This window comes from Acinonyx jubatus, chromosome B4 (genome assembly GCF_027475565.1).
Source record: "Acinonyx jubatus isolate Ajub_Pintada_27869175 chromosome B4, VMU_Ajub_asm_v1.0, whole genome shotgun sequence".
Lineage (NCBI taxonomy): Eukaryota > Metazoa > Chordata > Mammalia > Carnivora > Felidae > Acinonyx > Acinonyx jubatus.
In genome coordinates this window covers 62088768-62215748 of record NC_069387.1, presented here as the reverse complement: position 1 = coordinate 62215748, position 126981 = coordinate 62088768, and the positions used below count along the sequence as shown (strand labels likewise).

The 126981-nt window shown below is 37.4% G+C and overlaps 2 protein-coding genes across 3 annotated transcripts; both read left to right on the top strand.

Annotated features, from left to right (window-relative positions):
* Nucleotides 1-10069: 10069 nt before the first annotated feature.
* On the top strand, nucleotides 10070-94230 carry IPO8 (importin 8). Of its 2 annotated transcripts, none has more exons than XM_027035835.2 (25): nucleotides 10070-10424; nucleotides 16713-16794; nucleotides 23197-23353; nucleotides 26395-26553; nucleotides 27551-27707; nucleotides 31149-31238; nucleotides 32814-32908; nucleotides 33757-33841; nucleotides 36137-36271; nucleotides 38092-38191; nucleotides 41195-41271; nucleotides 41560-41676; nucleotides 42117-42206; nucleotides 43643-43808; nucleotides 44986-45146; nucleotides 45982-46107; nucleotides 49553-49619; nucleotides 53317-53442; nucleotides 54118-54215; nucleotides 57198-57293; nucleotides 74737-74957; nucleotides 79028-79233; nucleotides 81825-82028; nucleotides 82538-82654; nucleotides 92277-94230. In XM_027035835.2, the coding sequence occupies exons 1-25, from the start codon at nucleotides 10341-10343 to the stop codon at nucleotides 92372-92374; spliced, it is 3114 nt and encodes a 1037-aa protein (XP_026891636.1). In that variant the 5' UTR covers nucleotides 10070-10340; the 3' UTR covers nucleotides 92375-94230. The 2 variants fall into 2 exon arrangements, with proteins under 2 accessions (XP_026891636.1, XP_053082081.1); XM_053226106.1 differs by lacking the exon at nucleotides 10070-10424 and adding an exon at nucleotides 10432-13225.
* Nucleotides 76180-79021, top strand: LOC106977406 (BOP1 ribosomal biogenesis factor). The gene is given in 10 exon segments (XM_027036367.2): nucleotides 76180-76301; nucleotides 76447-76846; nucleotides 76849-76924; nucleotides 76927-76989; nucleotides 76992-77171; nucleotides 77174-77320; nucleotides 77323-77639; nucleotides 77641-78052; nucleotides 78055-78227; nucleotides 78230-79021. Coding segments are annotated over 10 exon segments (1944 nt in total). The 3' UTR covers nucleotides 78284-79021.
* Nucleotides 94231-126981: the final 32751 nt, after the last annotated feature.

Genomic DNA, 126981 nt, shown 5'->3' with positions numbered 1-126981 from the left:
TCAGTCGGTTAGGCTGCTGACTTCAGCCCAGGTTATGATCTTGCAGTCTGTGGGTTCGAGCCCTGCGTTGGGCTCTGTGCTGGCAGCTCAGAGCCTGGAGCCTGCTTCCAATTCTGTGTCTCCCTCTCTCTCTGCCCCTCCCCTGCTTGCTGTCTGTCTCTTTCTCAAATAATAAACATTAAAAAAAATTAAAAAAAAATAAAAGTAAGCATTTTGTATTCTGGAATATAGGAAGGGTTGGAGAAGGGCATTGTTAACCTGCAACCAAGGCAAGTTACTAGCTAAGGCAGAAATTTCTTGTTTTGATCTTGTTTTGAAAGTTTTCTGTTAAACACCTCTCACTCTGAGGTGGTAAGTAATCTCAAGGAGATGGTATAAGAGCATTAAATTATTATAGTCAATACATTAAAAATAATTTTTTATGTTTGTTTATTTTTGAGAGCGAGAGAGACAGAGCACAAGCGGGGGAGGGGCAGAGAGAGAGGGAGACACAGAATCCGAAGCAGGCCCCAGGTTCTGAGCTGTCAGCACAGAGCCCGATGTGGGGCTCAAACTAACGGACCTCAAGATCATGACCTGAGCTGAAGTCGGCCACTTAACCGACTGAGCCACCCAGGCGCCCCTCTTATAGTCAATATATTTTATTTATTTGAGAGAGGGAGACAGTGTGAGTAAGGAAGGAGCAGAGAGAGAGGGAGAGAGAGAGAATCCCACCTCGGCTCCACACTATCAGTATGGGGCTTGAAATCATGAACCGTGAGATCATGACCTAAGCTGAAATCAAGAGTCAGACACTTAACTGACTGAGCCACCCAGGGGCCCCTGTAATCAATATTTTTTATCTGGGCGTGGGTTCATCAATTAAACCCTTAGGCCACTTTTAACTCTCCATGTTAGTATAATGTTCTCAAGATGGAGAATGTAATGTCATTAACTATTTAACAGAATTTTTTAAACTCATGGTAGGTATTTTGTGGGTTAGGGATGTTAGTATTCCAGTTAAATAAATTAGTGGCTCTTATATACAGAATACAAACCAAGAAATATATGGAAAAACAAATATTATTAAATGACTAAGGGGAAAACGATGTGTTTTGTTTTTGTTTTTTTTTGAAAACTTGATGTTTAAGAAGAGTTGTGGATCAAGTTCAACAAGGCCTTTCTCAGCTTTTTTTAGCCATTTTGTTTTCTACTACATCAGGATCTTAAGCTTAGTCTTTTCTCCTGCACACAATCAGGACCATTTTTGTTAATTTATTTAAAATATTGTGAGTAACTCCTTTTTTATATTTTTGAAAGTGACAAAGAGATTCATTAGGGTATCCCCTTATGATGATAGTCATGTTTTAGAGAGTATTCTAAATGGAATACTATTTTCCCCAAGTGTAAAGACAATGGATTAGAAATGGACAATTCTTAGACTTCTGAGAATGAATGGAAAAGATCTTTCATTCTGAAATAATATAACTTTCGGAAGATACCGTTCTTCTGGAAGGTTTTAGTAAAACTGACTTTTACTAAAGCCTATTTGTGGACCTCATGTAAAGAACTTATATTTTACTGGGAAACTCTTATAGATACAACTGAAGAGGAAAAGCATTCCATATAGTTACCATGTAGTCCCTGAATATATATAGATTTTTAGCTCTCTTACTGTGGGAGAGAGAGTTTTTTTTTTTTTTTAATGTTTATTTATTGAGAGAGTGTGAACAGGGGAGGAACAGAGAGAGAGGGAGACACAGAATCCAAAGCAGGTTCCAGGCTCTGAGCTGTCAGCACAGAGCCCAACGCAGGGCTCGAACTCACAAACTGAGATCATGACCTGAGCCAGTTAGACACCCAACTGACTGAGCCACCCAGGGACTTTGAGAAAGTTTTTCTATGTACTGAATTCTCCCTGGAGTTTTCTTCTTTGACTTTAAATTTTTTAGTCTTTTGTGAATGAACTGTCCCCCAAGAATTGTGAGCTACTGTTATCTTCTCTATAATGGTTTAATGAATAAGTTCAGGTATTTAAAGCAGGAAATGTTTTTTTGGCAGATTTGCATATTCGCTTCCTGTACCAATTATTTGTCAACCACCTGATTGTTTTAACTTTCTCAACTCCATAATCGCTATATTTTTACACTGCTTTGATATCACATACTGTGTTTTCATATTTTAATCTTTCCTGATTGCAAATTTTAATTCCTTAGCTCTAATGGCTAATGTTCTATTGTGATTCTCGTGATAGGAAGAATGATAGTTTATGTATTTTATGAAGTGAAATAATTGTTGGCATATAGACATCAAAGTTTTTCCATGGGATTTCCACTCTGCTTCCCTGCCATACACTTCATTTTGATGAAAACCTTAGATTTGTCTCCCTAGGTCCTCTACTTGATAATTTATCTCAGGGTTATTCTTAATCACCACTTTAATGATTAGCCAATAGCTTTGTCCCCATTTTTCAGCTTTTGGGCAACTGTTGACAACTGATAGGTATATCACAGTTGTGATCAGTGCAAGATGCTGAATGTCAGATTATAAACTGTTAACCCATTATCGATACCAGGAGGCCTTAGGCTCACTCATTCTAGATTTTCCAAACATTATTTCTTTATTCATTTTATTTCAGTGGCTTCTTTTTTTGAAATAAATGATTAATCTTTCAAGTATGTGGGTTATGTAATTTGTACCTGGCTCTGGGGCTACAAAGATGAATGACATTCTGATGTTCAGACACATCAGGTGTATCAATTTCATCCATTTCATTTGCTGAGAGCAAATCACTCTTTTGCATGATGCCGTGCTCATCACAAGTGTAGCTGCCATCTGCCACCATACGATGTTGTTAAAATACCATTGATTATTCCCTACGCTGTGCCTTTCATCTCATGACTTACTTATTTTGTAACTGGAAGCCGGTATCTCCCACTCTCTTTCACTCGTTTCTTTGATCCTCCCACTCCCTCCCCTCAGGCAACCACCAGTTCTCTGTATTTATGGGTCTGTTTCTGTTTTCATTTTGTTTTTTAGATTTCCACATATAATTGCAATCATATGGTATTTGTCTTTCTCTGACTTATGCCACTTAGCATAGTGCCTTCTAGGTTCATCCATGTTGTTGCAAATGGCAAGATTTCATCCTTTTTATGGCTGAGTAATATTCCATGGTATATATACACATCACTTATATGTCTATTACTCTATCAGTGGGTACTTAGATTGCTTCTGCATCTTGGCTATTATAAATATTGTCAAAGGAGAATCTCGAATTATTTCTTTGATTCTGTTACACTTTTTTTTTTTCCTGTTTTACATCTGGAACTCTTAACTATAGAAGCTAGACCTCCTTGGGGCACCTGGGTGGCTCAGTCAGTTGAGTGTCTGACTTCGGCTCAGATCATGATCTCGTGGTCTGTGAGTTTGAGCCACGCATTGGGCTCTGTGCTGACAGCTCAGAACCTGGAGCTTGCTTTGGATTCTGTGTCTCTCTCTCTCTCTCTCTCTCTGCCCCTCCCCCGCTCATGCTCACTTGCTCGCTCTCTCTCTCTCTCTCTCTCTCTCTCTCTGTCAAAAATATATAAACATTAAAAAAAAAAAAAAGCTAGACCTCCTTGGACCAGTTCTTTAATCTTCTTATCTTTTGTCTCTCAAGTTTCACTTTCTGGGAAATTTCCTTGATTTTATCTTCCTATCTGTTCACAGAGTTTTAAATTTCTGCTACATTTAAAATTTATAAGTACACTTCTTTTATCTGGATGTTCCTTACATGTATGTATTCTGTTCTTGTTTCACGATTGCATTATTTTCTAACTCTAAGGATAAAGTTTTCTTCCCTGTGTAGTTTATTCCCTACGCTTTTTCTGTTGGTTCTAGTTTCTTACCTGTGTTGTTATATTTGCTTAGAACCTTGTGATAATTGGTTGACTGTTCATATTTAAGAGTGGGGCACCAAAAATTTAATTGGAAGCTTTGAATACAGTGGTGGGACTAGTTGACTTTGGGCTTCATGGTAGTGTGATTTGGAGCGGAGGATGGGGGCACTAATGTGGGAGAATGAAGAGCTTTCTAAATGGGACACAAAACCCAGAAGCCATAAAAGATGAACAAATTTTACACATAGAATTTATTCTCCAAAACTTCTGTTTGGTGGAAATAATGTCAAAAGACAAATGACCACCTGCAATCAGAGGAAATCAAGAAAAAGATGGCCCCCCAAAAAGGGCAACATGTGTGGAGAGGCAGTTTGTACAAACATACACAGAGAAATAAGCATACATAAAGTTTTGAAGGGCATATTTTGGCAAGCATTTGGGGAAATGGACACTCACACTATAGATGGGAATAAAATTGGTATTTTGGGAGAGTAACTTGGCAATAGCTTTCAAGATAAGAAAGCATATACTTTTTGACCCAGAAATTCCACTGTTGGAATCTTACAGATAGTTTTGGAATTATGCCATGGTACATGTCTATAGATATTCTGTGTAGTATGAACGATTAAAGCAAAATCTGGAGAAACAACCTAGATGCCCGCCAGTAGGGAAGTTATGGAGTGCAATATTGTTCCTGTAAACATTTCCAAAAGAATGTATGTATGATTACTTGGATCAGTTTTTCTGGTAGTATGTACAAGAAATTTAATAATGTTGCCTCTAAGGAAAGGGGGTTGTAAGAGGGAAGAAGACTTTTACTTTTCATTCTGAACCTTGCTGTAGAGTTTGAAATATACATATCACTTGTTAAAAATTTTTTTTAAAGTTTGAGAGAGTGTGAGTGGGAGAGGGGCAGAGAGAGACTAAGAAAGAGAATCCTAAGCAGGCTCTGCACTCTTAGCATGCAGAACCTGAAGTGGGGACTTGAACCCATGAGCCATGAAGTCATGACCTGAGCAGAAATTAAGAGTTGGATGCTTAACCAACTGAGCCACCCAGAAGCCCCTGTTAAAAAGTGGTAGGTTTCATGGTTCTTATACCACCTTGTCTTGGATAGAAGTTGAGGGTTTGTTTTTATATCATTAAGCCCGGGGCAGCACATGGAAGAGTTTTACTGTAAAAACCTAACTACCTTCACTTTCCACTAATATTTGCATTTACCTCATGTATGATATTATTGGATCTTCACAGTGGCCCTGGTGAGGTAGATACTGCTTTGGGATAAGAAGATTGAGTCTTTTGGAGATTGACTTTCTAAGGCCACTAGCCGAAGTGCTGGGGCCAGACTTTGCTCTCTCAAGTCCAAATTCATTTTCTTTTTTCTTTTTTCAAAATGTTTATTTATTTTTGACTGTGAGAGAGAGAGAGAGAGAGAGGCAGAGTGCAAGCGGAAGAGGGGCAGAGAGAGAGGGAGACACAGAATCCAAAGCAGGCTCCAGGCTCTGAACTGTCAGCACAGAGTGCGATGTGGGGCTCGAACTCACGGACCGTGAGATCATGACCTGAGCTGAAGTTGGACACCTAGCTGGCTGAGCTACCCAGGCGCCCCAGCCTAGAATTTCTACAGTATTTTTTCCTTGTCTTCAGTTCTCAGGTGCTATTGCTTTTACCATATTTTACCCATCATTTTGAACTCACACGTTTTGGGTGCACTACTCAGTTTTGCTATAATTAATTAAACACTTTGTGAACCGGATAAACTGGACTCAGTTGAGACTGTCCTAAGTTGTAACTCCAGTAGGTTCTGAAGCTGAGACAGGATGACTCCTTTTCCAGTGTGAAATGTGGAAAGCCTGAGGAAATAAAGAAATGACATTTTGAGAAAAATGCCTGATTTGAAACTAAATATTTCTTCTTTAGTTCTAGTTAATACTACTATCTTTAGCCTTTATCCCTCCCCATACCACTACTGTTTCAGTCTCTTGGAGAAGGAAGTTTCTGGCTTCTTTGAGAAATTTCCTAATCCCTTATTGCTTTAGCTTATTTATCACCGATTTCTTATTTTTATTTTTAAAATTTATTTTTTATGTGTATTTATTTTGAGAGAGAAAGAGAAAGCAAGCGAGCAGGAGGAAGGGCAGAGAGAGAGAGAGAGAGAGAATCCTAAGCATGCTCTCCTTGCTGTCAGTGCAAAGCCTGACAATGTGGGGCTTGATCTCACAAACTGTGAGATCATGACCTGAGCCGAAATCAAGAGTCAGATGCTTAACCGACTGAGCCAGGCTCCCCTGATTTTTTATTTTTAAAACTGAGAGGTCTGTCACATTCTTTTAGAAAAGTCCATTTAGGACCTTTGGTTACATGTGACTTTTAAAGGAGACTGTCATTGACTTTTATTACCCAAATACTAAGGGTCTTATATTTAGAAAATGTGTGTATATACTCTTGCATATATTTCAGATGCTATGATGTAGAACCATGCCATTGTAGATACTTTTGGGGTAGAGGTATTCACTTACAGATTATCATGGTTTAAAAGATGTATTATTAAACTTACAGATCAGGATTTTTGTGTGTTGAGTTTTTACTCCCATTTTCTCTTTACGGTATGGACTAGATTCAAGTCTACTAACATAGACCAGCAGATGGGGAGGACAGCTGTGTGATATTCCATTTTGAGGACTAAATATATTAAATCTCAAAGGCTACAGTGGCAGTGCTTGGAGTAAAAACTACTTCCTGTAATTTGAGTTGTAATCATGCCAGTGATTCTCTATGCTGTATTTCTTGGGTCATGTCCATGTTTCTGTGCCAAGTAACCTATATAGACAGATGATTCCTAGTTCTCTAACAGCATCCCTGCATTCCTTCCTCTAATCCCTGCCATAGTTTCCTACCTCCTCACCCAGCTCTTTAGGGAGAGCTAGATGTGAATTTCCAGTTGTCACTGGAAACCTCTAGCTGTAGAACTCATAAGCGCTTCTAGTTCAACATGTTGAAAGGCAAACTGATCTTCTCTCCAAAACTGAATACTCCTGTTTTCCCTGGTTAATGACTTCCATAGGTCATCAAAGCTTGAAACTTCAGAATCACTCTTGCCTTCCCACTGTTACTTTATATGTTGTGTAAGTCACAAATTCCTGTTGATTCAACCTGTGAAATGTCTCATATCTGTCTTACTTTCTTAATTTCTATTGTAGATATCCCGTTTCAGAACCCTTACCTCTCTCACATGCATTTACTTATTCGTTCAACCATTTATCGATTACTTTTTATGTACCATGCATAGTGTGAGACTAGGTCTCACTATGTCTCTTTCAACAAAGGTTGAACAAGGTCTCTCCTCTCTTTTAAATAGAATACAAAGATAGTTAATACTGAGCATGTACCATAGGCAACGTGCCTATTTCATTTAGTCTTCACAACAGCTCTTGGAAGCAGATGAGGAAACAGAGGTACAAAGAGGAGAGGCATATGCAAACCATGATGGTCCAAGACAATATAGCTGGCTCAAATTCTACCATAAATAATGTGAGTGTATCAAGAAATAAAGACATCCTCTCATGTAAAGTAATAAAAAAAGGGACTCATAAACAATGAGCCATATAGAATTTAAATATGAGTTATAGTTTAGGGAAAGCTATTTTAAAATACTTGTGAAGAAATCTGAGAGCAGAATCATAGATACTTATGTTGTTTTTTTCCTGTTGCCTTAGACACTGCTAATTTGACAACATTGTTTTTTAGTAATTTATCTTCACTGAGTCTTTCCAATGTCTGCAGAGGTTTAATGGGAGCATCAATTCTCTTTAATTATGTATTTTGTCAAATTTTTTATTTGAGATAATTGTAGATTCTCATGCAGTTATAAGAAATAATACAGATGGAGCCTGTGTACCCTTTAATTTCCTCCATGGTAACATCTTGCAAAACGATGATACAATATTACAACCAGGATATTGAGATTGGTACAGCGGAGATAAGAACATATCCATCACCAGAAGGATCCCTCATGTTGCCCTTTTATAATAATGCCCACTTCCCTTTTGTCCCCAGCCCCATTTAAGCCCTCACAACCACTGATCTGTTCTTTCTGTAATTTGTTATTTTAAGAATGTTATATTTAAAAAGTTATATAAATGGAATCAGATAGTATGTAACCTTTTGGAATTGGCTTTTTTCACTTCTCCAAAGGTCCATCCTGGTTGTTAAATGTATCATTCCTTTTTATTGCTCAGTAGTATTTCATGGTATAGGTGTGCCAGTTTGTTTGACCACTGTTTTCTGAGAGGTGCTATCCTTTTAAACCCCACCAACAACATATGAGTGATCCAGTTTCTCTGCATCCTTGCCAGCATTTTTTAAAAGTCTTTTCTCTCTTCTTATGCTATTGAAATGACTGCATCAAGTCTCCCCCTACTCCAAACCATCTTCAGTGCTACCAGAGTTCAGTTTTAGACATGTGCCTTAAAGGATTTGGGTATATCTGGGTAGAAACATGGTAGGTATTTGCAATATCTAGTTTAAGAAAAGAGATTTTGGTTAGGAGCAGTTTTGTGGATATAAGCATATAAGTGGATGAAATGACAAAAGCAGAATAGGTTGAAGACAAAGAGGGCTGAAGACAGAGTCCTGAGAAGCACCAGTGTTTAACAGTTGGGTGATCAAGTCAGTAATCAAAACATTACAAATATATTCTTTAAGAGAAAATAAGGAAACATATAAAAAAGAAGAAGAAGGGCACGTAATATAGTGCCAGATACCAAAGAAAGAGACGTTTAGGAAAAGAACTGAAAATGTCTCTTGCATTTGGTATCTAAAGGATCAGTGTTGATTTTTGCTTGGCAGTTTCAGTGGGGGAAATGAGGTCAGAAGCCTGGGGATGGCTGATTGAAGCATGAGTGGAAAGTAAGGAAATAGAGACAAGAAGTGAAGACCATTCTTTGGAATGAAAAATGAAAAAGAATGAATAATAATTAGAGAGCATTACTGGAGAAAGATTGTCTTTTAACCTGGGGAGATATTTTTAGGCTGAGGTTGAATCCGTGGAGAGAAAGGGGTTGAAAATATAAGAAAAAGTTTTACAAAATTGTCAAGTGCAGGCATGTACTAATACTAAACGTTTATTTTAATGAAAAATCTATAGAAAAGAGAGAAACTTATGGAGCAAGTTCCCAGAAGAGATGGGAAAGGATTGGATTTGTATTGGAGGTAAGGATGTGAAGAGGGGTAAGCAGAGATTAATTTATGTTTGAGTGAGTTGAGCCTGATGGCTTTGCTCATCTTTGCAGGGCTCTATGAGACAAGGTAGGGAATTTGAGAAGAGTCTTGAGGGTTGGAACAGTTGAAAGGCACTAGGTTTCCTAAGACCCTGGAGTGGTAAGGAGTTTATATTTTATCTTGAAATTGATGGAAATCATCAAGGAAGGGACATGACAGTATTAATCTTTAAGAAATGCTCTGATGGCAGTGTGGAGAATGGATTAAAGAAGGGCAAAAACTGGAAGCAGTTAGAGACATATCGCCACCCACTATGCCATTGAATTTATCAGGTCAAGTATGGCCACAGTGGGTGGAAATTGTATAACCCTTCTTGCCTTTTACTACTTTTCTGAGAAGGTAGGACATTTTTCAGAAACCCTCAGGCACATAGTTTCTCAGATCTCTTTATTTCCAATTACTTCAAATGTTTGTACATCTGTCTCTTCTATCAGATTGTAATTTCCTTCATAATAACCTGCATCTCATTCATCTTGTTGTAATGTGGTACCTAAATATCTCAGTACTCTGGTTCAAAAACATATGTTTAACAAATGTTCAGTGAGTGAATGAATGAATGAATGAATGATGGTTTCTACAAACCAAGGGAACCCTGTCCTCGTGTGGGCTAGATGATCTTAAGGTCCCAACAAGTCTGCCCTGGAACAGGTTCAGTTGTGATGCCCAGTTTTCGTACTAAGAAAAAGTGCCATTCCATCTGTATATGCTTAATTACGAAGCAGCTGTAAAGAGACACCGAGCCCGCTGGTTTCCTCATCTGGGAAGCGGCAGACTGTTTTCCGTAAGGCAGCATGGCGGCCGCCTGCCGGAGACAGTAAGTGCCGTTTCCCTCCCGGAGAGAAGCCACTACTGTTTTTTCGTACAACAGCATGGAGGCCGCCTGTGGGAGCGGCCATAGAATCACGCCCTGGGGAAGAGGCCGCCGTAAAGGAAGCGCCGCTTCCTCTTCTCCCTTCTCCCGCCTCCCACCGGCTGTCGTAAAAGGGTGAATGGAGAGCGAGTTGTGGGGGGTAGAAAGGGAGGACAGGGGGCGCGGAGTCAGAGTGGCGCAGCAAGTGGCTGCAGGTGGCGACGGTGGCGGGGGGTGGGGAGTGAGGTAGTCCAGGGGTCGCGGAGGAGGAGGCTGAGTGGGTCAAAAGAAAAACTAAAGCTGCAGTCTGGCCTACTGGTCCGGGGGCCGCGGAGCCCCCACCCGGGGAGATGGACCTCAACCGAATCATCCAGGCGCTGAAGGGCACCATCGACCCGAAGCTGCGAATTGCAGCTGAGAATGAGCTCAACCAGGTGAGGAGCGGGCCTGCGGCGCCCCCCTGGCACCCCCCGCGGTCTCGCCCGGCTTTCCCTCCTCGGCGCCCCTGATCTCCACCCCAACGGGGGCTTCGGACCCTGGCGCTGGTCTCGGCCCGGCTCGCCCCCCGCCCCGGGGTCCAGTTTAGCGGCACTCCCTGGATCTTTTCTGAACAACTCGCGCACCTGTTGGCCACCTTTGCATCTTTTCGTGTCATTTTCCTTCCACGGTGCAGTTTGTTTAGCCCGTTTGGTCCGGAGAAAGAGGCTTTGGCAAGCTTTGCTAGTGTTTGCAGGGTGTGATTTCCTTAAGTTCGCTGATTTAGGGACACGGGTGGGAAAATTCACTTAAAATTCAAATCTGAGTTCGGCTTTACTCCAGACCAGCCCTTTTTAGGTGTTGCGGTGGGAAACCCTGCCCAGCGCCTGCTTCTGTGGGCTTGGTAGGACTGTTTTTGACACTGATTGGCAGAGTTTTGTTGGACTGCTGGGAAACGCTGCCGGGAGAGGGCTGGGGGAACAACAGGCAATTTTCATGGTGGTACTACTTTACAAAAGACACGTCGAGTAATTTGTGTTTGGAGGGATGTCTTATAAACGCTAAAATGTGTAAGACTTTCTTTTATCTTCTCTGTTCTTACTAGCCCTGATCTTGTTCCAGCGTTACCACTGACATTTAGAAATTGTAATGATCCCAAAATCTACCTTATGTTTTCCCTCCTCACCTGTAAATAATGATAGACCTCTCACGAATTAAGAGTGACAGCTGGTTGATTTTGGGGGTACTCTTTAAAATGTAAAGGAATAAACATCACCTGGGAACTTGTTGGAAATGGAAGTTATGGGGCTTCACATTTAGAGAATCAGAAACTCTGGGGTGGGGCCTAATTATGTTTTAATTAGCTGGCTAGGTGATTCTGTGCTTCCTGAAGTTTGAGAGCAACTTAAGTAAAAGTTTCTGTAGGAGTTCTCTCAAGTTTGCCCTGGTTGGAATTGACTTCAAAGTGCAGCTGTGTGTTTTGAATCTTTGAAATCCAGTGGGAAATCTGAGTGGTGCTTGGAGTAAGTGTGAATTCAGGATTCTGAAGAGATAAAAGGGAGAGTGAAAACACTGGTTGAGTTAAACTGAAGCCTAAAAGAATGTGTTAGTACCTCAAAAAGAAAAGGACTCTTGCTCACTAGTGGAAAGTTAAAGTCAGTACCTGTCCCAGGCTTTGCAGAGTAGAGGTACTATATGTTGATTGGCCAGAAGACTAGCAATCCAGGGGTTGGTTAGAAGGAACAAAGCAAGAGCTGAACTTGCAGTCTACTAGTATGAACAGGGGAGTTGGCCTGTTTGTGACCCCCTTCTCTTCACAATGAGGCCAGATGTTATTTTGATAGTGTCAGTAGGGATCGTATCATTGATGTCATGTTATACCTTCCTGCCTCTGTTAGCCTATCCTTGCTTTGTTTCTGATTCATCAGTATTTAAGTGCAGACTGTATAGAAGGAGAAGGTTGGTGGGAAAGCCTGCAGAACTAGGAGAGACACTTGCGGCCCAGTTCTGCATTTTTCTTCATGGTATTTCAATCCAAAACCATTTCGTCCTGACTCTGCCCTGCCCCATATCCACCCATTTCATCACAGACCATAATTTCCTCTGCAACTTCTAAAACTAGCTTATTGCTGTGCCACTCGTTTAGTATTTATATTTTGTGTAATGCTTTGGATTGTAATATGCTCTGAGTTGTGTTTTGTTTTGAATTGTCTGTAAGTAGAAGACAAGTATAATGTTGCATAACCTTATAGTAAAATATGGTTATAATGTTGGGTTTTGTATGCTTATTCTTTATCGCCACTGTAACATCTTGCTTTGTTGGATAAATGGGTGGGTCATCTACCATAAGTGATTCGGGTCCAGTTCATTTATTTTAGTCTAGGTCCCCCCTCAGCAAATAGGCTGAGGAAATGGGAGCAGTGTATTGATGATTTGTCAATTGTTAGGTAGAAGAGTAGGCAGTTTCAAAACAACAGCCTGTGTTCTGAAGGGTAAATTCTTGTTTGAAGCTATATTTTTCTGTAGCCAACATATATCTGTTACCAGTGACTGGTTTCTTGATTGCCGTGTATGATGTTGTATATATGGGAAAATGGATTTTCATTTTCTCTCATGATATTAAGAATGCATCCTGAATATATTCCTCCTTGTCTCTAGACCCAGAAGTCCCTTTAGCAGCAGCAAAGGAAAGTAGAAATGGGTAGATATCTTGCTTCAGTAACTCATATAGAAAAGTATCTTTTTCTAAAAAAGCATTCTCCACATGGCCTTAATAGGGAAATAAAGATAATTACTTTCATTGCCAAGCTTTGGAATCCCCGCTTTTCCGTGCATCTATCTATATCATTTCTGTTGCCCTTTAAGAGAGATTGCTTATATGAATAACATATTTATTGAGTTATAATGCAGGCACTAATACAAGGCTCTGCTTTCACGGAGGTTGCATTCTAGTGGGGTTTACAGACAAGTAAATAATATAATTTCAGGTCATTAGTGCTATAGATAATAAAGTCCTGGAGAGGCAGTGTTGGGGTGTACAAATAGGGTGGTCATTCTCCTGAGTAGAGACCTAGATGTTGTGAAGGAGTGAAGCAACTGAAGGACTGGGAAGGCAACAGAGGGAAGAGCAAGTCCAGTAAAGGACTTCAACTTGGATGTTGGAGGACTAGAAAAGTTAATGTAGTGGGAACAGTGAGACAGAGAATGGGAAACATCAGATCGTTGCTTTAAATGAGTTCTCATCAGATGCAGAATTTAGGTAAGTAAGCAAACTCTTATTTATCTATCTATCTATCTATCTATCTATCTGTTTACATATCTATTTATTTAATTATTTAAATGCTTATTTATTTTTGAGAGAGAGAGCATGAACAGGGGAGGGACGGAGGTGGGAGGGAGATAGAGGACCTGAAGCAGGCTCTGTGCTGACAGCAGAGAGCCGGATGCAGGGCTTGAACTCATGAACCATGAGATCATGACCTGACCTGAGATCAGGCTTAACTGACTGCACTACCCAGGTGCCCCAGTAAGCAAACTTTTGTTTTCAGAAAGCTTCACAGATACAAAGTAAATATCAAGAAATTTTTTTTTCTTAGAAACTTGAAGCCCAAGGTGGAAAAAGAAATGGGAGAAATATTTGTGAAGAAAGTAGTATGAGACTCTATCTGAATTTACCCTTGAATGTTTTAGCTGGCCAGATTAACGTAGGCTGAATCAGGGCTGAAGGGAGAAGAGAAAAAGTTGTACAAGTTCATTGAAATGGCAAGCATTTGCAAAAAGAGGAGTTCCAAAATGTGTATAAAGGCAATAGTGTTGAGATAAAAGCAATCTCCACAATAAGTCTTCTTAAATAGATACCATTAATCAAGTGTAAAGATTTCGTACTTTATATATTAAGTATCTAACTGTATGGATTAGAACTATAGATGTTTGTTTTTTTGTTTTCTTTTTATTCATTTTGAGAGAGAGAGAGACAGAGAGATGAGCGTACAAGTAGGGTAGGGGCAGAGAGAGAGAGTGAGAGAATCTCAAGCAGGCGCCACATCGTCTGTGCAGAGCCCAGTGTGGAGCTCGCTCTCTTGAACTGTGAGATCATGACCTGAGCTGAAATTAAGAGTTGGCCACTTACACAACCAAGCCACCCAGGCATGTAAAACTGTAGAGTTTTTTTTTTTTTTTAATTTTTTATGTTTATTTTTGAAAGAGAGAGAGTGTGAGTGGGGGAGGGGTAGAGAGAGAGGGAGACGCAGAATCTGAAACAGGCTCTAGGCTGAGCTGTTAGCAACAGAGCATGATGCCAGGCTCAAACCCACAAACTGTGAGATCATGACCTGAGCTGAAGTCAGACACTTAACCGACTGAGCCACCCAGCTGTCTCAAGTAGAGTTTTAATCTTGATTCACTAAAGGATCTTTCATTATCATAAACATGAGTTGTTTAATAAGAATGTAAACATAGGTTAGATTGGGTTAAATCTGTATTAATTTTGACTCCTGTAAACTGCTGTTAAAAGAAATCTATTTTCTTAAAAACTACTTTAAAATGGTGGTTTCAATGGTAAATGAAAGAGAATTTACTTTTTTTTTAAAATTTTTTTTCAACGTTTTTTATTTATTTTTTGGGACAGAGAGAGACAGAGCATGAACGGGGAAGGGGCAGAGAGAGAGGGAGACACAGAATCGGAAACAGGCTCCAGGCTCTGAGCTGTCAGCACAGAGCCCGATGTGGGGCTCGAACTCACAAGCCATGAGATCGTGACCTGGCTGAAGTCGGACGCTTAACCGACTGCGCCACCCAGGCTCCCCGAGAATTTACTTTATATACAACAGATTGAAGATTCTGAGATTTATACAGGATAAAAAGGAGAACAATTATAAGATAATTCAAAATTTTATAGAAAGATTTGGAAAGCATAATGTTCTTGGATGGAAAGGATTGATATTTTAAAGATGCGGGTTTTCTCCAGATTTTTTAGTCAAATCCTTATCTTAATAAATGCTATTATGAATAAATGAATAAGAAAGGTGATAAATTAATAAGTTGAGTGGCATACATAAACCTAACAGTATATTGAAAGGGATGCCACCATAGATCCAGGCTCCTGGGAGAAGGTAAACTGAACAGATTCTCTGCATCATTGTCAGCTTTAGCCTCACTGAGAATTTGAGTCCTTTCTGGGAATGTCTGTGGGCAAGGCCAATTGTAAGCTCTGGGAGTGTGGCACGGTGGTAACATGGTCCAGGTAGTAGACATCTGGAGGGAATATGGTCAGAAGGAATGGGCTGCTCTGTGCTTTTTAACTTTTTTTAAAAAATTTTTTTAATGCTTATTTATTTTTGAGAGAGAGAGCAAGCAGGGGAGGGGCAGGGAGAGAGGGAGACACAGAATCTGAAGCAGTCTCCAGGCTCTGAGCTGTCAGCACAGAGCCCTATGTGGGGCTCACATTCATGAACTGTGAGGTCGTGACCTGAGATGAAGTTGGACGCTTAACCAACTGAGCTACCCAGGTGCCCCTGTATTTTTTAACTTCTAAAGTCACCATGGCCAAACTCAGGAGTAGTTCAAAGTAGAACATGTGTGTGGGAAGTGACCTAGGCAGCAGGACCTAGGCAGCAGGCATTCAGTATAGGCTCACTTGGGCATCAAGTCTATTTTATTTTTTTTATTAAAAAACTTTTTTTTAATGTTTATTTGTTTTTGAGAGAGACAGAGTGTGAGCAGGAGAGGGGCAGAGAGAGAGAGAGGGAGAGGGAGAGGGAGAGGGAGGGAGAGGATGAGAATCCAAGCAGGCTCCTGTGCTGTGCTGACAGCTCAGAGCCTGATGTGGAGCTTGAACTCATGAACCATGAGATCATGACCTGAGCCCAAGTCAGATGCTTAACCAATTGAGCCACCCAGGTGCCCCTGGGTGTCAAGTTTAAAAGATGCTCCACCAGCAGAGGGCAGATGGCGATGATACCTCTCAACACTGTCTTGTGAGGCACATTATTCCAATCTGGACTGGTTCCTCTCCATAACTTCCATAATCTCCATAACCTTCTCCTCTCCATAATTAACATTATCTTGTCTGTTTTCCTGCGTTGGATCTCCTGTTTTCTGTAGCCCATGTTTTCCACATTTCTGTTTGTCAAAAATAATACAAGCAAAATTGAAGCACAAATAAGCTGGGAAGAAACACTTGGAATGTATAGGTGCAATAAAAGGTTAAGATTTTAAATTCACAAATAGCTCTTAGGATTTTTAAAGAATAAAACAAATATTTTATTTAAAAAAGGATAAAGGGAATACTCAATTTGTAGAAGAAAACAAATAGCCAACCTTTTTGTTGATAAAATTTCAACCTAGCAGAAATGATATGAGAGTAAGGTGTTAAAGTTTTGAAAGAATGATAATGCTAATCCTTGTATTGGATAGATGGGGGTATTCTACTTTAGGGAGTGTAAATTGCTACATAGTTTCTAGAGAGCATTTTGACAATGTATGTTAAAAATGTAAATTGCTACATAGTTTCTAGAGAGCATTTTTGACAATGTATGTTAAAAAACTGTAAAAATGTTCTTACTCCTTTATTCATCAATTTGTTACAATTTTGATTTGAAGTATTTTGGTAATCTTAATTTTGCCTTGGAGAATTTCTCTCACTTTAAAAGTTTTCCTTTTATTTGCATAGTAATGTATTCAGTTACAGTGTTAACAGTTACTTGTTTGTATTGCCCTATTTTATAAATATTTCTTTGTAATTTCAGTCCTACAAGATTATCAATTTTGCCCCCAGTTTACTTCGGATTATAGTCTCTGACCATGTGGAATTCCCAGTACGCCAGGCAGGTGAGTAGGTTTTTTATCTTTTATAAAATTATTTATAGGTAAAAGTACAACTAGAGTTTTATTTTAATTCTGAGTATCTGTGATTTCTTTAAAAAATGGAAGTACACACAAAGCATTTCTTTTTTTTTATTTAAAAAATTTTTTTTAAATTTTCTTTATTTTTGAGAGGCAGAGAGAGACAGAGTATGTGTGGGGGAGGGGCAGAGAGAGAGAGGGAGGCATAGAATCGGAAGCAAGCTCCAGGCTCTGGGCTGTCAGCACAGAGCCAGATGTGGGGCCCAAACTCACAAACCTCGAGAACATGACCTGAGCCAAAGTCTGACGCTCAACCAACTGAGCCACCCAGGTGCCCCACACATAAAGCATTTCTAATGGCTTAGAAACTCACTTCCTTTTCCCCTGGAAACTTAGAGGTAGATACTGAGCTCTTACATCTCCCCTGCCTCTTCTTCTTCTTTCCTTTTTACCTGTGGATTCCTTGGTAACTTTGCCATTTTTTCCCTTGGCTTTCACAATTTTAATAGGTTAATCTCCATAATTTTTTTTTTTTTTTTTTTTTTTTTTTTTTTTTTTTTATTCCTGGTGGCCCACTCTTTGGTCCCACAGTTTAAGACTATGAATTTATGTATGTGGGTTTGAGCTTCATTCATAAGTCAGATCATGGAGATAATATGTGCACAGATGATCCTAAACACATGTTTGGGGAGCAGGACTTTTGTTTTAAACATGAAACTTAATTTGAAGTCTCTGGGACCTTATGGTAGTTCCATGATGCTGTGTATTCCTCTTTTTGCCTTTTTAATGAGCTGGTCATTAAAGCCCAGAAAGTAAAAACTGGTGAAAGCCTTGGAGTGTCATGAGTCCTGAAAAGATAGTAATTTCAAGATAAAAGGAGTAAAATGACAAATGCTAAAAATCTGAAAAGACTTTTTTTTATTATGTTATTGTTATATGCTCATTGTAAATAATTTGGGCAATACAGAAAAATACAAAGAGGAAAGTAAAAAAAAAATGCCCAGTATTTTCATTGCTCAGAAATGGCCATTGTTAATATTAGGTGAACATTGATTTTTGCATATGTTCAGGTAGAAGTACAGATTAACAGTTTTATAGAGATGAGTTTATACTCCATATGCTGATGAAAGTATTTAATTTTTCTTGAACATAACAAAGAAAAAGGTAAGGAATCATTAGCTTTGGGAAAATACTTAACAGCAATATGTATTATTTCCTGTAGAGGGGAGCCTGGGTGGCTCAGTTCATTAAGTGTTTGTCTTCAGCTCACGTCATGATCCGTTTGTGGGTTTGAGCCCCACATCGGGCTCTGTGCTGACAGCTCAGAGCCTGGAGCCTGCTTCAGATTCTGTGTCTCCCTCTCTCTCTGCCCCTCCCTTGCTTGTGCTCTGTCTCTCTCTCTCTCAAAAAATAAATAAACATTAAAAAAAGAAAACAAAGGAAAACCTATAGAGAAACATACGCATTACAATTATTTGTTACTTTAATAAGGTTTATAAGACTTCTGTGTAGATTTTTTGAAACCATAACTCTCAGTTGTTTAATCTTTGTTTCATAAAATAGGGCTGTTCTGAAATAAAATTTTGCTAAATGGAACCTATTTTAATAACCTAAATAAGTATTTATTGGGCCATTGTGAAGTTCCTGTGAAGTTTTGTAGAAATAGTATTTTTAAAGCTCTTAAAGCATTTTGTTAATTTAATATGTCTTCTTTACATGATGTATAAACATTACAAAAACTCATTGGATTGCCCTTAATTCCACCCCCATTGATACCTATGATCAACTAACTGTTGGTTTTTAAAAAAAAATTTTTTTTTAATGTTTATTTATTTTTGAGAGAGACAGAGTGTGAGTAAGGGAGGGGCAGAGAGAGAGGGAGACACAGAATTGGAAGCAGGCTGCAGGCTCTGAGCTGTCAGCACAGAGCCCGACGCGGGACTGGAACCCAGGAACTGTAAGATTATGACCTGAACTGAAGTTGGATGCTTAACTGACTGAGCCACCCAGGCACCCCACTACTATAGTTAATTTAAACAATTTGATATATATATATATTTATGTTTATTCATATTTGAGAGAGAGTGTGAACGGGGGAGTACTTCAGTTTAAATCTTTTTTTTTTTTTTTTAATGTTTATTTTATTTTTTGAGAGAGAGACAGACAGAACATGAGGAGAGGAGGGGCAGAGGGAGAGGGAGACACAGAATCTGAAGCAGGCTCCAGGCCCTGGGCTGACAGCAGCAAGCCCAATGCTGTGCTCGAACTCACGAACCGTGAGATCATGACCTGAGCTGAAATCAAGAGTCAGATGTTCAACTGACTGAGCCACCCAGGCTCCTCAACATGTAGAATTTTGAATCTTCTCACCAAGTTGCTTTTGCTTACTTTTTGTATCAGTACTGCATTAAATGCTAGATTCCTCATATCCTCTATGCAACTTTGAATCTTAATAACTTAGGTAATTAAGTTTTGATATAAAATGTAAATGGCATTTGTAGGCAATTTTTCTTCATAATTTATGTAGATTTCAAATCTGTTAGTCACAGGACAGAGTTTATCTTGGTGGTTCATTTTTTAATTAGGTAATTTTCTATCCTAGAGCATCCATTTTATCATAGAATCTGAAATACACAGTGTAAAATTCTACATTATAACTGTCCTAAATTTGAATGCTACTTATAAATTTTCTGTCCTATTTAATCTATGATTAAAATACAAGGATGCTCTAAGAACCTTATGGTGACACCCAGACAAGTAACTTGTGTTATCATGACATTTAAAAAAGAATGATGTGATCTTTGCTTTGAAAAAAAAAAATAAGCCTGCAGAAAACTGTAAAAAATTATGCTAGTGTTAACTGGAAAGACATAGTTCTGCAGAATATTCAGTTCTTGATTTTTTGGTTTGTGGGCAATACTAAAATATTCTTACTACCATCAATCAAGCTCATTAGTGAATGTCCCTTATATTACCTTACTGTGAAGAAATAGGAAAAAAAAAATGTAACATTTCGATATTGGTAAGCAAAATAAAATAAATTTGGATGTTCTCATTTCCTTTTGAGGTATTGAGAGGCATAATAGCATTATTAATATTATCATGTAATATGCAGAGAAAGGAACCCATTTTAAATTTAGTACAGTTATGATTAAGAATCTCTCAAGTGACTTTGCTTCCAGTTTTTTACTCCTTGCCTGTGAGGAGACCCTCTAATATATGTAAACTTAGGTTAAGAAATGTCTTTTCTTTAGTACATTTTGGAGTTACTGTCAGCAGAAAAGTAGTTTGGATTTAAAATTTGTGACCCTTCATCTTGGGGTTGTGAATTCAAGCCCCATGTTTGATGTGAAAATTAAAATAAATAGATTAATCTTTATTAATAATCTTTATTAATAAGATTAAAAATAAAATCTTTAAAAAAAAGATTAAAAAAAAAAAGTGGTAGTTGAGGAGTGGGTGTTACATTAGACCCAAAGAAGCATTGTTAGTGTCTGGTGCGGGGACTGTCATTTAAAGAATAGCATGGTTTCTGTTTTCTGTCAGTTGCTTGCTTTTTGTTCTCCTGGCTTTTTGTATGTATTTCTAAAAGATGGATAGGGAGAGGATATAAAAATTCAGCTTATAGCTAAGCGATTCACAGGTGATTCTTTAAGTTTAACCTTAATGTTCTAAAATACAGAACCTAGAAAAAACCAGGAATATGCCTCCAATCAGTCCAAAAGCATTACAAGAAACTCTTCCATTAAAATTCATGGGTCTTGTTTGTATGAAGTTCCTTGGTTCTTAGAATCTATTTGATTTTGTTTTGGATATAATTTACACACTTTATTTGATTTCCTAGCCATTAACAGATTCAACTGAGGGGGGGCGGCTACTAAATTACAATGAAAATAGAAAAGCTTAGAAACGTCAACTCAAAAAGCACAGCATTTTGCTTCCATGAGTTCATAGTGGCATCCTTTCCCCTTTGACATTCTGGGACTGACTGACCTGTGTAGTTGTGGGTCTGGGTCCAGAGCGTAGGGCGTAAGTGGTGATTCATTATGCTTGAGAAGGGAACTGTGTGTATGCTTTAGAAAGTTAATTTCAAACTTAAGATGCTTGGAATGGTAAGGAGATTTTGCAGAAAAATAAAGTTTAATAATTTCTTTATGACTGGATTAAGATGATATTTGTTTTGTTTTGATTTTGTTTCTTAGGTCTGGCAGATGGTTAGATAACTTTAAATAATTAAAGGGAGGTTTTTAGGTTATTGATAGTTTGAATTATCTTTGGTACTTTTCCTTCATCATTCTTAGCAATCCATGATTATCCATAAGAGAAATTAATATTCTCTTTTTAAATTATTACATTAAGTTCAATTTTGTTTTAACTAATTGAAGATTTATGTTACGATTTTTAAAAATTTTTATTTGAGGGAGAGAGAGGGTGTGGGGAAGGGCAGAGAGAGAGAGAGAGAGAGAGAGAAGCTTAAGCAGGCTCCATGCTCAGTGTGGTGCCCTGAGAAGGGGCTCAATCACATGAGCCTGGGATCATGACCTGAGCCGAAATCGAGAGTTGGATAGTCAACCCACTGAGCCACCCAGGCGCCCCAAGATTTATTTTAACATACATAAATTGGTGTGCCTTTTATGTAGGCCATCTTGTATGGAGCCCTATAATAAAAATATTTTTTTGTGTGTAAAATTAATAGCACTAAAGACTAAATTATAGGTAAGTCCACTATTTTACTATGTCTGTATCTTTGCTGTCTGAAAGGTGCTATTTTCAAGGCTAGTTCTGTAGAGATTAAAATTTGGTCTTGTGTATAATATAGCTGATTTTTGGGGTGCCTGGGTGGCTAAGTGTCCGACTCTTGATTTTGGCTCAGGTCATGGTCTCATGGTTCATGGGTTTGAGCCCCATGTAGGGCTCTGTGCTGACAGTGCAGAGCCTGCTGGGGATTTTGTCTCTGTCTGTCTGCGCCCCTCCCCCTGCTTGCATTCTCTCTTTCTCTCTCTCTCTAAAATAAATAAATAAATGTTTAAAAATATATAGCTGATTTTCTTTTTGCAAAGATTAGTCTAATAAAATCATTCTGAACTACTGACAGGTTGGACCATATTCTTAGATCACTTATTCAGTTTTTCAACAGCCTATAAATTTTTATGGCTAATAATATAATAAATGACTGGGATAAAAGATGGTGCTTAGTCCAGAGCTTGTGTAACCTAATTAAAAACAAGTTAAGACAAAAACTCAAGGCATACCCCCCCTTTCTGTCTCTCTTTCTCAAATTTTGTTTTTACCCCCCCCCCCCCCCAAAAAAATGGAAATCCTAAGTGGAATTGTCTTTTTCAGACCTTTGTTGAATCAAAACTAATGAAAGAAGAGCTTATAGTATGTCAAGTTCATGGCTTCATTAAATTTCAATTGTATTATAGGCAGTGTAGAACATGTTGGTTTATTCTTTGTGTTATAATGCTTCTGTGAACCAATTTAGTTTTATGTTAAAACTGGGATGAAGGGAGGGTATGGTGGGGCAAAAAGGGAGAGGAGAAATTGAAGGGAAGAAAGTTACACGTCTTTGTAGTTTGCATTTCTTTATTATATATTATGTATATATAAGCATATGATATTATAAGTGAGTATTTACATTCAGTATTCAGCTGGGGTAATTAGAGAGCTTCACTTTCCCTATCAAAACCCTGTTGTAGTATGTCAGCTTGTTTCTTTCAGAAGCGTTTTGCTAACTATTGAAGATGGCTGGAAAGAATAGGAACAAAATGATTAATTAGGTATTTTGATAGAAATAAACAGCTGAGAAATTTCCTGAGGTTTTACAAAAATATTTGAAGGCTGATGTCCTTTTCCCTATTATTGTATTTATAAGTGGTAATTATTTTAGAAGGGTTAGACAAAAATTAGCAATATTTCAAATATGGTAGTATGTGCAGGATAGTAGTAGCCAGTGAAAGAAAATAAACAGGAGAAGCAGTCTACCTGAAGGACAGTAGAATTTCACCTGTTGTAAACTCAGCATTAGGCATTATGAACTGTATGATTTTTATGATATTAAAGTACATTAACATAGTTTCATTTAGACTACCTGGTATTTAGTCTACGGATGCATACTTGATTCCTCGATCATTTTTCTGTCATATAAACTCAGAAGCTTGATTTAATGAAATGTTTTCTGCTTAAATTTGCTTTACGAGTTAAAGAGAAACTTACATTTCTTACACATTTTCCCTTCCCCAGTTTGCTATTTATAATTGTAAGATTTTCCATTTTTGCTGAGTATCATGTTTAGCAGTGAAGGGCTTAGCCTTGCATGCTCTGTAAAGCTGAATTAAAGCCATCTTTTCAATACTGCTACATTAGCATTGTTTTCCTCTATCTTAGCTGCCATTTACTTGAAGAACATGGTGACACAGTACTGGCCTGACCGAGAACCTCCACCAGGGGAAGCGGTATTTCCATTCAACATTCATGAAAATGATCGCCAGCAAATACGTGATAACATTGTGGAAGGAATAATTCGGTCTCCAGATTTAGTGAGGTACATTATACTATATATGATTAGTAGCAGGCACAAAATACTTGGATGGGAGAGGTTGGATTTAATCATCCGCTTCAAGTTCGTATTTCTAAAGAGGTAAAGTAATGAAGGTGGGCACTCAAAAAATATTGTTTTACTTATTTGTCTTTGCATTTGTAATTATTTGCCTCAGAATATTTTGCAAAAGATTTAGTTGCCATAATTAGCCACAAAGAGTTAAGGCAAAAATCATACTTACCTAAGATTATATAAATCCTTGCTATTTAAATAATCTGTGTTCTTAGTTATGGTTTCTTTACGTTTTACTATCTGTTTCTGCCACTTCCCCCACCCTGATACAGGGAAATTGACTTCTGGGAATTTTAACCTACCACTTTTCTTTATACTTTACCTATCTTTTTACTCATTTTTTATGAACTAAGTATCTTTTCCTTTGGAGAAGACAGGATAGAGTAGGTATAAGCTAGAAGATTGGCTCTGGTTTTTATTTTTTATTGTTTTTAAATTTATTTTATTTAAAAAAATTTTTTATTTGAGAGAGAACATGAGCAAGGGTGGGGCGGGGAGAGAGGAAGAATCCCAAGCAGGCTCCATGCTGTCAGTGCAGAGCCCGACGTGGGGCTCAAACTCATGAACCATGAGATCATGACCTGAGTTGAAATCAAGAGTCAGATGCTCAACCCACTGAGCCACCCAGGAGCCCCTGGTTTTTAAAATTCAGGTTAGAGGGGCAACTGGGTAGCTTAGTGGGTTGAGCGTCCAGCTCTTGATTTCTCAGTTCAGGTCATGACCTCGCAATTTGTGGGATTGAGCCCTGCATTGGGCTCCAGGTTGATGGCATGGAGCCTGCTTGGGATTCTCTCTCTCCCTCTCTCTCTGCCCCTCTGTGGTGTGTGCACTCTCTCTCTCAAAAGAATAAATAAACAAACAAACATAAAAAAAATAAAATTCAGATTGGATGCTATAGAGCAGCACTGTCCAAGAGACCTTTTTGTGATGATGGAAATCTATAGCCATGGCATGACTGTTGAGTACTTGAAATGTGGCTACTGTAACTGAGGAATTGAATTTTTCATCTAATTTTGGTTAAAGTGTTAACATAGAGCTAGTGGCTTCCCCTATTGCACAGCAGAGCTCTTGGGTCATAAAAATTTTGCAATTTTAAAAAAGGAAAAATAGATTTTTTTTCAATGTGAGCTTGTAATTAAGTTTCTGTTGAAAAGGGAGGAGGGAAATAGGTGAACCTGAGGTAGGGGAATGAAACTGTTTAATGTTAAGAGATGAGATATAGTTTTATCCCCAAGTGTCTCATGTACATTATGTCATAAGCAGTAGTAGGTGAAAAACGTGGGAGGAGAACAAAAGGAAGGAGAGTAAACATTGAACTCCTCTTTGTGTAGTTATTTTGTTAAGAGGAGAAAGTAGGCATATTGATTAAAGACAATCACCATTATTCTCAGTGGGGTGCCCAAACGCCAGTCTGGCAGTGGTTCCCCTATGCTACTGTCATGTGTTTGTGTCTTGTCAGATCTTTACATTTCCTCTCTGAATTGTGTGACCTTTCCACACAGTAATGGAAGAAAGGATGGCTGCTCACTGCCATTCTTGGTGTGGTTGGAATAAGAAAGGGTTGATGGGGGAGGGTCACCTGAAGGTGAAATTTAGAAAAATGAAAAGTTTCAGTTTTATTTCACACAAATATGACCTATTTATTGTTTAGGAACAACTGGTGGTGGTGCAAGAGGAGACTTTTATCTTTGTTATGAGGCAGTTGCTTTATGTCCTTAAGGCTTAATTGTAATCACTTTTGAAGAACTGTTTTCAAAGTTTAAGAGTATTGCAAAGGAAATTTTTCAAATGGATTTTGTAACATAAAGTAAAGGTATTATTTTGTGGGTTTCATTTCAGAGAATCCTAGTTATTGGCTATTCAACTGAACACACAGTTTTTTTTCCTAACCATTTGCAAATGACCACATAAGGACATATTGTTTGTTTGTAGAAGAAAAATGTTTTCCTTATTTTTTTTTCAATCTCAATACAGTAGGGATCCCATTGGAGAAATAATTACCGACTTAAATGTTATGAGGTCACATCTTTTATCACTTAACTTTGTGGTGTTATTAAAGAGAATTCTCTCGGGGCACGTGGGTGACTCAGTGGGTTGAGCGTCCACCTTCGGCTCAGGTCATGATCTCATGGTTCGTGGGTTCAAACCCTGCATCAAGCTCTGTGTTGACAGAGCCTGGATATTGCTTCAGATTCTGTGTCTCTCTCTCTCTGCCTCTCCTTCACTCACACTCTGTGTCTCTCTCTCTTAAAAATAAATAAAACATTAAAAAAAAATTAAAGAAAATTCTGTTTCATGACTTTCTTACTGCCTTTTTCTTCATTTCTTTGCAAATAACTCTTAGCTTTCATCTTCAAGAATTGCCTGCTAATAGTTTCTTATTCTTAAAGTAAAGAAATTATTATCTCAGGAAGCTTTGATAGGAGCAGCATACTGTGTTGGCTATTAACTGATAATGGATGCTTCAAGGTTTTGGCTCACAGAGATGCTTCCCATGGTTATGACGGCCTCTGTTTTACCTACTTTGACTATTTTTAGACTTTTTCCAGTTGAAATTATACAATACTTTATTTGTTTTGTTTTGTTTTCCCCTTAGGATATAATAACCAAAAGCTGGAAAATTTTGCAGAGCTGAGGTGGATTTGTTGTCTGTTTTTTTTTTTTTTTGGCAAAAATTTAAATGAATTTTTATTTTTAATTTCTTGTTTTTCCCCAAAGCTGTATTTAGGATAATCCTGTTTGAAAGTTTTCATTCATTTTAGGAAATTACCTATTTTGTTTGTTTTCGTAAGTAAAGATACTGAGGAGGTTTTCCTTTATAGGACTGTTGTTTTTTTCCCCCTACCCCAGATATGTAACTATATAATATAGGTAAATAGGAGTTAGAGTGTTGTTATGAAAATTATTAGAGGTGTTTGAAACCTGATATTTATAACTACTTAGATTTTGGACTTTTTTCCCTCACCTTATAGAGTCCAGTTAACAATGTGTCTCCGTGCCATCATTAAATATGATTTCCCTGGTCACTGGCCGGCGGTAGTCGACAAGATAGACTATTACTTGCAATCACAGAGCAGTGGAAGCTGGCTTGGCAGTTTATTATGTCTGTATCAACTGGTGAAGACATATGAGTAAGTTGATTTCTGTTGGCTGAAGATACCAGTCTTGTGTTACTTAGAAAGGATTAAATTGCATAGAGAGATCTGCTCTATGGGTGTTCTGCAGAATCAGGTTAGTTTGGGAAATGTTAGGTTAAGCACAAACATGTTTATTTACTACAGTTATTCAAAAAACCTTTAATCTGCTATTGTACATTGCTAATCTCTAAGGCAGTGATAAGATATGCAGTGTTTCTTGAATTTGTCAGTTTCAGAGGCCCACTTATTAACAGCTTTCCTTGGAAACTCTCATATAGAGGTACTTTAACATTTGTGTTCAGGTGAGTGCATTGTTAAGTAAACCAAACATTTAACTTTTTGGATGCAAGATGTTGAAGTTTCTTTGCTAGTAACCTTCTTTTCGATAAAAGTTGCTTGGGAGATAGGAGACTAGTGTCACATTTAATAGCATTGCTTTCTGGTTTCTAAGAGGATTGCTTCCTTCTTAGGTATGCAGAGTCCTATAGTTAAAAACTAGTTAGTTCAGACTCTGTAGAGTCTTTAGAAGATATTTTAAATTGTGAGCAATTGAAATGATCTAAGAACACCTAAGTTTGCAAGCTATTTTAGCTTCTCAGTTTAACGTATTATAAGAAGAAATGTTTTTTCCCCACATTATAATAGGATTGTCCATTTAAAAAGGCATATCAACTTGTATTTTATAGGAAGAGTTGTGGTATGAAGAAAATTTAGTAGAAAAATTCATTTAGGAAATTTGCTAAATAGTCTAGAATGCTTTTAAATCAATTTAAATCTTTCTAGAAAGATTTTAGTTTCGCTGCCTAAAACAGGGATGTGGTCTTTCAAAGTTTCTTCCAAGTTTATTCTAACAGTCCAAACAAAATGTTAGCCAGTGTTTGGAATGTTTTGTTAGCTTTATCTAGTTTAAAAAATATTTTTTGTTCATTATTTATAGCTCTTTTGTAGGGGGGGAAATGATTTTTTTGTCTTTTTGTCTTTGCTCATGTAGATATAAGAAAGCAGAGGAAAGAGAGCCTCTTATAGCAGCAATGCAAATATTTCTGCCTCGTATTCAGCAACAAATCATGCAGCTCCTTCCTGATTCCTCACATTATTCTGTTTTACTACAGAAACAGATTCTGAAAATCTTTTATGCACTTGTTCAGGTAAGTTTCTACTGCAGAAGAAAAATATAGGGTCTTGTAAATATGACATATGGAAAGTGCTTAATAAGTGTCAGTTATTAAAAATTATTGTATATTCTCACATGTATTTATTTATTTTTTAAAAATGTTTTATTTATTGAGGTTGGGATGAGGGGAACAGAGAGAGGAGAGAGAGAATCCCAAGCAAGCTCTGCACCGTCAGCATGGAGCCTGACGCAGGGCTTGATCTCACAAAACTGGGATCATGACCTGATCCGAAATCAAGAGTTGGACCCTTAACTGACTGAGTCACCCTGGTGCCCCTCACATGTATTTCTTAAAAAAGCAAAAAACAAAAACAACCTCATGAGAGAATAGGCTCACAGAAATTAACTTAGTCATCCAAGGTTATCTTAGTGTCAGAGCTCAGAGTCACTGACTATACCTTTCACTCCAGTGTCTGAAGTGCTGGGTAAGGAAGAACCAGGGTAATTAACTGCCCCTAAATTACTTGCTTAATCTGTCAGCATTCTGCCTACTGATAAATTAGGATTATGGGAGAAGAGGAAGGAAAAGAAGAGGGTCCCTCTTTTACTGGGAAATCATACTGGTGATAGTTTCTTTGCAATTTGACCCAATTTAAAGCTAACAAAAAAGATTTGGTATCTCATTTTTCTTCACTTAAACTACTTCCTTTTTCTTATCTGAAAGCTATAAAGAATATTAATATGAGAGTCTAAAACATAATTAGAAGGGGACAGAGATGGAATGTTTTAAATATAAAAATATTTTAAATTTAATCCTTGAAAGATTTAGATAAATTATTTAGATCTGGGTGGAGGAAGAATAATTTTCAGGCTCTAAAGTGTTTGAAGATGAATGAGTCATATCTCTGTTAGCATGCCTTTTTTTTTTTTTAAAGTTTATTTATTTTGAGAGAGTGAGCGTGGGGTGGAAAAGGGGCATAGAGAGAGAGAGAATCCTAAGCAGGCTCCACACTCAGCGTGGAGCCCGACACAGGGCTTGATCTCATGACTGAGATCATGACCTGAGCCAAAATCAAGAATCATATGCTTGACCAACTGAGCCACCTAGACTCCTCTAACATGACTTTTTAGTTAGTCATGGCAAGAGGGTAGTGTTGTTGAGCTAGAGAGCCAAGATAGTTGGTTTTGTTCTTGGCTCCATATGCCACTTAATTAAGTACTTTTGTAGTATTTCAGAATATTTCACTTTAATAACAATTTATATTTTTAGATGAATATTTTAAACTTAAAAAAATTTTTTAATGTTTTTATTTATTTTTGAGAGAGAGACAGAGTGAGTGAGTGAGGGAGGGGCAGAGAGAGAGAGGGAGACATAGAATCTGAAGCAAGCTCCAGGCTCTGAACTGTCAGCACAGAGCCCAACATGGGGCTTGAACTCACGAGCTATGAGATCATGACCTGAGTCGCTTAACTGACTGAGCCACCCAGGCACTCCAGCATCTCTTAAACTTTTAATAGAGAATGATCTGATGTAGGGTTTTTTTCTTTTTCTTTTTTTTTTTCCAGCTTAGCCTTTTGTGGGGAGATGGAAGGGAGGAGGAAGTGTATCTGAAAAGAGAGAAGAAACTAGGATACTTGGAAACTATATTCTGCCCCCCCACCCCTGCCCTTTTTTAAAACTAATAGAGAAGGAAGATATATGGTACCTTTGGCTATTTATTAAAACACTGTTCAGAAATTTTCCTTGAGAGAAGCACTCTACTCTGAGGGAAATATTTTTTATTCCGTGAGATGTTCTGCTGTTAGATAGAGGAACATCCCATTTATACAGAGGCTGGACTTCCCTTTCCCATCTAAAGAAGCATAGTAGGAATCAGGAAGTAAGAGGCTGATGAAATGATTTTCCTAAAGCCTCCACCTCTGTTTGATTTGCTAAAGAGGCCAAAGTCTAGAATGTTTTCTCTCAACATTTGCTGCTACAAACCTAAAAAAACCAATGCAAACCTCAACATTTTTAATCACTTTGGTAATCTATTTTATGCTACTACAGTAATATGCTCCCTCTGGGAATCCTGGAAGCAAAAATTCAGGCAGCTTTAAGAGGTACCATACAAGGATAATGTATGGAGAAAGTTAATGTCTGATAATTTGGGAAGAGGCAGAAAAATGTATTTTAAGGAGTATGATACAATTAAGTTGACTTTGTCTAAGTAGCATTTATTAAACGTTGTGTACAGGGCATGTGGATATTCCATACATGCTTCAGAATTCAGTTTGTCCAGAAGTGAACTCCTCGTCACTCTCCCACTAATGCTGAATCCGCTCCTCCTCTGCTCCCTATCTCAGGCCCAAACCATTCCCCGTTGCACTTAAGCTGGGAACTTCCTAACATGGCTTATAAAACCCTTCTGGCTCCACCTTATCTTTTACCATTCTTACCTTTGTACTTTACACTCTAGCCATACCGAAATTCTTTCAGCTTCATGAGAACGTCATGCCTTCAGCCTCTGAAATGCTGTACAAAAATACAGGAACACTCTTGTCCTTTATGCCCTGGGCAGTTTGTGCTCTTTCTCCCGGTCTCAGCTTGTGTATCACTTCTAGAAAGATGTCCCTGATCCCACCAGCCTGGATGAGGCGATCCTTCCATGTGTGCCTTTAACAATGTTGTACTGTTTTTTATCTGGATTATATATCATACCATATTGTAATTCCTTGTTTATATGTGTGTTTTCCCTAACTAGAGTGTAAGCATTGTGAGGACAGAGACTGCCTCTTACCTGTCACTGTGATCTTGACGTGTAGAGGTTTTGAAAATGCATGGATGCAGAGGCACTGTGCCTTGCCTCCTGTAACTCACAGTGTGGTTATGTTATAGAGTAGCTATGGTGTTATGCTGCAGCGTAAAGTAATTGAACAAAGTGTGTCATGAGGTAAAGATTTTCATTTAAGTGGTTAAAATGAGTTCTCACCACAAATAAGGTAATTGTGTGAGGTGATGGAGGTGTTAACCTTATTTTGGTAATCAAAAAAAATATATATATGTGCATCAGATAATCACATTGTGTATCTTAAGCTTACACAATGGTATATGTCAATTATATCTCAATAAAGCTGGGGAAAAAAGTGGTTAAAAGGAAAAGCTTGATACACAAAGGGGCAAATGGTAAAAATCACTTATCTAGAATCTCATGCTGAATAAATGAGACCTTACTGTAATAAAGTTCTTTTTTTTTCATTTAAAAAGGTTGCAGAGAAACAATTCATGGCATGTATACTTCTAGATTTTCAAAATTTTAGTTTATGTATATATGCTTATATCTAAGTTAAATTTACATTGAACCATATGAAATTACCATTTTCATGGTCAAATGTTAACCATTGGATGTATTTCAGCCTTCCAATATAGGTGAAATTGTGGCTTTTTTCGGAGGGGAAGAATTATTGTTTGATGACATCGTTCTTTTGCTTTCAGTATGCATTGCCTCTTCAACTGGTGACTAACCAGACCATGACAGCGTGGATGGAGATCTTTCGAACTATTATTGACAGGACAGTTCCTCCTGTAAGGAAGGGCTTCTGTTCTTCAGAAAAAGTGGGAAAACTTGGGTTTGGGATATTTGTGGTGGGCCAATTGATTATCTTAGCCTGCTATTTGTAAAAACAATTACTATTCTCATAAAAATAGTAGTACTTATTTTTATAAAGTTCAGATAAGCAAAATTAATAAAATATATTTAATCCTACTAAAGACGATAAGAACCATTTTTTTTTTTAATTTTTAAAACTAAGTTTATTTTGAAGGAGAGAAACCATTTTTAAAACTTGGTATTTATTTTTCTGGCCTTTTTTTCCCTCTGGATCTATATATGGCCACATTTTATTTATAAAAATGGCATAGGTAGGTACTGTTTTGAAATTCATTTTTCATTTAAAATCTCTTGTAAATATTTTTTATTATGAATGTTTTTATATTGTCATTTTTGTTGAATGCTTCATTTGCTGGACATTTAGGTGGCTTCAGGGTGTTGGTGTTTTAACTATAAGGATGTATGTAGTTAAATTTTTATGTATATACACTATTATTTTCTTTGGATAAACTCCTAGAAGTGTTTAAGACTTTGACAGATCTTACAAAATGCTCTCTAGAAACATTGTCCTGGATTATACTTTATTAAGTAGGGACTGAGAATGTCTGTCATGTTAAATTCTAAGGTTGCCAGTTTGGTAGATGAAAGACGGTGTCTCTTTTTTTTTAAATTTTTTAAAAACATTTATTTATTTATTTATTTATTTATTTATTTATTTATTTATTTATTTTATTTATTTTAACGTTTATTTATTTTTGAGACAGAGAGAGACAGAGCATGAATGGGGGAGGGTCAGAGAGAGGGAGACACAGAATCCGAAACAGGCTCCAGGCTCTGAGCTGTCAGCACAGAGCCCGACGCGGGGCTCAAACCCAGGAACTGTTGAGATCATGACCTGAGTCGAAGTCAGCTGCTTAACCAATTGAGCCACCCAGGCGCGCCCCCCCCCCCCTTGTTTTTCTTTATTTTAGTTCTTTTTTTTTTTTTTAACATTGACAGTGTATCATTTTTATCTGTAATAACAGTGATGCTGTATTTCACTAGTCAACCTAATAACTAGTCAAAATAACTAAATTAAATTACACATTTTTAAACGTAAGCTTGTCTTCAAATATGCAGTATTCTTTATTTTATCCATATCTTGCGACAGACTATATTGAGGTTTAATTTATATACAAAATATACAAAATTTAGGTAACAGATCAGTGAATTTTGACAAACATTTACCTGCATCACTATTTCCCAGATCAAGATATCAAACCTTTCTGTCATCCCAGAGTTTCCTCAAGGGACATGGTGTTGTGTATTTTGTTTTACATTTATTTGGGCCTTTTGAAGGTAGGAGATAAATGTGAACAATAGCATTAGTTACTTGAAATTTGCTTTGCTTATTTAATTCCTACCTAGCAATCGTAAGTAAGAATTTGCATTTGTATGGCAACCTTAACTCACTATAATATTAATTTATAATAAGATTTATTTTGCTTTTGTTATTTACATAAACCCCTTTACCATGCAGGAATTTAATCTGGGTGTTTTTGTCCCCTTAGGAGACTCTGCAGATTGATGAGGATGATAGACCAGAACTAGTCTGGTGGAAGTGTAAGAAATGGGCACTACATATTGTAGCTCGTCTCTTTGAACGGTAATTCTGTTTACTAGATTTGTGATCTTATGGTCAGTACCTCAGTACTGAATATAATAAAGCTCGATAGGTCCCTTGATGCTTCACAGTATATCACTGTTAGCCTTGTTTTTTATTTTTGAGAGAGCGAGAGAGCGAGCGAGCGAGTAGGGGGAGGGGCAAAGAGAGGGCAGGATACAGAATCTGAAGCAGGCTCCAGGCTCCAAGCTGTCAGCACAGAGCCCGACTCAGGGCTGAAACTCAAGAACCATGAGATCATGACCTGAGCCAAAGTCAGATGCTTAACCAACTGAGTCACCCAGGTGCCCCTCACTGTTAGTCTTTAAAGCCACAGTGGGCAAAAAGAAGTCACCCTTTGTTTTAAGGTAGGCCTAACTGTGATTATTGGCTTTGAGATTATAATGATGTGGACAGTCTTCTCTGGTCTTTCTGTTCTTCTATAAAAAAAGAATGGGCATGACATTTTTTTAGTTCATTGGAAATACCTAGGAATTGTACAAGAAGGTGCATGGCTACTTAGTTCCATAAGAAAGTTAGTGAAATTTAATTATTGATGCATTTTTTGAAAAAGAAAAAAGAGTCATATATAATATTTTTATTTGTAATATTTGCCCTTTAGGAACTCTTGGTTAAGTAGGTGGAAGCTTCTGTCTGAAATTTTAAGTATGGCCCAGAATCTAAGTACAAGCTTATTATGATTTCATCTTGGGGCTTGTGGAAAAGGGGCAAGTGTTAGTTTTCTGCCCATATAGCATAGATCTTTCAACAAGGGATGGTATTTAAGCTAGTGAGCATGCTCTTGTTTTAAAAATTTACAGCATTTAATCATTTTCTCTTTGTGTTTTAAGATATGGAAGCCCAGGAAATGTCACAAAAGAATACTTTGAATTTTCTGAATTCTTTTTGAAAACCTATGCAGTGGGAATTCAGCAGGTAATAAACATATGCTTTTTAAATAGAAGGACAGTTACTCCTGAAAATAGTTGTCATTTCTGTTCATTTAAAAGTAGATTATGAACATATTAATACATTATATATTTATAGGGGATAAAATGGCAGATCTGGGAATCTAATATAGTGCAATCAGTTTTAGAACCAAACGTCCTAGGGCAGCTTCCATAAGAAGTGTCCTTCCAAACTCCTAGATGCTAGATTCAAAGCTTTTAAGTTTATTGATACTGATGTCACAGTGACCAGTGCTTAGATTGGGTTCTTCTGTTAACTCTTGGACCTCTTATGGGTTTCTTATTCTCTGTTCATTTGATCTCCCCTTTGTTCTAAACTTTTATATCAGAAGATTTATGTAATGAATTGATTGATTTCAAGAGAGATTGAGCTCAGAAATTAAGATCTTTGGTTGAGAACTTAACACATTTTTGTGGAAGTTGAGGAACCATTCTCTACAGTGCAAATTAGGAGTTCTTGAGAAATAATCCAAGTTGATATTAATATTTAAAACGTACAGAGGACATTTGGGCATGAAGATTGGTTGATCTGTATTGCCATTTGAATCACATTTTTGTTTATATTTCAACAAATAAAATTTAATAACTATTCAAGCACTGGCTGTTTCAGGACTACAGTGAGGAAGCAAAGATTAATCAGACATAGTAAAAGGCTTTAATGATATAGAGGGTGTTTCTAGATTTTTATAAATCTATGCATATTAGTCTTCTTTATTGTCAGTGATATCAAGCTAACTGCCTCAAACCTGTCATCATAGATGGAGTACTTCCTTTTATAGATGATCGTTTTGTCTACTATCATTTTATAGATTATCATTTCTAAAAAGTACCTTGCAACAATTCAGGAAAGCTATGGCTGTAATTTTCTCACAAATTATTTTGTTGGCCCACAAGACAGTCTGTAGGGAATATTAGTGAATAACGAATAAAATTATCTGTTCAGCCGTTCAGTATGGAAACTAGGATAATCAGGAAGCCAGGCAGTTCTGTCTTCTGTTATTTCCACTGCAGTTAAACTCATTAACCATCTTGAAGTTGATACCTTCTTGAAGTGTGTTTGGCCGAGTTTTTCCAGTGTCATGTAAATGTGTGTATGTTTTGTATGTACATACACATTCAGATTTGATGGCGTTGCATCCATGTCATAAACTATTTGTACGTTGGTTATTTAAGATATATATTCCTAGTATTTAAAAATTATTTTCTTATTTAAAAACTGTTGTCTCCTTTGCTGTTGTTTCTTTGGGTGAGCCAAACTGTCTAGGAAGACCCATGTTCCATAGCATCCCCTTTTGGCCTGCATTGCAGAAAGGGCATCTAGGCGACGGTGGGACTTCTTACAATGCTTATAAACCTAATTTTACATAACTTGAGCTGAATTTATGTTCTGAGTTCATCAATTCTGTACATGTTTTGAAAGAACTCTCTTTATTTATTTAGCAGTTTAGGTTTAAGCTTGCTATCCTGAAGTGCTCTGGGATCAGGAATTGGAAGATTTGGATTTTGTTGTAGTGCTACCTCTGATGGGCAGGTCCTTGGGATAGTCATAAGCCACTTTGGGCATGGTTCCTTCCTTAGAAACAATTTAAAAAAAAAAACAAAAACTTTTCAGTTTTGTGTTATATTTACAAAGACTTTCTGTGGTGTGGGATTATAAAATAAAATTCTTCGGTATTTTCTTCTAGGCATTCTATGTTTTCGTTTTTGTTGTTGAAATAGTTCCCCATCTGGAATTAATTTTGGGATGGAGTTTAGTTAGGGAGCCAATTTATTTTTTTTTTCGTCGGGCTAATCAGTTGTCCTGATACTGTTTTCTGGATAACTTATTATTTTCTCTTCCAATTTGAAATGCAGCTTTATCAAATAATTAAAATCTGTTAATGGTATCTCTTGCTGTATACATGTTTTCAGTGTTCATTTTGTGAAGTCTGTTATTATTTCTCTTAACCGGAGTCTTAACTTATTTGAAGAGCTTAGTTACATGGAATAGAACATAGACTTGTGACTTGTTCTGCGTTGTTCCACAGGTTAGAAGTAGGACAAAAGGCTGGAAATCCCAGTGAGACGTCCTTTAGTTCAGTATAACTTGGATCCATCTAATTAAAACTGCCCACAAGTTTTCTCACAAAATATTAGTTTCTCTAAAAATCAGTTTATTTTTATTTTTGTGGATTCTGGGTTTTATGTCATGCCTAAAATGCCCCTCCCTTTAACCTTAAAATTATTTATGTTCTCCTATACTTTCTTTCCCATTTACCTGTAGGTACTACTAAAAATTTTAGACCAATATAGACAGAAAGAGTATGTAGCCCCCCGTGTTCTTCAGCAAGCATTCAACTATCTCAATCAAGGGATTGTTCATTCTGTCACCTGGAAGCAGATGAAGCCACACATACAGGTCAGTGTCAGGGAATAGCTCTCCAAAATTATTCTCTGGTTAAGTTAGGTTTTCTAGACACTAATGCTGTATGTCATATTTAATATATTTTTATTTCTATTAATTTCAAATGTGTGCAGTCTTATATTTGATAGGAGGGGCTTGGAAATTTAAGTATGTGAGAAGAGCGAAGCTTTCAAGTTTAATAGAGTTTAAGACCTGGATTCATTTGGTCTTTCTTGGAGTCTCATGTGGCCTCAGTTTCTCCTCTGTTCAGTTGGCTAGTGTTTTTCTATCCTTCTTATCTTCTTTTTTTTAATGTTTTTATTTATTTTTGAAAGAGAGACAGCAAGAGTGGAGGAGGGGCAGAGAGAGAGAGAGGGAGACATAGAATCTGAAGCAGGCTCCAGGCTCTGAGCTGTCAGCACAGAGCCCAACGCGGGGCTCGACCTCACGAACCATGAGATCATGACCTGAGCCAAAGTCAGACGCTCAACTGACTGAGCCACCCAGGCGCCCCTCTATCCCTCTCATCTAAAGGTCACTAGGATCAGATGTGGTATTGTATGCAGTAGCATTTTTAAAAGAGTCACCAGGTCTGTACTAAGGTAGTATTATTTTGCAGTAGATGAAGCCTGAAGCATGATCATTTTCCTTTGTAGATAGAAGCTAATGAGGTTTTTATTTTTCTTTTTGGCTTAAGTTCTGTAGCAGAAGTTATAGTTTTCTGGTTTTATATCAATTGTTTACTTAAAGATAGAATTCAGCCTCATTATTTAAAGAACAAATGAGAATCAAAAATTATGAGCCATTAATGAATAAATTCTTATATGTATGTAGATAATTTTAGGTAATTCAGGGATGTTAGGAACTGAATTTTTTTTTTTCTCTCAAACTGTGAACTCTTAAATTCTGTAATCTCTGTGATAGTTCCTAAAAAGGAAAACACATTTCTTTACTTTGCCTTTGGTGTCCAGGATGGAATTTGCTTAGTATTACCTTATTACTGGTTTTATAAATATAATATCTTTTGTTTTCTGTAGACCTCTTAATAATATTTGTCTAATCCTGTTGATCAAATAGTGATAATTTCTTTGCAGTTAATAATGGTACTGATTTCATTTTATATACTATGTTCTTATAAAGTAAGAGTGGATTTTTTTTCTTGATGCCTTTGGCCTTACTTTTACATAGCCATTGTATAGGAATAAGAAAAGTCCAGTCTCTTGGTTGAATTTTTTTCTCCCAGAATTTAATTTGGAATAAGTGAGAATAGATGATCCTATTTCTACATATATAATTGTTAAATGGGCTTAGTAGAGCATTAGCAGCAGATATGATTTTTTTTCTGACTGAAACCTGCATTTCTAGAGTAGGAAATTCGGTTTTTGAAAGTGGAAGAGGAAAAGAAATTTTAATATTGCTGGCACGTTGACATTTAGGACCAAAATGGAAATGTAAGAATGTTCACAATAAGAAATACAATAATAAATATAATCTTGGCTTGATAATTATCTCTCTTCCTTAAAGAATTAAGGTGTGTTTAATATTGATCTGTTAGTAAAACTTTATTATCCCTGCTTTTGCTTCCAAGAATAGCATTTCCATTCATCTCTTTATATTTTAATCAGTTGTTTAAAAATAATCTTAAGTTTAATTCTGTCTGCCCCACACCCCCAGGCTCTTGCTTTCCTGCTTTCCCCTCAGCCAACACAGGCTGAACACAAAGATTAACAGTTTGGAAAACGAACATCAGAAAGGCTATCAGTAAATACATTATTAATATTCCCCAAATTTGAATAGCCTATAGCCATTTGTTGTTTTGTTTTTTCTCTTCTTAGAATATCTCTGAAGATGTGATTTTTTCTGTGATGTGTTATAAAGATGAGGATGAAGAACTGTGGCAAGAAGATCCATATGAATATATAAGAATGAAATTTGGTAATCGAGATGATTTTATTCCTCATTAGTCTCTTGATATGTAGAGTAATATAACTTAATTTATATTTTTAAGCAGATTTTATTGCTGTATTAAATTCCCAAAGTTCTGCTTTACATGATAAACTCTGAAGAGTTTGATGTTCTCTTGAGCCAGTGGACTTGAGGCCTTTGCGTGTAGAAGATGGAAAGCTGTTTTGTTCACCCCTCTTAGGGGTGCTGAAGCAGTCATGGAGCCAGCTACAACACTTTCTGTTTTGATGCTGATCTGGAGGGACCATCCCTATCTCTACCTTTGGGAATACCCATTTGTAGATTGGGTTGTTCTTAGTCTGGATCGTTTGGATTTCTGCATATTTTAGGAGCATTCCAATTTAGTATGCTTCTTTATCTTAGTGGCTAAGTATTCCAGAAGAGAGTGAGATTACCACTGTGTGGTCCCATTCTCTGGAGGTTCTTTTTTGCTTGGATCTTTCTGGAAGTTATTGAGTTGTGTAGGTTGCCTGAGTTCATTCCCTTTTACCCTGGTTTAAATGAGTTGCTTCATGGAATACTGTCACTTAACATAGCAAAATGTTGTTTGAATACCTGTTTCTCCTGCAGCTTAGAGCCATTTGAGGGCAGGGACTTTATCTTGTTTATTTGCTTTATGTTGCATTCTCCATCCCTCCCACACCTCTCCATTCCTCTACTAGTATTTGGCTCTAGTCTACCTTCAGTAAATGTTGAAATAAATAATTGATAAAATTAGCCCTGCCCAAGTCATGATGAAGATAGTGACAACACGGTGCTTTTCCCTTGTTCGGCCAGGTGTCTCTCGCTACTTGAGTTCAGTCTGCTGGTATAGATGCTAAATTATTGGGTTATATTGTTTTTACAGTGCTTTGTACTTAGTATTGTTTGGTCTATTGAGTGAGGGAGTGCCTCTTGTCTTGGAGACAAAGTATGGGAAAAGCAAATGAATGAGAAACAGTATTTCCCATCTGCTTTATCCCTCCATTCTACCATTTCCTTTTGAAAGTCATTTCACATATGCATGATTTATTTCTCCTTCCTAACGCTTTTGTTTTCTGGAACAGAGTGATTAGCCTATCTTTCTTCTGTCTTCTTCAAGATATTCTTTTAGTGTTTAGTTTTTCTTTAATACCTGTGTGTTTTTCTAATGTGCAGAGTATTTGTTTAGTGTTCAGGAAGCTATCATTATTTCACTTTTCATGTTGAATGAGATAGTATCCCAGTTTTTAGAAATATAATACTTAAGAGCTGTGAGTGTTGATTGATAGAATTTACATTTTATTGATTAAAATAATATGGACAATTCAAGACTAACTGAAGTATTTTTTGAAAAATAATCTTTTGTGTACTAGAACATAGTGCCTACTATTTTTTTACTTTTGGATATATTGGATGCATATATTTTGGATACATATATTTTACTTTTGGATAGCTATAGGAAAGAATAATTACAGAATCATGTAATTTTCTTTTTACATTTTTGTCATTTATAGTTATTTACATGAACAAATTATTCTTATCTAAATGCATTGACTGATACTAATAATGTTTTTAGATTTGGTAAAAAATTATGAGAGCTCACAGGTTCTTGATGTTACGACAGTATGGGTGTGACGCTGGCTTGGTCACTTATTTCTAAATTTTATTAAAAATTTTTTTAATGTTTATTTATTTTTGAGAGAAGGAGACAGAGGATGAGCAGGGGAGGGGCAGAGAGAGAGGGAGACACAGAATCTGAAGCAGGCTCCAGGCTCTGAGCTGTCAGCACAGAGCCGGATGCCGGGCTGGAACTCATGAGCTGTGAGATTATGACCTGAGCCAAAGTCAGACGCTCAACCGACTGAGCCACCCAGGTGCCCCACTTGGCCACTTATTGTGTGACTGTGGGCAAGTTACTTACCCTCTCTGAGATGCAGTGTTTTCAGCTATAAAATCAGCAATGCTAATAGTGTTGGGAAGATTAAGCAGGATAATAGTTTATTAACTTATTTAACTGCTTAGAGTAGAATATTAGATGGTTGTAAAATCTTAGCATAGTGCCTGCCAAAGAAGTAAGTGCCTGGTACAGTAGGTAATCTCATTAGTATAGTGCCTGGCACTCAATAAGTGATAGTTATTAGTATTATTACATTTGTATTTTATATTTTGGCAAAGACTTAGATTTTTTTTTTTATATATTGAAATATGGGCATATAAGATACTTTTCAAGTTTTCAGATTTTTATCTATAACTACCTATTCTGAAATTTGTGAAATTTTTCTTGACATTAAACAGTGTGTTTTAAATAGGTGTGTATTCAATAAATGCCCATTGAATACCTGCTAAATCTACCTGTTGACAGAGCTGAGCTCTGGCCTAGCAGTCCATCAAGGCTTTTACACTTGTGGTTCCTTGGCTTGGAGAGCTTTCTCTTTAGTATTCCATGTAGAGTTTTCTCCCTCATTCATTCAATTTCTGCTTAAGTGTTGCCCTAACAGAATTAAAGATGGTTTCCCTGACACCCCATTTCCCTCACTCTCCATACTCCATCACTCTCTTTCTCCTTATCCTGTTGTAAATTTGTTCTGAGCCTGACTTATTATGTGTGTATATGTGTATAATTGGTTTCTTTTTTTTCCACCATGTGAGCTCTGTGAGGGCCCTGTTTGTTTGATCTTTGTGTCCCCAGAGCCTAGAACAGTGCTGGCACATAGTAAGCACTAAATAAATTATTGTTGTTTTTTGATAGAAAGCACTTTTCCTGTGAAACAGATATGCCAGCCATGTATTATCCTCTTTAATATGCTTATTTAAAAGGACAGCCTACAGAGTTTGATAAATAATTGTTGTGCATGGGAGCACTGATACACCTTTAACTTTTTTTATGCTATAAACCAGTGTCATATGTGGACTGTTTTATTTTTTTGTTTTGGAATAGTGGTCAGTCAGGTTTAAAATCTATAATAAGTAATTGTATTTTTACTAATGTGGTTTAACCTTTTAAAATCTTAGATATTTTTGAAGATTATGCTTCTCCCACCACAGCAGCCCAGACTCTCTTATATACTGCTGCAAAGAAAAGAAAAGAGGTATGCAGTAATTCTTTTTAAATCCAAGATGGAGAGGTGCACTGTGTGGATTTGACACTCTTGTTATACCCCTAGTATTTGACAAATTATATTATTCATTATAACCTATCACTTTAGGAATATTTTTCTGTCCTAGTAAGGGAAAAGGGTTGTTTTCTTAATTATAATTGCTTGATAAAACACAGTAAAATGGCTTTAGTTTTGAAAATTTGTACATCCTATTTAATACTATAGCAGTTGGGCAGTGAAAGCTCACGTAGACTAAAACAGATTCTTCTGTTTCTGTAGGTGTTACCAAAAATGATGGCATTCTGTTATCAAATCCTGACAGACCCGAACTTTGACCCTAGGAAGAAAGATGGAGCCCTGCATGTGATTGGTTCCCTTGCTGATATTTTATTGAAGGTTCAACTACTCAAAATATAATTTACTTGAGCATAGGCAAATGAGAGGATATGACAGTTATGAATAATTTAAAACTTGTGACTGCTTCTGCATAATTGATTTGACTGTAAACATCCTTTTCTCTGTCACCTGTTTCTTTGATTAAAACAAAAATTTTACTTTGTCAGTTTTTCAGCATGAAACTGTTGCTAAATTAAAAAAGGATGCAATATGACTTCAGTGTTATTGCTGCAAAAGTCAAAAGTCAATCAGTATCAAATTATTTTGTAAGGTACTATTTCTTGTTTTAAAACATACAATATGTAGGTCAAATAATTTTATAAAATTACACATAGAAGTATACACTAAGCATAAGTCATAATAAACACTTTATTTGGTTGTGATTTTTATATATGAAAAAGGCATTGATAAGTTAAAACTTCATATCTATCTCCTAACAGAAGAGTTTATTCAAGGACCAAATGGAGTTGTTGCTACAGAATCATGTATTTCCACTATTATTGTCTAACCTGGGATATCTTCGAGCTAGAGTAAGTTTTCCATATTTCCATTGTGTTTCTTAAAATGTTCATTTGTGGGGCACCTGGCTGGCTTAGTTAGAGGAGCATATGATTCTTGATCTTGGGGTTGTGAGATCAAGCTTCACGATGGGTATAGGGATTATTAAGAAAAATAAACTTTTCTTTTTTTTTTAAGAAAAATAAACTTTAAAAAATGGTCATTTGTAAGATATTTTTTGAACTAAATGTTTTTGGATAAATTGACCTTTTACCATGTATTGGAACAAAATGAAGTCAGACTGTCCCTTATGGTCACATAAGCTGAATAAAGAACAAACTAATAAATAAAGGATTTATGGATTTTAATTCCAGCTGCTTTAAATTTTCACTCTAGCCCCACTTGCTGCATTCATAAAACATGGAGTGAGAGGGATAATGTTATAGCAATAGTAACAATGTAAATTTGTAAACTGATTAATTTTCAGTGTCCAAAACAGCCTGAAATTCTAGTTTGGCTAAAACCTTAATTAGTACAGATAGTATATTAGGTCGATATGCCTTAGAAAAATGGGGAAGATAATAATTCACATAAACTTATTTGTGTTCTAAGTGTATATGACTTCTAGAATCAATATCTTTTATGGAGAAATAAAAATAGAACTTTAATTTGAGAGCCTAGTGTTTATCTTTATAATTACATCAACACAAAAAATGTCTTGCTATAAAGAACATACGTTAACAATGTCTTACACACTAAAGCCTTTTTATAAACAGATGGCAACATTCACTGGAGAAGTATTTGGGCACATGTAGATTAGAGGTATGGAGGGCATACAAGTGTTTTTATAGGTAGGCTGTAACCTTTGACAGTCTGTGTGAATTGTAATTCTCTTGCTAAAAGTCTTTTAGCAGTAAAACAAATTACCGTTAATTGTGTTTTATGTACATGGAGAATTAAAGTAATAATATGATTCTGTGGTCTAATAGTTTAAAGTTTGGTAATCTATATAAGATTTAAAATTCTTCATACCTTATATGAGCAAAAAAGTTTTCTAAGTCCTTACATGAGTAAGGGAAAATAATATTTCATTTGTTTGCTGGGAAGGCCAGCAAATGAAAGTTAAACGTTGGTTTGTAGTAGCTCTTACGTATAAATAACACATTAGTTATGACTCATAATATTTATTAAGCATAAACAGGATTTCTTTTTTCAGAGACGCTTCAGTTAGGCCCATTTTCTTTTCCCTGTGAAAAATTGCGTATAGATAATTTAGAAGTAACAACTGCCTTTTTAAATAAAAAGAGTGGGAAGTCCAGAAGTTAAAAACTATGGGTAATATGCTACCCTCCAAAAACAAACAGTACTTGGTAGAGTTAATGATATTTTACTAAGAAGTTCTTATGTGCATGACTTTATTATAGAATGCCACAATCCTAACAGTTTCCTACTTAATTTCTTCTTATAGTCCTGTTGGGTACTTCATGCGTTTAGTTCTTTGAAGTTTCATAATGAGCTCAATCTGAGAAATGCAGTCGAACTGGCAAAGAAGAGCCTGATTGAAGATAAGGAGATGCCTGTCAAAGTTGAAGCTGCCCTTGCTCTTCAGTCATTAATTTCTAACCAGACACAAGGTAAAGCCAAAAATATCTTTTAAAGGGTTTATGTTATTTTATTTTTTGAAATCCTTTCTTCTTATCCTTAAGGATGATTTCTCTGAGTCTTCAGGTGCAAGGTTTAGATTTCTGAGCTTTTGTTCCCTCAGAATTTTATAGCAGTTTATCCTTGCCCTTTTCAGGAGTTCCTGTTGACTGGTCTCCAGAAAAATTTTGGATTAGGAAATAAGTTGATAGTTATTGGCCCCTGGGGTAGGCTGGGAATCAGGAGACCTGGTGTCTAATTTTGATGGTGCTACTAGGTTGCTGTGTAAGCCTGTGTAGAGGCATACCATCTGTCAAGGGTTAGCTTTCCATATATTTAAATTCAGGGGATTGAACTAAATGGCCTCAAGAGACCTTTCAGCTCTAGGACTCTGATTCTACTAGTTCTGAAAGTAGCAAGTGGAATTTCTGGTGAGTGATAACACAGATAACTCGTTTGTTTGTTCAGAAGAATATTCTGTTCAAAGTTCAAGTAAACCTTGGGAAGTAAATTCAGTTTTATGAAGTACATGAATCTAATTTACTTCTGTTCAACAGTGTTTCAGTGGGAAGACTGAATATTGTACAAGGACGTGTGGGAGGAGGTATTTGGCATAGTTTTTATGTACATGATTTTTTATACTTATATCTTGATATATACATGTTCTGTAAGTCATCCTGATGATAGAACATTTGTATAATTAGAATTTCTCAATGAAGGGTCTTGGCATTTTGGGCAGGACAGTTCTTTCCTCTGTAGGATTGATTACCTCTAATTAAGGGGAAGTGGATGTGTTAGTGAAGATTATTTTGGTATAGCTTTTAAAAAATTTTTTTTATTTTGAGAGAAACAGAGAATGTGCTGTGGGGAGGGACAGAGAGAGAGGGAGACAAAGAATCCCAAGCAGGCTCTGTGCTTCAGTGCAGAGCCTGATGCGGGACTTGAACTCACAAACTGTGAGATCATGACCTGAGCCGAAACCAAGAGTCAGACGCTTAACTGACTGAACCACCCAGGTGCCCTGGTACAGCTTTGTATCTTATACCATAAAGCAAGTATCTGTCAAAAGCCTATTACCCTGTGTCACTTAACCTTGTGACCAAGTTAATTCCTATCGCCAATTTTGAATACCTAATTTTTTTACTCATTTTGTTTGTTTTATTGCATTAGCTAAGGAATATATGAAGCCACACGTAAGGCCTATCATGCAGGAGCTGTTGCACATTGTTAGAGAGACAGAAAATGATGATGTTACTAATGTTATCCAGAAGATGATATGTGAATATAGTCAAGAAGTAGCTTCAATTGCTGTTGATATGACCCAACATTTGGTAAGAATGGGCAAAGTTTTATGTTAGTTTGAAAGTAAATTCAGCCTTGAATAATAAAAATAAAAGCCTTGACTAATCTAAGTAAATTGAATTCCAAAATTTGGAGTTCAGTTTTATATGTAATTGAAATGTTAATATAAAAATGTTTGCTCTAGTAATTCTGACAGTTGTTAATTTCTATATTTAATTAGACTTAAATCTAATAACATTGGGATCATTTCATCTGTAATATTCTGAGATTTTACAATGATGTACTTCGTGAGCTTTTTAAATTTTCATTTTGTGGGTTTTGAATCTGGAAACTCATTTCCTTCAGTTTTGGGCAATTTTTGCATTACTTATTTGATTAATTTCTCCCTACCATTTTTTTTTTTTTCTATTCTATAGTTCTGATAAGGAATATTGGATCAGGACCGAGTCTTTAATTTTCTTACCTTTTTTTCTCTTGTCTTCCATGTCTATCTGTCTTTTTTGTTTCATTTTCTAGGTGATTTCTTAATTTTGTCTTCTACCTTCTATCAAATTTTTCACTTGACTATTGCTAGATTTCAGTTTTCTTAGACTTTGGGTTTATTTGTTTAATGACAACCAGAAGTTAAATAATAGCTAATTGTTATAACTAATGTATATTCCACTCTAGTGACTAGATAAGGAAAAATTGGCTGTACTTAAAACATGATAGTCTATCATTGATTTACTTGGTAAAGTGTGTAACTTATGTTTGAGCAATGCTGACGTCTAGATGAGTGCTACTGCCCTTTTATTAACTTACAACAACAACGAGGGGTAGGTATAACATTACTAATTGTTGAATATGTTTACGTTATGTTCATAGGCTGAGATATTTGGCAAAGTCCTTCAAAGTGATGAATATGAAGAAATCGAAGACAAAACAGTAATGGCGATGGGAATTTTACATACTATTGATACTATCTTGACAGTTGTAGAAGATCATAAAGAGGTGGAATTTGTGTTTTATTATGTCATTATAGTACCATTAACTGAAATTTATATGATCAATGGGCATGACTTTAAAGTTGCTATTTAGGGGCATCTGGGTGGCTCAGTTGATTAAGTGTCTGACTCTTGGTTTTGGCTCAGGTCATGATCCATGGTTCATGAGTTCGAGCCCCATGTCAGCTGTGCTGACAGCTGCAGAGCCTGCTTGGGATTCTTTGTCTCCCTCTCTCTCTTTGTGCCTTCTCTGCTCTCTCTCTCTCTCTCAAAATAAATAAATGTTAAAATTGCTATTATATATGTTGTTAGATTTTAAAAACTACCTTCAAATTTTCAAAGGCCATATTAAAATGATTGAGGGGGGAAATATTACATGTTGTTGTAAGGTATATAGGACATCTCTGTATTATTAAACTGAGTTTAGTTCATCACATCTGTGTTCCAGGCTAGATTTTGGGGGAATATCAAATTGAATAAGACATGAACTCTGCCTTTTGGAACCCACAGTCTAGTCTTCTTGTAGAGAGTGATAGCCATTCAATCACAGTGGCAGATATTAAGTAGTGGAACAAAATTCAAATGTAACAAATATCATGAGAATGGAAGGGAAGAAGAACTTAAAACATCATCTTTCTTAAACTGAATTCCAGAACAATATTGGGAGAAGAATTTGTGCAGATAGTTATTAGGTGCTTTCCCCTCTGTTCACTGATAGGATTTTACTAGTGTCACCATGAGATCACTAGAGCTGGTAATGGTAGTGTCCTTTTGCAGAAGTGGAAAACAAGTTTATGTAGTATCAGGAGTCTTGCTCATGGCCATAGAGTTTTGGGTTTGCAGTCAGATTATTCTGATAATATATCCATTTATCTCCACCTGAAACCTGCCACCCTCCTCCCCAAGTATTACATTGCCTCTCAGATTTGAGTTGGTTCCTTCTGTGAGCTTAGGCTGACTTGCTCAGCAATGGCGGCAGCTCCTGTTTCATACAGTGGGACTTAGGAAGCAGGTGGTGGTTCTTTAAATAGCATTGTTAAACCCCATGGCTGTTGATTTATCCTGTGTTTATCACACACCAGTGGAAAATTACTGGATTCTTAAAAACAGTTCGATATTCTTCTCCTGGGCAGGCCTCCTTCACCTAAAAAGGCTTAATGTGAATTTTTATTCCCATATTCATTATTTTATTTTTGTATTCTTGTTAAAACTGTATGGCCATTCAGGAACAGTGAGATGTTCCAAATTACAACGAGCATACTTAAGGATAATTCTTTTGCCTTATATGCAGAACTTGTATTTTTAAATTTGGAGACCTTAGAAATCTCCTAATCCAGTTTTCTAAAATATGTGTGTGTCGAAGATGGGCAGTAGTAAAATGAGCAGCAGGATTAGTTTGAAAACAAAACAGTACTTTACCTTTTTGTTTTAATATTTTTACTCTTGATATTAATTTTGCATTTCAGATAAAGTTAAAGGAGCATTTGAACTTACTGTGATTATCAAAGGAGGCATGGTTTAAAATTGAGAAGCACTAATCCAATCCAGCTTCCTTACCTATGAAAAAAACGTGAAGCCTTCAGTGAGTGGCTTTACGAAGGTCATAGATAATTAGAGGCAAAACAAGGAGTAGAATCTTGGTCTCCTGACTGCTTGTCTTGGGATTTTGAACTTTGGCTTATTAAAAGCAAACTTTGAGAAAAGTCTTTCCTTAAAAGGAAAAATCACATGTGTATGAATACATGCACACTGAGTATATGCAGAACAAAATTAGAAATCTAAACCAGATGTTTACGTATATGCAGTTTTCTTTAATGATTTAAATATATTGACAAATTTTCAAACTGGAGATTTTGGATCATTTGAACTTTAACAGAGTACTTTAAAGCTGAATATTCAAAGAATATGCTCAAAAGTTGAAATAGGATACTTAGATGGACAATGTAACCCATGATGGAGTTTAATTTTTGCTTATTTAAAAAATATTTAGTACAACCTGTGTTGAAAAATTCAAAAGACATGAAAAGGTATTCAGTGAAATTTCACCTTCTCACTCATCAGCTCCCCAGATGTCATTCTCCTCTGTGGAGGAGGTAGTTCCTCTCCTAGGTTTTTGTACCCTTCCAGAGATATTTTCTCTTATAATGTCTAAGTAAAAAAAAATGAGCGTGTATTTTTTTCTTTTATGAAAATGATAGTATACAGTTTTTATCTGCCATTTTTGAATTATGTCTTGGTGATCCTTCCATAATTATTAGACACTAAAGTTAGTATTTTTAGTAGTTGCATAATCTTTCTTTATGTGTCAGTTTATTCAACCAGTCCCTCATTAATGAATATCCTTTAACTGTCCCTTCCTAAACGGACCTTTGGTTATTACTAATCACAAACATTGCTGCAGTGAATGGCCTGTTACATGTCATTTGCACAGGTAATAATATGTCTGGAGGACAGATTCCTTGAAGTGGACTTGCTGGGTCAAAGGATCTTGAGAGATAATTGCTAACTTGGCCACATTACACTCCTCAAATCAATGTATAGCAGTGCCTCTCTTCCCAGCTAATACTTTTTGATCATTGCCAGTTTGATAGGTGAAAAATGGTAATCTTGGGCTTAGAATTTGTACCCTTCTCATGTATGAGAGTTAATATCTTGTTATAAGCTTAAAGTCTGTTTGTATTTCTTTTTCATGACCTTTGCCTTTTTTTCCTCTTGACTTGATTTCACGGGAGCCAATTTGATATTTGTCTGTGATACCATTTGAAAATAATTCCCTCAATTTTTCATTCATCTTTGATTTTTCCCTACACTATGTAGATATTTTAAATTTTTGAAATCAAATGGCTCAATATATTTGTTTCTGATTTTTGGGCTTTGAGCCATTTTCCATCTTCAGGATTATACACAACTTCTTTTCATTTCTTCTCGTATTTCTGTGGCCCAAGTTTTCACGTTGAAATCTTTCATTCACTAGGAACTTCCTTTCTTGTAAAATATGAGGTTAGGAACTAATTTAATTTATAATTTTATTATGGATTTAACTCTCACTTCCATCATTCGTCTACTTTTCAGAATTTCTTGGTTATTTTTTTCACTTGAAATTTAGAATTGTCAACTTATCCCTCCAAAAAAGTTTTGTTGATGTTTTTACTGGGTTAGTATTTATAGAGTAAGAGTTATCATGGTGGATTTTATTTTATCTTTTATTTTATTTTTATTTATTTTAATGTTTACTTATTTTTGAGAGAGCACAAGTTGGGGAGGGACAAAGACAGGGGGCAGAGGATCCTAAGCGGGCTGTGTGCCGACAGCAGCGAGCTTGATGTGGGTCTCGAGCTCAAAAACTGTGAGATCATGACCTGACTGGACGTCAGATGGTCAACCAGCTGAGCCACCCAGGCACCCCAGTTATCACGATGGATTTTAAACTAAATGTTTAAATTTGTCTTTAGGTTACTCAGCAGTTAGAGAACATCTGTCTGCGGATCATTGATCTCGTTTTACAGAAACATGTAATTGGTAAGTTCAAAGGTAGAGTAAAAAAGTTAATTGATATTTTTTAACTTGGTAAACTTAAAGTGCATTTTTAGCCCTTCAGATTCAACAGTATGGACAATTTTGAGGGAGAGAAGCTTTCATTTTCTTCTGTTTTTTGGATATACTTTCGAGTATTATATATCTGTATTTTCATTTAGAGAAAAATTTAATACATCCAATTAAGAATTCCTAGTCTTGGAATTGAAAAATGTGAAATGATAGATCTATGTCTTTTCAGAAGTATGAAATAATTATTGTTCCGTTATCTATTATAGAGCCCAACTTCTGAATAGAACCAGTAACTAATAGAATCAGGATGTTACAATAGATGGGAATGTGTAGAAGAGGCTGTTTTTCCAGTATCCAAGCACTTTGCAGGTGGCAGCCCCCAGTCCTGTGCCCTGGAGAGTGTTGCAGCCTATATAGTGTGCAGACAGAAAGCTGAAAGAAAAGCGTGTTACTGCTTAAGAGCAGTTGTCTCTAAAATTTTTCTCACACCATTGATAGAAAATTGAGCATGCATTTCTGATATATGTGAATGATATTTGAATACAAGTTATAGGCAATATATATGTTACGAAACCACATTTACATATATAAAAACAGAAATGTAGAAGGATGGGATTAAATGTCTATATAAAGTGTTCTAATACACATTATATACATAGATACACACATATTTTATACTATATATATATTATATACATATTTCTATATATTATTTCCCATTTCAGTACACTGCCTAGGGTACATACCCCTTACTTTTGAAATCAATGCTATAAAGCTGTAGTTCTCAAACTTTGGTATGCATAAGAATCACCAAGGAGCTAGTTCAAATGAAGATTTCTGGACCATAACCCTAGAGATTCTGATAAGCAAAAAAAGAACATATTCATTTATGTCTTTATTCATGGAAGAGATTGTAACCAAAAATTCTCCATTTAAAGTAAAGCGATCTGGAGGAGTGACACTGTGAAGTAAGATAAAGAGAAATAGTTTATACTAACTTTTTCATCTGTCTATACCAGCTATTTGATTTGAGCAATTGAAATGTCAGGATGTTAAGGAAAGGGGCCTATTTTTGGGTGTAGTGAACAGATGAGAAAGCCATGGCTCCAGTTGCCTGTCTAGTATCTCATTCCTAGCTTTAAGGTGACAGGTGGTCTTTTCTTGTGTTTTTAGTTGTGATGTAATGTTAATGACCCTTTTTGAACCAATATTTGGCCATGCAGGATCTCAGATTAAAAAAAAAAAAAAATAGGGGGCGCCTGGGTGGCTTGGTCGGTTAAGCGTCCGACTTCGGCTCAGGTCATGATCTCACGGTCCGTGAGTTCGAGCCCCGTGTCGGGCTCTGTGCTGACTGCTCAGAGCCTGGAGCCTGTTTCAGATTCTGTGTCTCCCTCTCTCTCTGCCCCTCCCCTGTTCACGCTCTCTCTCTGTCTCAAAAATAAATAAAAACGTTAAAAAAAATAAAAAAAAAAATAGTTCTGTAAGATGTCATGGGCCGAATCTGTTTTTCTGGGACCCCCACCACAGCAGCCTGACTTTGTTTGTGTCCGTGGTCCAGTCTCTTTCCATTGTCCTACTTTCCTTTTCTCCATTGCCTGTTTTCATTGCTAATTTACTTATAAGATTTCATTTATTATTAGAACCTAGGTTTAGCTATTACTGCTTTATCTGCTTTATCTTATGCAGGAAGTGAAAGTTAGTATAATCATCCCACCCTAAGAGTCTTCTTGATTGAGAATGATTGAAATAACTTTTGGCGAATTCAAGCATAAATGGAATGTAGTGGAAGGATGTTTGGTAGCTCACTGAATCCGTGGGAAGGCTGGAATTGGCTGGAGCCAGCATGATTGTGCCATAGAAGTGGTCTGCTGAGAAAGTCAGTGCTGTCTTTGTCCACACTGGGTCCTAGATAGCTGCCCACCACAGTTCAGCCTCCAGCACAGCTGCAAAAAGTAATCTGCAACAGCTTTGTGCCTTCTGGTTTCTCTGTCAAGTTTCAGAGTCCTGGTCTTCAGCATCTGAGTATCGGGTTGTGCACACGTGCTGAGTGCGTGCAAGGAAATATTGGGCTCCTTTTCTGTCTTGAGCCTTTATAAAGTTAGGAAGAGGCGTTTGCTCTCCTTTTCTCCAAGGTGTGGGGTAATGATGAACAGAACTTTCAGATGTTTCATATTCAGATAATGCTGTTTTTCAAGTGATTGTCTTATGTAACAAGTTCTTTCCCAATATCTGTAATTTACATTTTATTTTGTTCTTGGTAAGGCAACTATCTGTCTTATCAGCTTTTGAATATATTGTTTGTTTGTTTTTAATATTTATTTTTTGAGAGAGAGAGAACGAGAATGAGTGGGGGAGGGGCAGAGAAAGATAGAGGATCTGAAGCAGGTGAGGAGAGCCCAAGGCAGGGCTTGAACTCACAAACCTTGAAATCATGACCTGAGCTGAAGTTGGACTCTTAACTGAGCCACCCAGGCTCCCCATATATATTGTTTTAAATAATGCTACAGGGTCACCTGGCTGGCTCAGTTGGTTGAATGTCCGACTTCTGCTTAGATTATGATCTCAGTGTTAGGTTCATGGTTTTGGGCCCCACGTTGGATTCGCTGCTGTCAGCATGGAGCCTGCTTTGGATCCTCTGTCCCCATCTCTCTCTCTCTCTCAAAAATAAACATTAAAAAAATTATATTACAGAAAAAACCTCCAAGCTTCCAGAGTGAATATTAGTTCCTTTTAAATAGGAGGGACGCCTGTGTGGCTCAGTGGGTTGAGCATCCTACTTTGGCTCAGGTCATAATCTCACAGCTCCTGAATTCAAGCCCCACGTCAGGCTCTGTGCTGACAGCTCAGAGCCTGGAGCCTGCTTTGGATCTGTGTCTCCCTCTCTCTCTGTCATGCTGTGCCTCTCTTTCTCAAAAATAAATAAACATTGAAAATTAAATAAGAGGGAAAAAATCTTTGAACTTAAAAGACTTTTGCTCAGTGATGAACATGGTGGGAATTATTTGAAAAATTTTCTATTGAGATTTGTATTTTCTGATTGTATGTTTAGATATAATGCACTTTTGACTGAGAGCAATAAGAAATATATATGCAAATACATATATATGCAAATATATTTGCAATATATATGCAAATACAATATTCTCTTTGAACTCTTCTACTTTATAGTGGGTATCACTGACTTGAGATAAATTTTAAAATACTGCACAAGTATTACATGATTTGTAAATTGACAAAATACGGTCCAGAACATAGTTTGTAAAAATATGTGAGACCAGAAGATATTGTAGCCTAGCTTAATTAAGCTTTCCAAAGAACATTAATTATTTGTAAGTTAACAGTACTGTGCACAAGAGATACACAATTCCTTCTTGTACCCATTTCTAATATAGCTTCAGAAGTATAACTATATTTTAGTACACAGTATCAAGAAAATATGTATTTCCAGTATTCTAGGGAAATTTAGTAAAAACAAATCTTTGCCCTGTCCTGTTGGGTAGGGGGCAGATGGAAGGTGGCAAATATGGGAATGCTGAGAAAGGGGTATTCAAGTATGTTAGGTGCCGAGGAAAGTATGCAGGTAGATAGTCTCAATCCTCCCGTCTGTGGTCTTTGTGTTTTAATTTTTGCTGTTTTCTAGCATTCTAACTAGAGATTTTCTTCCTTCTAGAATTCTATGAAGAAATTCTTTCACTGGCCTACAGTTTAACCTGCCATGGCATTTCCCCTCAAATGTGGCAGCTGCTAGGTATATTATATGAGGTGTTTCAGCAGGATTGTTTTGAATACTTTACAGGTATGCCTTTGGCCATGTAACATTTTTGCTTTTCTGTGTCTGGACATTATTTCCTTTGACACATGACATAAAGACACATACGATTCCGGTACTAATCAGAAAACAGTTGTTATTTCTCTGTGGAGTAAAGGGTGGTGCTGTTAGAGCAGTGTTTTCCAGAGTTAGGGATACAGGCAGTAGGAAGGAGCCTGTTTCCTGTTGTATCTCAAATTAGTTTGCAGTCAGAACAAATGTCCATACATTAATTCAGTTAGTATTTTCTGAATACTATCTATATTTCAAGCACTGTTCTAAGTATAGCGGTATAGCAGCGAACAAAATAGACAGCATTGCGCTTTTGACGCTTCCATTCTGGTTGGGGGGAACCAGAGGGAAGGTGGGGAACACACAGATAAGCAAGAAAATACATACTTTGTGAAGTGGTGATGAGTCCTTTAGAGTAAAGGACAAACATTCAGAACAATCACTATAATAAATGGTGAGCATTTTAATCTTCCTGATCCACATTTTCCTCATCTATAAATAGGGCAGATCTGTCACTTTCCTTACTAGCATTTGTGGCTGTGAAGGAAGATAGTAATATGTGGGTGCTATAGAAATATAGCTTCCATGGGAATCATTTATTTCTACTCCTGTTACTCAAGTCTCATTGGGATTTTGAATTTTTTTTTCCAGATATGATGCCTCTCCTGCATAATTATGTGACAATAGATACAAATACTTTATTATCTAATCCAAAGCATTTAGAAATACTTTTTACAATGTGTAGAAAGGTAAGCGTGTCCTAATCAGTTGTTGTAGTGGTTCTTAGTAATGTTTGAATGTTTTACTGCTGGTCACTCTCAATTTGTTTCTTACACCTTTAGTTCTGTATTGCCTTCATCAACATATATTTGCCATTTTGTATTTTCTAATAGAGCTTGGAATTATTATTTGAAAAATTTATATTTGTGTTGTGCTTAAGAATGCTTGCCACTTTTATAGCTGTGTACTTTATAATGGTCAGGGTAAATAATTTTGTTTGTTTTTCCTTCAAAAATGCAAACTTACTACTTGATGAAAGAAAAGTGCTAAGAAAATAAGCACACAGTTTGTCAGTCTTGATTTTTTTAAATTGAATGTGTATATTGGAAACAACTAGATGTATATATTTTGATTATAAATAAGACAAAAAATTGGAATAGTTGGAAAAACAGCATCATTTAGCTCAATACAGGTTGATTTATCAGCCATATACTGGCTACTGTTAGATTCACATGCAAACATGTCTACTGTGTTGTCTTTGTCACAGGTTAGATTTTGCCCTCTATTGGTTGTATCTAGGAATCATTGATGAGTATAAATAATGTTTTCCTTTCTCCTTTAGGTGAATATTTATATACACATAAATATAAAACTGTATGTTGCATAAAGCTGCCAAATATCTAAGTTTGGCCTTGGAGTTGGGACTAAAGTATCTAGTCTACAACCTTTCTCACTAAAAGAGATGTGTACCAAGATATGTTAAGAGCTCTGAGCTGACAGTCAGCACATCTGATTAAAGTCTCAGTTCAGTTGTAAAGAGCCTGGTAGATTTTGGGAGGTCACTAAGTTTCATCACATAAATGAAAGGAGTAGAGTCATGATTTTTAAAGACTCCTTTAGCTCTGTAATAACCTAGCTTATTAAATCATAATCACTTGGCAGTGCTTAGTATTTTCTCCTAAGTAGTGTAGACAAGTGCTATTGAGGGAAAGGGAAAGAGAAAGCAGCAAGCAGAAAACATAACAGTCCTACACCCATTAGTACAGCTGCTCTGTATTATAGCTGCTGGGATAAAAGTGATGCTCACAGTAATGTCCTTAGACTTACCAAGTAGTTAAAATATATGTCCTATTCTTGGTTTTTAGTAATAACTAATACTTACTGGACTCTTCCTGTATACCAGGTATTTCCTCAGCATTTTATACATATTAACTTATTTTATCTTTACAATATTATGAGGAAGGTATCACCTTTTGGTCAAAGAGGAGACCAAGGTATAATTTTTTGCATCGTTCCTGAGGTTTAGTACATTGTCCTAAGTCACAGAGCTAGTCTTTGTTGGAGCCATATTTGAACCCAGGTGGTCTGGCTCCAGAGCCCATTTTTTAAATTACTAAACATATTTTGTTTCTTCTCCTTTTGGAGGTGGGGACCAAAACCAACCAACAACCATCCAGCCAACCAACCAACAAAAAACCAAGCAAATACAATTTGGGGAAAAAGGAGTGATTTATTTATTCTTTCTGTATTGTACGCCATGATGGGAACAGTAAGACACAGAGGTTAATAAGTTTGTTTGAAAACACAGATAATAAGTGGCAGTGCTGGAATTTGAACCAAGCATTTTGGTTCCAGAGCCCATTTACATTTAGAATCTAGATCTAAATACATTGCCCTAGAGGTAAATTTTAAATTTTATGTAAATAGTGTTGGTTCTTGGTGTTGCCAGCTACCTGCTTAGGATTCAGCTCACTGATCCATCTGTTTTCCAGCTTCCAAAATTTTATAGCTGTCTACTTTTTCCTTTTCTCTGTCTTTGTGGATTTATGCCTCTAAAATCTCTTTACTGTCATTTTAATAGTCTTTTGGGAAGTAATAAAATTAAATGGGAATGTTCAATCTGTCTTCTTTACCTGGAATTTCTTTTTAATTCAGTTTTCTTAAATTGTATTTGCCTAGGAAATTATCCAATTAACCTGAGTTTTCAAATATATAAGGAATATAATGTTCTCCATAATATTTACTTATTTTTAATCTCTCCTTTATCTGTATTTGTGTCTTTCTTGTCTTTTGTTTAAACAAATAGCTTAAGTATTTTGTTTGCAACTATCATTTCTAATATTTTTAAAATTCTGTTCTTTTTAAGAATAATTTTGACAAAAGCTGTCTGCTTTGTTGTCTTTATTCATTGAATCTGTTTTTTGTTTCTGTTATTTGTATTGTTTGTATTTTTAATTTCTGTCTCCTCTTTGTTCTTTGGGTTAAGTCTGTTCTTTTTCTTATAGCTTGTGTTTTAACATTTATTAATTTTTTTACATTTCTTAATTTCCAACATAAGCTTGCCTCTACTCTGCGAATCTCTCTTCTGGGAACCTTATTATAAGGCAATTATATTCCAAATTTTATGTATGAACACGTGCATTGTAGAATTGTTTATAATAGTGAAAATACAGCATTGACAATAGAGGAATATCTAGTAAACTGTTATATTTATCTACTGTAATACTTACAGTCCTAAGTGGTTATAACATCGATGGAAAATGTTTGTAGTTTAAAGTCCAAATGGAGAAATTAAAAGGTGTGTGATATCAAATTATGGTTATTATTTTGAAAAAAGTGAGTATATATGGACAAGAACTCAAAAGAAACAGAAACTACAGGGTTTGTTTCATTGTTTAAAAGTAAGGTTTTAAAATTTCTTTTCATTTCATTTTATTGGTTTGTTGCTTTGTTGCCTTTAAGGGAAGCTTCGTTTATCTGAAGTTAATTCCTATAGCTTAACTTTATTAATCCAAAGTTAAATAGGTGAATTCTTTCTTCTTAAAAGGAATTAGAGTAGATAAAGAAGATAGATGTACTTTATTTTGACCGTCCTTCTCTTGGATGGGCAAACTTAGAAAGCAAAGCTGCGATTCTAATGTGTGAATTTTTATGAGCTATTTGCTTCATGTACACTTGATTAAATTCTCTGCAGTGCCATTCACTGCTAAGCTAAATTGTGATTACTGTAGGTACTATGTGGAGATGCAGGAGAAGATGCGGAATGTCATGCAGCCAAACTCCTTGAAGTCATCATTCTTCAGTGCAAAGGAAAGGGAATTGATCAGGTAATACATGTATGGAAAGTTTGTACTTGATGTTTATACTGAAATTTTACCTGATTGACATTTTGTTTATATTATATGATGGAAAATTAAAAAGATAGCCTGAAGTTTGTGCTTCCTGGTACAAATCCTATTTAAATGGCAAGGAAAAATACCCTTGCAATTTGAAAATTGCACCTTGCATTCTAGCAGAGAAAGAAATAAACAGAAAAATATGTAATAATTTAAGAGGCTATCAAGCGAATCATGAAGGAGATGAATATGTAAATTCTACTTAATTGGTTTCCCAGAGATTTGCATTTTCCCTTTGTTTTTGTAGATTCTATTGAAATATTCTCAGATTTGTTCTTTTAACCAGAAATGAAGATACTGTACAAAAAAGAAAAAGTTTCTTTTACTGATTTAAAAAGTATTATAGGGGCGCCCGGTGGCTCAGGGTCCGACTGTTGATTTCAGCTCGGTTTGTGAGTTTGAGCCCCACATTGGGCTCTGCGGTGACAGCACTGAGCCTGCTTGGGATTCTCCTCTCTCTCTCTCTCTCTCTCTCTCTCTCTCTCTCTCTCTCTGCCCCTCCCCTGCTCTCTCTCTCTCTCTCTCTCTCCCTCCCTCAAAATAAAATTTTTAAAAAAGTATTATAAATTTTCAACAAAGATTAATTTGATATTTGGTGTAATCATGGTATGATAGATACTGAGAAAAAAAATCTTCAAGTAAAATTGTGGAGTTGTCTTTTTTTCTTTCAGTTCTGTAATGTTTGCTCCATGTATTTTTTGGTAACAGCTTTATTGAGCTATAATTCACATACTGTATAATTCACTCATTTACAGTGGATTCAGTGTATTTTAATATATTCACAGAATCATGCAGCTATTCATATAGTCAGTTTTATTTTTTAATTAATTAATTAATTTTAAAATTTAAATCCAAGTTAGTTAATATAAATGGTGTAATAATGATTTCAAGAATAGAATTTAGTGATTCATCACTTACTTATAACACCCAGTGCTCATCCCAGCAACTGTCCTCCTTAATGCCCCTTGCCCATTTAGCCCATCCCCATACCCAATACCTCTCCAGCAACCCTCAGTTTGTTCTCTTATGGTTTGTCCCCCTCTCTTTTTTTATATTATTTTACATCCCTTCCCTTATGTTCGTCTGTTTTGTATCTTAAGTTCCACATATGAGTGAAATCGTATGCTATGTCTTTCTCTGACTTATTTTGCTTAACATAATACACTGTAGTTCCATCCACACTGTTGCAAATGGCAAGATTTCATTCTTTTTTTGACTGCTGAGTAATATTACACTGTGTATATACATACCACATCTTCTTTATCTTTTCATCTGTTTATGGACATTTGAGCTCTTTCCATACTTTGGCTATTGTCAGTAGTGCTGCTGTAAACGTTGGTGTATGTGCCCCTTTGAAACAGCATACCTGTATCCCTTGGATAAATACCTAGTAATGTAATTGCTGGATTGATTGTAGGGTAGTTCTATTTTTAATATTTTGAGGAACCTCTATAATGTTTTCTAGAGTGGCTGCACCAGTTTGCATTCCCACCAGTGGTGCAAAAGGGTTCCTCTTTGTCTGCATCCTTGCCAATATCTGTTGTTGCCTGAGCTGTTAATGTTAGCTATTCTGACAGGTGTGAGGTGGTATCTCATTGTGGTTTTGATTTGTATTTCCCTGATGATTAGTGATGTTGAGCATTTTTTCATGTGTGTGTCAGCCATCTGGATGTCTTTTTTGGAAAGGTGTCTATTCATGTCTTTTGCCCATTTTTTCACTGGATTATTTGTTTTTGGGGTGTTGAGTTTGATAAGTTCTTGATAGATTTTGGATCTAACCTTTTATCTGATATGTCATTTGCAAATATCTTCTCTTGTTCCATTGGTTGCCTTTTAGTTTTGCTGATTATTTCCTTCGCCGTGCAGAAGCTTTTTATCTTGATGAGGTCCCAATAGTTTATTTTTGCTTTTCTTTCCCTTGCCTCCAGAGACATGTCAAGTAAAAAATTGCTGTGGCCAAGGCCAAAGAGGTTGTTGCCTGATTTTTCCTCTAGGATTTTCCTGTCTTACATTTAGGTCTTTCATCCATTTTGAGTTTATTTTTGTGTATGGTGTAAGAAAGTGGTCCAGGTTCATTTTTCTGTGTGTCGCTGTCCAGTTTTCCCAGCACCACTTACTGAAGAGACTGTCTTTATTCCATTGGATATTCTTTCCTGCTTTGTCAAAGATTAGTTGACCATACGTTTGTGGTTCCATTTCTGGGTTCTCTGTTCTGTTCCATTGATCTGAGTGTCTGTTCTTGTGCCAGTACCATACTGTCTTGATGATTACAGCTTTGTAGTATAGCTTGAAGTCTGGGATTGTGATGCCTCCTGCTTTGGTTTTCTTTTTCAGGATTGCTTTGGCTATTTGGGGTCTTTTCTGGTTCCATACAAATTTAAGAATTGTTTATTCTAGCTCTTTGAAGAGTGCTGGTGTTGTTTTGATACGTATTGCATTGAATATGTAGATTGCTTTGGGTAGTATTGACATTTTAACAATATTTGCTCTTCCTATCCAGGAGCATGGAATGTTTTTCCATTTTTTTGTGTCTTCTTCAATTTCTTTCATAAGCTTTCTATACTTTTTAGTGTATAGATTTTTCACCTCTTTGGTTAGGTTTATTCCTAGGTATTTTATGGTTACTTTGGTCAGTTTTAGAGCATTCCATCACTATCTCCCAAAGAACTCCTCATTTCCCCTTAACACCTACCCCCCCCCCCCCAGCCTAGGCAACCATTTTTCCGCTTTCTTATTTTAGAGATTTGTCTATTCTAGACATTTCATATAAACAGAATCATGTGGTCCTTTAGTGAATGACTTTTCTCACTTAGCATAATGGTTTAAAGGTTCATCCATGTGGTAGCATGTGTACTAGTACTTCATTTCTTTTTATTGCCAAATATTCCATTGTGTGGATATATCACATTTATTTTAGCCATTCATTAGTTGGTGGATTCTTGGATTATATCCACTTTTTTTTAAGTCAGCTCCATCCCCAATGAGGGGCTTGAAGTCATGACTCTGAGATCAGAAGTCACATGCCCTACTGACTGAGCCAGCCAGGTGCCCCTGATTATTCCCACTTTTTGTCTACTGTGAATAATGGTATGCACATTTCTATGCAGATTTTTGTGTGGACGTACTTTCATTTCTCTTGGAATATATCTAGGAGTGGCGGTTCTTTGTTTAATTGTTTCAAGAACTGCCAAACTTTTTCCAAAGCAGCTGCACCATTTCCCATTCCTACCAGCAGTGAATGAGGAGGATTCCAATTTGTCTGTATCCTCATCAATTCTTGCTTTGTTGCTCTTGTTTTCTTGATCAGTTTTTTTTTTTTCTTATAGCCATCCTTGTAGGTGTGAAGTAGTATATCACAGTTTTGATTTGCATTTGCTTGATGGCTAATGATGTTGAGTATCTTTTCCTATGGCCATTTGTATATCCTTTTTTTTTTTTTTTTTGAGAAATGTCTATTCAGATTCTTGGCCCATTTTAATTAGGTTATTTGTTTATTATTGAGTTATGGGGGTTATTAAAATATTCTAAATTCAAGTCCATTGTCAGATGTACAGTTTGCAAAAATTTTCTCCCAATTTGTGGATTGTGTTACCACTGTCTTAAATCGTTGTTTTTTTTTTTTTTAAGTTTGATTTATTTTGAGATAGAGAGCATGCAAGTGGGGGAGGGTCAGAGAGAGAGGGAGAAAGAGAGAATCCCACACAGGCACCACACTGTCAGCACAGAGGGGCTTGAACTCACGAACTGTGAGATCCTGACCTGAGCTGAAGTTGGAAGCTCAACCAACTGAGCCCCCCAGGCGCCCCAGTTGTGTTACCACTTTCTTGATGGTGTCCTTTGAAGCAGTTTTTAATTTTGATGATGCCCCCCCCCCCCCAGTTCATCTAATTTTTCTTTTGTTGCTTGTGGTTGGTGGTATATTTAAGAACCTGTTGCTAAATATAAGTTCACAGAGATTTCCTTGTGTTCTCTTCGAAAAGTTTTATGGTTTTAGCTGCAACATTTAGCTCTTTAATTCGTTTTGAGTTAAATTTTCTGTGTGGTATGAGAAAGGAGTTAATTCATTATTCTGCATGTGGATAGCAAGTTGTCTCGGTACTATTTGTTGAAAAAACTATTCTTTCCCTATTGAATTGTCTTAGCACCCTTGTCAAATGAATTGACTATAAAGGTGAGGGTTCATTTCTGTATTCTCATTCTATTTGATTGATTTTTTTTTTTTATCTTTAAGCCAGGACTACACTATCTTTATTAAATTTTGAAATTAGGAAGTTCTAGTCTTCCAGTTTTGTTCTTTTGCAAGACTGTTGTGACTATTCTGGGTTCCTTGAGTTTCCATGTGAAATTTAGGGCAGCTTGTCAATTTCAGCAAAGAAGTCAGCTGGTATTGTGAGAGGCATTGTGCTGAATCTGTAGAATCATTGTAGATCTGGGAGATATTGTCATTTTAAGAATACTTAGTCTTTTATCCCCTGAACATGGGATCTCTTTCCTTATGTTTAGGTCAAATTTCTTCTAAAAATGTTTAGTTTTCACAGTATAAGTTTTGCAGTTCTTTTGTGAAAATATTCATAGTTTAGTCTTTTTAATGCTATTGTAAATGGAATTATGTTCTTAATTTCATTTTCAAGTTTAATTGCCCATGTTTAGAAATACATTTTAAAAATATGTATTTATTGTGTATCCTGCAACCTTGCCAAGCTTGTTTATTAGATTAATGTTTCAGTAAACTTTTTAGGATTACCAGTCTGGGTGCTTTTTATTTTTCTCGCCTAATTACGTTGGCTAGAACCTCTAGTGCAATGTTGAACAGATGTGGTGAAAGGAGAGGTGTTGTTCCTAATCTTAGGGGGAAACATTCCTTTCACCATTAAGTCTGATGTTAGCTGTGGGTTTTTCATAGACGCTTTTTATCAGGTTGAGGGAATTCCTGTTTGTTTGTACTTTGTTGACTATTTTTATCATGAAGCATGTTGAATTTTGTCAAATGGCTTTTTCTACACCTTTATTATAGGTGTATTCATATTTCTATTTATTTTTGAGTTAATTTCAGTAGTTTGCATCTTTCTAGGAATTTGTTGGTGTAATTTATGTTAACTAATTTGTTGGCATGAAGTTCATATTTTTTTTATTTCTGTAGGTTGGTAGTATGTTCCCAGGCTTGGTAATTAGTGTCTTCTCTCTCTCTTTTTTATCTTTTGGTCAGTTGAGCTAAATAAAGGTTTTCCAATTTTGTCGATCTTTTCAAAGAACCAATTTATGGTTTTGTTCACTATTGTTTTTCTGTTTTCTATTTCATTAGTTTCTGGTCTAATCTTTACCATTTATTCTCTTCCATTTGCTTTGAGTTTAGTTTGCTCTTTTATTTCCAGTATCTTATTTTTTTAAGTTTATTTATTTATTTTGAGAGAGAGAGAACACATGTATGTGCACAAGTGAGGGAGGGACAGAGAGAGGGAGAGACAGAATCCTAAGCAGGTTCTGCACTTGGGGCTCAAACTCACAAACTGTGAGATAATGACCTGAGCCAAGATCAAGAGTTGGACCCTTAACCAACTGAGCTGGTCAGGTATCCCTATGTCCAGTATCTTAAGGTGGAAGGTTATGTTATGATTTGAATTATTTTTTAAATACATCTGCAACTATAAATTTTCCTCTAAGTGCTGTTTTAGCTATATTCATTTAACTCAAAATATGTTCTCATTTTTTTGGTGGTTTATTCTGGACCCATTGGTTATTTAGGAGTGTGTTAATTTGCAAGTATTTGTGAATTTCCCAAATTCTGTTATTGATTTTTTTTTAATGTTTATTTTTGAGAGAGAGAGCACATGTGTGCACGCTCACAAGCTGGTGGGGAGCAGAGAGAGAGGGGGACAGGGGATCTGAAGGGGGCTCTGTGCTGACAGCAGAGAGTACAGTGTGGGATTTGAACTCATGAACTGTGAGATCACAACCTGAGCTAAAGTTGGATGTTTGACCAGTTGACTGAGCCACCCAAGTACCCCTCTGTTATTATTTCTAATTTTACTCCATTGTGATTAGAGAACATACTTTCTATAATTTCATTCTTTTTAAATGTATTGGGACTTGTTTTATGGCCCCAAATATAGTTTGTCCTTATACTGTTCCATTGCATTTAAGAATAATATGTATTCTGCTTTTGTTGGGTGGAATGTTGTATAGATTTTTGTTAGATCTAGTTGATTTATAATGTTGCTTAAGTGTCTTATCTACTTGCTGATATTCTACTTATCCATTATTTTTAAAAAATATTTTTATTTTATTTTAGAGAGGGTGAGGGAGAGGGGGGAGAGAGAGAGAGAGAGAGAATGAATGAATGAATGAATGAATGAATCTTAAGTAGGCTCCATGCTAAGTATGGAGCCTGATGTGGTTCTCAGTCCCACAATCCTGAGATCATACCTGAGCCGAAATCAAGAGTTGGTTTCTCAACCGACTGTGCCACTTGGGCACGCCTACTCATCCATCATTGTTCTTTATTTAAAAAAATTTTTTTTCATGTTTATTTTGAGAGAGCGAGCGAGCGAGAGCACAAGTGGGGGAGGGGCAGAGAGAGAATCCCAAGCAGACTCTGCGCTGTTGGTAGAGCCTAAATGAGGGCTTGAATTCATGAACTGTGAGATCATGACCTGAGCTGAAACCAAGAGTCAGATGCCTAATGGACTGAGCCACCCAGGCATCCCTCATCCATTATTGTTCTATCCATCATTGAAAGTTAAGTCTCCAACTGTTGTTGAATTTGTCTATTTCTCCCTTTTTTTCTGTCAGTTTTTGCTTCAGATATTTTAGAGCTCTGTTTTTAGGTACATGTATGTTTATAAATGCTATATCTTCCTGAGTTCACCCCTTTTTCAATAAAAATGTTTCTCTTTGTCTCTAGTAACATTTTTTTTTTTGTTTTAATGTCTATATTGTCTAATAGTAGTATAGCCACTCCGACTTTCTTATGGTTGCTGTTTGCATATCTTTTTTCATCTTTTTACTTTTAAGCTATTTATATTTTTGAATCTAAAGTGTGTTTCCTGTAGATAGCATATAGATGAATCTTGTTTTTTTAAATCCAATTTGACATTCTCTTTTGATTGTTTAATCTATTAATATTTAATGTTATTGTTATGCATGGATTTAGTCTGTCATTTTTTATTTTATATATCTCATTTTTCCCCTGTTCTTTTTTTACTGCTTTCTTTTGAAATAGTTAAATATTTTCTTAAAAAAATTTTTTTTTAAAAATTTATTTTTGAGAAACAGAGCTTGAGTGGAGGGACAGAGAGAGGGAGACACAGAATCTGAAGCCGGCTCCAGGGTCTGAGCTGTCAGCACAGAGCCTGATGTGGGGCTTGAACTCACGAACCTTGAGATCATGAGCTGAGCTGAAGGCAGATGCTTAACTGACTGAGCCACTTAGGTGCCCTAAGTAAATATTTTCTAATGTCACATTTTAATTTCTTTAATTTTTTTTTCACTATTTAAAAAATTTTCCGGGTGCTTGGGAAGCTCAGTCGGTTAAGCATCCAACTCTTGATTTTAGCTCAGGTCATGATCTCCTGGTTGTGAGATCAGACCCAGCATCAGGCTTCTTGTTGGGCGTGTAGCTTGCTTAAGATTCTCTCTCTCCCTCTCCCCTGTGTGCACATGTGCTCTCTCTCTCAAAAAATTTTTTTTTCTTAGTGGTTGCTCTAGGGCTTACTGTATACATCTTATTAGGATCTACTTCAGATTTAGGTTAACATAATTTTAGTGAGAAATAGATGCATTACTCCTATATAGCTCTATCTCTTCTTTCTCCTTTTTATACTATTACTGTTATATATATTACATTTATATATGTTATAAACCTAGAAATAGTTATTTTTTGTAATTTTATGTTAAAGAAGCTAAGAAAGGCAAGCCAAGTATATGTTTATAGAGTTTGTCATATTAACTCTCTTATTTACCATTTCTCAATTCTTTTCATTTGTTCCTTTGGATTGGAGTTACCATCTGGTGTCATTTGCTTTCTCCAGTAAAATGTTTCTCTTATTTCCTTTGTATTGTTAATATTGAATATATTACATTTCTATATTTTATAGTCCCAGCAATACAATTTTAAAATGTTATTTTATGCAATTGCTTTTTCTTTTCTATTTTTCTTTTTTTTTTAATTGCATTTCATTTTTAAAACATTTAAGAGGAGAAAGTCAAAGAAATAGTGTTTTTCTATTTTTGAAAATTACATAATTACATTTACGGGAGCTTGTGTGTGTGTGTGCGCGTGTGTGTCTTTGAATAACCTTCTGGGTCACTTGCTTTTAGCTTGAACTTCCTTTAGTAAGTTCAGGGTAAGGTCTGATAGCAGTGAATTCTCTGTTGTTGTTTTCTGAGAGTATTTTATTTTACTTTCAGTTTTGATAGACAGTTTTACTGAATTCTTGGTTTTTTCTTTTAGCAATTTGAATATACCATCACCCTGCCTTCTGGTCTCCATTGTTTCTGATAAGAAACATTGATTAACATTGATTAATCTTGTACTTGGTCGCTATGTATGTTTTTTCTCATGCTGCTATAAATGTTATCTCTTTGTCTTTTACCATTTTTACTATGAAATGTCTTTGTATTTATCTTACTTGGATTTGTTGACTTTCTTGGATATATAGATTGTTTTTTATCAGACTGGGAATGTTTCCAGCCATTATTTCTTCAAGTATTTTTTCTTCTTTTTCTCTCTTCTCTCCTTCTGATTCTCCCTCTACATATACATTGGTGTGCTTAATGGTGTTCCACATTTCTTTGAGGCTCTGATAATTTTTCTTTATTCTCTCTTTTCTCTGGTGTTTGGATTACATACTCTTTTTCAATCTATCTTCAGGTTTGCTTATTCTCTCTTCTGCCAGTTCAGATCTATTGTTGAGCCCTTCTAATTAATTTTTCATTTTTTTTTAAGTGAGCTCCATGCTCAACGTGGGGCTTGAACTTAGAACCCCATGATCAAGAGCTACATACTCTACTGTCTGAGTCAAGTGCCCCTATAGCATTTTTTAACTCTAGAATTTCCATTTGATTCTTTTTTGCAATTTGCATGTCCTAATAGATATTTTCTGTTTGATGAGACATGGTCATCATAGCTTCCTATATTTTAAAGATGTTTTCTTTTAGGAGTGTCTGGGTGACTCAGTTTAGCATCCGACTTCAGCTCAGGTCATGATCTTGTGGTCTGTGGGTTCAAGCCTGAAACCTGCTTTGGATTCTGTGTCTCCCATTCCCTCTACCCTCCTCCTGCTCATGCTCTCTTTCTCAAAAATAAATAAACATTAAGAAAATGTTTTATTTTTTAAACATTTATAATGGCTGTTTTGAGGTTTTCAAAGCCCATGTTTGAGTTAGTTCTGACCCCAGGAGGATTCTTCTTGACTGTCTCTTTCCTGTTTTTCTCATGTGAACTTCTAGCTTACGGTTTATCTTTTTATTTTAATTAGGAGGAACCACCAGCCTCCTCTTATTTGCTGCTTACCACCAAGTTCTCCATTATTTTTGAGAAGAGTGACCCTCCAGCCTCCTTTCCGGGTTGATAAAGTTTTACATGTATTTTTGAAGGCTCATTTTCTCCTTCAACGAGTACTGTTTTAGGTGATGTAGGTGAGGTAGAAAGACATTATGATGTCAACAGAACAAGGAGATAGTAAAGAACGGAACTTGAGTGAAAGTAGAGAAGGGTTCAGTTCTGTTGACTGGCTTTTGGAAAGTCCTCAGCAGTAGAATCTAATCATGCCTGGAAGGTGTGGAATATACCCATACCAAAGAGTTCAGAATCTCTCCTCTAAGCCAGAAGTAGGGAAGCTATGGCCTGTGGGCCAAATCCAGCCTGTGGTCCAAATCCAGCCTGTGACCTATATGTGTGGCCTAGGAATGAAGAGTGGTTTTTACATTTTTGAAGGGATGTTTAAAGAAAAAAAAAGTGTGCAACAGAGACTGTATATAGCCTGCAAAGTTGAAAGTATTATTAAATATCTACTGTAAGTTTACCAACCCTTGCTGTAAGCAATTGAACAGAGAATCCATTGAGCAGAGAAATGACATGATCAAAGTTAGGGACTTAGAATAATGAGTTTGCTAGCAGTAGCCTTAATCTAAACTGGTCTTCTGCATACACTGGCTGTGAAGAGGAACAAGGAGGCTATTGCTACTTGCAGTCTGAGGGTACTACTTCTGTTCTGGGTGAGAAACATTGGAAAGAGAAACCTAGAATAAGATTTATAGTGGGTGCCATTGCAAACACTGCATAGAAAACACCTGAAAAAACAAGGTGTTAGATGAGGAGGCCAGGGAAAAGCTTGAGAGCACAGGTTTTCCTTCGAAAGTTATAAGGATGACTTTTCCCACAGTTACAGATTGTATGGATACCAGTAGATGGGAATAGAGTGATGATATTACTCAAACTGTGACCATTTAATGGTATTAGTAGGTGTTCATTACAAAAAAGTATTCAATGGTCAGATAAGTCTAGGAAATACTAGATAAAACAATATTCAACAGATTTCATTATTGCTTGACTTCTTGTGCCTTTATCTGAAAATGTGTCTAAGAGTGTGTTAGTATCTGTGTATTCCAAATTAATTTAACTCTGGAATGTTTTTGTTTTCCAAACCCAAGGAACATCTAATGTTGTGAAAGTGCTGTTTGAATAATGCTCGAGAGATGTCTTGAGGTAGAAAGAAGGGGTGTGGAAGCTTAAATCCAATAGCTTTATCTTTTCAGTAAAGTAGGAGAGGTTGTGGAAAGTGGAACAAGTTGAAATTTCATTTGGAGGAGTCTGATAGGTAATAAAAAGTTGAATTAAAGAATTGCTTTTATTGAAAATAGAACTACCCTACGGTCCAGCAATTGCTCTACTAGGTATTTACACAAAAGATCCAAAAATACTAATTGGAAGCAAGGATACATGCACCCCAGTGTTTATAGTAGCATTATCAACAATAGCCCAATGGAAAGACCCCAAATACCCATCGACTCCAAATTCCCATCGACTGATGAATGGATAAAGAAGATGTGGTGTATGTGTGTGTGTGTGTGTGTGTGTATACACACATATATATATATATACACATATATATACACACACATATATATACATATATATATACACATATATATACACATATATACATATATATATATATGTATATATATATGATGATGATGGAATATTAGCCATAAAAAGAAGAGTGAAATCTTGCCATTTGCAATGATATGGATGGGGCTAGAGAGTGTTATGCTAAGCGAAATAAGTCGGTAAGAGAAGGACAAATAGCATATGATTTTACTCATGTTTGGAATTTAAGAAACAAAACAAATAAACATGGGAAAAAAAGCAAACCAAGAAACAGATTCCTGAATATAGAGAACAAACTGATGGTTACCAGAGGGGAGGTGGGTCGGGAGATGAGTTAAATGGATGATGGGGAATAAGGAGGGTACTTGTGATGAACACTGGATGTTGTATGTAAGTGTTAAATCACTAAATTCTATACCTGAAGCTGAAAAAAAAATGCTTTTAGCTGGATAGATCCATTTGAAGTTAGCAAATAAAATTTCTAGTATAATACAGTGGGTTTTTGCTCCTAAAACTGGGTTCCAGAGGGATTGGAAAGTTGGTATTTCTATGTCAGAAAGTTAGGGTCACTAGGGAATCTTGAATGTTAGGGAAGCTACAGTTCTGGTGCACTTAAGTAGAGCTGCACGGCTGTATTGCCTTGAAATTACATTCGTCCTATTTCCTGTAACTTGGTAGTTAGATCTAGAGATTAGGTTAGATGCATTTGTGATACTTTTGGCAAGAATGCTTCATAGATGGTGGTTTCTATTTCTACCAGGAGGCACAGAATGTCTGGTTGTCTCTCATCTTATGATGTTACTGCTGTTGGTGGTGATTATTCTGTCATTTCTTTTTCATTTATTAGCTGAAATATTTCTATGAAATGTTTTTTTGTCAATTATTGGGGTTACTCTGAGGAACAGTTGGAGTATTTCCTTTTATTTTCTATGATTCAAGATAATGTTTGTTTCCTAACATTCTCCAAAGATGACCAGTGAGGTGTTTTGATTTTTTTTGCTTTTTAAATATTATTATGAACTTACAGGTTCAAATTTGTTTGATGTATTTCCGTGTATTTCAGGTATACAAAGTTGCTTAAACTTGGGCCAGTTGGGAGCATACATGCCCACCTTAAGTGACTCCAGTAGTGTTTAGAAGTTTTCTTGCTGTCTGGTATGACTAGATGTTCCAGGTTCATCTTGTACATGTCCTGCCCTACCTTGGGAAATGGTATTTAAGACTATAAACACAAGGGATATTTATTGTTAATGAGTTGGTCATTATTTCCAAAGAGAGCCAAGAAATACATATTGTATCATTTTAAGATTTACTTATCATTAGCACACACAGACATTTCCAGTTCAAATTCAGGACTGCGTTTTTACTTAACCTAATTGATCTGAATCTGTATCTGCCATACCCGAAATCCTGGTTCTCATCCTAAGTATTCACTTTCTTTATCCCACTAATATGGACGTACAGTCTCAGAGTAATTATACCAACATTATCTCTAACATATGATGATTATTAACAGTTTAAAATTTTTTACTGGCTGTTTTTATCTCCAGGGTATGTCCATATGCTAGGAATATATATAGCCAAAATATAGTCAGATCATAAATTTTAAAGTCATTTACAATAATCGCTGTTTGATTCATTTATTTCATTTTATTTTAACTTTTAGGAATTGCTTTAATTTTTTTTCTAACTATATAAAACATGTACATAATTCTGAAATCTAATTTATGAAACAAGGTGTATTCAGAGAAGTCTGGCTTCCATCCCTCTCCCCTCTCCCCTTATTCTCTCTCCCTGTCTGCCCACCCCCAGTGTCTAGTTATCCTTTCATTTTAAAAAGTAAGCCGGGGCACCTGGGTGGCTCACTCTGTTAAGTGTCTGACTTTGTTTGGCTCAGGTCATGATCTCACGGTTTGTGGGTTCGAGCCCTGTGTCGGGCTCTGTGCTGACAGCTCAGAGCTTAGAGCCTGAAGCCTACTGTGCATTCTGGGTCTCCCTCTCTCTCTGCCCCTGCTGCGCTTGTGCTCTGTCTCTCTCTCTCAAAACTAAACATTTAAGATAAAATAAAAGGTAAGCAAAGAGGTGTATTCATTCTTCCTTCCTCACCTTTTTCTTTCCTCACCTTTTAAACAGCGCATACTGTACATATTTTTTTTCCCATCTTACCTTCTTCACATAATGATATATCCATCCTGTAGATCACTCCATAGTCGTATATAGAAGTATTCTGCATAATCAGTCCCCACAATTGATGGTGTATTAATGTAAAAGGATAATTTTAGTTTTATTAGTTTTAAAACCTCAGAGTTTCTTTGTATTCTTAATGGCTTTGCAAGTAATAGTAAACATTTGTTAAAATGAAACTTTATTATTAAAGTATCTCAAGAAGAGCTTTTCAAGTTTAGTTTACATTTTCTTATGGCTTCATTGATTTACTATAATTATTTTACCATAATAATTTAAAATTTTTTTAATTTAAAATTTTTCACAGCGTAATGTTAGTTTCCGGTGTACAATATAGTGATTCAGCACTTCCATGCAACACGCTGTGCTCATCACAAGTGCCCTCCTTACCCTCTTGCACTGTTGGTGGGAATGCAAACTGGTACAGCCACTCTGGAAAACAGTGTGGAGGTTCCTCAAAAAATTAAGAATAGACCTACCCTATGACCCAGCAGTAGCACTGCTAGGAATTTACCCAAGGGATACAGGAGTATTGATGCATAGGGGCACTTGTACCCCAATGTTTATAGCAGCACTCTCAACAATAGCCAAATTATGGAAAGAGCCTAAATGTCCATCAGCTGATGAATGGATAAAGAAATTGTGGTTTATATACACAATGGAGTACTACGTGGCAATGAGAAAAAATGAAATACGGCCCTTTGTAGCAATGTGGATGGAACTGGAGAGTGTGATGCTAAGTGAAATAAGCCATACAGAGAAAGACAGATACCATATGGTTTCACTCTTATGTGGATCCTGAGAAACTTAACAGAAACCCATGGGGGAGGGGAAGAAAAAAAAAAAAGAGGTTAGAGTGGGAGAGAGCCAAAGCATAAGAGACTCTTAAAAACTGAGAACAAACTGAGGGTTGATGGGGGGTGGGAGGGAGGGGAGTTTGGGTGATGGGTATTGAGGAGGGCACCTTTTGGGATGAGCACTGGGTGTTGTATGGAAACCAATTTGACAATAAATTTCATATAGTGAAAAAAAAATAAAGAGTTACTGGACAAAAAAAAAAGTGCCCTCCTTAATTCCCATCACCTGTTTAACCCATCCCCCCACTCACCTCCCCTCTGGTAACCATCAGTTTGTTCTCTATATTTGAGTCTGTTCTTGGTTTGCCTCTCTCCCTTTTTCCTTTGCTCATTTGTTTTGTTTCTTAAATTCCACATATGAGTGAAATCATATGGTATTTGTCTTTCTCTTACTGACTTATATTGCTGAGCATTATACTCTCTAGTTCCATCTATGTCATTACAAGTGGCAAGATTTCATTCTTTTTTATGGCTGAATATTCTATTTGTGTGTGTGTGTGTGTGTGTATACATATATATACACACACCACATCTTCTTTATCCATTCATCAACTGATAGACACTTGGGCTGCTTCCATAATTTGGCTATTGTAAATAATGGTGCTATAAGCAGGGGTGCATGTATCCCTTTGAATTAGTGTTTTTGTTTTTTGGGTAAATACCCAGTAGTATGATTACTAGATCATAGGGTAATTGTATTTTTAACTTTTTGGGGAACCTTCATACTGTTTTCCACAAGTGGCTGCACCAGTTTTCATTCCCACCAACACTGTAAGAGGGTTCCCCTTTCTCCCATAGTAATAATTTTTAATGTAGCCTACATCCTACATGTGTTGTGCTATCTGAATGATCTGTATTGGAATTTGAGAAGAAACCAGTAGGGTTAATCAAACATCAAACTAGTCATCCCTTTATAAAATCCCAATTTTTTTTTAACGTTTATTTATTTTGAGAGAGAGAGAATGAGAATGAGCAGGGGAGGGGCAGATAGGGAGAGAGAATCCCAAGCAGGCTCCACAATCAGTGGGGAGCCAAACATGGGGCTTGTTGTCACGACTGTGGGATCATGACCTGAACCGAAATCGGGAGTTGGACACTTAACCTAGACTGAGCCACCCAGGTGTCCCTAAAATCTCAATCTTAAAACTAAAACACATAACTATACATGGTACTTTTATGTATCCTCCTAAATAAGGCTAGTTAGTATTCTGCTGCTCCTAATATATTTATAACTTGGACCACAAAAAAATATTAAATTCGTAAATTTCTACGTGAAACTTTGTTGTTTGATAGAGTATTATTTAGAGCAGTTACAGGTTCACAGCAAAATTGAGCAGATGGAACAGAGATATCCCATATACCCCTTACCCACACATGCATAGTGTCCTCCATTATCAACATATACACGAGGGTGGTACATTGGTTATGGTCGATGTGCCTACGTTGATAATGCATTGTTATCACCCAGAGCCCACGCTGGACACTAGGCTTCATTCTTGGTGTATATTTCATGGGTTTGGACAGATGTATAATGATATGTAACCGCCATTCTAGTAACATACAGAGTATCTTCACTGCCCTCAACCACCTCTGTGCTCTGCCTAGTCCTCCAATCCTCCCTGAGGATTAAAGTTTAATTTTATTTATTTTTTATTTTTTTATTTTTTTCTGCTAAAGTTTAATTTTAAAATGAGCTTATATTAACACCTCAGGATTTTATTTTACATAAATCATTTCAGCCCATCCCTTTTAGTGAAAATAACTATTAGGAACTAGTTCTTTAAAAAAAATTTTTTTTGTTTATTTTTTTTGAGAGAGAGTGAGCAAGAGAGAGCGTGTGAGTGGTGGAGGGGTAGAGAGAGAGAGAGGACAGAGAATCTGAAGTGGGCTCTGTGCTGACAGCTTGGAGCCTGAAACCTGCTTCAGATTCTGTGTTTCCCTCTCTGCCCCTCCACCACTCACACTCTTTCCCTCTCTATAAATAAATAAATAAATAAATAAATAAATAAATAAATAAAATAAAAACATTAAAAAATTTTTAAAAAAGGAAATACTTCTAATGAAAGTGGTTCATCAGTGGTAGAATTGGAGTCAGATGCCTTTATTTTCAAATGCGAAGTCTACCATTTTTTCTTCAGTCTTCTATTAATAGGAATTTTCTTATTTTTATTTTATTGAGATAATATAATGATTTGATATTTATATATGTTGTAAAATGATCACAATAAATCTAGTTATATCCAGCACCATACACAGTTACAAATTGTTTTTCTTTGTGATAAGATCTTTTAATATCTACTCTTAGCAACTTTCAAATATGTAATACAGCATTACTATTGTTTTTTGAGAGAGAGAGCGAGCAAGTGAGGGAGGGGCAGAGGGGAGGGGGGGAGAGAGAGAATCCCACAGGGGGCAGAGAGAGAGAGAGATAGAAGCAGGGCTCAACCAAAGCAGGGCTCAAACTCATGAACTGTGAGATCATGACGTGAGCTGAAGTCAGATGCTTAACTGACTGAGCCACCCAGGTGGCTGTAATACAGCATTATGAAATGTAGTCACCATGCTGTACTTTACATTCTGTGACTTAGGAATTTTCTTTCTCAAGAGAAATTCTGGTCATGTCATGTTTATTTATTTTTTAAGTCCCATTTAATCTGATTTCACAAAAATTCCAACCTAGTGATTTTACCTTAAATGTGGAAGTGGCTGGGTCTATATTTGGATTGTTGCCATCATTTGAGTGTGGATTCTTGTGGGATAGTCTTCACTGTAATCTGCACTCAAAAAGGAAGGAGACTTGTTGGGGCATCTGGGTGGCCCAGTTGATTAAGTGTCTGACTCGGTTTAGGCTCAGGTCATGATCATAGTTTGTGAGATCGAGCCCCATATCAGGCTCTGCGCTGACAGCACGGAGACTGCTTGTGATTTTCCCTTTCCCTCTGCCCTTCCCTCACTCTGTCTTTCAAAATAAATAAATAAGCATTAAAAAAGAGAAGGGAAGGAGACTTCCTCTCACTGCTCTAGGACCTCTTTTTGGCCATTTAATCTCTGGGCTTTATGAGAATATAAATTTGTTTAATACCATAAGAACAAGGTAAGCAAAGGTTTAATTGTCCTTAAGGGTATCTTATTTGAGAATACTCTCTACCAACATACTGCTTTCTATAAAAGTTACCTGGTTTCTCTGTGTATGGCTGACTCTCTTCTTTATTGTTTTCTCTAGTGCATTCCTCTCTTTGTTCAACTTGTTTTGGAGAGACTAACCCGAGGAGTGAAAACTAGTGAGCTCCGCACCATGTGTCTTCAGGTTGCCATTGCTGCCTTGTACTACAACCCTGATTTGCTGCTACATACTTTAGAACAAATTCAGTTGCCTCACAATCCTGGACCGTTAACTGTACAGTTTATAAATCAGTGGATGAACGATACGGATTGTTTTCTTGGGTATGTGTCTTTTGAATTTTACTCTACATTTCTGTTTCTGGAACATTGATTTTAAAAATGTAAAATAGCATATAAAGAGGTAATTTTCATTTTTTAGGATTATTTTTAGTGCATTGTAAACATAAATTTTAATTTTTAGAGAATTAAACTGTGTTTCAGTAGTATAATCTAGTGGAAAGAATGCAGGCTCTGAAAATTAGGTATAGTCTGTCCCTAGTTGTTTTTTACTTGCATGATAGCATTAGATTTTTAGGCAATGAGAACTAAGTGTCCATCAGGTTCCATGACTATTAAGTGTGTATAGGTAAAAACGTTCTAAATGGGGTCAGGTTTCTAAGGAAAATGCCAGTCTGGTAAAGATTTACTGGCCCAGGTTATTGGATATTGGAACTCTGCAGATCTCAAGGGAGCTTGTTCTCAAATGTGAGGTCAGAAAGAAGGATTGTTCGTTGTAGCTTGGGTGCTTCCCTGGTGCGAGAGTTTGTCTTCATGTGAAGCACTCTCCTACTTCTCAAACATAAGAAAAATGAGATGCCGAGTAGTAGGTACATGCCCACCTCAAGTGACCCCACACCTATTAGTGATTGTTATGCTAGAATTTGAGCTAGATTGCAATTAATTTGTTTAAAACATTAGATACAACTAGTGTTTTGTTTTTTAAGTTTTGTAAGAGAACATTTAGAAATGATATCATTTAGAAATGCTGAGGAAGGAGAATTCCAGTAGGAGTAGTCAGGACACTGCCAAGTGATAGAGGTGTGAATTAGCATGGCAGAACAGGTGTGGGGGAAGATACTAACAAGCTGCTGCGTGCATTCTAGTTTTTCTACTTGTAGGATACTGGAATTTGTCATTGATTTAGATTTTTTATTAAAGACTTGAAGGGAAGAACATACTTTAAAAAATTGTGCTTGAAGTTTTCTCTGACAAAGATTTAGGGAGCAGAGGCTTTGTCACTCACAGTTATGCAGTTGGAATGCTTCTCTCTTTATTAGCATCTAGAAGCAGTTTTCCAAAGATAGAAAGGCCATTTCTACTATTGCACAGACTGGACAGGCTTGGCTTATGCTTCCTTGGATTCTTTAGAGTCCTACTTGATAATCATCTTTCCTGCTGTGATCCTCTTGACACCTAATGTGCACCCCTATTGGGGGGCATCCTCAGGTCCAGTGCAGTTCCTGTTATAATATACTCCTTTGGCTTTAGTAACTTGAATCAGGCAATGCAGTGGGCTGGGACCGGCTGGGTAGTGTGGCAGGCGTGTGGCTGTGACACAGGCACGGCCTGGGAAGCGGTCACTGGAGCCAGAGCTGGAGTTGGAGCTGGTGGAGTTCTCTTTGATCTGTGCCCCTCCTCCTAGCCTCCAGGATGGCAGAGATTGTCGCTTCTCTGACAGAGAGCACGTTCTCAGGCTTGGAAGATTCTAGCAGTGACAGGAGTGAAGATGACTCAGCAGAGGGAGAAGATAGGATCAGCAGTGATGGAGAAGACCACTGGGCCACAGGTGCAGGCCGGGACCTCTTCCCCAAGGACAGAGGACATCTGGAACATGGTGGGCATGGGCATTGGGCACGGATGGCAGGCACAGCTACGAGCCCCTGCATACTCGTGACAAGCTGGACCAGGTTCTGGACAAAGTGGATGATCCTGACTACCGGTGCATGATGCAGGACTGGATGACAGGGCACGACTTATGGCTGACTGATGAGCAGGTAGCCCTGGCATGGTGGCTGCAGAGGGGCCAGTTGGGGGACATGAGCTTCGATCCGTATGAGCTGGCTATGGACTTCTTCACTGGGGACCTGGTGTTCCACTCAGTAACCAGCTGACCTGCTGACAAGCACAGCGTCATCCCATCCCTGGTGGAGAAGGAGAGGGTCTCTCACTTGGGGCAAATGCCATTAAGATGGGCCAGATGCAGCTTCACGGGCCCCAGAACCCCACCCCTAGCTTCAGTAATCTGTGGGTGTGGAAGACCCCGATGTTGGGCCGGATAAGCACAAGATACACATACCCACTCCCAAGCTGGTCCTCGGCGTCACACTGAGTTCTACGGCCCACCTCCTGCGTATCTGCCCAGCGAAGAGGTGTGGGAGCAATGGGAGCCAGGTGAGAGGAAGCCCACCTTCCCGCCACGCAAGTTTCTGAACCTGCGGGGTGTGCCTGTGTATAGCTGTTTCCTCCAGGAATGCTTCACATGCTGCCTTGACCTCTACTGTGTCCACGGCAGTGCAAGGTGAGGGTGAATGTGAACCCTGAAGACCTCGTCCCCAAACTGTCCCAGCTGCAGGACCCGCAGCCTTTCCTCGCATGTCAGGTCCTCGTCTCTAGAGGCCCCAGCAACCTTGTCCACCACCTTAGTGTCATCCTGGAGAGGGCCAGTGGCTGGCTTCAGGCTCTGACGATGGCTTACTATGACTCTGGGAGGTGGCTGCCACCCGCTGCATGAGGACCGTGCCCGTTGTGGGTATGCTGAGGAGTATTGGCCGGAACACTCACACCACCATCTGCCTGGTGGCTGTGGCTGTAGAGGACGTGGTGCTGCTACTGATCCTGGCCTTGGGGGCCCAGCTGGTGGTGGGCAGCGAGGACCAGCTGCTGTGTGCCTTCATCCCACCTGAGATGCCGGCCATTCAGCCTGCCTACTGGCTGGAGGCCCCAGAGGAGAAACGCCAGGGGGGACCTGTGGCTGCACATTCGCCATGGGAAGCCTGTGACTCTGTTGACCTGGCATGGGTGTGGGGACTTCTTGGCTGTGGTCCTGGCCCCTGCAGGCCACACACAGGTGCTGATCCACTAGCTGAGCTGGCGCTGCAGGCAGACCCCCTTCTGCAGCCATGGCCAGGTGCTGTGGGTAGCCTTCTACTCTGTCCCGTCCTTTGTGTTAGTGACTTTCCAGTGCAGCATCTGCCTTTACTATCTCCTGTGCCAGGAGCTCACCCAGAAGCTGAGACCGAACTGTAAGTGGGTGTCCAGCCTGGCAGTGCACCCTGCAGGGGACAAGGTCATCTGTGGGAGCTATGACAGCAAGCTGGTGTGGTTTGATCTGGACCTTTCTGGTGAGCCGTACAGGGTGGTGAGGCACCACAGGACGACCCAAGGGCTGTGGCCTTCCACACCTGGTACCAGGTCTTCACATCTAGCTCTGACCACGGAGTGTCATTGTCTGCCAGTGACCTGCTGCAGAACCAACTGCTGGTGCCTGTGAAGGTGCTGTGGGGACACGTGCTGAGCCAAGACCTGGGTGTACTGGATGTGGCTTTCTCCCCTGGCCCCAGCTGTGGGTTTTCTCAGGGGCCAATGGCACCATCTGCCTCTTCACCTAAGCCACCCTGTTTCCTGAGGGGCCAGGCCATGTGTTTGCTCAGGATCTTAATAGAGGTGTTCGCCCAGCTTGGGGGGAAAAAAAAGAGCAATGCGAATAATAGTAGCTTACAATATATTCATCATTTCATCTGCTTCGGATTCAGCCTCCCTCTCTCCCTCTGCCCCTCCCCTGCTCGTGCTTTGTCTCTCCCTCTCTCTCAAAAATTAAAAAAATTTTTTTCCCTTCAGAATCAAATTTTCCTTATGCTATGTTATAGCAGAGTATATTTAATTGATTTACTTATAGTCATTAAGTTTAGCTTGCTTATTATATGCTGAGTTTCTGAATAGCTTTTGGCACTGGGGGTACAGTGTGTGTGCTGAGAAACCTTGTAGACCAATCTAATGAAGACACGGTCTCAATTTTTCCTTTTTTCCATTGGATAGGAATTTTATGCTGTCAAATACAGGTATTCCTGCTTTAATAGAACTTGTTATGCCAAGGCACAGATAAAGCATTTAAATCAGTTATAAATTGATACTATAGTAAGATTCACCACATTGATTACAGACTTTTATAGCTCTTTGATGATAGTTGGTTTACAAAACTTGGTTTATATAGGATTTCACATAGTACAAGATGGGGGATCCCTCTGTATAATTCCATTGAGTGAACCTTAAAAATCACCTTGGCCATTTGTTCTTGTAGAATCTTCAGTTGTCCTCATTTCTCATGCGTACATTTTTTTCTTTGTGATTTGTAGGCATCATGACCGGAAGATGTGTATAATAGGACTGAGTATCCTTTTGGAATTGCAAAATCGACCTCCTGCAGTAGATGCTGTGGTGGGACAGATTGTACCCTCAATTCTTTTCCTTTTCCTTGGCCTAAAGCAGGTTTGTGCTACCAGACAACTGGTAAACCAGGAAGATCGCTCAAAAGCAGAGAAGGCTGATATGGAAGAAAACGGTAAAGTCTTCTAATTGTAATGAATGCTAGAATTGATTTTGATTTGAGCATGCATTTTCTCTGAATTTTAGTCTATTTGGAATCATTCAGTTACATTCTTTGGCTTGTTGCACATTTAACAAATATTTTGGGTTTGGTTGACATATCCTGTAATGTAAATTTAAATCTGTTAATTTTTTGACATTTAAATAATTTTTGAGCTTAATGAATGTTGTTAAACTCTGAGAAATTCAGATACATTTATAACAGAATCAAATAGTTTTGACAATGAGTTAGGAAGCAGTATTTCATTTTCTTGTTTGTGCCAATAGTCTCTGTGAAGTCGGCAGCATGAATTCAATGAACCATTAGTTAAGGGAAGTATCAGTATAACAGATTAATAGAATGCCTGATGTTTTTTTTTAATGGTTCTTAAAAATTGTAATTGGGAGAAACTTATGTTTTACGTATTATTAAATTTGGAGTAAAGTACATAAATGAAGGTTATTTGCTTAATTGACAGAATAAGATTGTTAGAGTCAAGGATATTAGATCTTTATTTGATGATAATTGCAAAACTACTTGCTTGCATGCAGGAAGTAACCTAATCCAACTCCAAATGGAGTTTTTTCCCTCTTCCAGTTAAAAGCAGAATTTCTCCCCCTTCCCTTCCCCTCCCTTCCTTCATATAATTTACTGTCAAATTAGCTAGCATACAGTGTGCTCTTGGCTTCAGGAGTAGATTCCCTTGATTCATCTCTTACATACAACACCCTGTGCTCATCCCAACAAGTGCCCTCTTCAGTGCCCATCACCCATTTTCCCCATCCCCCTGCTTCCATCAACCTTCAGTTTGTGCTCTGTATTTAAGAGTCTCTTATGTTTGTCTCCCTCTCCATTTGTAACTATTTTTTGTTTTCTTCCCTTCCCCCATGGTCTTCTCTTACGTTTTCACTCTTATGTGGAATTTGAGAAACTTACGATATCTGTTAAAAACAGAATTTCTTTAAATGAGAAAAATCAGAATGTTTCATGTAAAACATACAAGTGTAGATTTAAACATTTTGCATTTAATTCGCATCATCCTAGTTTGGGTACGAGGAATGGTACTCTTCTCTAACTCCTAACATAGAGCACAACTTCTGATCTAATTTGCTTTCCGGAATTCTATGTAGGACTTCTTTACTAGAAGGGTTTTTATTCTTTTGCTAAGTATAGGCCAACAATTATAGAATTCTTTTTTTCAGTTCTAATTTTTTGTTTTGTAAACTGTTGGCTTATAACTAATATGACGTGAGAAAAAATTTCTGGTAATTTTCCAGACTTTCCTGTTCAATTTGTGCTTAAGTATAGAATGACTAATTAGGAAAGGTATTTCTTGCTATTTTTGTCATATATATGTGTCATATATACGTATATATACGTGTGTGTGTGTATGTATGATCAAAACTTCTGTTGCTTGCCTTATCCCTAAAACTACTTTGCCATTTAATTCAGGTGCTTTAGTGTGGTATGTTTTATAGAAATAGTTTTGGAATAATACTGCCTGGTTTGGGTTTTACTCTAGGTTTTTCTGTCTTGGGTTGATTTTGTTCTGCATTTACTATCTTCCAGTTATTTATAATATTGGGCTAACTGCTTAGAACAGATCAGCCCTGAAAATAGAAACAGAATCCATGGTGATATGCAATTCAGCTTTCCACTTTTCAACACACATGTAGCTATTTTTTCTTTATTTCTGTATTTTTATGTTTCTATTAGCAGAAATGACCTCATTTGAACACTTCTGAGTAGTTTGTAATCAACTGAATTAACTGTTGAGAGACCCAAATTCTCAATGGGAACTCATTGTTACCTAAAACACATGCACTGGGGCGCCGGGGGCCCAGTCAGTTAAGTGTCCGACTTCGGCTCAGGTCATGATCTTGCGGTTCGTGAGTTGGAGCCCTGTATCAGGCTGTGTGCTGACAGCTTAGAGCCTGGAGCCTGCTTTGGATTCAAATCTCCCTCTCTCTGCCTCTCCCCCGCTTGCACTCTCTCTCTCTCAGAAATAAACATTAAAAAAAATGTACTGACTACACAATTTTTTTGACAAAAAACTTGGGACTCTGATTAATTAGCATCTTTATATAAATGAATATGAGACAGCCATAGCAAAACAGTAGTAATGTCCAGTGGACTATAGATTTAGGGTTACTTGGAAATTGTTTTCAGTGAGGAGTATAAAGTCATTTTTTTTTTAAATGTTTATTTAGTTTTGAGAGAGAGAAAGAGTGCAAGCAGGGAGGGGCAGAGAGAGGAGGAGACAAAGAATCTGAAGCAGGCTCCAGGCTCTGAGCTGTCAGCACAGAGCCTGATGTGGGGCTAGAACTCACGAACTATGAGATCATGACCTGAGTTGAAGTTGGATGCTTAACTGACTGAGCCACCCAGGTGCCTCTAAAGTCATTTTCAATTTAACAAACTATAAAGTTTTATTTTTAGAATTTCATGTAAAAATAGGCGGTAGTTTTTCCATTTCCAGAATGTCATTTTATAATTTTTGTTCTGTGGAATTTTATGTTTTGTCCTTTTGTGTTCTGATTCTTTTTAAATAATTAATGGATTGCCAGAGGAGATTTCAAGTGATGAAGAGGAGACGAATGTAACCGCTCAAGCAATGCAGTCGAATAACGGAAGAGGTGAAGATGAGGAGGAGGAGGAGGATGATTGGGATGAAGAAGTGTTGGAAGAAACTGCCCTTGAGGGATTCAGCACTCCACTTGACCTTGACAATAGTGTGGATGAATATCAAATTTTTACACAAGCTCTGCTAAGTATGTCTTTACTCCCTAAATTTTTAGATATTTTCTCTAAATTCTTTCTTTATTTCCTTCGGTTTAAAAATTGTTTTGGGAATTGTCCAAAATCAGTTTAGATGTTAAGTTTGGTTTTAGTTGTGGTGAGATGTCCAAATGGAAAAATCTGGGAGGCTTAGAGCATGGTTTTGCCTCAAGCACTAACTTGAGTTCTTGGTGTGGGAGTGAAGCCGAAACTGCAGGTACGGGGAAAATCTGGCGGAACATGGTAGCATGTGAATAGAGGTGTTTGCCAAGATCTGGATTTTAGGGAGCATAGTAAAACCCCAGGAGGAAGAGATGGCGAAGGAGGTCGAGAACTGGGGCAACACAGAGATTTGCAATGTCCTAACCTTCCTCTGATAGCCCCACATGGTTAGATATGTAGTGGGTACTCAGAAATGATCATGTACTTTTGTTCTCTGTAATGATAATTTTCACTAGACTCTTATCTTTTTCTTCTTCTACACACTCCCCAAATGCAACAGCTGTGCAGAATCGGGATGCTGCCTGGTACCAGCTGCTGATGGCACCGCTCAGTGAGGACCAGAGGAGGGCGCTGCAGGAGGTGTATACCCTGGCAGAGCACCGGAGGACAGTAGCAGGTCAGCCAGCTGCATTCCCAGATTGGAGGGCATCAGCGTGCCAGTAGTCAGTCTTATTAATGAGCAACCTTCTTACCTTCTTAATGAGCCTTGTGGCACATAAAGACTGTTTTAAAAATTGTTAGAGGCCAGCCTTTCAAGATAATTATTATTGTATGATTTTTTTTTTTTTAATCACTGATCATGATATCTTAGCTCTGCAAAACCCTGTGCATTAATAGGTGTCTTTTAGTGGTGGTGGTATTCATGTACTTACCCTCTGTTTTGGAGCCAGTTCACTTCATGAATTCTTACAAGGAGCTTGTCTTCCTGGAAAAGAAACACTCTTCATTTCTTTTGCTGGGATTTACATGTTAGTGATTCTTGTTGATTTTCAGTTTTTGACTTGGAGAAATTGTTCTATGCAGATATTATTATGGTCACTCCTAGAAAATCAGTGGAAAAAAAATTGTAATTACAAAAATACTTTAGTGCAAAACATGGAATAGGCACCTGGAATTTAGAACCTAAGTTCTTCTGCATAGAGTTCTCTTGTCAGCCCTGCACAGAGTCGGTATCAGGAGAATTCTGGGTACACTTTCAGCAGTAGCCTATAGAACTATTAAAAAAACCACTTTGCACTTTTTCATTTTGTCATTTTTCCTGGAAGTTGGGGGAGGTAAAGTTTTTCCATTTTGTTCATTTTTAGCAGTTTTTCTGTAATAGTAACATAACTACTTACTGACATAGCCCTATTAAAAGCTGATACTCAGGGACTTCCAATGGGTGGATCCTGAGCTCACGTCACCCCACAGATACAACTAGGTAACGCTCACATCAGGGTAAATAACCCAGAAAATGACCCAGAGACGGCAGAACAAACTCTACAACTAAATGTAGAGAAGAGTCCACATCAGAGAGGATAGAAGAGTGGAGATGCAGTGGGAAGCTAAATGGACTATGGGTCTGTCCACTGGAGGGAGGGATCCGCAGGTGTGGAGACGAGAGAGAACAGACCATCATGGTGCGAGCTTGCATGGGAAGATGAATCCCTATAACGTTTGGCTTTGGAAACCAGAGGGACCAAATTTCATGAGTTCTGACAGTCAGCAGGTTCAGTTCTGGGAGAGTCTGGAGGGTGATAGGAAACTGAGTCCTCATCCCTTTAAAGACAGCACAGCCTGCAGAAACACAGCATAGAAGCAGTACTTTGAAAAATGCCCGGGGCATACAAGAGGGCATTTGTGTGTCCCAGAGAGACTGAGATTGCTGGAAGACACCTCCAGGAACAAGGAGCTGGTGGGTGCCATTTCCCTTCCTTGCCCTCCGGCATAAACACTCAGACACCTGCAGGAACCAGCCTGGAGCTGGCATTCACTACCTAACTTGTTTATACTATGCCCCACCCTTTTTAGCTGGGCCTGCCTCAGTTCTGGTGCTGTGGGCCCCCTTCCCTAGAAGACCATTGCAAACTGCCAACACCATGCCTCTCTACTGTGCGCATTGCGGGGTCTCAGTCCCAGCAGTGGCAGCTGGTCACCTGTGGAGGACGCAAGAACCTTATTAAAACTGTGCACCCTGCACCAAAAACTATAAAATACCTAGGAATCTAACCAAAGAGGTGAAAAATCTATACACTGAAAACTATAGAAAGCTTATGAAAGAAATTGAAGAAGACACAAAAAAATGGAAAAAGATTCCATGCTCCTGGATAGGAAGAACAAATATTGTTAAAATGTTAACACTACCCAAAGCAATCTACATATTCATGGCAATACCTATCAAAATAACACCAGCATTCTTCACAGAGCTAGAACAAATAATCCTAAAATTTGTATGGAACCAGAAAAGACCCTGAATAGCCAAAGCAATCTTGATAAAAGAAAACCAAAGCAGGAGGCATCACAATCCTGGACTTTAAGCTGTATTATAAAGCTGTAATCATCAAGATAACACGAACAGATCTGGCACAAAAGCAGACACTCAGATCAATGGAACAGAATAGAAAACCCAGAAATGGACCCACAAATGTATGGCTAACTAATCTTTGACAAAGCAGGAAAGAATATCCAATGGAAAAAAAGACTGTCACTTCAGCAAATGTTGCTGGGGAAACTGGACAGCAACATGCTGTTAAGTGAACCTGGACCACTTTTTTACACCATACACAAAAATAAACTCAAACTAAGGGGATAAAAGACCTAAATGTAAGACAGGAAAATCCTCGAGGAGAAAGCAGGCAAAAACCTCTTTGATCTTGGCCACAGCAACTTCTTACTCAACACGTCTCCAGAGCAAAGGAAAACAAAAGCAAAAATGAACTATTGGAACCTCATCAAAATAAAAAGCTTCTGCACAGCAAAGGAAACAATCATCAAAACTAAAAGGCAACCAATGGAATGGGAGAAGATATTTGCAAATGACATATCAGACAAAGGGTTAGCATCCAAAATCTATAATTTTTTAAAATATTTATTTATTTTTGAGAGACAGAAACAGAGTATGAGCAGGGGAGGGGCAGAGAGAGAGGGAGACACAGAATTCGAAGCAGGCTGCAGGCTCTGAGCTGTCAGCACAGAGCCTGGTGCAGGATTCGAACCCACGAACCGTGAAACCATGACCTGAGCCGAAGTCAGACGCTTAATTGACTGAGCCACCCAGGCGCCCCAGTGTCCAAAATCTATCAAGAACTTATCAAACTCAACACCCCAAAAACAATCCAGTGAAGAAATGGGCAAAAGGCATGAATAGACACTTCTCCAGAGACATCCAGATGGCCAACTGACACATGAAAAAATGCTCAACATCACTCATCATCCGGGAAATACAGATCAAAACCACCATGAGATACCACCTCACACCTGTCAGAATGGCTAACATTAACAACTCAGGCAACATCATATATTGGCAAGGATGCAGAGAAAGAGGATTTCTTTTGCACTGCTGGTGGGGATGCAAACTGGTGCAGCCACCCTGGAAAACAGGATGGAGGTTCCTCAAAAATCCAAAAATAGAACTACCCTACAACCCAGCAATTGCACTGCTAGGTATTTATCCAAGGGATACAGGTGTGCTGTTTCGAAGGGACGCATGCACCCCACTGTTTATAGCAGCACTATTGACAATAACCAAAGTATGGAAAGAGCCCAAATGTCCATCGATGGATAAATGGATAAAGAAGATGTGGGGTGTGTGTGTGTGTGTGTATACACACACACAAACACACACAATGGAGTATTAGTCAGCAATCAAGAAGAATGCAATCTTGCCAATTGCAACTACGTGGATGGAACTAGAGGGTATTATGCTAGGCGAAAATAGAGAAAGACAAATATCATATGACTTCATTCATATGAAGACTTTAAGATGCAAAACAGATGAACACAAGGGAAGAGAAGCAAAAATAATATAAAAACAGGGAGGGGGACAAAACATAAGAGACTCTTACATATGGAGAACAAACAGAGGGTTACTGGAAGCGTTGTGGGAGGGGGGTTGGGCTAAATGGGTAAGGGGCATTAAGGAATCTACCCCTGAAATCTTTGTGCTATGTGCTAACTAACTTAGATGTAAATTAAAAAAAAACCAACACACACACACTGTGCACCCTGCCTCTGCATGCTTTGCAGATCGGTCTGGCCAGCCATGGTCTCCAGGGCAGAGACACATCCCCTCTGGCAGAGGACCAGCACCACCTTGTTAAAACTGCATGCCATGCTCTACCCACTACTTTCAAGAGCAAGAGATGTAGCTGAATTTCCTAACACAGAGAAACACAGAAAGTTACACAAAATGAGACAGAGAAATATGTCCCAAATGAAAGAAAAGGAAAAAACAATAGCAAGACACCTAAGCCAAACAGAGATAAGTAATATGCTTGATAGAGAAATTAAAGTAATGGTCATAAAGATACTTGCTGGACTTGAAGTAACAGTGGAGGATTTTTAACAGAGAAAACAATGAAAAAGAACCAGTCAGAGATGAAGAACATGATAATTGAAATTAAAATTACAGTAAGTGGAATAAATAGTAGACTAGAGGAAACAGAATGGATCGGTGACCTGGAGGACAGAATAATGGAAATTAAGGTGAGCGGGTGAGAGGAAGACAAATTATGCAAAATGAGAATAGACTTAGGGAACTCAGTGACTCCATCAGGTTTGATAACATTCACATTATAGGGATGCCAGAAGAAGAGAGAAAAGGGGGCAGAAAGTTCATTTGAAGAAATAATAGCTGAAAGCTTCCCCAATCTGGGGAAGAAAACAAATCCAGATCCAGGAGGTACAGAGATTTCCCAACAAAAACAACCAAAGGAGGTCCATTTCAAGATACATAGCAATTAAGATGGCAAAAAGTAGTGACAAAGAGAATTTTACAAGCAGCAACAGAGAAGGAGAAAGTTATGTACAAGGCTATCAGTGGATTTTTCAGCAGAAATTTTGCAGGCCAGATGCGAGCGACAAGATATATTTAGAGTGCTGGAAGGAAAAAAATCTGCCACCAATAATATTCTATCCAGCAAGGCTATCATGCAGAATAGAAGGAGAGATAAAGAGGTTCCCAAACAAAAGTTAAAGAAATTCATGACCACTAAACCAGCACTACAAGAAATGTTAAAGGGGACTCTTTTAGTGGAAAACAAAAACCATGAGTAATAAAAGTAGGAAGCACACAAAAGAAGTAAAAATAACTATATCTGTAAATACCAGTAAAAGACTCACAAAAGGATATAAAGTATGACACCATATACCTAATATATGCGGGGGGCGGGGGAAGGACAGGACTAAAGAATGGTTTCAAACTTAAGTGACCATCAACTTAACATAGACTGCTATATATAGCAGATGTTATATACAAACCTAATGGTAACCACAAATCAAAACCAGTAATATGCAAAAAATAAAGAGAAAGGAATCCAAGTATATCACTAAAGAAAGCCAGCTTTTGGGGAGGGAAGAGAGCAAGGGAAGAAAGGAATGGAGAAGAACTACAAAAATAACCACAAAACAAGTCACAAAATGGCAATAAATACATACCTATAAATAATTACTTCAAATGGACTAGGGGCACCTGGGTGGCTCAGTCGGTTAAGTGTCCGACTTCGGCTCAGGTCATGATCTCGTGGTTTGTGAGTTTGAGCCTTGCATCGGGCTCTGTGCTGAGAGCTCAGGGCCTGGAGCCTGCTTCGGATTCTGTGTCTCCCCCTCTCTCTGCCCCTCCCCTGCTCATGCTCTGTCTCTGTCTCAAAAATAAAACATTAAAAAAAACCCTAAAAAATAAATGGAATAAATTCTCTAGTCAAAGACTGAGAGTGATGGAACAGATGAAAAAACAAGACCCATCTATATACTGCCTTCAAGAGACTCATTTCAGACCCAAAGGCATGTGCAGACTGAAGGAAAAACAGTTATCATGCAAATGGAAGCAAAAAGAAAGCCAGGGTAGCAATATTTATATTGGGGAAAATAGATGTTAAAACAAAGACTTAACAAGAGACAAAGAAAGGACCCTACATAATTTTAAAGGGAACAATAAGAAGATAAAACAGTTGTAAATATTTATGCACCCAACATGGGAACACACAAATACATGAAACAATTAGTTCCTTTATTTGTTATTAACTGATAGTAATACAGTAATAGGAAGGGACTCCAAGACCCCCCCCCCCCCCCCCATATCAAAGAAGAGATATCCAAACAGGAAATCAAGATGGAAATAATGGCTTTGAAGGACATACTGGATCAGATGGATTTAACAGATATATTCAGAACCTTCTGTCCTAAAACGGCAGAATACACATTTTTTTCAACTGCACATGAAACATTCTCCACAGTAGATCACGTATCAGGCCACAAAACAAGTTTTGACAAATTCAAAAAGATTGAAGTCATATGCATCTTTTCTGAGCAGAATGCTATGAAAGTAGAAATGAACCACAAGAAAAAACCTGGAAAGAACACAAGTACATGGAGATTAAATAACATGCTACTAAATAATGAATGAGTCAACCAAGAAATCAAAGAAGAAATAAAAAGATACATGGAGACAAATGAAAATGAAAACACAGTGGTCAAAGATTGTTGGGAGCAGCAAAAGTCATCCTCAACAGAGAAGATAATAATGATACCAGTCTACTTCAAGAAACAAGAAAAATCTTAACCTTACACCCGAGGAAACAAGAAAAAAAGAACAAATCCCCAAACTAGCAGAAGGAAGGAAATAATAATGATTAGAGCAGAAATAAATGATATAGAAACTGAAAAACAATAGATCAATAAAACCAGGAGCTGGTTCTGTGAAAAGATCAACAAAAATTAACAAACCTTTAGCTGTACCCATCAGAGAGAGAAAGGACTCAAAATCAGAAATGAAAGAGGAGAAGTAACACCACAGAAATACAAAGGATTGTAAGAGAATATTGTGAAAAATTATATGCCAATGAATTGGACAACCTATAAGAAATGGGTAACTTCTTAGAAACATTGCCAGTACTGAACCAGTTCTCCCAAAACTGAACCAGGAAGAGATAGACTATTTGAACAGATCAGTTACTGGCAATGAAATTGAATCAGTAATCAAAAGACTCCCAACAAACAAAAGTCCAGGACCACATGACTTCACAGGTGAATTCTACCAGACATTTAAAGAAGAGTTAATACCTATTCTTCTTAAACTTTTCAAAGAAATAGAAGAGGAGGCAAAACTTCCAAATTCATTCCATGAGGCCAGCATTACTTTGATACCAAAACCAGATAAAGATACCACAAAAAGAACTACCAGGCCAATATCTCTGGTGAAGACAGATTCAACAATCCTCAACAAAATATTAGCACACTAAATCCAACACTATGTTAAAAAAAATCATTCATCACAATCAAGTGAGATTTATTCCCAGGATGCAAGAGTGGTTCGATACTTGCAAATCAACCAATGTGATATATCACATTAATAAGACAAAGTATAAAAACCATATGATCATTTCAGTAGATGCAGAAAAAACATTTGACAAAGTACAACATCCATTCATGATAATAACATTCAACAAAGTGGTAGATGGAACATAGCTCAATATAATAAAGACTACATGTGAAAAACCCACAGCTAACATCAGACTGAATGGTGAAAAACAGTTTTTCTTCTAAGATCAGGAACAAGACAAGGATGTCCACTCTCACCACTTTTATTCAACATAGTACTGCAAGTTCTAGCCACAGCTTGAGACAAAAAGGGATAAAGGCATCCAAATTCATAAGGAGGAAGTAAAACTTTCACTATTTGCAGATAACATGGGATTGTATACATAGAAAACTTAAAGACTCCATTGAAGAACTACTAGAACTGATAAATGAGTTCATTAAGGTCGTGGGATACAAAATCAACATGCATTTGTATACACTTATAATGAAATGTCAGAGAAATTAAGAAAACAATCCCATTTACAATCACACCAAAAAGAGTAAAATACTTAGGAATAAACTTAACCAAGAAGGTAAAAGACCTATAGTTTGAAAAGTATAAAACATTGGAAGAATGTTGTTAAAAAGTCCATACTACTCAAAGCAATCTACAGATTTAAGGCAATCCCTATCAAAGTACCAACAGTAGTTTTCACAGAACTACAACAATCTTTTTTTAAAATTATTTTTAATGTTATATTTATTTTTGAGAGAAAGGGAGCAGGGGAGGTGCAGAAAGAGAGGGAGACGCAGAATCTGAAGCAGGCTCCAGGCTCTGAGTTGTCAGCATAGAGCCCGATGCAGGGCTCAAACTTGTGAACTGTGAGATCATGACTGGAGCTGAAGTCGGACGCTTACCAAATGAGCCACCCATGTGCCCCTAGAACAAACAGTCTTAAAATTTGTGTGGAACCACAGAAGACCCCAAATAAAGCAGTCTTGAAAAAGAAAAAACTGGAGGTATCACAATCCCAGATTCCAAGGTATATTACAAAGCTGTAGTAATCAAGACAGTATGGTACTGGCACAAAAATAGACACACAGATCAAGATGAAGAACGGAAAGCTCATAAATAAACGCATAATTATATGGCCAGTAAATCTGTGACAAAGGAGGCAAGAATATGCAATAGAACAGAGTCTCTTCAATAGTTTTGGGAAAAGTGGACCACTTTCTTACACCATATACAAAAATAAACTCAAAATATATTAAGGACATAAATGGGAGACCTGGAACCATAAACTTACAGAAGAGAGTACAGGCAGTAATTTTTCTGACATCAGCTATACCTGATGTCTATAACGTCTCTCTAGATCAGTTTCCTGAGGTAAGGGAAACAAAATCAAAAATAAACTGTTGGGATTACATCATGATAAAAACTTCTGCACAGCAAAGGAAACAACCAACAAAACTAAAAGCCTACTGAATGGGAAAGAGATTTGCAAATGACAGTCCAGTAAATGGTTAGTGTAAGTTATTCATACAACATAACACCCAGAAAACAATCCATTTAAAAAATGGTCAGAACACTTGAACAGACATTTGTCCAAAGAAGATATCCAGATGGCCAACAGACAGTGTAAAAAGATGCTCAGCATCACTCATCATCAGAGAAATGCAAATCAAAAGCATGATGAGACATCACCTTACACCTATCAGACTGGCTAGAATAAAAAACACAAGAAACAACAAGTGTTGTCAAGGATGTAGAGAAAAAGGAAACCCTGTGCACTGTTGATGGGAATGCAAATTGGTGCAGCCACTGTGGGAGACAGTATGGAGGTTCCTCAAAAAGTGAAAAATAGAACTACCATATGATCCAGTAATTGCACTACTGGGTATTTAGCTATAAGGAATACAAAAACACTAATCAAAGATATGTATATGTATATGTACATGTATGTGTACATGTATGTGTGTATATATATGTATGTGTGTATATATGTATGAGTGTATATATATGTATGTATATATGTATGTGTATATATGTATATATATGCATATATATATACACACACACACACACACACACACACACCCCTGTGTTTATTGCTATTATTATTTACAATAGCCAATTGATAGAAGCAGCCCAGGTGTCCATCAATAGGTGAATGGATAAAGAAATTGTGTATATATATGTACAATGGAATATTATTCAGCTATAAATAAGAATGAAATCCTGTCATTTGCAACAATACGGATGGATCTAGAGAGTATAATGCCAAGCAAGATAAGCCAGTCAGAGAAGGATAAATGCCATATGATTTCACTCATATGCGAAATTTAAGAAACACATGGACAAAGGGGAAAAAAAGACAAACCAAAAAACCCACTCGTAACTAAAGAGAACAAACAGATGGTTACCAGAGGGGAGGTGTGGGGGGGGGGGGCAAAATAGGTGAAAGAGTTCAGGAATATACTTACCTTGATGAGCAGTGGGTGTTGTGTGTAAGTGTTAAATCACTATATTATACACCGGAAACTAATATAACACTGTATATTAACTACACTAGAATTAAAACCAAAAAAGGCTAATGCTTGGTTGGGCAGGATAACTAATATCATAAGTCACAGTCCTTCACAATGCTAAGTATAAATAAATCTAGCTCATTTTAGGTTATTTCCAACTTTGTCACCTTAAATACTCTAATTTTGTCCCCTCCCTTTCTCTTGACAAATACTAGAGGCCAAGAAGAAGATTGAACAACAGGGAGGCTTCACGTTTGAAAACAAAGGAGTCCTCTCCGCATTTAACTTTGGGACTGTGCCCAGCAACAACTGAAAGAAGGAACATCAGCCTACCGAATGTCATCACTATATTTTCCTTCACCGGGGGAATGTGAAGGTCAAGGGGAGGACGACAGTGAGCTGCTTTTCAGCACCCTGCTGCTGTGCCAGATAACTGACATTGGGCAGCACATTTATCCACTCCCTCTTCCCCTTTGACCTTTCTCACCCTGAAATATATATTCTAAGCAGCTACTGTAATGTATGAAATTAAAGAAGAACAAAATCAGTGGACTGAAAAGGACAAATCATATTCTCCAAAGGATGAATGACCAAGGTGGATTTAAAGGATTGAATTGCACGTCTCAGGTTTTTGCCATGCAGAATCAATGGATTTATGCGGATAACAGTGCCTTCTGTTGTACATGAATTATCTGAAAAATTTTTTTGGAGTGCATTGCAATTTTTTTTAAAGCATAAAACATATTTCTAGATATAATGTAAACCTTGGCTATTTGTTGACTTATTCTGCATTTTACTGTGTGATTTTACTGTTAGGCAGTTAGTTACAAGTCACTCTGGTTTCAAAAACATCATTGCTCCCCTTGCTCACCCTGCTGCTGGGGGCTGTCTTCAGGGGTTGTAACATGCACTGGCTCTGGTTTTTCATTGTATGTTTTGAGGCTTTCTTACTAAGTGTCTTATTCCCTCTTCCATCATATATTTGAGCCTTGAAAGGGGTGGTGTTTCTATTGGGGTCAGAAAATATGAGTATAAATTCCATTTATAACCTAATAAGTGAAGGACTCAAAAATTTCTTGGCAGCAAGTGGCAGGAACTCTTTAGTCATTGGAATTAACAATAAGTCCAAGTATATTCTGAATCATGTACTTCATTATGTAATGAATTGGTAATAATACAAAAGCACATTGAACTTCTGGGAGAAGGGTGCTACATTAAGCACGTGGTTTCTGGATGGGGGCTTGCATTTTCAACAACTTATCATTCCAGCTATGTTGGACCTGGGTCCAAAACATTTTCTAACCTTTTTTATCTAGAAAAAATGACCCAAATGAATTTAACTTCTACTTCTCACACATCTGAATTTTCTCCTACCTAATTCATTCTAGCCTTTATTATAGCTCAGTTTGCCTTGTTATATTCTTCAAGGGTTGGGATATTGGTCACTCTTCGATGGTAATGATGCCTACAGAAAATATTGCAGATGGAGGCTGTGGCTCTTTTTATGAACAGATTCAAGACTAGAACATGGATCATAGTCTTTTCGTACAGTAAAGTGAAAGTGTATTTTCCAAACTTAATGTATTACTGGATGTGATACAGTTTTCCATTTTTGTGAAATGTCTGCAGCTTCTATTTCCCCTCAGTTACTGGAGGAATTTTCTCCAGGTGCTTCCTATACTACCATACCTTGTTAATATTAACTCTTTTTAGCATTTTAGGTTATTTAAGTAGTTTTTACAGAAGTAGCCTAAGAAGCCATGAGTTTCAGAGCTAAATGGTCCCTTGCTTTCCTCTGTCCCTCTCTTCCCAAGGCATTGATATTGAATGTGCCAGCTGACAGAAGAGACAGATGGCACTGGGGGGGCATCTTAGATATCTTAAGCTTTGAAACTCTTCTCCACATGTCTAAAATGGTTTCTTTTAACATAAATATGCCTTCACACTGGATTGTAAAAGGCATGTGATTTTATTTTTGTGAGGTATTGTCTTCTACAGTATTAAAGGGAAACAGATATTAATGTGTATCATCCTATCTTGTTTTTGAAGCCAGGGTAGTTGTATAATTTTGTTACCAGCAGTGCTAACCTGAATGTGATCTGGTTACCTTGGAAATGCAGGAACTTATATGAATGTACTGTAAAATAAAACATGGACTGATTCCCAGGATTCTGAACCCCTCTGTGTGAAATCTTCTGAAATGTGGAGGTGCTTTAAGCAGGTGATAAAAATCCTTATTTAGGGGCAGGTGGAGCAAGGTAACTGTTGGCCTGGGAGGGTAACAAGGGCTCATCAGAAGCGACGAGCCTGGGGAGCGGTTGGGAGCTAGAGCCCATCTCATAAATTGTGGTATCCCGAGGAGAAAGATACAAACTCTGAAAAAGCTAAGGCCATTAAGCCACAGCGGGACTTTGAAGGAAAATAAAAAAGGTGCTGGAAAGAGAGCCATTTTCTGATAGACTGTCATCAGATTAGGAGAGGTCAAAGTTGAGTGGAACGGGGACTTCCAGGGAAGATGGCAGAGTAGAAAGATCCTTACCTCACTTACTACCATGAATACACTTAGATAAAATCCACATCAGTGTAAATAACCCAGAAAATGACCCAAAGACTCGCAGAACAGACTTTCACTGCTTAATGTAGAGAAGAGGCCACTTCAGAGTGTAGGAAAGACAGCAATGCAGTTAGAAACAACCCCCCCCCCCCTCAAAACTGAGGAGGGGAGGGAGGCACACCTCAGGCATGGATAGAAGAGACTAGCAGACTCTACATCCAGCACCCCAGGCATGGGGGGAATCCACCATGGGAAGATGAATCCCCATAATTTTTGCCTTTGAAAGCCAGAAGGACTTTATGAGTTTTTATGATCAATGGGGCTCAACACTGGGAACTTAAAAAAAAAAATTTTTTTTAACGTTTATTTATTTTTGAGACAGAGACAGAGCATGAACGGGGGAGACACAGAATCTGAAGCAGGCTCCAGGCCATCATCAGCCCAGAGCCCAACGCGGGGCTTGAACTCACGGACCGTGAGATCGTGACCTGAGCTGAAGTCGGACGCTTAACCGACTGAGCCACCCAGGCGCCCCAACACTGGGAACTTTACAGATCATCAGGCTTTGCTCAGAGCAAGAGGACAAGAGGAAACTGAGTCCTCACCCTTAAAGAGACAGCATAGCAAACAACCCTACTGAGATATGGCATAGAAGCAGCTGTTTTAAAAATGCCTGGGATATACAGGAAGATATATTTACTAATCTCAGAATGTGTGCTGGAGGGGCAGGAATCTTACATTTCTCCAAGAACAAAAGAGCAGCAAGCACCATTTCTCTCCTCTGCCCCCTAGCCTAGATACCTGCAGCAACCAGCGTAGCATGGACACTCTCCATCTAGCTTTGCTAACAAGTGCACCCATCTCCCCCCAAACCACACTCAGAAGTCCATCCGAAGCAGTGCCACAAGCTTGATAGTATGAAAGCAGCCCCGGCCAGCACCACTCCGAAATGACTCCTGCCCTGAGGAAGGGTGAGGAAAACCATACATACCAGTCCAAATGTGCCAGCAGTGACTGTGTGAAGATATGTGGTCTGACTGCAGGCCCTACCCAGCAGTGAACATCTCAGGGTTCAACATAGGGAGAGTGCCCTGCAATTGGGTGCTACTGCAGCTCTGGCCAACACCTGGTCTGGCTCAACTCAAGCCCAAGATATTCCCCGTACTGGCCCATTGACACAGGGACCAAACCCTACCCACAATAGTCAGTGACAGCCATTGCGGACAACTAGACTGAAAGCAAATGCAGTTCAGCCACAATAGGGTGCATGCAACGCATATAGGAGACGCCCCTGAAGCACCTGTTTCTGTAAGTGGGGTCTCTGCACTGCAAGGCACCACAGGGCCTCTTTTTCATAAGGGCAATACTTTCAGGAGTAGGAGACATAGCTAATTTTTCTAACACCCAGAAACAGACCCAGAGAGTTAGACAAAATGAGACAGATGATTTGTTCCAAATGAAAGAATAGGACAAAATCACAGCAAGAAAGCTAAACAAACAGAAATAAGTAATATGCCTGATAGAGAATTTAAAGTAGTGGCCATAAAGATTCTCATCAGATTTGAGGAAAGAGTGGAGGACCTCAGTGACACCCTCAACGAAGAGACAGAAAACATAAAAGAGAACCAAACAGAGATGAAAATCTCAATAACTGAAATGAAAAATTGGAATAAGACCAGAGAAAGCAGAACGGATCAGTGACCTGGAGAACAGAGTAATGGATGGAGAGCAATCATGATGAACAGGAGGAAGAAAAAAGAAAAAATGGGACTAGATTAAGGGGACTCAATGACACTATCTAGCATAACATTTACATTATAGGGATCCCAGAAGAAGAGAGGGAAAGGGGCAGAAAATTTATTTGAAGAACTAAGAGCTAAAAACTTCCTCAATCTGGGGAGGGAAACAGAAATTCAGATCCAGGAGGCACAGAGAGCACCCAACAAAATCAACCCAAGGAGGTCCACACCATGACACATAGTAATTAAAATGGCAAAAAGTAGTGATAAAGAGAATTTTAAAAGCAGCAGGAGAAAACAGTTACAGGAAAGAAAACCCCTTAAGGACTATCAGGTGGTTTTTCAGCAGAAACTTTGCTGACCAGATGGGAGTGGCATGATTTATTCGAAGTGTTGAAAGAAAATAACTTACAACCAAGAATACCTTATCTGGCAAGGCTATAATTCAGAATGGAAGGAGAGATAAAGAGTTTTCTACAAAAACAAAAGTTAAAGGAATTCACCGCCAGTAAACCTTAGAGGAAATCTGAAAGGGGATTCTTTGAGTGGAAAGGGAAGACCATAGGCAGGAGTAGGAAAAATAGTAAGCACAAGTCCAATCAGTAAAATCAAGTATATCTATAAAAATCAGTCAAGGATTCATAAAATAAAAGGATTTAAAGTATGACATGATGTGCCTAAAACATGAGAGACAGAGAGAGAGAGAGAGAGAGAGAGGAGTAAAACTTTATGTGCTTTTAGAATGAGTTCAAACTTAAGTGACCATCAGCTTAGCATAGACACCTATATGTATAAGATATTATATATAAACCTAATGGAAACCAGAAATCAAAAACCAGTAATAGATATGCAAAAAATAAAGAGAAAGGAATCCAAGTATACCACTAAAGAATGCCAGCAAACCACAAGAGAAGAGGGCAAGAGAAGAGAAGAACTACAAAACAACTTAAAGTAACAAAATGGTAATAAGTACATGCCTCTCAATAATTACTTTGAATGTAAATGGACCAAATAAATGCTCATATCAAAAGACAAAGGGTGACTGAGTGGATAAAAAAGCAAGACCCATATATATGCTGCCTACAAGAGACTCATTTCAGACCTAAACATACATGCAGACTGAAAGTGAAGAGATGGAAAAACAATTCTCATGCAAATGGAAGTGAAAAGAAAGCAAGGGTAGCAATACTTATATTGGAGAAAATAGACCTTAAAACAAAGACCTTTACAAGAGACAAAGAAGAACCCTACATAATCATAAAGGGACTAATCCAACAAGAGGATATAACAATTTCAAATATTTATGCACCCAACATGAAAGCTCCCAAATATATAAAGCAGCTATTAACAAACAAAGTAAGTAATAGTAGGGGACTTTAACACTCCACTTACAACAATGGACAGATCATCCAAACAGAAAATCAACAAGGAAACAATGCCTTTAAATGACACACTGGACCAGATGGATTTAACATATATTCAGAACATTCCATCCTAAACAATAGAATACACATTCTTTTCAAGTGCACATGAAACATTCTCCACAATAGATCACGTATTAGGCCACAAAGCAAGTCTCAACAAATTTTAAAAGATAGAAGTTATACCATGCATCTCTTCTGAATACAATGCTATGAAACTAGAAATTGACCAAACAAAAAATCTGGAAAGAACACAAATACATGGAGGTTAAATATCATGCTATTAAACAATAAATGGGTCAACCAAAAAAAAATCAAAGAGGAAATAAAAAAATACATGGAAACAAATGAAAATGAAAACGCAATGGTCCACATTCATTCATTCAGGATGCAGTAAAAGCTTTTCTAAGAGAGATTATAACAGTATCTCAAGAAAGAAGAAAAATCTTAAATAAACAACCTAATCTTACACCTGAGGGAACAAGAAAAAGAGCAAACAATCCCCAAACAAGCAGAAGGAAGGAAATAATAGATTGGGCAGAAATAAATGAAATAGAAACAACAACAACATCAACACCCAATAGAACTAATCATCGGAGCCAGGGGCTGGTTCTTTGAAAGGATCAACAAAATTGAAAAAACTTCAGCCAAACTCATCCAAAAAAAAGAGAGAGAGAGAGAACTAAAATAAACAAAATCAGAAATTAAAGAGGAGAAATATCACCTAACACTACAGAAATACAAAGAATTTTAAGAGACTATTATGAAAAATGGCAACAAACTGGACAACTTACAAGAAATGGATAAATTTCTAGAAACATACAACCTCCCAAACAACCTTCCTGAAACAGGAAGAAATAGAATATGTGAACAGACTGATTACCAGAATGAAATTGAGTTAGTAATAAGAAAATTCCCAACAAGCAACAGTCCAGGACCAGATGGCTTCACAGATTAATTCTACTGAACATCTAAAAAAGAGTTAATACCTTTTCTTCTCAAACTATTCCAAAAAATATAAGAGGAAGGGCAGCTTCCAAATTCATTCTATGAGGCCAGCATTACTTTGATACCAAAACCAACTAAAGACACTATTAAAAAAAAAAGAGAACTATAGGCCAATATCTCTGATCAACATTGATGCAAATATCCTCAACAAAATATTAGCATACTAAATCCAATAATACACTATATCATTCACTATGATCAAGTGGGATTTATTTCTGGGATACAAGTGTAATTCAATATTTGCAAATCTATCAACATGATACATCATCAATAAGAGATGATAAAAACCATATGATCATTTCAATAGATGCTGAAACAGCAGTTGACAAAGTACAACATCCATTTAAGATAGAAGTCCTCAACAAAGTAGGTTTAGAGGGAAAGTAGCTCAACATAATAAAGACTACATATGAAAAACCCACGGCTAACATCATACTCAATAGTGAAAAATTGAGAGCTTTTCCCCTAAGATCAGGAACAAGACAAGAATGTCCATTCTCACTATTTTTATTCAGGAGAGTGCTGGAGGTTCTAGCCACAGCATTCATACAAGAAAAAGGAATAAAATCGGGGTGCCTGGGTGGCTCAGTCGGTTAAGAAAAGGGAATAAAATGTATTGAAACTGGTGAGGAAGAAGTAAAACTTTCACTATTTGCAGATGACAGGAGACTATATATAGAAAACCCTAAGGACTCCATCAAAAAACTACTAGAACTGATAAATGAATTAAGTAAGGTTGCAGAATCCAAAATCAATATACAGAAATTCATTGCATTTGTGTACACTAATAATGAAGTAGCAGAAGAAGAAATTAAGAAAATCATCCCATTTATAATTGCACTAAAAAGAGTAAAATACCTAAGACTAAACTAAGGAAGTGAAAGATCTGTACTCTGAAAAGTATAAAACATTAAGGAAAGAGATTGAAGATGACACACACAAATGGAAAGATATTCCATGCTCATGGATTGAGAAAACAAATATTAAAATATTGTTAATACTCAAAGTAATCTACAGAAATTTAATGCAATCTCTATGAAAATACCAATAAAATTTTTCACAATAGTAGAACAAAGAATCCTAAAATTTGTATGGAAACACAAAAGACCACTAATAGCTAAATCAAAACTAGAGGCATCACAATTCTAGTTTCCAAGACATACTAGAAAGCTATAGTAATCAAAATGGTGTGGTATCACCACAAAAATAGACACATAAATCACTAGAACAGAATAGAGAGTCCAGAAATAAGCCCATGATTATATGGTCAATTGATCTACTACAAAGGCGGCAAGAATATGCAATGGGAAATGGTGTTGGGAAAACTGGACAGCTAAATGCAGAAGAACGAAATGGGACCATTTTTTTTTTCAAGTTTATTTATTTTTGCGGGGGAAGAGGGGCAGAGAGACAGGGAAAGAAAGAATCCCAAGCAGGCTCCATGAGATCATGACCTTAGCTGAAATCAAGAGTTGGAAGCTTAACTGACTGAGCCACCCAGGCACCCTGGACCATTTTCTTGTATCACACACAAAGATAACCTCAACGTGGATTAAAGACCTAAATGTGAGACCTGAAACCATAAAACTCCTCAAAGAGAGCACAGACAATAATTTCTCTGACATTGGCTGTAACGATATTTTTCTAGACATGTGTCTTGTGGCAAGGAAAATGAAAGCAAAAATAAACTATTAAGAGCTCATCAAAATAAAAAGTTTCTGTACAGCAAAGGAAACAACCAACAAAACTAAAAGACAACCTACTGAATGGACGAAGAGATTTGTAAATGATATATCTGACAAGGGTTTAGTGTAAAAAATATATAAAAAAAGTCTACAACTCAACACCTCAAAACCAAACAACTCAATTAAAAAATGGGCAGAAGACATAACAGACATTTATCCAAAGAAGACATCCAAATGCCAATAAACACATGAAAACATGCTCAATATCACTCATCATCAGAGAAATGCAAATAAAAACCACAATGAGATATCACCTCATATCTATCAGAATGGCTAAAACAAAACAGAACAAAACAAAGCAAAACAAAACAAAACAAAACAAAACAAAACAAAACAAAACAAAACACAGAAGAAACAACTAGTGCTGGTAAGGATGAGTAGAGAAAGGTACCCTCATGCACTGTTGGTAGGAATGCAAACTGGTGCAGTCACTGTAGAAAGCAGTATGGAGGTTCCTCAAAAAATTGAAAATAAAATAACCATATGATCCAGTAATTTCACGACTGGGTATTGACCCAGTTAATATGAAAACAATAATCTGAAAAGATACATGGACTCCTGTGTTTATTGCACCATTATTTACAAGAGCTAAATACATGAAAGCAATTCATGTGTCCAGTGTCCATCACTAGATGAAGGGATTCCATACAGTGGAATATTACTGAACCATAAAAAGAATGAAATCTTGCCATTTGCAACAACACGGATGGAGCTAGAGAGTATAATGCTCAGTGAAATAAGTCCATTAGAGAAAGACAAATACCATATGATTTCACTCATATGTAGAATTTAAGTAACAAAACAAATGAACAAAGAAAAAAAGACAACCCAAAACTCTTAAGTAGAGTGAACAAACGGGTATTTACTAGAGGGGAGGTGGGTGAGGGGATGAGTAAAATAGGTGAAGGACTAAGAGTATACTTATCTTGATACATATTCAGTGTTCACAGGATTGTTGAATCACTATATTGTACACCAGAAACTAATACAACACTGTACGTTAATTATACTGGAATTCAAAAATAATGAAAAGATAATAAAAAAATGGAATAACAATACAATAAAGCTGAGTGCAATAGTAAATGCTGGCCCTTTGATTCTCATGTACTCACCTATCATGACAGCAAGTTCCTTTCCCCATCTCTTATGTTAAGACCACACTGAAACCAGTAAATTGTTGATCAGGGAAAATTCCTAAGGTAGAAAACAATTATTTTAAATTATGTCATTTAAGCAATATAGTGAATTACAGTCCACTTTTCTCTTCAGTAAGGGAGAGTGAAAACTAAAAAATCCATGGAGAAAATCAAGGGGAAACTTGGTCATGTGATCAGAGAACACTACAGATACACATATGTTTCATCTGTTAAAAAAAAAATCCAGATGGGTCTGAAATGGCTCCCGTCCCCATTTCATTCTCTCCATTAAGATCAGTGTGTAAGTGCTGACTCTGGATGGGTTGGAATCTTCTTGGGCAGTCTGCTAGGGAGTGAGGCCACAAAAATCAGTGAATAAAGGGTTGGACGCAGCTCAGACACCAGGGCAGCTGTGGCTGATCCCATAGCCAGAAGAGAGGTGTATGTGGCTGATCCCATAGCCAGAAGAGAGGTGTGTGTGCAACAGAGAGTCAGTGACTGGGCAGTGGGAGAGTCTGGGGCAGGCAGCAGTGGCATCAGAGGGAGGAGAGGGCTGTGTTGAAGGGAGGAGGGAGTGAGAGGCTCTGCTGTGGATGGAGGAGGTGAGAGAGTACCTGTGCTCCCTGCAGGTCAAGTGAGAGGAAATTCACCCTGGAGATCTGTGTGAAAAAGATTTCACAAGTAGATGGATGCCCCTCAAGAGCTAGAAATTGGAGGATTTCCAAAGTGTTTGGAATATGCAGGGAGCTAAGAGCAACTGAGGCAAGAGTGGCCTTTTCCCAAAAGATATCCTTGAGGATGAAGGGAAGAACTGGGGCAGATGAGAACTAAGCAGTAAGGCCTTATGGGCACCTTTCAGCTGTGGCCCAGTGTCCCCAACTCAGCTCTCTTAGTTTATAGTGACTCCCATTCGTACAGTCTAGTGAGTGAGGACAGTACCGTCATTTCTCTTGCTTGGCAGTCATTCATTCTGGAAACTTCTGCAGCTCTATCTTGATTGCTGATTTCCAGACCATCTGACTCCAACTGGTCTCTCCTCGTGCATGTTAGCAAATTAGAATTCCTTCACAGTGGGTAATCGCTGGCCTTGCTGTTAGGTCCTTCCTCTTCTTTTTCACAGCACTTGTATTTTTTCTGATCTGCCTTGAATTGCTCATGCCATTGATTGTAAGTTTGAGGGAAGAGACTATGTTTTATATAGTATTTTGTACACATTTTGCCTTCTTTATATACCCTGTATCTGGAGACCAAGCATGATTAATATGAACAAATGAATAAATGGGTATTTGAGGTTCTGCCAATGAGCTTGGAACTTTGAGCTTCTCAGAGGCTAGATACGATCTCAGAGACAGGTAGTTTTCTGTGCAGGCACCTGGCCTTTAGGAGGAGAAAACAGCTCCACAGCAGCAGCCACCCCCACAGTTGGATGGTGAAGTAGATGATTTGCTGCTGGAGGGAAGGTGTTGTCTGTGGAACACTCTCATCTCTACCGTTAGAAGGTAGGGGAGGGACAGGAAGCTGTTCCCCAAACTGAGAAGACACTGTGAGACCGGAAATGAAGCAGGTAACTCCATACAATTTGCACAGTTTTATCAGGGTAACTTACTGACAGCGGGGATGGGGTGGAAGATGATCCAGGCTCTGTATATAGTTATTCTCTGCAAAGTTCGGGCTTTACTGTGCAGAAGTTTTAGAGTGAGGGGATGCACAGAAAAGCACTGTAGTGAGATCAAAGGGTTCACATGCACCTAATCGGCAGCTAACCTTTAATTAGACCTTGTGTCACCATCTGTGTTTCAGGAAGGGGAAAGACTATGGTATCTCTAAGAGATTAATGGGAGGCGAAAACAAGCATCCTGTTCCAGACTTAGTGGGCGTTTCTGAAGCAGAAGCCCGGTTTCTGGTTTTTCAGGATTACAAAAGACATTCCTGGTTACCTTCAGTGACAAGGGTCTCTTTCACAAGGATTCAGGAACATGTTAGGTCTAACAGGTTATCATCTCCCTCTTAGCTACTCATTCACCCTTGCTCCCAAAGATAGCTACACAGCAGGGCTCACAGGAGCACCAGCACATACGTTGGTAAACGTTAGGACAGAACTTCCATTTCTGCATAGTTCTTTGAATCTGTGTCTATTATAAAGAAAGAATGAAATTGGTCAGTTTGTCACTACCTTCTGTGGAATTCCTCTATAGAGCATGGTTTTGCCCCAAACCCCCAAAAGGCATTTGGCCTCCCTGATTTTCTTTAGAGGTGAGATATGGGTGTGGCCGGCAATGAGTGGGTGTACCTGTTACTTCAAGGCAAATGATACAAGTAACCCTGCTATTGTGATGTATTCCTTAAAATAATAAGTATGGTATTGGCTTTTGGGTTTTGTTTTTTGTTTTTGGGTGGTATTTTTTTTTTTTTTTTGGTACAATGTAAACATGCTATCTCATGTGTTCTTACATTTTTGTTTTACATTCTTTCAGCCATCACAAGACTTCAGAGCACTTATTTTTAATTTCCCCTACCTACCCCCTGGTTCTCCACTACGTTCTCTCAGCTTTGCCACTCATAGTATATTGATCCAGAATTTAGCTAGTAAAGGAAGAGAAACATCTGTGCTATTATTTCTTTAAGTTTATTTATTTATTTTGAGAGAGAAAGAGAACGAGAACAAGCAAGCAGGAGAGGGGCAGGGAGAGAGAGAGAGAGAGAGAGAGAGAGAGAGAGAGAGAATCCCAAGTAGGCTCTGTGCTGTCAGTTTGGAGCCTGACACGGGCCTTGAACTCACGAACTGTCAGATCATGACATGAGCCGAAATCAAGAGTCAGATGCTTAACTGAGCCACCCACGTGCCCCAAGATATTATTTTCTAAATGACTCTGAGCCCAATTCAAAAGGAGCACTCATATGTAGGTGTCACTTATCATTAAGACATTATGAAATCCCCTTAAATAATTATTTAAAAAATTATCAGTGGAGTAATATTATTTACTGTATTTTAAAGTTTCATGAAAAAGCCTGGAAACAATCTGGTCTGTAACTCAAGGTTTGAGTGTTTTCAAAATAAAAAAAAATATGTAATTTTAAAATTTTAATACAGTACAGACAAATGGAGAGTCATGTCCGTTGTATTCAAACAACTACTATCTTTCTATTCTATAACACTGTTATAAAGAAAAGTTAGCAGCTCAACAGCTGCAGTGTAAGTATAGCAATTGTCGTTGTTGCTGGAATTCAGCTATCTGTGAACTACTCCGCACACTTAACTAAATCAAAGCCTATGCAGAGCCTTAAATCAATATAAGATTAAGAAAGAATTGTTCACATTACATCACTTAAAGGATAGACCTTAATCCCTGTATTAAAGTCAACCACTGCAATGTTTGCAAAAGAATAGTAAGATCATAGGACTGACCTTTTCATCTAAGATGAAAGAATCCATCTGGAGAGATCACATTACCCCAGCAGCCAGCCCTTCTTTGCCCTCTCTCCCGTCTTGGCATTCTGTGTTAGGCCTTCCCCTCTTGTCTGGGTGAGCTTATCAGGGGCTATGAGCATTATACTTAGGGACCAAGAATTATTATTATTATTTTTTAAAATCTTTATTTATTTTTGAGAGAGACAGAGACAGAGCACAAGTGGGGAAGGGGCAGAGAGAGAGAGAGAGAAGGAGACACAGAATCTGAATCAGGCTCCAGGCTCTAAGCCGTCAGCACAGAGCACAACATGGGGCCTGAACTCGTGAACTGAGAGATCATGACCCAAGCCAAAGTCAAATGCTTAACTGACTGAGCCACCCAGGTGCCCTAGGGACCAAGAATTGTTAGGCAACCACCTACACTGTCATTCAGAGGATTATGAAAAGGATCCCTGTATCTCCACTACCTTCTATAAGGGTATCTAAAATCCAGGTCTTGAAGGAATTTGCTACTTCCTGACATTTTTGTTGCTAAAGAAGCTGGTTGTTTCTTTCTCCAAAGCACAAGACTTTCAGATCTGACCTTGTCATCTAGTCAAAGGTGATGCATTGAGTTTGGAGTGGATAACTGAGACATGATGAGGTTTCTAATCCTGTCATTTATGCCTTTTCTGTTAAAATGAGTACTAGCTAATGCAGAATATAACATATATAGGAAGATTTAAAAGAATTACATGCTACGTATTTAACTTAAAGCTTATGAATTGAAATGACCTACTCTTGGCTTTAAGTTTAAAATGAAAATTTTCTGAGATATCACAAGGCTATAAAACTTTGTTTTACATCAGAAACCCGTCTGTCTGGAAAAGTTGGTGGAGTAGGAAGATCCTAAGTTCACCTGGTCGCATGGATACACCTAGATAACACCCACACCATTGTCAAGAACCTAGAAAACGACTAGTGGACTCTCCCCTGCTAATCATAGAGAAGAGGCCACACTGAAAAATGGTAGGAAGGGTGGACATGTGATCAGGAATCAAACTGATGGGTAGAGACATCATTAGGAACAAAACTGACCTATGAGACTGGCCGTGGGAGGGAGGGACACCACAGACACAGAGAACGGAGAGGAGCAGATCCCACCTCAGGCACCCCAGACACAGGGACTCACAATGGGGAGACAAATCCCCATAACATTTGACTCTAAAAACCAGAGGGGCTTAATTAAGGAGTTCTTACAATCAGTGGGGCTCAACACTAGGAACTTTAAAAACCAGTGGCTCAACTTGGGGAGAAAGAGAGGGCAATAGAAAAATGAGTCTCTGCCCTTAAAGGGACAGCATAACAAATAGCCCTGTAGAGATACAGCATAGAAGCAGTAGTTTGAAAAAACACCCGGGGTATATGGGAAGGAGATTTATTTAGTAACCTCAGAATGTATGCTGGAGGGGCAGGTATCTTTAGGAGACTTCTCTGAGAACTAAAGAGGCAGTGGGTACCATTTCCCTCCCTGCCCACCAGCCAAGGTACATGACTCGGGAATTGTGGGAATACGTGCAGTGCCAACACTCTACACCTAGCTTGTTAACAGCAGCTCATCTCATGCTCTTCTTTGGATCCACCCCTACAACCAACCCTCAGCTATTCTCCAAGGTAGCAACACATTCCCTCTCATAGCAGACCTCTGCACACAATGCTAACATCCTGTTATGTCCCACCCCCACATTCTCCAGTGAAACTGCCCCCTTTAACTTCACCTCCCCAGGAGTTCCCCAAAGCAGCTCCAGTACTCTTCCCACCGTAGAAAGTGTAAACCTTGCTAACATTGTGAACCCCACCCCCATGTTCTCCTGCAAAGACACACCTTCAAACCTGCCCTCAGCAGGGGATCATCCAAAGTGATGCCATAAGCCCGGTAATGTGCAAGCAGCCCTTACACTGGTCAGCACCACCCCAAATTGGCTTTTGCCATGGGAAGAGGGGAAGATATCACACAGACAATTTCCACTGCAGCCCCAGAAGTGAGCTGGGGGTAGTCACCTGGTCTGACTGCAGGCCCTGCCCACCAGTGAAAGCCTCTCACAGGGCAACACAGAGAAAGTGTTCTGCAGTTTGATGTGACCACAGTTCTGGCAAATGCCTCCTCTGACTCAACTCAAACCCAAGGCAGCCCCAGACTAGCCTATTATCAATACGGGGCCAAACCCTCCCCACAACAGGCAAAGACAGCCATTGAAGATAACTGGACAGAAAGCAAATGTGGCTTAGTCACAACAGTAAGGTGCATGCAACACACAGAGGAGACACCCCTGAAGTGCCAGTTTCTGATGAACAGGGTATACTGCATTGCAGGACACCACAGACCTTTTCTTCATAAGACCACTACTTTCAAGAATAGGAGACATAACTGACTTTCTTAATGCACAGAAACAGACACAGAGAGTTAGACAAAAATAGGAGATAGAGGAATATGTCTCAAATTAAAGAAGAGGACACAATCAGAGCAAGAGAGCTAAGCAAAACAGAGATAAGTTATATGCCTGATAGAGAATTTGAAGTAATGGCCATAAAGATACTCATTGGATTTGAGAAAAGAGTGGAGAACCTCAGTGAAACCCTCAACAAAGAGACAGAAAACATAAAAGAGAACGAACTAGAGATGAAAAATTTAATAATTAAAATGAAAAATATACCAGATGGAATAAATACTAGACTAGAAAGTACAAATGAACAGATTAGTGATCTGGAGATAGAGAAATGGAAAGCAATCAAGCTAACCAGAAGAAATAAAAAAGAGTAAGAAAAGAGAATAGATTAAGGGAACTCAGTGACACCATCAATGGTAACATCATTCGTATTATAGGGATCACAGAAAGAGAAGAAGGGACAAAGGTGCAGAAAATGTATTTGAAGAAATAATAGCTAAAAACTTCCCTAATCTAAGGACTGCTATAATGTATAAATGTGTATATAAACCTAATAGTGACCACAAATCAAAACCAGTAATAGATATGCAACTAAAGACAAATGAACAGAGAAGAACTACAAAAACAACAGTAAGTCAAGTAACAAAATGGCAATAAATACATACCAATCAATAATTACTTTGAATGTAAATGGACTAACTGCTCATTATCCAAAGACAAAGGGTGACAGAATGGATAAAAAAGGCCCTCTATATGCTGCCCAAAAGAGACTCATTTCAGACCTACACACACATGCAGACTGAGAGTGACGGGATCAAGTATTTATCATATAAATGGAAGTGAAAAGAAAGCCAGGGTAGCAATATTATTTTGGACAAAATATACCTTAAAACAAAGACTATTACAAGGGACAAAGAAGGATGCTACAAAATCATAAAACAATTGTAAATATTTATGCACCCAACATGAAAGCTCCCAAATATATAAACAGCTATTAACAAGCATAAAGGAACAAATCGATAGGAATACAATAATAGTAGGGGACTTTAACACCCCACTTACATCAGTGGCTAGATCACCCAAACAGGAAATCAACAAGGAAACAATGGCTTTGAGGACACATTGGATTAGATGGATCTAATAGATGTATTTAGAACATTCCATCCTAAACAGAAATACATTCTCTTCAAGTTGCACATGGAACATTGTCCACAATATTAGGCCATAAAACAAGCCTCAACCAATTCAAAAAGATACTGTGTATCCTTTCCAACCACAACGCTATGAAACTAGAAATCAACCATAACAAAAACACCTGGAAAGAACACAAATACACGGAACTTAAATAACATGGTACTACACCATGAATGGGTTAACCAAGAAATCAAAGAAGAAATAAAAATACATGGAGACAAATGAAGATAGAAATTAATGATCCAAAATATTTAATATGCAACCAAAGCTGTTCTAAAAAGGAACTTTATAGCAATACAGGTCTACCTCAGGAAGCAAGAAAAATCTCAAATATACAACCTAACCTTAAACCTGAATGAGCAAGAAAAAGAAGAAAAAACTAAATCCAAAAACCAGTAGAAATGTTGCCAGGTTAACTGGGGAGACTCTAGGCGCTGACACCTCGACACAGCCTATCCCAAAGATGTTGCTGATGGTTCTTGGTCTCATGACAAGGAAGAATTCAAGGACAGATGCAACACAGTGGGTAAGAGACACAAGCAGAAAAATTCGTTAAAGCAAAAGTACACTCTCAAGATGTGAGAGTGGGAGAGGGAGAAAGGCAGAGAGGCATCCCGTGCCCTGGGGTTTGAGTTTCTTCTACCTTTTATCAACAGTTGTTAGCAACGGGGAGGAATATTTGTTACTTGAGGCAGGGAATTCTTGGAAACAGTGTTTCAAACTTTTTCTTTCTTATTTGTTCAGGGATTTCTGGCCTATTTTGTCAGCCATCTTGGCCTGTCTGGTTTGATCCAGTGTGGTAAGTTTTGTTTTGGAGTGCTGCCAGGACAGGCCTCTGGCTTTCCCAATAGCTGGCCATGACTTGTTCTTTGCTGGCCTCTAGGCATCCTGTTAGAATCTAACTAACTAACTCCTCTAACAGAAGGAAAGAAATAATGAAGAGCAGAGCAGAAATAAATGAAAAAGAAACTAAAAAAACAATAGAACAGATGAATGAAACCAGGAGCTGGTTCTGTGAAAAGATGAACAAATTTGATAAACTTTTTGCCAGGCTCATAGAGAGAGAGAGAGAGAGAGAGAGAGAGAGAAACATAGAAAGACAGAGAGGATTCAAACAAAATCAGAAATGAAAGGTGAGAAATAACCAACACCACAGAAATATAAACAGTATGCCAGCAAATTGGACAGCCTAGAAGAAATGGATAAATTTCTAGAATCATATAACCTTTCAAAACTGAACCAGGAAGAAATAGGATATTTGAAGAGTGTCATTGGCAATGAAATTAAATCAGTAATAAAAGAACTCCCAAGAAACAAAAGCCCAGGACTAGATGGCTTCAGAGGTGAATTCTACTGAGTATTTAAAGATGAGTTAATGCCTATCTTATGAAACTATTCCAAAAATTAGAAGAGGAAGGAAAGCTTCCAAATTCATTATATGAGGCCAGCATTACCCTGATACCAAAACCAGATAAAGACACCACAAAAAATCCTCACCAAAATAGTAGCAAACTGAATCCAACAATTAAAAAAAAATCACTCAACACCATCAAGTGGGATTTATTTCTGGGATGCAAGAGTGGTTCAATATTCACAAATCAATCAGTGTGATACATCATATCAGCAAGAGAAATGATAAAAACCATATGATTGTTTCAATAGATGTACAAAAAGCATTGAGAAAGTACAATATCCATTTATCTCCAACAAAGTAGGTTAAGAGGGAACATACCTCAACATAATAAAGACCACAGTGAAAAACCTACAATTAACATCATGCTCAATGGTGAAAAATTGAGAGCTTTTCCCCTAAGGTCAGGAAGAAGACAAGAATGCCCACACTCACCACTTTTATTTAACATAGTACTGGAAGTTGTAGCTATAGCAATCACACAAAAAAGAGAAATAAAAGGAATCCAAGTTGGTAAGGAGATGACATATGTCTCCTCTATTTGGAGATGACATAAGACTATATAGAAAACCCTAAAGACTCCATCCAAAAACTACTAGAACTGAAAAATGAATTCAATAAGTTTGCAGGATTCAAAATCAATATAAAGAAATTTATTACATTTCTATATACTACTAATAAAGTGGCAGAAAGAGAAATTAAGAAAGCCATCCCACTTACAATTGCACCAAAAAGAATACAATACCTAGGAATAAAGTTAACCAAGGAGGTGAAAGGCCTGTACTCTGAAAACTGTAAAACACTGATGAAACAAATTGAAGATGATACAAACATATGGACAGGTAGCCTATACTCATGGATTGAGGGAACAAATATTGTTAATATGTTTATACTACCTAAAGCACTCTATACATCTAATGCAATCCCTATATCAAAGTTCCAATAGCATTTTTCATATAGCAAGAACAAGTAATACTAAAATTTTATAGAACCACAAAAGAAACCAAACAGCCAAAGCAATCTTGAAAAAGAACAAAACTGGAGGTATCACAATCCAAGATTTCAGGTTATACTACAAAGTTGTAGTAATCAAAACAATATGGTCCTAGCACAAAAAACAGACATATAGAGAAATGGAATAGAATAGAGAGCCCAGAAATAAACCCATCGTCAATTGATCTACTACAATGGGGGAAAGAACAGGAAATTGAAAAGAGACAGTCTCTTCAACAGATGATGTTGGAAAAACTGGACAGCTAAATGCCAAAGAATGAAACTAGACCACTTTCTCACACCATACACAAATATAAACTCAACATGAATTAAAGACCAAAATGTGGGACCTGAAGCCATAAAACTCCTTGAAGAGAGCACAGGCAATAATTTTCCTGACATCTGCAGTAGCAATATTTTTCTAGCTATGTCTCCTGAGGCAAGGGAAACAAAAGCAAAAATAAATTATTGGGACTATATAAAAATTAAAAGCTTTTGCACAGCAAAGGAAACAATCAAGAGAACAAAAAGATAACCTACTGAATGGAAGAAGAGATTTGCAAATGGCATATCTGATATGGGGTTAATATCCAAAAACATATAAAGAGCTTACACTACCCAACAGCAAAAGCCCCAAATAATCCAATTAAAAAAAGGGCAGATGGATGGCTCAGTTGGTTAAGCATCTGATTCTTGATCTCAGCTCAAGTCTTGACCTCAGGGTTGTGATTTCAAGCCCCGTGTTGAGCTCCATGCTGGGCATGAAGACTACTTTAAAAAAATGGGCAGAAGACACGAATAGACATTTCCCCAAAGAAGACATGCAGATGGCCAACAGACACGTGAAAAGATGCTCAACATCACTAATCATGGAAATGCAAATCAAAACCACAATGAGATATTACTTCACACCTGTCAGAATGTCTAAAATCAACATAAGAAACAACAGATATTGGCAAGGATGTGGAGAAAAAAGGAACCTATATGCACTGTTGATGGGAATGCAAACTGGTGCAAAACAGTTTGGAGATTCCTCAAAAAATTAAAAATAGAGTCACCATATGATCCAGTAATTTCACTATTGGATATTTACTCAAACAATAGAAAAACACTAATTCAGAAAGATGTATGTGCCCCTATATTTACTGCAGCCTTATTTAGGATAGTGAATATATGGAAGCAATCCAAGTGTTCATGAAGAGATAAATGGATGGGGTGACTGGGTGGCTCAGTCTGTTAAGCACCCAACTCTTCGTTTCAGCTCAGGTCATGATCTCATGGGTTTTGAGACCCAGCCCCATGTCCAGCTCAGCTGACAGCATGAAGCCTCCTTGGGATAGTCTTTCTCCCTCTTTTTCTCAAAGTAAATAAAAATAAAAATTATATACAAAAAAGAGATGAATGGATAAAGATGTGGTATATATATACAATGGAATATTACTTAGCCATAAAAAAAGAAATCTTGCCATATGCAACAACATGGATCAAACTAGAGGATATAATGCTAAGTGAAATAAGTCAGAGAAAGAGAAGTACTATATGATTTCATTCATATGTGGAATTTAAGAAACATAACTAATGTGCAAGGAAAAAAAGAGGCAAACTTAAAAGCAAGCTCTTAAATATAGAGAACAAACTGGTGGTTACCAGAGGAGAGGTGGGTGGGAGGATGGGTGAAATAAGTGAAGAGGATTAAGAGTACACTTATCATGACCAGCACTGAGTAATGTATAGAACTGTTGAATCGCTATGTTGTACATATGAACCTAGTATAACACTGTATGTTAATTATACTGAAATTAAAATAAATAAACAAACATATAATTTGGTTGGAGGAGTAGAAAGGTAGAACTTTAGAATGTTTTTATTTATTTATTTTTTAAGAAATTTTTTTTTATTTAAAAAAAATTTTTTTAACGTTTATTTATTTTTGACAGAGAGAGAGAGAGAGAGAGAGAGAGAGAGAGAGAGAGCGAGCATGAGTGGGGGAGGGGCAGAGAGGGAGACACAGAATCCGAAGCAGGCTCCAGGTTCTGAGCTGTCAGCACAAAGCCAGAAGTGGGGCTCAAACTCACAAACTGTGAGATCATGACCTGAGCCAAAGTCGGTCGCTTAACTGGCTGAGCCACCAGGAGCCCCTGATAATTTTTTTTAATAGTGGCCACCCTAATAGGAATAAGGTAGCATCTCATTGTGGTTTTGATTTGCATTTTTCTAATTAGTGATGTTAACCATTCTTTCATATGGTTGTTGTCCATTTGTATAACTTTTTTGGAGAAATGTCTGTTCAAGTCTTTTGTCCTTTATTCATTCATTTATTCCAGTATAATTATAATACAATGTTATATTAGTTTCAGGTGTACAATATAGTGATTCACCAATTCTATATATTATCAATACTCACCACGATAAGTGTACTCTTAATCCTCTTCAGCTATTTTATTCACCGCCCCCCCCCCCCCCCCCCCGCTGCTTCCCATCTGGTAACTACTAGTTTGTTCGCTATGTTAAAGAGTGTTTTTTGTTGGTCTTTTTTCCCATTTGTTTGTTTTGTTTCTTAAATTCCACATGTGAATGAATCATATGGTTTTTGTCTTTCTCTGACTTATTTAACTTAGCATTATACCCTCTAGACCCATCCATGTTATTATAAATGGCAATATTTCATTCTTTTTAAGGCTGAGTAATATTCCATTGTGCATATATAGCACATCTTCTTTACCCATTCATCTATTGATGAAAACTTGTGTTGCTTCATATCTTAGCTATTCTAAATAATGTTGCAAAAAACATAGGGATGCATATATCTTTTTGAACTAGTGTTTTCACAGTCTTTGGGTAAATTCCTAGTAGAGGAATGAATGGATCATATGGTAATTCCATTTTTAATTTTTTGAAGACTCTCCATACTGTTTTCCACAGTGACTGCACCAGTTTGCATTCCCTCCAACAGTGCACAAAGGTTCCTTTTTCTCCACATCCTCACCAACACTTGCTTCTTATGTTTTAGATTCTAGCCATTCTGATATCTCATTGTGGTTTTGACTTGCTTTTCCCTGATTAGTGATGATGATCATCTTTTCATGTGTCTGTTGACTATCTGTATATTTTCATTGGAGAAATGTCTGTTCATGTCTTTTGCCCAATTATTAATTGGATTATTTGGGAGTTTTTTTGGTGTTGAGAAGAACCCAAAGAAGTTCTTTATGTATTATTGGATATTAACTCCTTATTGGACGTATCATTCGCAAATATCTTCTCCCACTCAGTAGGTTGTTTTTTAGTTTTGTTGATGATGTCCTTTGCTGTGTACAAGCTTTTAATTTTGATGTAGTTCCAATAGTTTATTTTTGTGTTTATTTCCCTTGCTTTAGGAGACGTATCTAGAAAAATGTTGCTAAGGTCAATATCAGAGAAATTATCTTCTGTGTTCTCTTTTAGGATTTTTATGATTTTACGTCTCACATTTAGATCTTGAATCCATTTTGAATTTATCTTTGTGTATAGTGTAAGAAAGTGGGGTCCAGGGGAGGCTTGGAAAGATGGCGGGGCAGGAGGACCCTGAAAGCATCCTCTCTCACATTTTCAACTAGATATTATCCATATCTAAGTCAACAAACCCGAGAGCAATCCAAAGACTGGCAGAAAAAACTCTATAACTAAATATAGAGAAGAAGCTGCATTTGAAAGTTCAGGAAAGTCAGAAAGGTAGAGGGATCTGCATGTGTGTGGAGAAGGCAGAGAAATGGGCCCTCATACCAGGGAGCTCACACAGGGAAGACTAATCCCCATAATGTTTGGCTTTAAAAACCAGAGGGGCCGAATTCCATGATTTTGTAAAACCAGTGGTACTTTGAGCCTGGATCCTTAAAGGTCTGAATCAGCACTGGGTGAGCCAAGAGGGTGACCGCTCTATCAGTGCCCTTAAAGAGACAGCAGTCTGCATGGAAAGGCAGTATAAAAATGGCAGTTCACAGGATGCAAGGGGCAAACAGGTAACAGATCTGATTTTGGAGCATGTTGGGAGACTTCCCTGAAAACGAGGGAGCTGGCAGATGCCATTTTCCTCTCCTGTCCCCCAGCATAAACACAGAGCCACCCATGAGAGGGAGGGCTGCACAGAAACTTACTACCTAACCCACTAGCAGTACACCAAGCCCATGAGTTCTCCTGAGGATTAGCCAACTCCAAGCCTCCTACCCCCAGCTCTATCTGACAAGGCTATCATTTAGAAAAAGAAAAGAAAGATAAAGCGTTTCCTAGACAAACAAAAACTAAAGGAGTTTGTGACCAATAAACCAGTTCTGCAAGATATGTTAAAAGGGACTCTCTGAGTGGAAAGAAGAGACCAAGTGACAGTAAAGAGGTAAGAAACACAAAAGCAGTAAAAATGAATATTTCTGTAAAAAAAAAAAATCAGTGGAAAACTCACAAAAAAGGATACAAAAGATAATAACATATACCTAAAACATGAGGAGAGGAGAAGAGAAGTCACTCAAACTTGAGTGACTATCAACATAAGTTATAATGCTATACACAGAAGAAGTTATATACAAACCTAATGGTAACCATGTATAAAAACCACTAATAAATATGTAGAGGATCAAGAGAAATAAATCACTAAAGATAATCAGCAAAACATGAAAGAAAGAGAAGAAAGGATCAGAGATAGTCTTCAGAAACAACCACAAACAAATAATAAAATGGCAATAAATACATATCAATAATTACTTTGGATGCAAATGGACTAAAACTCCAATCAAAAGACATAGTATCAAAATAGATTGAAAAAAAAAACAAAAACCAAAACCAAGACCAATGCTGCCAACAAGAGACTCATTTTAGACTGATGACACCTGAAGATTGAAAGTGAGAGGATAAATATCTATCATGCAAATGAATGTTAAAAGACAGCCAGAGTAGCAATACTTACATCAGACAAAGTAGACTTTGAAACAGACTGTACAAGAGACAAAGAAGGGTGCTATATAGTAATTAAGAGGACAATCCAATAAGAAGATATAACAATTGTAAATATTTATGCACACAACATAGGAGGACCCAAATACATGAAACAGTTAATAACAAACAAAGAACTAATAAATAATAATACAATAGTAGGGGACTTTAACACCCAACTTACACCAATGTATTATCCTAAGAAAATCAACAAGGACACAATGGCTTTAAATGACACATTGGTACAGACAGATCTAACAGATATATTCACAACATTCCATCCTAAAACAGCAGAATATACATTCTTTTCAAGTGCACATGGAACATTCTCCAGAATACATCACATATTATCCCACAACAAATTCAAGAAGATTAAAATCATATAGTTCATCTTTTCTGACCATAAGGCTATGAAACTAGAAATAAACCACAGGAAAAAATCTGGAAAGACCACAAGTACATGGAGGTTAAATAACATGCTAGTAAACAATGAATGGGTCAACCAATAAATAGAATAAATTAAGGGGTGCCTGGGTGGCTCAGTTAAGTGCCCAGCTTTTGGTTTCAGATTGGGTCATGATCTCGTGGTCTGTGAGTTCAAGCCCCACGTTCAGCTCCATACTGGCAGCGTGGAGCCTGCTTGGGATCCTCTTGCCCTCGCCCTCACCCTCTCAAAATAAATAAATAAACTTAAAAAAAAAAAAAGAATTCAAAAGTACATGGAAACAAATGAAACTGAAAACAAAATGGTTCAAAACCTCTGGGAGGCAGCAAAAGCCATTCTAAGAGGGAAGTTTCTAACAATACAGGCATACAACAAGAAGCAAGACAAATCTCAAATAAACACCTAACCTTGCATCTAAAGGAGCTAGGAAAAAAAAAAAAAACTAAAACCAGCAGATGGAAGAAATAAAGATTAAAACAGAAATAAAAACATAATAGGAACTAAGAAAACAGACAAAAAACTTTTTTAAAAAAAATCCACAATAGACCATAACAAAACCAGGAGCTAGTTCTTTGAAAAAATTAATTGATAAACTTCCTACCAGACTTACCAAGAAATAAATAGGAAGGACTCAAATAAATGAAATCACAAGTGAGGGAGGAGAAATCACAACCAACACCACAAATACAATCATAAGAGACTATTATGAACAACTATATGCCAACATATTGGACAACTTAGAAGAAAGAGATAAATTCCTAGGAACATCTAACTTCCAAAATTGAATCAGAAAGAAATAGAAACTGACTAGATTGATAACAGCAAAAAAATTAAGTCAGTAATTAAAAAACTCCCAACAAACAAAAGTCCAGGACCACATGCTTTACAGGCAAATTCTACCAAACATTTAAGGAAAAATTAATACCCATTTTCTTAAACTATTTCAAAAAATAGAAAAGGAAGTAAGACTTCCAAGTTCATTTTATGAGGCCAGCATTACCCAATACCCAAACAAGAAAAAGATGCTACAAAAAAAAAAAAAAAAAAAAGCGAGAGAGAGAAAAAACTACAGGCCAATATCCTGGATGAACATAGATGCAAAAATTCTCAACAAAATACTAGCAAATCAAATTCTACAATATTAAAAAAAAAGTCATTCAACAGAATCAAGTGCGATCTATTTCTGGGTTGCAAGTGTACTTCGATATTCACAAATCAATCAATGTGATACATCACCTCAGGAGAAAGGATAAGAACCCTATCATTTCAACAGACACAGAAAAAGCATTTAACAAAGTACAACATCCATTTATGATAAAAAGTCTCAACAAAATAGGTTTAAAGGGAACACACCTCAACATAATAAAGGTCCTACATGACAGGTGTCTGGGTGGCTCAGTTGGTTAAGCATCTGACTTCAGCTCAGGTCATGATCTCATGGTGTGTGAGTTCAAGCCCCCTGTTGGGCTCTGTGCTGACAGCTCAGAGCCTGGAGCCTGCCTCAGATTCTGTGTCTCCCTCTCTCTGCCCCTCCCCCACTTATGCTCTGTCTCTTTCTCTCAAAGGTAAATAAATGTTAAATAAATAAATAAATAAATGTCCTACATGAAAAACTCACAGTTAGCACCATTGCTAATGGGGAAAACAGAGCTTTCCCCCTAAAGTGAGGAATAAGACAACAATGTCTACTCTCACCACTTTCAATTAACATAGTACTGGGAGTCCTAGCCATAGCAATCAGATAAGAAAAAGGAATAAAGTGCATCCAAATCATTAAGGAAGAAACAAAACTGTCACTATTTGCAGATAACATGATAGTGTATATAGAAAACCTGACAGATTCTACCAAAAAAACTGCTACAACTGATACACGAATTCAGGAAAGTTGCGGGTTACAAAATTAATGTACAGAAATCTGTCGCATTTCTTTACACCAATAATGAAGCAGCAGAAAGAGAAATTGAGACAATAGTCTCATATACAATTGCACCAAAAATGATAAAATACTTAGGAATAAATTTAATCAAAGAGGGGATAGACCTGTACTCTGAAAGCTATAAAACACTGATGAAAGAAATTGAAGATGACACAAAGAAATGGAAAGACATCATGTTCACGGATTGGAAGCACTACTATTTTTAAAATGTCTATACATTTTAAAAGCAATCTATGAACTCAATGCAATTGTTATCAAAATGCCACCAGCATTTTTTCACAGAGCTAGAACAAAGAATCCTAAAATGCGTATGAAACCATAAAAGACCCCAAATAGCTAAAGGTGTCCTGAAAAGGAAAACCAAAGCTGGAAGCATCACAATTCTGGGCTTAAAGCTATATTACAAAACTGTAGTAATCAAAACAGTATGGTACTGGCACAAAAATAGTCACACAGATCAATGGAACTGAATAGAAAGCCTAGAAACAAACCCACAATTATATGGTCAATTAACCTTTGACAAAGCAGGAAAGAATATCCAATGGGAAAAAGACAATCTCTTCAACAAATGGTGTTGGGAAAAGTGGACAGCAACATGTAAAAAAGTGAAACTGGACCACTTACTTATACTATGCACAAAAATAAATTCAAAATGGATTAAAAACCTAACTGTGAAACCTGAAGCCATAAAAATCCAAGAACAGAACACAGGCAGTAACTTCTTTGATACCAGCCATGGTAATACTTCCCTAGATAGGTTTCCTGAGGCAAGGGAAATAAAAGCAAAAATAAATTATTGGCACTACATTAGAATAAAAGCTTCTGCACAGTGAAGGAAACCATGAACACAACTAAAAGACAACCTATGGAATGAGAAAAGATATTTGGAAATGGCATATCCAATAAAGGGTTATTATCCAAAATATATAAAGTACTTATAAACAACGTCCAAAAGACAAAATCCAATTAAACAATGGGTAGAAGACATGAACAGACATTTCTCCAAAGAAGGCATACAGATGGCTGACAGACGCATGAAAAGAGGCTCATCATCACTTATCATTAGAGGAATGCAAATCAAAACTACAATGAGCTATCACCTCATATCTGTCAGAATGGCTAAAATCAACAACACAAGAAACAACAAGTTTTAGCGAGGATGAGGAGAAAGGAGAACACTTTTGCACTGCTGGTGGAAATGTGAACTGGTGCAGCCACTCTGGAAAACAGTACGGAGGTTCCTCAAAAAAATTAAAAATAGAACTACTGTGTGATCAACAATTGCACTACAGTAAAACCTTGGTTTGCAAGTATAATTCATTCCAGAAACACGCTTGTAATCCAAAGCCCTTGCATATCAAAGTGTATGTCCCTATCAGAAATAACGGAAACTTAGATGATTCATTCTACAACCCAAAAATATTCATATAAAAATGATTACAATACTGTAATACAATATTAAATAATAAAGAAAATACAAAATATAAAGAAAAATAAACAAATTAACCTGTACTTTGAAAACCTTAATGGCTGGTATGAGGGAGACAAGAGAGAGGAGGGTTGTTTAGGATGACTTTCACTATCACTAATGGAATCACTGCTACAAGACAGTATTAATAAACTCTTGTCATGTACGATATTTAACGTAACTGGCAATAAGGCAGCAGAGGAAAGGGTCTATATCTGCAGGCAGCCTGACCTAGAATGAAGCAAAACATTCGTAAACTTACTCTTGTGTGGAAAAGCAAAGGACTGTCCACAGGTGCTTTGAAGTGACAAAAAATACACTAGTTTCAGTTGTGGGTACCTTCCAACGTTCTGAAAAGTCACTGATTTCTACTGAACACCATGGCCTGAGACTGAGCATCTGAGTGTGGGAAATGATCACCCACAATCTTGCAGTGAGAGAGAGAAGAACCATCGGCTCAGGTGTGATCATGTGACATTTGGCATCACATATTACTCACATTGCAAGACATCGCTTTTTTATCAAGTTAAAATTTATTAGAAATGTTTGCTCGTCTTGTGGGACACTCACAGAACAAGTTACTCGCAATCCAAGGTTTTACTATACTAGGTATTTATCGAAAGGATACAAAAATGCTGATTCGAAGGGGCACATGTGCCCCGGTGTTTATAGCAGTACTACCAACAATAACCAGATTATGGAAAGGGCCCAAATATCCATCAACTAACAAATGGATAAGGAAGGTTTGGTGTGTGTGTGTGTGTGTGTGTGTGTATATACATATACATATATGTATATGTATATATATATACACACAATATATTGTGTGTGTATACACACAAACACACATATAAAATAGTATTACTAAAAAAAATAAATAAATAAAATAGAGTATTACTTGGCAATCAAAAAGAATGAAATCTTGCCATTTGCAGCAATATGGATGGAACTAGAGTATATTATTGTTAAGCAAAATAAGTCAAAGTAAATATATGATTTCACTCATATGTGGAATTTAAGAAACAAAACAGATCAACTTAGGGAATGGGAAGGAAAAATAAGATAAAAACAGAGAGCGAGACAAACCACAATAGGGAACAAACTGAGGGTTGCTGGAGGGGGGGCAGGTTGGGGGGGTGGAATAATATACTAGTGTAAATAAAGAGCAGATTAGAGGATGCAGAAGAACAGATCAATGATCTGGAAGACTGGGTAATGGAAAGCAACCAAGTTGAATGGCAAATAATAATAATTTATGGCAAATAATAATGATGAGCATTTAGGAGGGCACTTGTTGGGATGAGCACTGGTGTTACATGTAAGTGACAAATCACTGAATTCTACTCCTGAAACCATTACTATACTATATGTTAACTAATTTGGATTTAAATAACATTTAAAAAAAATAAAAACTTCTTAAAAATTAGTACGCTTAACTCCAGGAGACCCAGAGGTCAATAGGAAACACAATTCTTGCCCTTAAAGAGCCAGCATACTAAATAGCCTGAGAGACAGCACAAAGCAACAGTGTGAAAATCACTTGGGGTGTATGTGAAGTGATTTATTGACTAATGTTAGAATGTGCACTGGAGGGGCAGGGATCTGTAAGAGATTTCTCCAGGAACAAAAGTGCTGGTGGGCACCATTTCTTTCTCCTCCCCCAGACTAAATCCTGCATGTTTTTGGGAGAGAGTGCTGACATTCTCCATCTACCTTGTTAGCACCATGTGTCCCACCCTAGTGTTCTCCTACAGACCTGTACACCTCGGTAGGTATCCTTTCAAAATGGCTCCTGTCCCACCACACCTGAAAGGCAGCCCTAATCTGGACAAGTGCCATACCAAAGTGAGTCCTGTCCTTGATGAGAGGGAGGGTATGGTGGGGGAGATAACCCCAAACACCAACAGGCCTGCAGTACCTGCAGCCAGGTCTCCTCCCTGGCTGATCAGCGAGCAAGGTCTGAGTTTGATATCTCTGCAGCTGTTGTAGAGAGGCTACTTACAAATAGTTAGGTTGATTCCCGCTCCTCCCCCCCCTCCCCCCCTCCCCCCGCAGGCCACCAATGAGCATATTGCAGCCACAGAGACACCTGTGCTCTCCTGTAGACCAGCAACGATTAACCTGCCATCTACAGGAGTTTTCCAAAGTGGCTCCACGTCACTTGCCACAGCATAATAGAGGACTTTAACATCCCACTGACAGCAGTGGATAGGTTGTCCAAACAAAAAATCAACAACAAACAAGAGTACCTTTGAAGGACACATTGGATCAAATGGATCTAACAGATATATTCAGAACATTCCATCCTAAAAGAGCAGCACATACATCCTTTTCAGGTATACATGGAATATTCTCTTGAACAGATCATGTTAGGACACAAAACAAGTCTCAAAAAATTAAAAAAGATTGAAGTTATAACATGCATCTTTTTTGAACACAACACTATGAAACTAGAAATCAATCTGAAGAAAAAACCTGGAAAGAACACAAATAAATGGAGGTTAAATAATATGCTACTAAATAAATGGGTTAACCAAAAAATCAAAAGGAAATAAAAAAAATACATGGAGACAAATCAAAATGAAAACACAATGTGAAAACAATGGTCCAAAATCTTTGAGATACAGTAAACATGGTTCTAAGAGGGAAGTTGGTAGCAATACAGGTCTACACCAAGGAACAAGGAAAATCTCAAACAATCTAACCTTAAACCTAAAGGAGCTAGAAAAAAAGAACAAACAAAACCCCAAACTAGTACAAGGAAGGAAATAATAAAGATTAAAGCAGAAATTAACAACATGGAAACTAAAAAACAGTAGAACAGATCAATAAAACCAGGAGCTGATTCTTTAAAAAGATCAACATAATTGGGGTGCCTGGGTGGCTCAGTCAGTTAAGCATCTGACTTCGGCACAGATCATGATCTTATGGTTGGTGAGTTCAAGCCCTGCGTCAGGCTCTGTGCTGACAACTCGGAGCCTGGAGCCTGCTTCAGATTCTGTGTTTCCCTTTCTGCCCCTCCCACCCCACACACTCTGTCTCTCTTTCAAAAATAAACATTAAAAATTGTTTTTTAAAAGTTCAACAGAATTGATAAACCTTTAGACTAGGTTATCAAAAAAATAGAGTCAAAATCAGAAATGAAAGAGAAGTAATAACAACTAACACCACAGAAATACAAAAGATTGTAGGAGAACATGAAAAATTATATGCCAACAAACTAGTCAACTTAGAAGAAATAGATAAATTCCTAGAAACATGTAATCTCCCAAACTGAATCAGGAAGAAATAGAAAACTTGAACAGACTGATTACCAGCAATAAAATTGAATCAGCAAAGAACTCCTAACAAAAAAAAAAGGTTAGGACCAGATGGCTTCACGGGTGAATTATACCAAATACTTAAAGAAGAATATATATTAACTCTTCTCCAACCATTCCAAAAAATAGAACAGGAAGGAAAGCTTCCAGATTCATTATATACTGCAAGCATTACCTTGATACCAAAACCAGATAAAGATAATACAAAATAGAAACTATAGGCCAATGTCTGTGATGAATGTAGGTAAATAAAAATCCTCAACAAAATATCAGCAAACTGAATCCAACAGTACATTGATCAACTGGGATTTATTCCTGAAATACGGAGTGGTTCAATATCTGCAAATCAAACAACACTGAAAAGTATAAGACAGTGATGAAAGAAATTGAAGACACAAATAAATGGAAAAATATACCATGCTTATGAATTGAAAGAATTAATATTGTTAAAATGTCCATAGTACCCAAAGCAATTCAATTATAGATTTAATGCAACCCCTATGAAAATACCAATAGTATTTTCATAGAACTAGAATGAATAATCCTAAAATTGGTATGGAACCACAAAAGATCCCAAATAGCCAAAATAATCTTGAGAAAAAAGAAAAGGCTGGATTTCAAATTCTAGATTTCAAATATATTACAAGCTATAGTAACCAAAATGGTGTGGTAATGGCACAAAAATAGACACATAGATCAATGGGACAGAAAAGAGAGCCCAGAAATAAACCATGAAATAAACCATGATTATATGGTCAATCAATCTATGACCAAGGAGGCAAGAATATGCAATAGAAAAGAGACCATTTCTTCAACAAATGGTGTTGGGAAAACTGGACAGCTACATGCCAAAGAATGAAACTGGACTACTTTTTTTTTTCTTTTTTTTAAATCTTTGTGTCTCTGTGTATGGTATAAACAAAGATTAAAGACCTAAACGTGAGACCTGGAACCATAATAGTCCTATAAGAGAGCACAATCAGTAATTTTTCTAACATTTGCAGTAAAAACTTTTTTTTTTTTAGCTATGTCTTCTTAGGAAAGGGAAACAAAAACAAAATAAAACAAAACTAACTATTGGGACTACATCAAAATAAAAAGATTTTTTGCACAGCATAGGAATCCATTAATAAGACAAAAGACAATCTACTGAATAGGAGAAGATATTTGTGAATGATCTGACAAGATGTTAGTTTCCAAAATATTTGAAGAACGTATATAATTCAACATCTAAATAACAGATTGTCCAATTGAAAGACATGGGCAGAAGACACGAAGAGACCTTTCTCCAAAGAAGGCATCCAGATGGCCAACAGTCATGTGAAAAAATGCTCAACATCACTTGTCATCAGGGAAATGCAGATCAAAACCATGAGATATCACTTCACACCTGTCAGAATGGCTAAAATAAAAAACACAAGAAACAGCAAGTGTTGATGAGGATGTGGAGAAAAAGAAACCTCAATGCACTGTTGGTGGGAACGCAAACTGGTGCAGTCACTGTGGGAAATAGTATGGACTTTCCTCAAATTAAAAATAGAATCACCATATGATCCATTCATTCCTATACTAGGAATTCACCCAAAGAGTACAAAAACACTAATTTGAAAAGATATATGCACTCCTATATATATTCAGCCCTATTTAGAATAGCCAGGATATGGAAGCAACCTAAGTGTCCATTCTAGATAAATGGATAAAGAGGTGGTATAGGGGCATCTGGGTGCCTCAGGTGGTTGAATGTCTGACTCTTGATTTTGGTTCAGGTCATGAACTCACGATATGAGCCCCACATTTGGCTCTGTGCCATCAGCAAGGACCTTACTTGAGATTCTCTCTTGGGACTTCTTTCCCTAAGATTAATTTAAGAAAATCGCTGAAAAATTATGAAATTCTCATATTTGATTTTGGCTCCGCTTAGCTATTTCCCCAATCCTGTTCAAAATTCACCTTAGACATGTGACCAACTGCCTGTAACATCACTCTGATCCTCAATCCCCTTAAAAGCCATGCAGTGAAATAAACAAAACAACAGTCAAAATATCTGACTGCGGGGCGCCTGGGTGGCTTGGTCGGTTAAGCGTCCGACTTTGGCTCAGGTCATGATCTCATGGTCCGTGGGTTCGAGCCCCGCGTCGGGCTCTGTGCTGACAGCTCAGAGCCTGGAGCCTGTTTCAGATTCTGTGTCTCCCTCTCTCTCTGCCCCTTCCCTGTTCATGCTCTGTCTCTCTCTGTCTCAAAAATAAATAAACGTTAAAAAAAATTAAAAAAAAATATCTGACTGAAACTCAGGGTCAGCTTTGTTTTTGTTCTCTGTTTTTTTCTTTCTCTTGAATACTGTACATAGATTTTGAAAATATGCTAGAAATTTTTCACACATTTTAAGGACAGTTGATATAAATATGGTGGTAGTTTATTAAACATCTTCCCATGCCTTCTTTTGAAAACCAGAGGGAAAACTAGTTTTTTAAAGCCACAAACTCAATTTTCATGAAACGAGGAAACAGAAAATCCCTAAATTTAATCGAAGTGTTTTCAAAAGCAGCTGAGTTCAGCAGAATTCTTGGGAGGCCAAGGCAGAAGGCAGAAATGAGAATAATAGCGGAGCACAGAGGGATGTGGCAGCAACAGTCCTCAGAAGTCATCAGCAACAGGAATTTTCCAGGGTAGCAGGACTGCATTATGAGTGACACCTGCTGTGGACAGGACCAAGTTTGAATAGGTTTCAAGTGCTGGAAAAGAGAGAGAGAAAGGTGGAAGATGTCCAAGGGTGTCCAGACTAGTAAATATCAAAAGCAGCAACCAATGCACACTATCTAAAAATGAAGGGATCACCTTTTCAGGTAGGCACAGTATTGGGTGAAGCATCCGAAGGAGTGAAAAAACAGACTATAGATATCATATGGAACCAGATGAAGTACAGAGAGGCATACACAGAAGTGCCATATGTAAAAGAAAAAAACCCAAGGGGGCAGAAAAAATATTTGAGGTCATAATGACTAAAAACATCCCACATTTGATTAAAACATTTATCTACAAAACCAAGTAGCTCAACAAACTCTAGGTGGGATAAATTTAAACAGATCCACATCTAGACGCATCATATTGAAATTGCCAAAGGACAAGAAGAAATTTTTGGACAAAGCAAGAGAAAAACCACATATCACCACAAAGGGGCCCCATAAAATAAATAGTTGACTTCATTAGAAACAACGGAGGCTAGAAGGCAGTTAAAAAGTGTTAAAAGTAAAAAAGTCCAATAAAAATTATATTTCCAGCAAAACTATCCAAAAAATGAAGGTAAAATAAAGACATACCCACATTTTAAAAAGACTAAGGGAATTTGTTGCTAGCAGTTATGACTCTATAATAAATTTTATAAGACAATTTTCTGGCTAAAAAGAAAGGACACTAAGCAGTACCTGACATCGTCATGAGGAAATAAAGAGCACCAGTAAAGGTCATTACATCGTGGGTTAGTATCCTATGGCTACTATAAAAATTTACCAAAAACTTAGTGGCCTAAAACAATGCAAATGTATTATCTCATGATTTTCAAGTTTAGAAGTCCAACACAGGTTTTGTTGGCCTAAAGTCACGGTGTCAGCAGGCTGCATTCTCTTCTGGTAAGCTCTAGGGGAAGATCCATCCAATTCCCTTTTTCAGCTTCTAGATGTTCTTGTATTCCTTGAATCGTGGATCCCTTCCTACATCTTCAAAGTCAGAAATGGTGGGTTGAAACTTCTCACATCATAT

Bases quoted from the DNA above. Each gene is read 5' to 3' on its own strand.
- IPO8 (XM_027035835.2), top strand. From the start codon at position 10,341: ATGGACCTCAACCGAATCATCCAGGCGCTGAAGGGCACCATCGACCCG. The intron at 33,842-36,136 runs GTAATAAACATA...ATTTACCTGTAG, and splicing joins ATGCAGTGGGAATTCAGCAG to GTACTACTAAAAATTTTAGA. The intron at 38,192-41,194 runs GTAATCGAGATG...TTAAAATCTTAG, and splicing joins ATATATAAGAATGAAATTTG to ATATTTTTGAAGATTATGCT.